General features: G+C 35.5%; 1 protein-coding gene and 1 long non-coding RNA gene across 2 annotated transcripts; both read left to right on the forward strand.

Moving 5' to 3' along the window:
* The first annotated feature begins 51,670 nt into the window (after positions 1 to 51,670).
* LOC145689151 (uncharacterized) lies at positions 51,671 to 109,013 on the forward strand. The gene is made up of 15 exons (XM_081763283.1): positions 51,671 to 51,842; positions 57,454 to 57,607; positions 64,156 to 64,268; positions 67,008 to 67,107; positions 74,788 to 75,076; positions 79,123 to 79,176; positions 80,128 to 80,212; positions 81,441 to 81,535; positions 82,380 to 82,710; positions 90,822 to 91,001; positions 95,387 to 95,509; positions 103,189 to 103,273; positions 105,125 to 105,407; positions 106,846 to 106,899; positions 108,898 to 109,013. Exons 1-15 carry the CDS (start codon positions 51,790 to 51,792, stop codon positions 109,011 to 109,013), a joined length of 2,115 nt encoding a protein of 704 aa, XP_081619409.1. The 5' UTR covers positions 51,671 to 51,789.
* A 6,026-nt stretch (positions 109,014 to 115,039) lies between these two features.
* LOC145688855 (uncharacterized) lies at positions 115,040 to 121,116 on the forward strand. The gene is made up of 2 exons (XR_014132004.1): positions 115,040 to 115,142; positions 120,156 to 121,116. It is a non-coding gene; the product is annotated as an uncharacterized LOC145688855 (long non-coding RNA).
* The last annotated feature ends 22,214 nt before the right edge of the window (positions 121,117 to 143,330 follow it).

Below are 143,330 nucleotides of genomic sequence, written 5' to 3' on the forward strand. Positions count from 1 at the left end.
CGTAATCCCACAAGCAGGGTAGGTCCGATAAACTAATAACACAAATAGCATTTAATGTATCATAAAATGTTTAAAATTATGGTTAGAATTCTATTTTCCTCATTGAGTTAAACAGAAGAAACTACCAAATCTATTTATTTTAAAGAACTTTGTTAGCTGTATTTCTAACACTGTTTACAGTTAAATTGATGTGTATGTATATATAGTACTTTCTTTTATTGTTGTTTATTTTAACAGAAAGAATGAATATTTATATAAACAAAAGTAGACGGAAAGTAGTCTATTATTATTATTATTATTATTATTATTATTATTATTATTATTATTATTATTATTATTATTATTATTATTCAAGAAATATTTACATGGAGGAAAACATACAATGTGTATTAATGAAATATTCTGATTTAGCTCCACTAAAAATATTTTGAGTTGCTCTTCATATTTTCTTGTGTCTGGGATTTCCAGTGGAGGGGATAAGCGGAATCTCCTCCTCACTTGCTGTTTTCATTTCCTGCATATTTGGAAACAGAAGGAGAGAAGAAGTAAGTACATTCTTATAGTCAACTGTCAAATTTCTTGAATAAGCGTTTGGCATTTGCATCTCCTACTTTAAAGTAAGTACAATACTGCATTTAATTTATGCATCACGTGATAATGCCTTTACTAGATATGTTACTGCTGAGAAGTAACTTTATTATAATCAATGCAAGATGTTTAATATTGTATTCTCTGCAGTGGCATATTTAAGGGGGTGCCTTCCAGGCTTAAACACTCACCGACATTTTATCGCAATTTTTTATTGTTTTATATACTGTACATAATTGCAGAATTTTCACATTTCCGGGAAAAAGTTAGCAAAGCCCCCCGGAACAAAATCGTTAATACCCCACTGAATCTATCAAATGTTTTATCCTGTACGGTAGCGTTTGGTAAATTTATACATACGTTAAATATATCAGACTTATATTCTACAAGTTATTATGGACCAGGCCCCATGTAGAAAAAAAAAACAGCTACTCCGAATAACTCCTGAGAGTATATACCAAAATTAAACTAATTATCACCAATAAAAACACATAATTGTACACAGAAACTTTTTACTTTGTGTTAAGGAAATAATTTTATAACATATTAACAATGAAAGATGCCTCGAACGCTAAAACTAAACTCCCAGAGGCGGGCCTTCGCACTTTCATAACAATGCGTGCTGTCCACAGCAATAATAGCTTCGCTTCCTGAGCAGCATAGCCCGTAAGCGTGTCTAGCGAGCTGGTGAGGCTCAGATGGAAGGGACTCCAAGTGTTTCCAACCTACTATTTTGTAACCGAAAAAACGAAATGTTGAAGTATTGACTTTAGTATATAAAAATCAAATATAAAAAAAAATATACGGTAGAAAACAGGGTAGGCCTGACCTCAGAGCCTCATAACACGCTTCGCTACTGGTGATATCATTGCAGTGTGCGCATGATGATTTCGTTGTGGACAAACAAGATAGCTACATTACAGAATATTATCGTAATTTATGTCGCAAATGTGATACATCATTTATATCTTTTTAAAGCTAGAAATTAAACAAATGATGAAGTATTATAATCCTTAACGATATGCTTCAAGTGATTTACAAATTGTTTCGCTGCTAATTCGAGTGTCCTCAAAACATATACCTTTGTCCGTTACCTTCCTTGGAGCCAAAATTAAGGAGAAATTCATGAAAAACCCATTGAAATCAGCAGGAAAAAATCAAGAATATTTCAAAACATTCTGCTGTTTTTGATATATGTTGTTCATTCAACCCGTCTTTTGCATAGGAGGTTGAAAGGAAATTATATTTCAGGAAACAAATAAAATCACATTTATTTCCAATGTCAGTATTACAATTTAGTTGAAAATAAAGCAAAACCTGAATAAATTTTGCTGCGCATAAGAAGAACTACTTTCTTTCTTTAAGCTGGGCTTTTAAAACGATGCTTTTGCCCTCCCTCCCCAAAAAAGATAAAGATTTTTGTAACAAATTTTCTATAAAGTCCTTCAGCAACTAACACTGTAATTAGTATTCAAAATAAACATACAAACACGATTAAAAGAATCTTTAAAATTATGAATCTTTACAAAACATATAAACATTTCTTTGTTATTTCTATCTTTGGTGTGTGAGGTTCCTTGAACTTTGAGATGACAAACGCTGTAAGTGTAGAAGTTATAGTAGTTCTCTCGTTTCCTCCCACTTTCTTTATTCTACCATTATCTTCCATCTCATTATCACCGTCTCATTTACCTTCAGTGCATAATCAGGGGACGTTAAACTAAACAAAAACGCTTCCTTATTTTTAAATTAGACTCCCCCCCGAAAAAAACTATTTTAAGCCAAATTTCATTGCAATTCTACCTTTTGCCAGGAATAGAAATTGGAATATTGAAAATGCAAGAACAATATTGAGGTTCACTATGTCAAAATAACCCTTACAAATTTTAAATTAATGGTATCCGACAACTGCAAAAAAGTAGAATTCTTATAACAAAATTCCTTATTTGAAGTTCAGTATCTTACGTTTATGTATATTTACGTCACTTCGCATTTAATACCTATCCCACTTGCGCCAATGAAAACAAATAAGAAAATTTTCACAATTACTTCTCTTTTTAATTTTTTTTTTTTATTTTGTGAAGTGGACTAATATTAAACTAAAATCCATAAATCCACAATTTGTTTAACTGTCTCATCAGAACTCACTGAGTACTGTTAAGTTAGTATTACAAAGGTCTGTGAAAGTTACGTGACACACACACACACACACACACACACACAGATATATATATATATATATATATATATATATATATATATATATATATATATATATATATATATATATATATATATATATACGAACAAAATGGTGCTTACCACGTTTCATAGCGTTAATTTCAAATAATAGGGGAAAGTCGGATAGTATTGGACAGCGTATAGTATCGGACAGTGTATAGTTCACTATTTTTGGAACAGGATGGCGACACTCTTTAGCCACGTGTTAGTAGTTCTTTGTGAGGGAAGCGTGTCGCCAACATTCTGAGATAGTACGTTGAAAGGTGTATATCTGGTGCGACGATTTGTAGTTTTTGTGCGCTTTGTGGTTGCACGTACTTAATTTTGTCGGCTAATTACAGAAACAAAGGTGTGTGAAATATGAATTTAAGTAGTTGTACATTTTTGTTGTAGTTTTGTATCCTAATTGGCATTATATCATTGCCTACATTGCAAGACAAATTATTTCAGGACTCTTTATTATCATGCACGTTGGTCGGGTGGTGTCGGACAGGGTGTTGGCAGGCAATATCGGACAGCAATATTCGAAGTTTCAATGCGAAATCTTATAGTTCTAGCCGGGAAAGATTTTTATTATTCTTTCATGAAGAGACACCACGATTTAAGTTTGAGGTGCGCGGAACCCACAAGTTTGCAGCGGGCTATAGGATTCAACAAGGAGCAAGTTGGTATACTTTTTTTTGACACTCTCTGAACTTATGAATAAATATTCTTTTAAACCATCGAGAATTTTTAATGCTGATGAAACTGGTGTGTCAGTAGTTCATGAAAATCAGTTAAAAGTTGTGTCTATAAATGGGAAAAAGCAGGTACGGAAATAACATCTGGAGAAAGAAGCAAAAACGTAACAATTCTTCTGTGCATAAACGCGTCAGGTGATCAATTTATCCTTCCATCCATTATTTGTGTCCCAAAGAGTAAGAATGGACAAAGAACTTACGAAAGATGCTCCCGAAGGAAGCCGTATTTGATGCTAAACCAAGCAGTTGGATCAGCAAGGAAGTCTCTGAAATTCGACGGTGAAACAAAGACTGATTGCATAATTTGTGGGGAAAACTTTGATGGGAACTGGATACAGTGTAATTCGTGCAAAAGTTCGGCACATGAAAACTGTGCAAGTCTTAAGAGAGATGCATTTTATTATAAATGTGATATTTGCAATACAACATAACAATCTGTAGTTTGTAAGGTATGTAAGAAGACATGTAATAAATCTAAGAAGGTAATAACAGATCTGTCCGATATAACCCGCCAGTTTTTTATATCTTGAAAAATTAGACTTTTACAATTTTTTCAGTTTCTCTAAATTTTGTAGTAAAAGTGAAATATGGTTTATATAGTGTTATAAAGATGTATGAGGATTGCACATATGAGGTTTTTATTTAATTTCTGATTATCATAAAGTTGTTACATCACATGTTCCTTAAGTGTCCGATACTACCCGACCTTCCCCTAAATGTATTATAAATTTTGACTAAATAAATTATATAGGTACTTTTCAAACAACCTGATATTGTATAAAGAGTAAAAAGAATGTAATCAAAGTCCAGGGCAATAGTTTGTCACGGAGGCAAGAGGTGGGATAGGATTTCTTGAAATACACATTGTAACAAGCTGCGAAGAGGGGGGTGAAAATGGTAAAAAGAGGATGCTAGGCCAAGTAAATTTTCCCTCCTTTAGTTTGAAGGGATAAAAGTTTTATTTTCCAGGATACAAAAAAGACAAGCTTATAAACCCCTGCTTTTAATCGAAACCGCGACTTCTCTACGTAACTTCAAAACTCTCACGTGGAAGTATCATCGCCCATAGATACGCCTAGGTGACAACTCTGCCATCTGTTAGTACTGCAGCGTACTACGTCCACTGTATTCAGCGTTTACACGACAAAATACTGTTTGCCAGCCCATTCTCTTTTTCTTTAAAACAATCCCATCGAAAGTTAAATTAGCACAGGCACGTAGCCAAGGGGGGAAGTCCTGGGGATCCGGAACCCCCTTCGAGACCAGAAATGAAAAAAATAAGGAAGGATAAAAAGATGAAATGAGAAACAGAAGGATCGCGTTAAAAATTTAAAAAAAATCACTAAGCTTTTGGTTACTTTTTCTTATGAGGAGATGTGTATTATTTGAAATACATGGTGGCGAGGTGAGTGAGATATTCTGGAAGAGTCAGGGAATTTGAAATTTCTAGAAAAGTTACTGAATTCTCAGAATTTCTAGAAGAGTTACGGAATTCTCAGAATTTCTGCTAGTAGTTTGAGGTTTTTCAAGGGAGATTTCAAGCTTCCGAAAGTATAGTACCGTTGTGTAACAACGTGGACATTTTTTAATCATAAATTTTCGTCATTGCATCCTTGCAGTATCACACATGTTATTTCAAAAACAATTTCCTACTGCTCCTATAACCTGTCATTGGAACAGATAGTAGTTGACGGAATAATAAAAACAAAAAATTATATTGAAAGAAAGTTCTGTTAACATTTGATTCAACAGACAAAGAAACGCAGATATTGGTAAAATATTTGTAAAAGACATTATTGAGTATGTACTTTTCATAATAGTGAATATGTACTTTTTATAATAGTTGGGATCATAATGAAAGCAAAATTGTTATATCGGAATGAACAGAGGAAGGATGTAAATATTGTAAAATATTTTTCAGCACGTTTTATTATTATTATTATTATTATTATTTTACTCGAGATTTCTCATAGTTTGTTATTAAAATCCTTACCAACATATCCTTACCTTCCTCATTTTATTGTCCTAACAAACCAATATATGTTGATAGTAAAGTAGTTTAGATTGATCGAGCTCCTGGGCATTCAGAATTTCATGTCACACCCTCCCTCCCCGTTACGAAATTCTGGCTGAACTAATCTATATATGTTCCAGTAAAATAATTTAGAATGATCGAGCCCCTGTTGTGATGACCACAGTTTTTCATGTCACGGACCCCCCCCCCTTCACGAAATTCTGGCTACGTGCCTGATAGCAGATATCTTTATTACACTCCGATGAAAGACTAAATAATAATAATGTTTTAAACTAATCAAGTGTTTCATATTGGCACTAAATAATAATAATGTTTTAAATTCATCTGGTGTTTCATATTCAAAAAACAAAAAGTGATTTATGTACACGTATAAAGATTGTCACTTTCGAGGAGCACAAGTATCGGCTGGGAGTCGTGGCGTGCTCCTGTAATCCAGCTACTTGGAAGCCGGAATCATCGGATGATCGTTGACTAGGCGTCCGCACTAAGCTCGGCATCAATATGGGTACTTTGGGGGAGCTCGAGGTGACCAGGTTGGCTAAGGAGGGGTGAACCGGGCCAGGCGGGAAACCGAGCAGCCAAAAGCCCCCGTGTCGAGCAGTAGTGGAATAGCGCCTGGGAGTGGCAGCTGGGTGATAGCCTGACCAACAAAGTCAGACGTGATTCCTTTTGATCATTTATGCACCTTTGAAATTACAAAGGTGATAATCATATTATAAAGGTGAATTTTATCATTTGTATTTCGTAACATAATATGCTCTACAGAAATATTCGATTTCATAATAATTTATTACCTTTCATAACAAATATGCTTTTTCCTTCTCTTCTTTTTAAAAAATAAGTTGCATTTATAGTATGAAACTACGATAGATATCCACACTTAAGGGATTCAACATTTAAATTGGGAACGGGTAGATATAAAACTTCCACCTTCAAGAGCGAGATAAGGATGGGTATTAACACATTGCCTACACGATGAAACTCAGCATAGGGATTCTGCCATACTTGGCAACTCACTTGCCACACACTGATAAACTTCCATGCACGATGCATTCTTCAGTTAACCTCTTTGTCACCACGTACGAATTTTCTGTTTTAGTACTGTCTAGTCTATCTTTCGCCGCTTCTTATTCGTGCTACCGTACTCTCTATAGCACGTCTTTCACGATATACTTCATTCTTACTCCGTGTAATGTAGGTTCCTGTCACCATGGCGTGTCGCGTCCTCATGTTGCAGATCGAGGAGAAGACCTCTCTCTCTCTCTCTCTTATCTATCTATCTATCTATCTATCTATCTATCTATCTATATATATATATATATATATATATATATATATATATATATATTAAAAAATATAAAGTTTCCAATGATTTCATTATCTCAGTCATCAATTGTTCCACTCGTGCTATATACAATCATGTGTAAATAAGTGGCCTAACACGGCGATAATTCGAATGTCAAGTTTCTCTGGTTTGTTAAAATAATCGACGCTTATTTGTGGTAATTCTCTATCTACTACCGGTACTACTACGACAAGCCTTTTCTCGTTTAATGCGTTATCTATGTGACATCCTCTGACATCTTTTAGATTGTATGCCATGAGTTGCCTTCCAAAATTACGTCTCCCATACATTTCAAGTATAAGTGAATGTCTTTAGAGAAGTCGGATTTATCATGTGTCAGTAACAACAAATGAACTTTCTATCTGAACTATCTGAACAGTAATGTCAACATTTAAGAAAGGGTCAGAAATACAGAAGTATTACTAACTTTTTTCCCCTCAAATTCACAATCGGCTATAAATAATAATGAATCATAATACCCATAAGTTCAAATTATGTAGTATTACAGTTACAGCAATTAGTTCGAAATATTGGAGAAATACTTCTGACAGTAAAAGTTTGATTTTAGATTTTAATTTACTGTTGTAAATGCCTTATGATTTATCCATATATTTAAATTATAATTGCTGGAGTTATACTGAAAATTACTGAAAATTTAATTGAAAATTCAGTTGAATTACTTAAAATTGCTGCAAAACTATACCTCACAGCGAAATTATTATTTCAGATTTGAAATTAAGGCTGTAAATTCCTTATTATCTATATTTACATTATCCAAATGTTCAAATTACAGTATAAATACTGGAATTACTGGAAATTGCTGGGAAATTTTCATGCAGAAAAAAAAAACTAAACTAATATTTTAATTTAGCTCTCAAATGTCTATAAGAAACCATTTTTTCTTCAGAAAAACGATTTTTTTGTTTGCAACAGTGCAAATTAAAGATGTCTGTAAGTTAAAATTATTAAACACGAAATATTATGCACTCTTCTACTCTCATCTGTTGAACAGCATTTTATTATGAGGATAATTCTTCCAGGGCCCAAACACTATTTGAATGAAAAAAGAAAGGAAGAAAGTGATATAAGAACACCAACAGAAATGCTGGAGATGAAAATTTCTTCAAAAATTTTAAATCATGACCATACTCTGCATTATGTACTAAATTGTCTTAGATATGTCGAAGAAAGTTGTGAAAATTCTCTTAGTGCTAGCTCTTTTGCATTCATGCAATACAAGGTACGAGGCAAAACAATTATAAGTACAGTAATTGAAATTGTGTAATTTAATTTGTCCTAGAATTAGGAAAATGAGTATTTAAAATTTTGAGTGTTTCTAAAGGTAGTAATTTTGTACACTCATGTCCAAAATTATTGTCGCATGTCTATAAATATGTTGTTGTAGGAATATAATTTGATAACTCGCCCGGTATTTCTTATAATGTTAGTGTGTGTATAATCGGCAAAGGCATTGATGTGGGAAATTTCATGTCAGAAGAGCAGTAAATAAAAACAATAAGACGAAAATAAAACTTTCTTGCCCATTTAGCAACATTTTGTTTTAATCATTCTAATTTTCGTATTTATAATTATTTTCCTATGAAATTTATCACAAATATACCTTTCCTGATTATACACATAGTATCAATATTAAAAATATCCTGCAAAATCATTATCAAATTATATTCTTACAAGAAGACAGTTATAGATATGCGACAAACATTTTGGACATGAGTGTACACTGTTAAAGAATTCCAAGAAGAAATTTCTGAGTTAGAGTAGAAAGTAGAAAATTATCTCTAATTTTTATCATTTTAAATTATGCAAAATGTATCGTAAATGTAGATGCGAAACGTTCAGAATAAGAAACTTTTTTACAACATTTTTTGTAGGGAATATGGAATTCATAAATCACAACAAATGTACACTGTAAAAATAATAAACATCGTTTAAATACTTTTGGAACAGTTTTTGAAGAGAAAATTGACAAAATAGTGTTTTAAAAAAATATGCTTCGCGTGTCCGAAAGGCGTAATTCCTAAAAGCAGTGTCTAAAGTAACATATTTAAAACACTTCTACTCGGCAAACACTTCGAAAACCTAGTTACGTCACACTCTGCATTCGACATACTTGGAAAAAACAGTATCTAAAAGGAGTGTTCAAAGAGAGTCAATAACGTGTAAAGTGTCCTAACTGTGTATAAAAAATCGTTTCCAAATATTTTGTAGTGTATAATTAATCAGTACGAATTACTATTATACGAAATAAAAGAAGTGAATGACTCATCACCGCTCAGACCATAGTTAGGTACCTGATATTTATACATAACAGAACATAATAGAACAGGAAATTGAACGCTTCATAAATGAATTATCACGTAAAACAACATCTGGTATAGATGGATTATCAGGAAGTATATTGAAACATACGAAATCAAATATATTAAAACTTTTGAAATATATCTTTAACCTAAGCTTAGAAACAGGTGTATTTCCTGATTATTTCAAGACATGTAATAAAACTTATATATAAAAAGGAGTCAAAGGCTGATCCTAATAACTATAGACCTATATCAATCCTCAGTAACTGTTAGAAAAATGTATAAAGAGAACATTAGTTAATTTTCTTGAATAAAATAAATTATTTTCATCAAATCAATATGGATTTCAATACGGTAAAAGTATATCAGATGCGATATACAATTTAAGAGATATTGTTTGTAAAAATTTTGATGAAGCTGAAAAAGTAGTTGCAATTTTCCTAGACCTAGCTAAAGCATTCGACACAATTTTACACAAAATGCTCTTAAACAAACTAAAAATATGTAAAAAAAAAAAAAAAAAAAAAAGGAGTATATTGCTATTTTGGTTTAGCAGTTATTTCAAAGACAGAAAACAGGCCGTCCAAATAGGTAATTTTCAAAGCAATTATTCATATGTAAAACAAGGAGTCTCACAAGGAACTGTATTAGGTCCAATATAATTTTTAATTTATATAAATGATTTCTGTAATTTAAAAATGGACAGGCATATCAATCATTTGCTGATGACACCTCACTTATATTTACTGGTAAAACATGGACAGATGTATTCACGAAAACCGAACAGAAGTGAAGAAAAACGTTTTAGCCAACTTTAACATGACAGCCGGAAAACATGGCACTAAAATTGCATTATTGTCAAAATACTGAAAAATGTAATCGTAGTCCACTTACTAGTGAAAGTAAAGTAAAATACTTAGGTATAAGCATCGATAAGCATCGAAAATGGTCTTCTCACATTACACATATCGCCACAATATTAAGAAAATTATTATATTTTTTCAATTACAATAGGGCATACATTGTAAGCATAAAAATATTATGTACTGAATATTATGCTCTTGTAAATAGTATACTTACATATGGTATATTAATCTAGGTTGCTGCTTACACTACTCAATTAAAACCTTTGATAGTTCAGCAAAATAATACTCTAAGAATATTTTTTTTTTTAAAAAAAAGGGGACTTGACAGTAGACTAGATAAACTCTATGACTAATTTTCAGTGTTACCACCTTAGTTATATTTGCAGAAGGTATTAATATACATATGTTAAAAAGAATAGAAACAAATGCGACGAAATATAACATATATACATAACCAGAAATGTGACACACAAAAATTTAGAAATTAAAGCTACTAGTAAATCTATAACTCAATATCAACCATATTACAGAGCTCCAAAAATCTACAATGAACTCCCACTCCGAATCAAAGAGAAAAGTAATTTCAGAGTATATAAAAGATTAATTTTACAGTGGTTAAAAGACTCAAAAAGTATTTAAAACTATTGTTAACTAAAAGTATGAATTATAAACCTTATATATTACGGTAAGAAAACAAATAAATAAATAAAATACGAGAATCAGGCTCACACACAAGCATTTTGCTTATGTGAGTTATTTTCTATCTTTTCTTTACTCTTTGCATAAGAAATACAAAAAATTTTCTCAATATAGAAATAAGTGCATTGAATTAATCTGCCCGACACCGGAAGGTAGACATGACTTTTAGAGATCTGAAGTCCTGTCATCTCTGAATGTCGGCTACACACGGGAAAGAAAGTATTTGACAGTTGACAAATTTTCTTTCGTCAATAACTCGGAAACAAATGAATTAATTTTGATCTTTTTCTTGCTATCCTTAAAATAGTTATAACTTGCTAAAATCGGTACTCTAATAGGTAAGTTTTGTTAATTTATTGGGAAAAGAAATTTTGTCAATTGAAGGATACTTTCTTTTGTAACTGTACGTTAAGATCTATTAATAAAGGAAATCTAGGAAGTACGATTTCCATTAGAGAAGTAATAGCACATAAAATACAAGTAGGAAATTTGATTTGTCATTTCTGTAGCACTTAACTTTTTCTTATTTTATTATTCCATTAATATTTTGTATATTGTTATTTTATAATTCAGTATGTTTAATTTTGTATGTATATGCTTTATTTAATACATTGGATACACAAAATATATTAAATTTTCTTCCTTTCTTTAAATAAATAAAATAAATGAATAAAAGATTAATTTTGTCATGAAAGTAAGGAATAAGGAATAATTTTTGAAAATACATATCTTAAGGGAGCTAAAGGGGATTTTTTTTTTGTGCCAAGATGTCTCACGAATCTTCTAAGTTAGAGAGATTAAACTCGGCATATAAACCTTTCATTAAAAATAAGGGAATATGTACTTCGGTGTTTTCCAAAACGCACCTACGGAGGGGAAAGGGGGACATTTCTAAAATATTCTTTCCTTCGTTTAATTAGAACGTGCCGAACGTGAGGATTTGCGCAAGTTTGCAGGTCTGGAATTCGGTACATAGACTTTTAATTTAACCAAAGGAAACGCGAATTTCAGCGTTTCTGAAAATTCTGCTCCTAAGTGGAGGAAAAAGGGCAATATTTACAATATTGAAATTTTCCTTTATTTATTCTCAAAGTGTCAAATATTGGTATTCATTTAATTTTGGAGACTGAAATTCAGAAGATATACTGTTAAATAATGTGTATACATACATACATACATATATATATATATATATATATATATATATATATATATATATATATATATATATATATATAGGGTGGTCCGGAAGGGACGTACCCCTAATTGGTGTTTTCTGACGGTTTTACGTTTTACCTAGAGATGCTTGTTGAGTATTGCCTCAACTGAAAGAAAATCTATCAAAGACACTATTGTGATACAGCAGGATGGAGCACCAGCGCACTTCACGATTCACGTGCGCAATTATCTGAATCAGACGTTTCCTAGTTGCTGGATTCTAAGAGGTTGTTCATCTTCACCAGCTTCCTTTGGCTGGCCTCCAGGAAGTCCTGATCTCACGACACCAGACAATGCTCTCTGGGGTTTCATAAAGCAAGAAGTAAGAAACACTCGATATCACACAACGCAGGAATCACGAACAGCTGTGGAACACGCCTTCGCCCTCATGACTCCGGAGTATCGCCGCAAAACATCTGCGAAAACTTGGCGCAGAATTCAGCTGTGTTACGATATGGATGGTGATCATACCGATGTTTATGACTCTTAAGACTCCCAGGTAACTGTATACAGGCATTCTACCATAACTAACACTATACTGTTGAAACTAAAGAGGGGTACGCCCACTTCCGGATCACCCTGATATATATATCACTGCTTGCACGGAGCGTTGTGGATCCTAAAATCCATTCCACCAAGCTTGCTTCGCGCATATGGTATATGTATAGAACATATGTTTTAGTATTTTCGAAAATTCTGCTCTTAAGGAAGAAAGGGGAAATCATTTCAATAATGTTCAAATTTCACATTCTTTATTGAGAAATTCCTTGTGAGAATTCGTTTAAGTTGCCAATGTAAACTTTAATAGAAAAACTCTTAAATAAAGATAAGAGCATACGTGTGTCAGTGATTTGAAACTCCCGCTTTTAACAAGATTGTAAGATGGAAAGTTTTTAAAAAATAATATTGACATTTCAATTCATTTATTCACAAAATACCAAGTGTGGGTATTCATTTAAGTTGGAAATCTGAAATTCGACATATAATGTAACATCCGCCATGGTAGTGTTTACAAACAACCAACATGTGCTTCTCTTACAAACATTAGCCATGTGCGTCTCACTATGGATAACTATAGCTGCAGACGACAGAGACAACAGTGACACCACTGGTCACATGACGACGAGGAAACAGCAGCGCCACCGCCTCACGTGGAGAACCTATATAACCGAGAGGATTCCAAATAAAGACATCAGTCTGCGACTGGTCATCTCTCCTCTAGCTTGCTCTGGAGCTCTAGGAGATAAATATCCTAAAGCTTCTAGTTTGTTTCGGAACTCTATGCTTTCCATCTGCCCTCTTAGCTTGTTCGGAGCTCTGTTGTGCGTCTTAACCTCAGGCACCTGGCTTGCTTCGGAGTTCTGTGACTCTTATCCCCTCACTGCTTGCACGGAGCGTTGTGGATCCTAAAATCCATTCCACCAAGCTTGCTTCGCGCATTTGTGGAGATCCCACCTTAGGCTACTCGGGCCTTGGTTCACCTCTCTATTAAGCTAATATTAGAGAATTCACATTATAGTAATAGTTTGTAATATACTGTTTCTAGTGGTTAAAAAAAACGATAGTGGGAAACGATTCCTGACTGTAGTTTGCTCTACCTATGCTCTACCAACACTTGCGCAAGCAACTTTACAATAAACATTCCGATAAAAAATAATAGAAGATATGTTTCTACATGTTTCTGATCTTTCGATCATGCCTCTTCTAGGAATAAAATGGGTCATTTCTGTGAAATTCAGATTTCGGTTTATATATTGAGAAACTGTCCAATGTGAGGATTCATTTAAGTTCAGCGTGTGAGAATTGGTATATAAGCTCTTAAATTTAAAAAAAAATAATAATAAAAGTATACGTTTTCAGCGTTTTTGAAAATTTAGCTTCTAAAAGGGAAAAGGGGGAATTTCTATAATAATAATAAGATTTTAAACTAGTTATTCAGAAAATGATTAATGTATGAATTCGCTTAATTTGGAGGTGTGAAAGTCGTTATATACCAGTATATTCTTAATTGAAAATAAGGAAACACGTATTTCGGCTTTTTTGAAAATTACAGTCCTGAAAAGGGGAGAAGATAGAATCTGTACTATTATATGAAAGAGTGAAAGCCATTAACTCATAGGCCTCCAGAAAATACTAATATATATTTAGAAACCTGAAATTAGGACAGAATTTTTTTTTAGGATTAGGATTAGTAATTAAATTTCAGGCGTGTGAGTCCGTCACGTATGAGGGATAAAGTCCCTCGGCGGTTGCATTACCCGAGGAAAGGGAGAGAAGAAAGGATTGAGGAAGATAGAAAGAGGTCTAGGACTATTATGTTAGGTACTATCCCGGCATTTGCCTGACATGAATGGGGAAAATCCAGGAAAACCTTACTTAGGATGACTGGCCTTTAAAAAGCCTTTATACTTTTCCGAATGAGTGTCGGGAATCGAACTCGAGACCGCTCGCACCAAAGAAAACTTTTTTTTTTGTTACAGGAGCAATAAATAGGAAGGGATTAAAACAAATATTTATGCCAATCGAGGTAAAGGAGATTCACATGTTTTACCCTGAACGGAGAATCACTTGAACCCTGACGTTAGGAAGATGAAACTCAGCATATAATTATGTCATTCAAAATAAGAGGACACGCATCTCAGTGGTTTTGAAAATTCCTGTTTTAAGGGAAAGATATATATATATACTAAGTATATTTCAAAATTAATTTTAATTTTTAAAAAAAATAAATAAATAAAAACATTTTCCTGTTATGCGATCTCAAACAACAGACAAATTTGATGCCGATATGGCGAAATATATTTAGAAATTGACCCTGGTACCCTATAGAACTGAAATTTGGTGGGGGTGTTCGTTTATTTGTAATGAGGATTTTATATACAGAGTTTTTTTCTTCCTAACTTTAGAGGTTGGAGAGATACTATATTTTTCGCATTAATGTTTAACCCGTATCCCTTAAGACATGTTCTTTGATCAAAGTGATGATTAAAACCTAGCATGTTAAAATTCATTTCAAAGCTTTGAGCCATTTTTTCCATGTTGCAATCACAAGCAACAGAGAACGTCGCTTTTAACGCAGATGAAAAGATAATATATATAGATAAAAGATAAAAAAAGATAAGAAAAGAAAAGAAAAGAAAAGATAAAAACTCTGTATATAAAATCCTCATTACAAATAAACGAACACCCCCACCAAATTTCAGTTCTATAGGGTACCAGGGTCAATTTCTAAATATATTTCGCCATATCGGCATCAAATTTGTCTGTTGTTTGAGATCGCATAACAGGAAAATGTTTTTATTTATTTATTTTTTTTTTAAAAATTAAAATTAATTTTGAAATATACTTAGTACTGGGGGTACACCCAGAATTTTTTTTTTTTGGGAGGGTCTAAACTTTGGGGTAGGGTCCGATACTACAAGGTACTACGTTTATGCAGTACTGAACGGGTATTATTCTATATCCGAAAAGACGATAATCTATTTGTTTAAACAGGGGCGAATCCAGGACCGACTTGGGGGGGGGGGCGTTGGGTTGTAATACTACTACTTAGAACTACTTTTAAGAGCTCCAAACTCTGGTATGGGTTTTATTTATATATAAAATAAAAAATGTTTCCTCTTCTGGGGGGGGCGATCTCCCCCCCTTAATCCACCACTGTGATCAAAACAAAAATGATAGAACTAGATTGTTTCGTAAGAGAAAGAGTACAGATGAAGCGTAAGACAAAATTTTCATGCTACACCAATCGTTTCTCTCTTAAATAAGTATAGTTTTATTGAAAAAGTATACAAATGATGTTGAGTTAAGAAGTTTGGTGGGAGGTTCCGACCCGATGCTCCGCTCCCCCTGCCTGGAGCCTACATCGAACTGAATTCCATCATTATATTGATTAACGAACGCATTCTAAGGGGACTGGATAGTTGAAAATTTATGCGAAAATTAGAGTATCTTATTGGAGCTTATAATTATACTTTTATTGAAATGCATATTCCCTCTAAGGTGGGAAAGGAAATTGAAATATTTTCCGTAAACATACTCTCCCCGTGCGAGGAAAGGGCATGTCAGCTAGAAGTAATATAATATACAACAGTATAATAGAGAACTAGTTATAAGTATAGGATGCATGCTATATCAGCCAGCGCTTATTATCTTTTATATCAATAAATAATAATTGCAATTTCATTTTATTCTTCTAGGAAACTTCAAGAAAAATGTTACGTGAAAGCACGGCTCGGTGTTTGACAGACGTTCAGGCCACAACTCTGCCATCTATTAGCAATTGCAGTGAACTACGTCCATTTCCTTCAGCGTCTAAATAACAAAATGCTGCTTGAACTTTCTTTTTCTTTCTCTTCTTTATAAATAAATTTTCCAGACATGTTAACCAAGTTAATTTATATGTGTTGCTGGTATTTTAGTTATATTCTGAGGAATGATAAAAAAATTAATGTTTTAAATAATTCTGGTGTATCATATTCAGGAAGTAAAAAGTGGTTGCTGTACACCAGTACACGTATACAGATAGTCACTTCCGAGAAGCACAACTATCGGCTGGGAGTCGTGGCGTACTCCTGTAATCCAGCTACTTGGAAGCCGGAATCATCGGATGATTTGAGGTTGGGAGTCCTGTTGTCCAGTGGGCCACGTTGACTAGGCGTCCGCACTAAGCTCGGCATCAATATGGGTACCTTGGGGGAGCTCGAGGTGACCAGGTTGGCTAAGGAGGGGTGAACCGGGCCAGGCGGGAAACCGAGCAGCCAAAAGCCCCCGTGTCGAGCAGTAGTGGGATAGCGCCTGGGAGTGGCAGCTGGGTGATAGCCTGACTAACAGAGTCAGACGTGATTCCTTTTGATCATTTATGATTATTAATTTCATTATAAAAGTCATTTTATAATTATTTAACAATTCTATTTGATTCAATTAACAAATTCAAGTTCTTCCTTCCCACATATCTTTCATAAAAAGACGAAAAAAATGAAGTTGTGTGCTTTCTATAGGGAAAATAGAGAACTGGACACATAAGGTAAAGCATCCCAGATATTCCACAGTAATATACAAGAACATACAAAATGTGTTCTCGATATTGTAACGACTATTCGTTACATCTACACTCGAAGGAACAGACATGTTCCATCTCAAAAGACGTTTGACAACATTGCACGTTCTCAAGGGTAAGAACTTTAGAAGATACTGAAAGATAAGTGACTTATTGGTTGTGGCTATAGGTACTTACCTTCGATCTAGGCTATATACAAAGCACTATGTGTACATTTTGTCTCTCTTCGTCTCTATCCTCGCTGTTTGCAAATATATTGTTTTTAATTATTATTTTCATGTTTTACATTGTATTTGTCATATTACGTTCTTCTTCAAGTAGTTATAAAGTATGTTAACACGAGAAAATATATGTAGTTAACGGATGATAGCAAAAAAAAAAAAATAGAGCTCCTTTGTGGCTAAGCGGTTAGCGTACGCGTCTTTGGCGTGGGAGACCTGGGTTCAATTCACGGCGGGAGCTCATGTGGTTCGGATTTCACGTTAATCAGTAGGTCCACGTCTCATATAGCCTCGCTGCTGAACGGGACGTTAAACTCTAAATCCATCCATAATAAATCTACTCCTTTCTTGTACGATTGAAGAGATGGATGCTTTCGTGTTTTGATACTTCTTGATGTAAACCTCGTTGAAAACTTTGATTTCCTTTCCTATAAATTTTCTCTTTCTTTGCACATAAGGTGAATAATGATATTAACCAAAGTTCGGTTATTGACCATAAGATAATTAAACGGAATGTATATTGTCTTCTTTTCACTATGTCCAGGTATATATCTATGAGAGAGAGAGAGAGAGAGAGAAAATGGACACTTAACAGTTTCCACTGTATTTGTCACGGAGTCGATGTTCCGCGGTCGTAAACAAAATACTACGGTTCTCGCTTTGGAAATGGAAGATTCATCTTTGACTCAAGACGACCATATTTGGATCTCACTAGACAAACTGTAGATCTATGTTGCATATAGCCATTGAAATATGTGAACTAAATAGAGAAACGCTATTCATCGGAATATGATGGTCTCAAAAATTGTAAACTTACAATTTAATTGAAAATATTAACATCTATGTGTTACAGATACATTTCATAATAGCAAGGAAGGAGCCAAGGGCGGATCCAGGGGGGCGATCGGGGCAATCGCCCCCCCAGAAGAGGAAACTTTCTTATTTTATATATTTAAATAAAACCCATCCCAGAGTTTGGAGTCCTTAAAAGTAGCAGTATGACAACCCACCGCCCCCCCCAGAAGTCGGTCCTGGATCCGCCCCTAGAAGGAACAAGAAAAATAAAACACAAACGCAACGTCTACAATGTAGAGAAGTATTTTCAGAACAGTTAAGCTAATGTAACATCTCGTGTGTAGACAATCGTCTATACGTGCTAGCTATGGTTAATTGTAAAAAAGTAATTATTCAACAAGAATATAAATCGATATTTTAGAACGTTGAGTTATATTGATAGATCCTCTCTTGGAGGGTACGGTGGCTCAGTGGTAGAGAGCTTACCTCTGGCGCGTGGGATCCCTGTTTCGATCCCCGGCCAAGTAAGTTTGTGGTAGACAACATCGTATCCATGGGGTTTCTCAGGGCACTCCTGTTTTCTCTCACATTATCATTCTACCAATTATTCCATCATAATTGACTCACCTTAATCATTTGTCTCCCTTTGCCTAAAGGGCATAATTGTGGGACATTAAACGGAAAGATTTCATATACATAAATATTGTTCTCAATTTCTTGATGTAGAAAATATATGGATTTTCCTTTACCCATATGAAAACATTACTATCCCGTGAACTACTAATAATAGGGCACATTAATCAGGGAAAAGGACGCACTTCCGCGCAGGAATGATGGGAAAGGCTTCCAAGAAAATCCTGTACGCTACCTGCGACAGTTTAAATAATCGTCGATTAGTTCATTGATGGCCATTGGCCAGAATGCATGCAGGTCTAAGTCCATTTTCATGTGGAGCTGCATTGTGCTCCTTGCAATTCCAAGCGCTCCAGAACGCTTTGTAGTTGACTTGGAGGGTGAATGCATTACTAATAGAGATGCAAAAAAGCCGGCTTTTTTGAATCGATGGTTTTTTGCACATAAAAAGCCGGCTTTTTTGGGAAAAAACGAGAATTTTGGAAATTTTGGCTTTTTTCATTTTCATGATTTTTCTGTTTAAATAGCTTTCTTATAGTATACTCTAAAGTTAAATAAGATTTCATCACCTGAATGCCATATTTCGCTCTGGAATTCAACATCATGATGGATGGAGCACATGGTTTACGAATTAAAGTAAACATAAAGTACGTAGTATTTGAGGGCAATTTTAGAAGCTGTTTAACTTTATTTTAACTTCTGAATCATCCACATTTTTTTCTTCTCTAGATCATTTCTTTTTAGTCATCCGTTGATTGATTGATTTTGAGTTTATCGTCCCGTTCAGCAGCGAGGCTATATGAGACGTGGACCTACTGATTAACGTGGAATCCGAACCACATGAGCTCCCGCCGGGAATCGAACCCGGATCTCCCGCGCCAAAGACTTTAGTCATCCGTGTCTCATATCTTGGAACTTAGAACAATAGCTTCTAGCACATAATTAAACTTATGTTTTTCAATATATCCATCAGAGCGTACTTCCACATTTCCGTTATACTGTAGCTGTGCAATGATTTAACAATAATCTTCCGGACACAACCTTGAATACCATTTGATAGAAATAATCAGTATCGGATTTAGAAAAATATTTGGGAGGTTTTTTTCTGAATAATGTTTGGTTTTTCTAAAAATTCCTAACTTTTATTTAAGAGGAGCTTAAGTTTATGAGTACAGGCATAACAAATATTTCGTTTCATTTCTATATTCAGCTATAATCTTTCAGATACAACCTTGAAGACCACTTTATACTGATAATCAGTGGCGGATTTAGAAAAGTATTTTGGGAGGTTTTTTTAATTAATTCTTAGTTTTTCTAAAAATTCCTTTTTTTTATTTGAGGACAGCTTGAAGTTTATGAGTAAAGGCAAAACTAATATTTAGTTTGTTTTAGAAATTCCGTAATTTCAGGGTAGAGGCTTCAATCCGAAAGACATCCCCACCCCTAACCCTCTTTACAAATCCATCACTGCTGGTAATTAGTAATAACAAAGATTTAAAAACGATTAGAAAGGAAGTCGGCCAGGACACACAGTACACGCACTATCTCTACATTCACAGATGGGATTAAGAAAACGTTTGTCAAAATGGTCGAATGCGGGGTTGAATCCCGGACTTCACGATAGAAGCGCAAAAGCTAACCACTCACTCAGGTTTGTTGTGCTTAACTTAAATGTATTCTCTCTCTCTCTTTCTCTATGACCACATAAGCTCTCCATTGACTTCTGTCCTTATCCAATTCAATCCAATTTCTACTCTGTATTCCTATTTCTGTTAAATCCATCCTCCCATCTCCTCCCATCTGGGCCTAGGTTTTCCTAATGGACGTTTCCCGATTGGATTTCCAGTTAAAACTTTGAAAGCGTTCCTACTTTCTTCCATTCTGTCTTCATGACCTACCCACCTGAGCCTCCTAGACTTGATTACTCTAACGATATTTGGTAAACCGTATAAATTATGTAGTTCCTCCTTATGAAGTTTCCGCCATTCCCCATTCCCGTTCCTCTTGGGTCCAAATATTCGTCTCAGAATTTTATTCTCAAATAATTTCAGTCTGCGTTCTTCCCTCAGCGTAAACGATCATGTTTCACAACCATAAAACATAACAGGCATGATTATCATTTTATATATTTTAAGCTTTAAATTCCTTGACAGAATTCGCGACAACAAAATGTTTTGAACTGAATAATAACAAGAATTTCCTGATTTCAGTCGACATTTAATTTCTTTGTGGGTATGATTTTGGTCTGGTAATACTGATTCAAGATATTTGAAAGTATCCACTGTGTCGAAAGTATTAATTGATATTTAAACGCACTCAAAATTTGCCATATTACGATCCTTGTGAACTTCCTTGTATTTAGATTTCTCTGCATTTACTCATATCCCTGCAAGCGTTTAATAAATCCTCTGCATTTCTTTCGATTGTTCTATTAGATTTACATCATCAGCATACACCATAACCTGGTGAACACTATTCAACTCTAGGCCCTGGTTCCTATCTTTGATTTTTCTTAAAGGGTACTCCGGAACAATAACGGCAATAACGCATATCCTTGTTTCAGGCCAATCTCGACGTGGAAGCTCGCATTTTTCTACTCGGACTTTACTCTGGGTTTCATTTAAACACTTAGTAAATCTAGCTTTTTCGGTATTCCAAATTCTGTACGAATGTTGTACAATGTTTCCCCCTAACCGAGTTGTAAGCCTTTCTAAAATCAATAAACAATCGATTTCGAGTATTTGTCGAATGGTAAATATCTGATCGATTTCGACTAAATATACACTGATAATCTGCAATAATTTCATCTGCGTATGGGGTCAATCTTATTAATAGAATGTTGAGAAATGCCTCAATAATTATTACAATCAATTTTGTCTCCTTTCTTGTGAATTGGAACAGTGATTAATTCTTCCACTCTTTTTCAATGTATTCCATAGTTTTTCTTTTTGGTAAAAAAAAAAAAAAGTTTCGGAACGATATGTTGAATTTTCTTGTTAAAAATTCAGAAACCTTCAGAACTGGGTAAACCGTGATGGTTGTTATATATTCTACAGCCTAGGAAACCATACTCTCAGATGAACCGTCTATTACGTATGTGATCCATAAACAGAAAATTCGGTACTTTCCCGATTCTGAACAAGCTTAAGTAACAGTCAGTGCCGATTTTGCAGATCCGAAGCACCTGATAGGTGGTAACAGATTATTACGTTTGTGATCAATAAGTGAAAAATGTGTTCGAAATATTCATACAATGTATATAAAAGTTAAAACTTAACTTAAAAATTTCAAGAATGTACAGAGCTACCCGAAACGAAGCTGTTGATGTGCATATTTCTCTCATGTTTTTTCTTTATTTTGCTTCAAAAAGAGGGTGTGTGGTATTTTGAAGTAAAAATACTACATACAATTTTGCTAGTTATTTGTGTATCATTTTTTAAGTACTTATTGTATATAAGAGGCTAAAATTGTATTACATATATTGGTTAATCCTTTGGAATTCATAATTTAAAAATGTTAATTTTAAAAAAATCTTTTTGAAATTCATGGTTTATTTTCGAGGTTTCATATTATTATCTGCATCAACCACTAATTAAATGAGATTTTTTGCTGTAGAGAAGCGAAACAAAGTCTGCATTATCAGTTTAAAGCAAAATTTTCAAAAAAGCCCAAAATTTCCCAAGCAAAAAAGCGAAGCAGAAAAAACCGAGTTTTTTCCCAAAAAAAGCCGTTTTTTTTTCGAGCCCTTGCATCTCTAATTACTAATGCACTACCTTTTGCACACGACTCCTTTCGGGTTGGTGGGCGACCGGAACAAGGGATATCTGATACACTTCCCACGCGAAAAGCTTTTTTTCTCCTATGTGATCAAAGTCTGACGACTTGGTGGTTCTATACCGTTCCATTTATGAAACCTGTCCATTACTTGCGGAATATTTTCGTTGTTGTGCTTCCGTTCAGGGATTCACACACGAGCCAATAATTGTTACTCCAAAGTGAAGTCACTGCTATTCACCATTCTTGTTCACCATCATCTTTATTTTATTTTATTTTATTTATTTTAGTTCAAGCACAACACAACAGGCTCTAGGCCTAATTATTGTGTTGTCTTTGACAACGAAATACGTACATATTAATACAAAACAGTGAGATATACAAATAACTAAAAGAAATACACATTACAAAATAGACAATTTAAAAATACACATTCATATTGTCTTTAGCATATGTACTCTTTATATGCCGTTTTCAAAACATGCCTGTTTAATTGTTCTTTTGTACACACTTTCCGACATGCTAAATATATCAATATTGAAGTCGTTTTCGACCTCATTGTGGAAAGTGCTTATCCTCCATATAGGAGATTTCCGAAGAATATTTGTTCTTGCCTTTCTTTGATAAAACATTGTTGTTCCTGTTCTTGTTCATTCTTATTCACGGAAAGGCGAGGCAATGAACTGGTCAACGCATATATTTTATTCTCCTTCCACCGTGAGCAGTCATTTGACAATAGCGTGGCAATTCACATGAGAAGCACTGTTGCCATATCAACGATCAAGAAGGAAGGTGCAAATCTTAAACATAACATTTAGTTCGCATCGCATCAAGATTATGGCTTCCACGTTCACCAGATGTCCAGTAGAGTCCCTAAAACTCGGCACTCGATAACCCGGCAGGTAGTCCGTGTAACTCAGCCCGGCCACACCTTGCAAGGCGAAAAAACACCGCGCGCTGGTTAATTTTCATTATAGATAGCTTTATGCCTTTGTAAAGTATTTTTCTGAGGCCTATCTTATCAGGTAAATTACTGTACAGTGTGTATTCATTAATTTTCATTTTCATGTACAGCTCACAGATGACGAGAAGAACCCTAGCAGAAGTAGTGTGACGTAGGTATGGGCTCGCCCACTTTTCGCACGGGGGTTTCAAATGACACCACAGAATAGCACACATATAACTTTACCCGGAGTGGCAGACGACATCTAGGTATAGACCACACCTCAAAAACCGAAAATGGACTTGATCGTGTCGTTGACCTTTCCCCGCTGCCCCTGTTTTAGGGTTCTTCTCGTCATCTGTGAGCTGTATAGGTATAGTAAAGGCTCTAAGCCTTCATAAAGTACATACTTTTCCTTTGTTTAAAGATAATTGGATAGTTTATTCTCTGTTGTATTCTCAAGCAACAAATAGATACAAGTACAGTACTGTATTTTCTGAGGAAACACTCGTACTTATTCTGTTTTAACCCCACTCTCGATAACCCGGCAATTTCACAAACTCGGCCACATTAGGCCGAGTTTCCGGGACTCTATTGTATTATTCGCGAACTTTCTTCCCTCAGGGTACCTTAAGGAATCTATATAAACAATACAGATATCTTGTAGAACCTGAAGAGGAACATACAGTATATTACCATGTATCAGTTACCTCAAATACGTTAATAACAGCTCTGTTACATTACCGAACAGAGCAGCTGTTTCCAGCATACATTGAAAAGAAATTGTTTGATTTTGCAAGTTACTAATCATTATTAAAAGACATACAATATGCTTTAAATCAGCCAAATATACTTAATTGTTTCGATATTTGGCGACTTTAGAATCACAATAAACAATAGGGGCCTTATGCACAGAGCCGTAGCTAGAGATTTCGGCGCCCCCTACACTCACCTTACCAATAATTATATATATATATATATATATATATATATATATATATATATATATATATATATATATATATATATATATATATATATATATATATATATATAAAGAAAAGCAGTTTTTGTTGTTATGCTACGCTGAATTTTTATTAATCTTCTTGGAAAGGCATTGCCATTGCAAAAACCAAAAACGATCATTATGTATCCTTTTTCAAATAAGAGCTGTTTTCAACAGTCTTATTTTGGGCTTTTTGTTAAACTTGACAATATTACCTTTGGTTGTCTACAAATTCACTGGGAGAACAGTTATGGAAAGTTACTACTATTTACAACGTCTCATACTATCGATAAGAAATGAAATTTCAATACATTAAAAACTATGTGCTTTTAAATTGTTCAAAATGGGTGACAGTAGACCCTAATAATTGTAAACTTTTTAATTTTATTCTGTATGTGACCACATCAATAGCATTTTAATTTCGATCTTTTAACGGTAAAATATATTTTGTGAAATGTAATGGAAATTCAGAAGGAGCCTTCTTTATGAATTTTTAAATATTGATCGATGGAGCTGAAGAATATGTTCAATGTTTGTACTTGAAATCCAAAATATACTTTGGCTACTAAATATGTCTGAAATTATAGTAATTACTTAATTTCTTAATGAATGAAAGTTCCGAATTTAAGGTACTTATTATTAATTAACATATTAAAGTACTCTAACGCGTACATATATAAAGAATGTGTGTACTTATGTTTTGTATGTATGTAGATAGATAAAAACATCACACAATTAGACACGTATGCTGCCGTCCTAAGCGAAAAGACCTTAGCTCCACATTTTTCGAAAATCGAGATATTGGTATGAGAATGTTCGTATTGTACTACGAACATTCCCATACCAATGTCTCGATGTTCGAAAAATGTGGATGAAATTGACGTGATTTGACCAATAGGTAGGGGGGTAATAACGTCATGAGTGTTTACCTTATGTTCAAAACTGTAACTGAAAGTAAGCAAAAAGACCTTAAGGGGCAATTCATAAGCAAAGATATTTAACTGTATTACCACACAAATTTTAGATCGTGAATATATATTTAATAAAGTTTTACTGAAATACAACAAATCTGAACATACAACCTAAGCCAAAACACGTTTTGCTTATTTTCTCGAAAGTATGTGATATGAAGTTAAGGCTTTTTCGCTTAGCACGCAGTATGCACAAAATAATATGCTGGCGATACAAAAAGTTGATGAAAAATAACCCAAATAAATTCCTCCAAATTGGAAGCATTTGATATGTCAATGGAATTTAAAAATAAATCATTGGTAGTGATAAGTGTCTGAAAAAGTCGAACTTCGTTGGGCTAATTTCTGACCCCTTAAGCCCCTATCCTACAACTGTTTGAAGTTCGAAAATATTATTGTTCCCCTCGTTTACCTTTATTTTTAACATTCCCGCACATACAGCAGCTTGAATGTGTCTCTTCACTCTTCTCACTTTCATACCTTCATTCTCACCGTCACACAATGGGGCCAGGCGTGACGTCATATTATGTGGTGCTCTCGTTTTGTCAACTTAAGATCTCTCAGGCAATTCTTAGCAAAAACTCGAAAAATGAAGTTAAAGATTGACTCGACATAATTTGTTATAATGAAACCATAATAGTGTACACATAAGATAGTATACAGGAAAAGAAGTTATAGCAGTTTACAATGAACTCATGGGACGTGTAAATTTGGTTCTCCGCCGAAGCCGGAGAGGCGCTGCTTAGTGACAGAAAATAGGAAATTGACTTTGAATGCAACTATTCCTACATTGCGTGTAGATATTCAGTGGCTGGTAAACATGGTGACACGGCCAACATGTATGTATCATTTTGTATATTTAAAATGTTGATGTGATGTGTAGTCAATAATCATATTTGAAATGATGCTAATATTTATCATATCCCTATGATAATCCCCTACTAAATATCATATTTGGAAAATGTTGTGGTACTGAAAGCATATAACTATGGTCAAGCGATAGAATGGCATTTTAGTAGAAAATATGGCATAATATGTCTGTAATTTTTTAATATGTCGTAGCGGAAACATTGTTCTTACTGTATGCAAAGAGAAAACCTGCACATATTTGCACTTTTGAGAAATTTAGCGCATGAAAATATTTTAGGAAAACCGCATTCTGGATGCAATGCTGCTTTTGAATTGAGCTGGGATAAATGTGAGAGCAAGTGTTAGGTTATTAGACGTGTGATCCCCATGCACGCAGTGACAAAGTTGAATATAGGTCGATTCTAGAATTTTGAACCCAGATCTCGTTGGGGGCTTCGCCCCCAGGACCCATCTTGTTTCTAACATCTAGTCATACTTCTCTGGCATTCACTAACAGAACTAAACTCTAGTCAAACGTATTTGATTAATGGTGGCGACATTTTGAAACACCAATGCTAAACCATCTATGGCCTATAAGGTAGAACCATATTAAAAATGGTGTTGATCAATTCACTATTGTGTTTTTTGTGATGCGTGCACAGAAGTGACATTGGAATCAACTGTAATGAACCTCCGCTTGCTCCAACTAAGAGTGTTCCGATCAAGCTCTGAAATGAGCTCACGTAATACACGATGCAATATATGAAACAACTTGAACAGGTTACTGATGCTTGTAAATCATAATTGGCCTTATTCAGAGTCGTTCTGACGCTTGATTAGTGTCATACTCAAGAGTTCGACTAACATGTTTCCTTCAGTAGTCAGGCTTTTAGTATGACGCTAATCATACGTCAAAACGACTCTGCATAAGGCGGCATATGTTTAATATATCTGATAATATATTCATATCGAGAACTTGTGATGAGATAATTTTTATGTATTGAAGCGTCCTTGCATCTTCATTGTCATAACAAATCCTCCACAACTTTGAAATAATTTTGAGAAGCAAGAACTTCTCTTCAATTTTATTACTCTTCAGTTGTAAATGAATAAGTACACTTTTCCTTTCATGCGCAAGAATGTAAGCCAATAGTGAATTGCCAAATCAAAGCATATTACCCATGCGTTTGTTTATGCCAATCATATAATCTGTTAAACAATTTAGGAGCGAATATAAGGAATATTTCCTTTTATGATGTAAAACTCTGTTTTTGATGAAATAATGTCAAAATAACATTATTGTAACCACTGCACATACCGAAATAATTGGTTTTCTTTCAATTTTCTGCTTCATATTGCGAATTATTATTTTTGCCAAGAATTCAGTGCTTTGGCCCCATTGTGCGTTGAGATTAATCCGATTGGGTAGAAAAACGTTTTGAACTAAGCAAACTCATCACTGTCAAAACACGAACACGACTTCGCTCGTTTCTAATTTTGAAAATGCTCCTGCGCACACTATAAGTCATTACTCGGCAGTGGATTGCGAGCGAAGCGAGCAAGAAAATTTTTAAGAAATCTACGTATTTCATTGATAACCGGCAACAATATTGATCGAATAGGGCGCCAATACTCTCTGGGGGCGACTCGTCTTTTACTCATGTCCAACACCACTTTTTCTTTCTCCTTGCTCGTTCGGCGCCCCCTTGCATCAGCGCCCGGGGCGGGCGCCCCGCTGGCCCCCCCTTAGCTACGGCTCTGCTTATGCAGAGTCGTTTTGACGTCTGATTAAAACTTTACTACGGCGTTGACTAACGCATGGTTATCAAAATTGTATTCAGAGTCTCTGATTAGGACGTAGTATTGGAGGAAGTTAATAACATGCGACTAATTAATCCAGAGCAGAGACTAATCTTTTACCCACGGTTTAGCGTGCGACACAACATTTCGTATTTCGTAATTCATGTGTTTTCATTTTTACAGACTACGTATGCGCTCATCTACTTTTCCGTAGTTGCCACATTTATTTTACTCACCTATGCATTGGGGTTCTGTAAGTTAATCATACCCAAATCATCATTTTAGTTGTGCTCAAAGTAGACTCTGAATACCAAGAAGTACACCTTCCTTAGTAAAGAGTTAGTATGCTTACCAACTAATCAATGACTAACCTTCGATTAACCAATTCTATCTAAATACCGCCCTAGAATTTTGAATAAAATAATGTTGTGTCAATAAAGATGTCTCACTTAAGAAGCAAGACGTGTTTTATTATTTAATATACGTATACAGAAATGTTCATTTCGATCTCTCCCTTAAAATAACAGTAGTGTGAGTTTGTATTACCTACACAAACATAAGATCAATCTATACGGAGAAGTGTTGAATCGATAATCTCATAAAATCAACAAACTGACCACGTCAAGAAATATTTAGGGATTCGAATAAGACTGGTGGAACATGATGTGTACATCAAAAGAATTTTCCGTGTTATTACTATGTCAGTCCAGGAAAATGTTTAGTATTGGTTTAGTACTTCTATTTCTATACACAAACAATTGTAGTATATTATTACGCGCAATTATGTCTGTTTTTTTTTTTTTTTTTCATTGCGTGAGGTCGTTCTGTAACTTGGAAACATATCATATTGAACATCTATCTTGGTATGTTTCTTATATCACGTACTGCAAAGGCTGCCGTGTATTCTATTATTATATGTAATGTATATAAGATCCTTCTTTTTGTTTGCAAATACAAAACTTACAAATCGAGTCTTGAGAGCACAAATGTCCAGTTTTCTAAATTTTTCAGGAGACTGTTTCTGTATGATAAATATGCCCTTGCAACAGATAGCAACAGAGGGCGGTATTCAGAGAGAATTCATTAATCTAGGGTTAGTCTCAGACTAGTTAGTACTCATACTAACAATTTACTAAGGGAGATGCACGTTATGCTATTCAGAGTCTACTTTGAGTACAACAAAATGATGATTTGGGTATGATTAACTTATATAACCCGTCCCCAATGCATCGGGTGAGAAAAATAAATGTGGCAACTACGAAAAAGTAGATGAGCGCATGCGTAGCCTGTAAAAATGAAAATATATTAAATACGAAATACGAAATGTGTCGCACGTTAAACCGTGGGTAAAAGATTTGCCTCTGCTCTAGATTAATTAGTCACATGTGATTAACTTCGTCAAATACTACGTCCTAATCAGAGACTCTGAATACAATTATGATAACCATCCGTTAGTCAATCCCGTAGTATGGCGTTAATCAGACATCAAAACGTCACTGCATAAAACCCAGAGAGTTTGAGCTTTGCGACAACTGTTCACTGTATATTACCAAGGAGCTACTTACAGTAGACATACTTACATTACTTCTCTATTGTGTTTGTTGCAAAAGAAGAGAATAAATGAAGCTTAAAATATTTCTGACTAATGAGGTATATAGTAAAAAAAAAAAAAAAAAAAAAAAAAAAGACTCCTATTGTCATTCGTGAGGTAGAGTTTCACCTAAAACCCATAACGATTAGTTTTCTCTTTTTGATAAAGTTCTAACACATTCATTAATCACCTACATTAATGACGCTTGGTGTCATGTGCTTTTTATGAATTCTTCTGTCATTTCGAAATAGAGAGTGTTAACATTATAGTTTCATATAAAGCTAATATAAGTATAGGGAACGTTCTCATATATTATATTGCACACACGAAGCTAATGCAAACATTCGAATAGAATAATGTCCATATACAAAACAATACGATGATGGATGACAACATTGTCAAGAAGCGTCTTCATTCTGTTTCTGTAGTTCACTTTCAAAGTACACGACAAATTAGAGTACAAGAATTATTCTCACTGTTCGGTATGTTCGTTTTAAATCTTTAAATCAGCGTTCCCCAACCGGTGTGCCGTGAATGGGCTGCTGGTGTGCCGCAAGGAATCGAAACAAAATTATTAGTTTCATAGCAATCAAATTGCCAAACGTAGGGGAAAATGCATATTTCTATTTCACATTACTATGAATCTACAATTTTAAGTTTCATACCGTGTTACTGTTCTGTACATTTCTAATGTTGAAAAAAGTATTTGTTATCATTGTTATGACCATTATTGCTTCTTTATTGTTGCAGACTATTTCGTAACTTGAAAATTTAAAATATCATTCAATCCTTTCCACGAATTACCTACATTAATGTTTAAAAGTAAAATAGATTTGTTTGTTCGTTCGTTATTTAGTGATCTTCCTTCTTAGTAAAAGATTGGATACAGTTTTTAAAAAGAAAGCGTATTTTTAAAAACCTGAGTCAAATATTTCATTGTAATTGTTTTCTATTTTTAAATTAGAATGAAAAATAAGTATAATGATTTACCACGGGGAAAACCAGTGATAGAGCTTTCTTCTCTCTGAGGAGATCAATAATCGCAGAAAAATACCACTGTGTTTTATATTTGCAAATAATAATATCTATAAGTGTGCCGCGAGAATCCAAGTAACCCGTAGTGTGCCGCAAGTTGAAAAAGGTTGGGAAACGCTGCTTTAAACTTTTACTCATCTACATAGCCTACTTCTGTTCTTAAAACTGAAACAGTATCTTTTATGCATTGAGGGCAGCAGTGGTGTATTCCATAATGAATTTAGCTACCAAGCGGATAGACCGCGTTCTATTCCTGGTGGAGGCGGTATCTATTATCTAGTTCTCGTATGCTTGTCCAAAAGTGATTTCGGCGACCAACTGAAAATGGTTACCTCGGAACAATGAGTATAGAGGAAGCCGAAGTGAGTTTTTGAATATATTATCTCCTCTAAATATAAATATGATAAAAATAGTTGAGGGGGAAGAGTGTAACTTCATCTGTATTTGGTCAGACCTCGGATCGCTCGGAACAATACATAGAAATTTTTCTTTATTAGTTTCACATAAGTATGTGTAATACATTTTTTAAATACAGGGTGTCCCAAAAGTAATGGTGAATAGTGAAGCCACAGATTTCTGGCGCCAAAACAAGCAAAAACATTTATATAACATATATTCCGGAAATGGACAGGGGCGGTGCTAGAAAGGTTCGAATATAAGGGGAAAGAACTTCACACCTGTCTACCGGAATAATGATAGAAGCTAGGGAGGAGTTCAGAAATACATGAAAATCATATCGGCTTGACCCGTTAATTGCATTTTACGTAACTAAACCAGAGATTGTCCCTACGTCATGTAGGAATTCAACGAATGTCTGTTCAGCAGGGGTAATAAAACGGCGCAGTAAAGACAGAAACCATACCATACAGAAAGAAGTTGTTATCCATGACACAATTGCACGCACATCTACAATGAGAGTCAAAAGAAAGATCACTTAGCATGGTTGTATAATCTCAGAGGGAAATGGAAAGTGGTATACCAGATATAAACTTACATAGAGAGGGTAGAAATTAGTGATGAGCGCAAGAGTCTTGGTCTTGCAGTTTTTGCAAGAGTCTTGCATGCAAGACCAAGACCAAGACCAAGACCAAGACCAGGAATCCCGATGCAAGACCAAGACCAAGACCATACCTGCAAGACCAAGACCAAGACCAAGACCATACCTGCAAGACCAAGACCAAGACCAAGACTCTTGCGCAAGAGTCTTGCACAAGTAAGGTACTACTTGATTTTTTATAGAATGTAAAAAGGAAGGGGGAAAATCATTACATCTTTCACGTGAACTTCTTGGCTCCAGTAAAAATACCGCCGGAGTGAATGTGTTCCTAGTAGTTTATGCAATCCATGTGAGTCGATCTGCTCCTGTAACATATAGCTACAGTATGTCATTTTTTGAATCGGTTGTTCACGAGACGACCAACAGCATAATTCTATGAATTGTTACAAGCAATAATAACTTCAGTGTCTGATTTACTTTGGTCATCATTTGATCATTCACAACGGCCCATGATTGGATTTTGGGAAATCATACGAAGAATAGTTGTGTCCATAAGAAGTGGATAAGCAAAAATAAACTAGAGCATGTTATGGACACGGTAGCTCAGTGGCAGAGCGTGCACCTCTGGTACATGGGGTCTTGGTTCGATTGCAGCTTGCGCTATGTGAGCTTCTTTGGTGAACAAACACCCTGAGCGTGGGTTTTCCCGTTTCCTCGTACTTTCTTCATTCCACCATTTCTCATGATCACTGTTTCCCTTAGCCTCAGTGTAATAATCGTGGGACGTTAAAGTAGATATTTCATTTCATTTCAAAACATTAGTGGTGTTTTTCTTCCAAAACTAAAGAAATGTAGTATTGAACATCGGCAATTCCGTATACAATAGGTGCCGACTACATGGGTATGGCCTTGGCTCTGAGGTTCAAGCATCCGTTGGAAATTTTTAATGTGTACTTATAAAATTAATATTGAAATAACATTTTCATGACATTGACAAAAACTTAGCGCATGTGACCGCAAGTTTGATTTCATAGGTGGATGCTTATACGTTGAATAATTGTTTATCAATATAACTTATAGCCCCCTTAGGTATACGGCATATCTAGGATTCAACAATATAACATTATACAACAATAAATAATCTATATTCACAACTGAGAGTAATTTCGTACTTATTTCAAATAACTTGAAGTTTGAAGCCGTTATTATGTATTTCTAATGTAGGTCAAAAGTATTTATATAAATTGAGTTTACACAAAAGACATAGACAGTTGAGTCGTTTCAGTTTTCACTCAAATTATTCTAAACTATTGGGGCCGCGGTGGCTCAGTGGTAGAGCGTTCAGCTCGGGTGTTTGGGGTCCCGCGTTTGATCCCAGCCCCCGCCAAGTGAACTTTGTGGTGGGCAAAAACCGTGTGCGTGGATTATTTTCGGGGTTCTCCCGTTTCCTCCCACTTTCTTCATTCCACCATTTTCATTCATTTTTCATTATCACCGTCTCCTTTAGCCTAACCGGCAGAAACGTGGGACGTAAAACTCACAAATTTAATTTCATTTCATATTCTAAAATATTAAGAGGTTTAATTATTATTTTTTAATTTTTTCTCTCTATTTTGGTCAATATTGCAAAACATATCATCATCGTCATAATAATAGCTATTCTGCCATTATTAGCAGGTCACTTGCTGCAGCTGAGAAGCTTCGATGACTGTGGTTCTCAGCTAGTCTCTTCGTCTTAACGTAGCAATATTCTGTCTTAATAACTTTCTTCAACTACAATCTCCTTCGCCCCCTCCCTCTAGCACGTCCCTCATAATACAGTTCCTCCTCAGCCAATGTCCTCCTCTTCATTACATCTAAAATTCTTCTTTTCTCCCCTACTGCTACTATTTCTAAAACCTTCGCATTCGTTTTCCGTTCAACCCAGCTGATTCTCTCCTTTTTTCTCCATGTCCACATTTCGAAAGTCTAACTGTTTCATCGTTTTTGCGTAATGTCCTTGTTTCTGCCCCATACAGTACATATTAGAATCAGTAAAACAAAATTTCAATATTTAATTGGGAGTTTGTTCAATACAAAGATGAGCTAATCGTGGTTGGAAAGAAAAAAATCTGACGCCTTTAGAGTGTAAAAATAATTTTGCAATTTATGGTATTTCAGTAATCTGTGCCGTCTTGGTTTTCTTTCATGCGTCTCACTGTCAGGGGTAGCCTTCCCAGTTTGGGAACCAGTGGAGTATTGGATCTGTTAAAACATATAAAAATATTACGAAATGTTGTGATTTATCTTATAAGTAGTGAAGCGTGATCACCCATTGAATAAAAAAGTAAAGGTCATCGCCTATGTTGTACAGTATCATCACACTTACACGAAAGTAAAATATATTACATTTAGAAACATACATTGTATTTCCCTCACTGTTGGCGCAATGTAGGATTTATTATCCCTTATATCCAGAGTAAAATTTACTTATGAAAATCATAGATTTCTTAAAAGCAAAACTTGCAAGACTCTTGCAAGCAAGACCAAGACTGGGTGTGCAAGACCAAGACCAAGACCAAGACTAAGTGTGCAAGACCAAGACCAAGACCAAGACCGAGGGTTCCAGTGCAAGACCAAGACCAAGACCGCATGTGCAAGACCAAGACCAAGACCAAGACCACCCGGGTCTTGGTCTTGTTCTTGCATTTGCTCATCTCTAGTAGAAATAAGAACAAGTGAAACTAATCGTGAAATGTTATGAAATAATAGGCAAAATGTATAACGACCTACTGTACTTGTAACGTAGTGTCTGACACAGAGTAGCAATACAAACTACTAGGTCATACATGCTAACAATAAACGCAGTTACAGAAGGTGTGCAAAGTGCTGTCCTCCCACATTTATGCAACGTGCCAATCATAGCTGCAGCGAGTTTCCTTTCCACCACTCCCGGTATGTTGCGGAACTGTTCACAAGCATCTTCAATGCGGTTTTGTAAGTGCGTCAATAGGAAAGTTGTAAACAACGATTTTGAGGTGTCCCCAAACACAAAAATGAAGAGGATTCAAATCCAGTGATTTGGGAGGTCAAGTTATAGGGCCACTGTGGCCTATCCAGCTCCTATCATTATCCCGATAGGCAGATGTGAAGTTCCTTTTCCTCCACATTCGAACCTGTCTAGCTCCGCCCCTGTCCTCTTCTGGACTATGTCATAAACTTTTTTTGCTTGTTTTGGTGCCAGGAATCTGTGGTTTCATTTTTCACCATTACTTTTGGGACACCCTGTATGTTAATAACGCTATTTCTTTTACAGATTAGTTAATACTCTCCATATTCTGCTTCTTGTTTCATGTGTCTAGGCCAATTAGAGCTTAAGGTACGAATATTTGAAAGTAACTATAAAAAATCGACCCGGTACAAACAGTTTTACCTTTTACTTTACAGAATAAGATTTAGATTTTAATTTAGCGCCCCATTCATCAGGGAGGCTATATGAGACGTGGAAAGCAAACCATATGAGCTTCCGTTGCAGATTGAACCGATTTCTTCCTATCTCCACTGTTTAAATATGCCTTCATTTCACGCAAAACACTCATTTAATCAATTTAATAAATACGCAAATGTTAATTGTTATAATCATCCTTCTGCTGCAGAAAACAGTAATATCAAGTAATGTAAGTAGGCCTACTGCATTCATGTAATAACTTTGTACTAGTGTTCAGGAAAAAAAATCCATCTGTGGAAAGCTCAATCCCACGAAAGCTTAAGGTGAGTCTGTTCAAAAATTTGTTTCATGGAGAATGTTTCGAACACCATTATATCACCGCTCCGTCACCTCAAAAAATGTAATCGTAGTGTATGGTTGACAAAATACTTTATTCAAAATGTCAGGGTTAACTGTATGACAAAGGCAAGTAGAAAATAAATGAAATGTAATATTTCAGTTTTACGTCACATGATTATGCGGCTAGGCTAAAGGAGATGGTGATTATGAGAAATGAATGCAATGGTGGAATGAATAAAGTAGGAGGAAATGGGAGAACCCAAAGAAAACACACACACACGGTGTTTGTCCACCACACAGTCCACTTAGTGCGTGCAGGGATCGAACCAAGGACGCCACACACCGCAGGTGAACGCTCTACCACTAAGCTACCGCGACTCTAAACGTAAGTAGAAACTATAATCATGCATCTCTATATCATTAATATAAAGAGAATACTTTTTCAGCGGTTTAACACCGCAATTCTTCTGATTGATTTTTTTTTTTTATACCTATTTTTAGTGTAATTCATTTGGTGCCCAAAGTAAATTAATTTACATTGATATTAATTGGCGATATTTGTAACATGAATTTAGGCTACCTATAACGTAAATCATACTAGTTAACAAGGGCACCGATTCTGGTGGGCCAGGGGCCCGGACCCCCAATGCTCATGTGGGTCCCCATATATTTTTATGAATATGTATTTTTATATGTATTTTTTATTGTTATATGTATTTTTATAAATATGTAATATTTGGCATAATTTGAATTCAATTTGTCTTAAAATTCTCATATATGCTTTCTCAGACCTTTGTGTGCACCAAACACACATCTGAATGCTCCTCCCCCCGTTTGAGAAATCATATCAAGATTATATGTATTACAGAATATTTCCTTTATTCCAATGTGAATACTAGCATACCGGAGTCTTTGCTTCTTGTTAAAAAAATGAATAAAACTTTATATACTACGAAATGTTTGCATTCTTGGTGTTGCTTAGGAAGACTTCTATCGATTGAATTATAAAGTACTTGTGAAACTCAATGTTAACTCATGACTAGAGTACAAATTCTCAGCGAATGTTCTTTCTAGGTAACCTTTTTCTTTTTTTGTTCATCGTACGTTTTTAAATGACCACGAATCCTCTTCTTCAACTACTTTCAATGTACGGGAAATCCAATAAGCTACTCTGTCTCTCTTTCCGTATCTTCTCTGCCTCAGATTGGCTGCGCCACATTACTGTCAATTAGCGGCCGGCCTTAGTGGAGGCTTTCTTCCAAAAGTTTTGAAAATGGACCCTCCTGAAATGCAGTTAGGTATTTTTGAATTAAAATGGTTTTCTCTTGTGTATGTTTTTCACAGTGAAAAATATTCTTGAATGAAAATACGTACTGAGGCGTAACCAGGGAGGTTCTAGATTTCTAAACCTCTATCTTAATTTTTGTCACGCCATTCTCAATGTTAACTTTTAGCTTTACAGATTTTAAAAAGAAAAAATGCAAATGAAGTTAGCTAAATATAAGAAAAGTTAAGCCCATATTTTTTTGTGAAATGACAATGTATACGAGGAGGTGTCGAAAAAGTTCATGCGGTCTGTAGAAGAAATCAACTTAGGAGAACTCTGACACAATGATGGGATTAGTTCTTCTTTACGTAGTCGTCGAAACCTAGTGACACATTTTTGCCAGCTGTTCCGTCAAGGTGAGATCATCAGTGAAAGATTGTCTTCCAGACCTAGAGACGTCCACTGTGGTCATACGTCCTGTTTGGAATTGCCCTTTCCACTTGGATATCGTCACATAGAATGGACTTTCATCCCCATAGACTTCTTTCATCTTTTCATGGATCTCCTTTGCTAATTTCCCTGAAGATGGAGACACTTAATGATGCTCCATGCCTCAAGCTTATTAATCATTGCATCTTTATTGATTTATCTGCAAAAAGTAGAAAGAAAGAGTTGTTCTAACGAGTCCAGAATTTCCATGGTTAACATGCTAGTTTAATTATAAAATGCATGTCCATGGTGGGGGGGGGGTTCGTTAATTGTCACCTTGTAGGTGTACGAAACTTTTTGATATCTCCTCGTACAATGCAGCAAATTGAAAAATTTCTTTTCTTTTTTCTTATATTTCTTTTCTTTAATATGTGGGTGCTGAGCACTCCCTCAAATATCTTCCACAGCCAGTAGCGTACGCAGGAATTTATTTCGGGGGGTCCAAACTCAATACGAGGGTATTTTATACTAAAATTCCTAAAATTGCCCCTAAAATATTTCTAAATTTACACGAAGGTCTAAATTTCGGGGGGGAAGGATCCGGACCCCCAGGACCCACCTCCTGCGTACGTCCCTGCCCACAATAGCTAAAAAATGGAACCTTCAACCAATGAAATATAATGAGAATGCATATTATCTCTCCCTCTCCTTAGAAGCGACGACAGTAGTTAGAACAGCATGTTATATACACCCATAATAATAATAATAATAATAATAATAATAATAATAATAATAATAATAATAATAATAATAATAATAATAATAATAATAATAATAATAATAATAATAATGATCAATCAATACTCGATACTTCTTCATCTCCCGTTTAAGGTCAAGGACTTACAACAGATCTCTGTTCATGTGGTAACTGAATATGAACCTATTCCTTACAAGTTATTGGGTCTATTTCTTATTAATTACCTGTCAATAGTAAATATTAAAAGATAAGAAGTAGGGAGTCGTTGTCGTGTTTCAACGGTATGTAAATATGTGATATCTGTCATCATTACATGACACTCTGCAATTACCTTCAGTATATGTTAAATGTCATGTAATAAATTATTGCTTATATGTTTAGTTTCCTAGATAACACTTAAACATTCTACTTAACCTTTACTAGAAAGAAATAAAAAAAAAAGCACAAATGAATGATAGATCGTATCTGATCATGTACAATGGAAAAGCCAAATCGCAGTATTTTGCTGCAGCGAATATTAGAACATATTCTTCAGGACCAGGTTGAAACTTCACAACGAAAGGTAAATAGCAAACCAGTTCCCTCATTTCTATTATAACTAGGCTTCGGATTTTTGCATATTTGCATGTTTTTTTCCTGATGTGATATTGATATGCTCTTTAAACAGAAATTCGTTTCAGGTATTTTGGGGTAAAATAACAGAGTTTTATAGTGCATATATTTGCATATTTCGGAGGTTAGTGCATGTTTATGTCGTTACTGCATATAAATGCATATCTAAAGGAAAAACCAAATTGATAATTTTTAACGTCCAACAACTTTCCTCATAAATGGAATTTCAAGTTTCTAATATAAATTAGACTCAAGAACTTAAAATGGTTGATTGTTGTCGGCTTAGAATATCTTCCAAGGTCATGTGAAAGAATAACAAAAGGGTGAGTGATTCATCCTCCCGGCAATGATGCGTGACAGTCACGTTTTTGAAAGAAGATATAAATAACGGTGTCAAATCACCCACAACAAAATTTCCAAGTCATCCATCTCAGAAGTTAAAGTTGTTACTGTTGTGTGTGTGTGTGTGGATTTGAAATTGTGTGGTCTTGTGGCAGTATAAGAATGCGAAAAGAAAAATCTGGGTCCATTTAGTTGTAGTGCGACATCTTCAAATTCGAATTTTAACTAGCTCAGAATTTTGTCCAATTTTTTTGTCCTTTTTTGTCCACCCAAGAAAATAATTTGTACCATTCAAATAAACGAGGGAGGACCATTTAAAAATTTCGGCCACTTCAATCACCTGTAGTGCGACATCTTAAAATTCGAATTTTAACTAGCTCAGAATTTTGTCGAATTTTTGTCCACCCAAGAAAGAAATTTGCACCATTCAAATAAACGAGGGAGGGCCATTTCAAAATTTGTCCTCATCGATCACTGTAGTGCGGCGTCTTAAAACTTGAATTTTAACTAGCTCAGAATTTTGTTCAATTTTTTTGTCCTTTTTTGTCCACCCAAGAAAATAATTTATACTATTCAAATAAACGAGGGAGGTCCATTTAAAAATTTCGGCCACTTCAATCACCTGTAGTGCGACATCTTAAAATTCGAATTTTAATTAGCTCAGAATTGTGTCGAATTTTTAAACATTTTAGTACCACCAAGAATAAATTCTGTACCATTGGAATAAACTATGGACGGTCATTTAAAATTTGGTCACTGAAATTATCTGTAGTGAGACATTTTCAAATCTGTAGTTAGAATTCGAATTTAAAGATGTCACATTACTGGTGATTGAAGTGGCCAAAGTTTTGAAATGGCCCTCTTTTGTTAATTTGAATGGTACAATTTTTTATGGTACAAAAATGTAAGGAAATTGGGTAAAATTCTGAGCTAATTAAAATTCAAATTTGAAAATGTCGCACTACAAGTGATCGAAGTGGCCGAAAATTTAAATGGTCCTCCCTCGTTTATTTGAATGGTACATTTTTTTCTTGGGTGAATATAAATGGACAAAATTCTGAGCCAGTTAAAATTCGAATTTGAAAATGTCGGACTACATGTGATCGAAGTAATAAAAGTATACAAGTATAACAATATACACTTCTCCCTCATACCTATTCTGTCTATCAATACAAAACTTGGTACACACATTTCTTATCCCCTATAGTATTTTTCGAGATACATTTAGATTGTCTACTTTCACCCGAGGCCACTCCAGATGGGTCCAAAGTTGATGGGAAGGATTTTTGGAGGGAATTTTCCCAACATTTTCTCACCCGTTCAAATGCATTATGGGTCCCAATACATAGCACCTCTGGAAAGCTTGTTTCATGCTGAAGAGAATGAACTGTAAACCATGATTTTCCAGTGAACAGTGTTGATGCAATAGCTATTTCACTGCGATTTTCTTTATACCAACGGAGTTAATGGACCACAGGGACTTATTCCGTTGTCCATGGTACCTAATTTTTTGTGCATGAACATATCTTTACAGAAAAGACTAGGTTTGATTCGGATGTCCAGGTGGCACGTTCATGTCCGTTCCTTGTTAGCTAGTTAAAATTCAATTTTGAAGATGTCTCACTACAGGTGATCGAAGTGGTCAAAACTTTTAAATGGCCTTCTTTTGTTAATTTAAATGGTACAATTGTTTTCTTCGTTGGACAAAATTCCTGAGCTAGTTAAATTCAAATTTGATGATGTCGCACTACAAGTGATCGAAGTGGTCGAAATTTGTAAAAGGCCCTCTTTAATAATTTGAATGGTATAATTTTTTTTCTGGGGTGGACAAAAATAAGACAAAGGTGTCGCACTACAACTAAATGGGCTCGAAAAATCTTCTAGAAGTTATCTTCTGAAGCAATAGATTGAGGCTGAGAAACGTTAACAATTCAACATGAAAATATATTTTGCAAAGTGTATGCTAAACAAGTAATACTTTCAAAGTAAGTAAGCTTGTTTTCAGAAAAGGACATTTCTATTTTGTTCGACAGCAAAAGCTCAAACTTCAGCAACTTTTTTTTTTCTTTCTTCTTATATTTTCATAGCAGTTTCAAGTCTGGTAAAAAGTATATGCAACTATGAAACAGCCTAGATGTAGCTTTCTTTTTGCATACTTAACAGAGTTCATCCCAAAGAAACCGTTGAAAAATGTATTTCGGGAAGAAATGAACAACCTTTTCAAAAATGAGCTCTAAATATGAGAGTATTTGTGTGGCTTTCATACATACCTCTGTCTCCAAACGTAAATTCCCTACTGTCTTCAGCTATGTTTTCGATAACTTTCCCTTCTTCCCCTTTATTCCTTGCTCAAATCACTTTATTCCATTTAAAGTATCAGTATTATAGTCTATATTGTAAATTATTGCCGTTTGAGAGGACAATGTTACGGCAGCAGAAAATTGGATATAAAAAGTAATTTCAAGTGGATTTATTTTCTTTTAAACAAGAACATAAGGGTTTTTAATATAGACTTTTATTACAGTAAAAATTGCCTTCAACAGACCCTTTATTAAACGAAAATTTATTTTAAACGGAAATATTTCACGATCCCATGAATTTAAAGGTAAAACAAAATGTGTTAAATTCTCTTGATTAGGCGGAACCTGTGTTGCGAACTACGGATATTAAAATACACTTTTTAACAGAAATTTTCAAGTTCCGTAATACAGTGTTTAAAATTTTTTTAGACATTCTGTGAGAGGTTAGGTATATGAACTGCGTTGTCTGTAAATGTGTTATTTTACTTGTTACCCTACACATTTACTCTTTAGTCCACCACGATGTAAGGCCCTAGATAGTGTGCGAATTTTTGAACGAAGTGCAATTTACATAATTATCTGCAAATACCAATAACGCGTTCTCTAGCTGCTCTAGAGACAGGAACAAGGAGCATAGTATACACAATAGATCAAAAGGGAGCCAAAAGTAGAGGGAGGAGCGCTGAAAAGGGCATACAGGGTGTCTACTAAAATTCCAAAATGAAATTTCGTGACTTTTTTGTGACCTTTCCTTTATCAAACCATAAAATTTCGGAACATTCTCAAGAGCGAAGTTGGATGCGAATTGGGCCGAATTTTCATGCGTGCGATTTGGTAACGATTTTGTAGCGTCTAAAGCCGACCATAGACATCTTTGGTTGTGAATTTTGATGTTTTGGAGAACAAAATTTTCCAGTCTGCACGTATATTTGTACAGATTAAAAAAATCGTGACCCAAAAGCTAAATTTCTTGACTTTCGTGACCGTTTTCTCATTTCGGGACTTTCGTGACTTTCGTGATCGATAGACACCCTCAATCTACTTCTTGTCTTGGCCTTTGAAACCATATGTAGGCTTTTTTTTTTTTGTTTGTTTACTGTAAGTTTTATGTGTATTAATTCGTAGCATAAATAAATAATATAATTGAATACGTTAGGCCTATATACAACATTTTATTTTATCTCACTATGTCCATTATATGTATGTACCTTATTTATTTTTCTAAGCATAGAGCTATCTTGGTTAACTTTGAAACCTTTAACGGAAATATTGGCGAGTCCTGTTCAATTTCGCTAGGCAGGTTTTATTATTTACTTCTCTTAGTATATTTATTCTTTGTTCACAGATACTTGGCGCATTATTTGTAAAACAATGACGGAGCCTGGATATGATCAAGGGAGGGGCTAAACCATAGTTTGCAGCTTTATCCAGTGTTAAGCAGGATTGAAATACATTTTATCCAGTTTATACCTAAGCGTCAAGGGGGACCCGCCTATATATATATATATATATATAGAAGTAGATGTATTTTAATTTCACATACTGACTGTGAACTGTTTGAACCCAAAGAAACCAAATTTGTTTAAGAAGCCTTGGACGCTTGCGGAGCTGAAAACATTAAAAGCGACCTTCCGTTTATCAATACTCATTTCAGTTCATAACGAGATTAGAAGAGCGATGATTAGGACTTTGCAGTGCATTTGAGCTGTTTGATTCAATAACGAAGCAGACGCCCCCAAGACCAATCGGACAAGCATTTCTTCGAAACGCACATTCAATAAACGCGAAAAATTCTGGCATAAAATTCTTGTCTAATGTGAATAAAGTGTTCCTGGGAACAACGACGCACGGATTTCAGATTTATCGGGAAGTAACATTGTTTCTTTGAAATACTGTCCTTTAACGACCCGTGACACGGAAGGAACATTTTCCATGTACAGTAATGTTTTAACAAATAAATGAAAGTTTTAGCAAGAAAACACCGAAAACTACATAGTTGTATATTGTAGCATGAATGCATCATTGTTATACACAAATATATGCAGTTTAAGTAATACAGCCTTTTTCTCTAAAGATAAAAAAATCCTCATTTAACTTTAGCTTTTGATTGGTGCATATTTACAATTTTTAGTGCATATTTGCATATTTTAGTGCATATTTTCGTGATTTTTAGCGCATATTTGCATGCATATTTTGCCGTTTTTTAGTGCATATCGATCCGAAGTCTAATTATAACATAAAGATTTGAACAAATTATAAGTATATGCACATCTTAGATAATAGAGACAGCATAAATTTCCAAATTCAGGAGTTCGGTTCTTGGGCTTACAGTTTTAACACCCCTCTCCTCCATTAAGAAATGAAATGAAATTTGTAAGTTTTACGTCCCACGATTATGCCGGTTAGGCTAAAGGAGACGGTGATGCTGAGAAATGAATGAAATGAAGAAAGTGGAAGGAAATGGGAGAACCCCGAGAAAACCCACGAGCACGGTGTTCGTCCACCACAAAGTTCACACGGCGAGAGCTGGGATCGAACCAGGGACCCCACGCACCGGAGGTGAACGCTCTACCACTGAGCCACCGTGCTATTCCTCCATTAAGATACGCATTTTAATAAAAGTGATGTGACAAGAACCGAATTCGAAGTTGGTGTTAATATGTTTAAAAAAAATAATTTCAAACTGTTCAGTCATTTTAGTCATGATAGACAACGTCTTTTTCATGTGTATAATATAGATATCAATTAATAGTGTCGATGCTGTCTTGTATGCGTAACTTATTTATTGATATCAATTTTTTTTATATATATGGTGAACAATAAATAACATTTTTCAACAGTCAGGCTGTGAATTTTGTCTGTAAGATTTATCTTACGTTGAATATAATGTGTCAGCTTCATTTCATTGTTCTGTTCTCTATTTGAACACTTCTTACCTATTTCTTTGTCCAAGCTACGATGATAACGATAAGTCAATAATTACCAATAGTTATCATCATCCTACAGAGAAAGTAAGATATATTTACTATAAGTAACTTTGATTTTTCTTTCAGAAAATGTCTGATAATAAGAATAAATTAAATATGCTTGAATAAATTTTAATCAATGAGTTGTATCAGGAAATATTTTCAACAAACATCCCTTCATGGATTTTCCAATATTATAAGGAAAGGAGATTCATGTTGGATGAGGTATGTTATAATCACTGAAATTTAATTCTAAAAAAAAAAAAATGGCAATAAATTAAATATCTTAGTCAAGTGAAAAGTAAGTTTCTTTTTTCAGCATTTCTTATAGTAGTAAAATTTTTAATTGTAATTTAAAATATCTTAATCTTAGTGATTAAACAGAAGTTTACCTAACAGCGAATAATAAGGAAGTTACTGTGAGTGGGAAAGTTTTGCTGCCACTGCAAATTCATTCTTTGGGTCATATACACTGACAGTAAAAGGTAAAGGAAAAAGTAGCATTCCAATTCACCAGGAGTAACTGGGTCACAGGCCCGCAACTAGAGGGGGTCTGCCCCCTAAACTTTCCGTGCCCCCCCAGACCTCAATACAAATTTCTATTATTAATTCAAAAAACACAATTTAGATATTTGTAAGATAATTTTTGGTGACTTGGCCCCCTCTAACATATTCATGGTCCCCCAAACCTCTGTGGCTGGTTGCGGGCCTGCTGGGTCATCAATATAGCCGCCCGTAAAATTTCCGTAGGATAATTAAAGGCGTATAACTTCCCACAGAATAGAATTACGTAGTAAAACTGTAGTTTTATTTCAAACTAAATTAAATTTATTGTAAATTATACAATATTAGTTATAGTATTTGTATTTAGTGCCACGTTTGAGATACGTTGAAGCAAACTTGATTTTTTTTTGCCATTGTTTTAAATTTTAAATTTGAAAAGTACCGTAAATATGAAGAATTTTTATAATATTGTTACGACAACAAATGTACATCTTATTATATTTATTAAACGGTACCAATATATTTTCTGTATCATTTAATATAAGGGGATCACGAGATTTTATGTAAGATACGGTGTGATGGATTCATTTCAGAAATTTATAGTTATGTTATATTTTTATTATTAAGTGACAGTTATCATAAGTGTTAACACTTCTCCACTACGGTAGATTTAATCTTAGATAATACAATTTAGTCTTTAGATCATCCTTGTTAACAATATAGGGTTAAGTCCTACTCGGGAGGATAATATTGCCGAAAAGTATGTTCCTAATCTCTTTTTATGGCTAAATTGCAGCGTTAAAGGGACGATTTTTTTTTTTTTTTTTAAGGATAGTTTTAGACGGAAGCATTTATCGTAGCAAAAATCGTATCATCGATATCCTACCGTGTAAAGTATCGAATGCTATAGCATTTCTCATGCCATGGCATATTCTACGGCATTTCTTGTCGATAGAACCTGCTCTATTTCGTAGCATTTACCCCAGCATTTGTGGTCCGATTGCAGCGCCGTGGTGTGTTAAAAGGAAGCGAAAGATTTTGTGCCAAATATCCATGCTCTTTGTTTTGTGTGGGAAATTAAATTGTAGTAAAGAAAAATGAGTGCTGATTGAAAAATATGAGGAGCACCCTTGTTTGTACAAAGTTAAAAGTCCTTTGTATTATAATAGCAGATGCGACAAAGGGCTTTAGAAGAAATAGCGACTGAAATCTCTGTTTTTTGTTTCGGAGTCATAATTGCGTTCTTCTCCAGTGATTTGTTTGCTACGTCACTACAAGATGCTTATCAAAATGCTACCATGTAAAATCACCATATACTTTTGATGCCATAGAATATTATACGAGATTTTTGGCACCACATCTGCTACGAGAAATGCTACGATAAATGCTTCCGTCTAAAACTAGCCTTAGAAAGATCATTGTATCGTACTCCTTAAAAAAAAATCGTCCTTGTTCTCTTTCGGAGTTCCCACAGCGGAATGAAGCCCGACAATAATGTATTAAGGCTAAGGGAGATGGTGATTATGAGATGGATGATAGTAGTGGAATGAGGACACAGGAAAACCCCGAGAAAACCCACTCATACGATATTTTTCTACCACAAAACCCACTTGATGGGAACTGGGGTCGTATCAGATACTCCATGAGCCACAGGAGAGCGCTGCACCATTACCCCATCACGATCTTCTTTAAAAAAATATGAATAACATTTTTTTTCTCAATATATCTGGAGATCTTAGCAAGTAACAATTAGCTGTTACATATGAATATGATTGGAGATAAGGCAAATCATTTAATTTTACATGAACACGTGCAAAGTGCAAATTGCATTATAATTTACTAATTTCTTCGTTCAACTGCAACCACACTTCTTGTATCCATACTTCACTATCTGCTGACAAGTGTTATAGATATACCACATTGACTTGACACCTAGTCTTCCGTTCGAAGTGCTGCTATCGGCTGAAGAAATTCCACTCCCTTTCGCTAAGGCTCTCTCGCTTAGCAACAGCTGAACCCTTACTGGCTCAACGCGTGGGTGTGTCGAAGGTGTAAACTTTAGTTCGCATTTTTGCCACGGCTCAAGACATTTTGACAGCACTATAGCAGAAATTAGAATTTTGATCCATATTCGGAGAAGCCTATTTTCTTCTTTTCTTCAACTGCATTTTCAAGGGTCTGGAAGTGTAATTTCGGCCATGTTTGCAGAAGTTCAAGCATTTGCTTGGTAAATAGAACGCCTGAATTCAAGCGCGCCGATTTCTCTGTAAATTTTTTTTGGGGGGGGGGGATATTCAGATGCAGAAAGCATATATGAGGATTATAAGACAAATTTCATTCAAATTATGCTAAATATTGTATATTCATAAATACTATGCGGGGGCCCAAATGAGTTTGTGGGGGGACGGTCCTCCAGGATCGGCGTCTTTGCCTGGAGTGGTGCATTTTGGGTATTTTTTTGACGTTAATATTTCGAAAATGATAAACGACAACATATGTGCGATTTTTTATATATGCTCACACATACAAGCGGAAAGTAGTCGTCAATAATTGTGAAATTCACAGTCTATTCAAGAAACCTTTCATTTGCTGTTGGGGTAGTGCGGAAAAACGCCGTAACTTAGATTTTTTCTGGGGGGCAAGCATTAATACACATATTTGAGCCCCCTAGAAAAAAATGTTTTTCTAATTCTTGGGCCCCTCTTTCCATCTTTTTCTTTCTCTTTATGGGTCCCCCGGAGCCTTTGGGCCCTCCCGCATGGCAAAGTTTGCGGGGCCGTTAGTTACGCCCCTTGGCCCGTTCCATACATGACAAATTAGTTAAGGGGATAATATTGGCAAATCTCAAAGCCATACGAATATTCTAAATATTATTTCTAGGGCTCCTAATAAGACATTTTTTCCTGTAATGAGTCAACGATTCATTATTGTTTTATTTACCTTTTGTATGCTCTTTTGTTTATTTAATGTAGTGAACCTGTTTGGTGCTTCATTTATAATTTCATGTTCGTATCGTATATGGAGTAAGAAAATTTTGTCTTAAAGTGGGCCCCCCCTCGAACAGCTGGGAGCTTCCCTGAGAGGTAATTGCCCCCCTGCCCTCCCACAAGTTACAGCTCGGTGCGTGAAGTGTTTCTGCGGTGAGTTAATCATACGCTATGGTTAAAAAAACAAGAGCCAAGGAACACAATTTGTGGTCGGACATTTAAGAAACGAAAGATAAAATAAAACACGAATGAATGAAAGAAGAAGTAGAATATCAACGAGAAACAATCCTTAATTGAAAATATACTGTATTTGTTTCTCGTTGGTATTCTACCTTAATTGAAAATATACTGTATTCATAAAGTACTTAATTGAAAATATACTGTATTCATAGTACTTAATTGAAAATATACTGTATTCATAGTACTTAATTGAAAATATACTGTATTCATAAAGTACTTAATTGAAAATATAGTACTTAATTGCAAATATACTGTATTCATAGTACTTAATTGAAAATATACTGTATTCATAAAGTACTTAATTGAAAATATACTGTATTCATAGTACTTAATTGAAAATATACTGTATTCATAAAGTAGGTTATAACTATAAAAGATATTACTTAATTGAATATACTTATAGTACTTAATTGAACTATAGAACTTAATTGAAAATATACTGTATTCATAAAGTAGGTCATAACTATAAAAGATGTTACTATTCCACAGAAGTTTAATTTTTCAAATTACATATCATATTTTCAGGCCCGTATTTCGGTAAGTGCTATTCTGTGCTCGAGCACAGGGCGGCAGAATTTAGGGGGCTGCAAAATTTTGGACTTTTTTTTAAAGATTCACCACAATAAAGTAATACTTAAAACTATCAACTCACAGAATCCCGCGCAAGCGTGAGAAACTATGTTAATGTGTTTAATCCCATCTAATTGCAATAGTTACTAATTAGCTAGCTTATCTGATTATTTTTAAAAAGTCATCCTCTCCCACCCCAACCCAAGGGACGAGGATGAACTTCAACATCATGAAAACTGATACCATTAAACTCAGCGACCTCGATACTATGAATTCAACACTAATATCTGTTGTTTTCGATTACTTTTAAAATTTCGCTCCCTCCCTGAGGAGTGGAGTATGACCTTGAAGTTGGATTAAAACTGTTACTATTCATCTCAGCCACCCCAAAAACTATGAATTCAAATCTAATATTGCTCGTTTTCGATTATTTTTAAAATGCTCCCATGTTATTCTTATAGGGACTTTGCACCCACCCCTATAGCTCAGGTGTGACCTAGGGATCTGCAAGAAGTAATTTTGATAATTTCTCTGAGAGTTTTAAAACATATTAAAATTTCATGTTTCTATCTATTACGGTTCTCGAGTTGAAAAGCACCACAAACAGACAGACAGCTTAGAATTAATAAAATGCATTTTCTCCAGACAATAAATAAAAACTTGTGCCAATATTGAAAGAGTGGATGAGTGGCTAAGCTCGTTGCCTTGTAATCAAGGAGTCTTGGGTTTGATTACCGGTGGGGACACAAGTGGTTTGGATTCCAAGTTAAGCTGTAGATCCCGTCCTTAGTACTTCATAATCATCCCATGGAACGCAATGACAAACTATAGTGCTGCCAAAATGTCTTGAGCCGTGGCAAAAATGCAAACTAAAACTCACACCCTCACACACCCACGCGTTTAGCCAATGAGGATTCAGCTGTTGTTAAGCGAAAGAGCGGATGACGAAAGGGAGTGGAATTCCTTTAGCCGATAGCAGCGCTTGGGATGGAAGACTAGGTGTCAAGTCAGTGGTATATCTTTACCAGGGTTCCCTTGCCCAGGGACCTTCGAGTCAAACACTTACCTTCGGGCACAACATCACATCATAATCGTCATTGAGAGAATTAGACCATTTAAAATTATGTCGTAAATTTTGTAACTTGTCATACATAAACTGCTACTCAACAAGAGATCGTATATTTGCAAAATCACGGCTTGTTTCCTTGTTTGAAACATAAATTTGTGCGTGGGGGGATTATTTAAAACACAGGGGCGCACAATATATTAATTCGGGCCTGCATATTTGTAATATGGGAAATTCAGAAGCAAAATAGGGCTTTTTAACCCTCGAGATAGAATTTTTTAAAATAATGTTTTAATTTGGCATCACTATCAGCCTTGTTTAGTATATGGATAGCTTCGTGCTGAAGGCAACGGCACCGACTTACTAACATTTAGGTGGGGTGGGTGCATATGCGGAATGTGTTATATGTTTCAGGAAAGTCTCGATGTTTTTTGATTGATTTCCTTTTAGTTCACTTTTTTTTTAACGAACAGTGTCATAAAGGGCTGTGTTCGATCCTATTCACAATATAGTTGAATTTTTCATTTTGGGGGCTGCCTTTGACTAGGCCAGAGACAGGCAGAGACTAGGCCAGAGATAGGCGCACCCACAAGATTATCTGCATGAGTGCTTGAGCCCTGGAGCACCCACATAATCGGCGCGCATGGCTGAAAGTGAACTTGGAACTTCTACCAATCAAGAAACCGCTCTCCTACTAAGCAATGTTGAAAAGGAACGTAAAGCTCCAATCAGTTAGAGAAATTGCTGTTTTCATGAGGTCAATAGACATTATAGTTCCTAATACGGGTAGATCCACTTAACAAGGTAAATTAAAGACTTTCAAGTCACACAACTATCTAATACTTAAGTAAACTCTATTGGAGAAAGTTATGATAATAATTAAACTGAATAATAAAGAAATATATAGCGTGTCTCTAAAGTAAGTTCCATTTTTAACTATATGTTTTAAAAGCTATTGTACATATCATGTCATTGTTTTATTTTATACAAAGGTCTTTACGGTTTTGTGGTGGACTAAAAACATTATATAGATTCAATGTGGGCTCTGTGTATGACGCGACGAACATCTATGCGGAAATTTAGGTCGTGCCAGACTTTGGTTAGCATATCTGGTGTGACCAATGCTGTTTTTTCTTGAATTATAATTCGTAGTTCATCTAGGTTCTGTGGAAATGGAAGCACGTAAATACAGTCCTTCATGTAACCCCATAAGAAAATTCCAGGGGGTTAAATTTGTGGATCTGACAGGCCATTTCAGAAAAGCGTTGTCCAAAGGGCCTGTTCTTTCCATCCATCGTTATGGCAGGACTTGATTGAGATATGAACGAACCTGACAGTGATAATGAGGTGGTGCTCCATTCTGATAGAACCCTCCACACGGTCTGGTGATGCATTCCTAGCTCACGGGACGCTTTACGCATACACGTGGTCGTACTCCTTTGAAAGTTCTCCCTTACACGTTTGGCATGTTCTTCAGGTACATCAGAGTGTCCAGATCTTTTTAGGGGTACATAAACAACCAACTGTGACAAGTTGTTCATGTCATTTCTTGACAAGAATTCCAGGAGACGCTTTCTTACCATATTTAGCTAGAAACGAACAGTGGCGTCTTTCAAATTTCAACACGCAAATGACCTCTCAACATCAACAAACACCATGAGTATAGCTTTGATGACCAACATCTCTGGTAGCTAAACTGCAAACTACACAAATCTGAAATGACATGAAAAAAAACCGTAAGGACCAGTTTATCATATGCAACTTATATCATGAAATACAATGCAATAGTTTTCTCGTAGTAATGTTTTTAAAGTGGGACTTACTTTAGAGACACGATATACAGTATTGATAGCCAGAAAGAAATCACAGAAATGAATCAATAAAATGTTTTCAATAATAATTTTAACTTTTTGAAAAAAATCCTACAACCCCATCTTATTTCATTCAATGAACTAGCAAATGTAATGTCTGAAATTGAATTGATTCTTCCTACTTCATGCCATAATTATGGAACTTCATTTTTCTTTATATTATTATTATTATTATTATTATTATTATTATTATTATTATTATTATTATTATTATTATTATTATTATTATTATTACAGATTTATTTGGCCAACTATAATCATTGTGTGCCTATTTTGTACCATTACATTCATCTGGGAGAGCTGGACGAAATACCAGGAAAATCCAACAGTAGTTACAATCCAAAGAAACTATATAGATTGGAAATTACCTCTTCCGGCATTTATAATGTGTCCAGAAAACTTAGTTCACGATCGAACGATGAAACGATACATCAGAGAGTAAGTAAAGATACCCTATTTACATTTTATAGATACCCTATTTATAATGCAAAAAACATATCAGTCTAGGAGTAACGCAAATATTGAGACCTCAAAACATTTAAGGTTTACAGTTTGTATAAACATCTAATAAAATACAGCCTGTTCAGAAAATTACGCAACCTTATGAGGAATTTCATTAAATATTTTTATTTCGATTTCGGTTGTGAATGACTAAGCAGACACGGACTGTACATCGCGAAATGCTCCAAACAAATTCTCCATCAAGCAGCTGTACGACAAGTTTCACGAGACAGACACTGTAGTGGACGCACCGAAGCAATCAACTCAAGTTTTAATAGAAGAACAGTTGATCGATGTAAAATCTCAATCTATAGTGTGAGTAATTGAAGAAAGTAGTGTGGCAATTTTAAAGATATTCCGGAGTCTTCATTGGCAGTGCACACACGCCTTGCACAAATGTTTGAAATTGCATTCCTATGAAGTTAGAGCGATCAGCAACTGCGGCCTGAAGACATGGATCCTCGAGAAAACTACTCTCGTCGGTTTACGGAATCTGTAACGCCAGAAGAGAATGAACTCGATGGTTCGCACTGAAGTAATGAGGCACGGATTTTATCTGGATAGATATAGTGATATACAAAATTCTCGGGTATGGACTAGTGACAACCCACATGTGCCAAATGAGTTACCTCTGCATTTCAAAATATTTGTGTTTGGTGTACCATATCAAGCAGTTGGGTGTTCATTACATCCTTTGAACGTGCACCGATACCATTTATGTATAGTTAAAGGCAACAAGGACAATAGTCTGGTACCTTATGATAACAAATCTTGTGGCCAGACTTGTTTGAACTTGTTTTATTTATGCTGTTAAAGATATAATAAGTGAGGAAGCCATAAGTGGTTGAAGTGTATTTCTAATTTCTGCAAAATGATTTATAAATATTAAGGAAATACAAAGTTTAAAAGTAACACAAATAGTTTAATTTATTAAAATAACTATCTTGATAAGTTTTGATGATTGTTAACGTACTTTTAACCGAACTGGGACCGCAATATTTAATTAGATTTGTATGTGTTACAAACGGACAATGAACTCTGAACGGTATGTAAAAATCGTTAGAGAAATTATTATGACGTTATTAGCTGAGAAGTTGAAACGTACCTGATTTTTAGCAGGATAATGCCTCACCCCCTAGAGTTGCGAACAGAATTCGTTATTTTAAACAGTGTTTTCGAGGACGACTGATCTCAAAACGGGTTATGGCCACCGCGATCTCTATGTTTATCATCTGCAGACTTTTTCTTGTGGGCTTATCTTAAGGACTTTATCTACCGGTACATTATTCATTCGTACAGTATTCCGAAATTGAAAGATAATACTCGTTGCTTTGTTGGTAGAACCTTGCAGATAATATTGAAAAAGGTTTTCAACAGCATGGTTCATCGTGCCCACTTATGTGAAGAACAAAACGGCAGTCACTTCCAGTATAGGTAGAATGCGTACAAAATAATAAGAGAAAATATCTTCCCACAAAGTTCCTTAACTTTTTGAACACCCTGTATTAAGAAATTCTTAATTCTTATCATAAACGCCTCAGTCTGTTAGTCATATTAATTGCCACTAGTTCACAGTCAGATCAAAAGTTGTCACGAGTTGTGCTGCCTCCTACCTGATGCCAAAATATGTTGCTAGTGTGCAGATAACCTGGAAATGAAGTGAACAATTGATTTGTTTTTGCAATCACAATTTGTTTTGTGTTTATGAAGCAGTGTTTTTATCTTAAATGTTCTTTTAATGTCCTGCCTTTACTTCAATTTACAGTAAAGCAGCAATACATAGCAAAACCTGTCCTCAGCTGAATATCTGGTTCAGTGAATAATGTTTACAGCTCCGTGAATTTTTATACCTTAGTCCACATACTGAAATCAATATTATCTTAATGATAGAATTACCTTGGAGCAAATACTGACAGTAAATAGAGTGAGTTGAGTTTTACGTCCCACGGTTATGCCGAGTAAATAGATTGTTCCAGGGCTCTTAGTGTAAGTCGAAATTTACATTACCAAGAATTCAACCAATTACAAATTTCAATTACATAATATTGTAATGTTTTAGTGCTTAGTTTTAATGCAAGATTTTTTTTTATAAACAGTATTTTACAAAAAGTACTACAACGATGTAACTTCTCTAATATAAGGTAGAAAGAGGTGAGTCGAGGCCCAAGTAGCCTAGGGTAGGATCTCCGCAGACCTCCGAGCAAGCTAGGTAAATTGGATTAAGAATCCCCTAATGCTCCAAAGCAAGCAAAGGTAAAAATAAAAACCACAAAGCTCCAAGCAAGATAAATAACTAAAGTTAAAAATCCCGACAAAGCTCCGAGCAAGCTAAACAAAAAAGCCTAAAGTTCCAAAGCAAACTAATATATCTTAGAGCTCCAAGCAAGCTAAGAAAAAGGGATTTACCAGCCAAAACTAACAGCTGTGTACAAAATCATCTCGGTTATATTGAAACTCCAAGTAAGGTAATGCAGCTGCTGTTTTCTCGTCGTTACTTGACTAATGGTGTCGTTGCTTTCTCCGTCGTCTGTAACTGTAATACTCCATAGTAAAGTATACATGGTTGTTGTTACTATAAATAAAAACATATGTAAAATGTTTGTAAATACAAGCACATGTTAGATGTTTGTAAACATAAGCAACTAAGACATTACAATATGTTCTATAAAGAGAGTACAGCAACATATATTCTTACAACACCGATGGTAAAAGAATAACTAATTAATAACAGTTCGACAATAGTTATTTACCTAATTATCAATAATTGAATTTCTTACTTCAGATGTAGATATCGCTCGTAAATTATGCTTCTATCGAATATTTCTTACGTAACTTATGACTATCTATATTAGGGGGAAAAAAGTAAATTTTTACCATTAATATGTTTAACTATTTTTGCATCATTTGTCTTGTAAACTATGCTAGGCATAAGTATTGGAAAAGTTTAGAATGACAATGTCAGTCTGTCTTTCCGTCCTCCTGTCTGTCTACAGGTATCAGAACAGAAACAAGAGTTTTCTAAAATCGATTTCGCGTCTCAAGAAAAGATTTCGTCTTCACCTGCATCTCTCTACTAAAACCGGAAATGGTGGTAATTTACTACTTCCGGTTTCATTATTGGCCTTCATAGAGCAAAAACCAAAAAACATGTTTCTCGGAATCGATTCAGTATATCAACAAAAAGTTATAAACCCCCTCTGTTAATCCTTTATTCAAACCGGAAATGGTAGAAATGAACCACTTTTGGTTTCAACACTGACAGTCATAGAACAAAAGGGTAGCAAATAGTGACAAGCTTTTTTCTAATCTTTTCAGAGTCTCGAGAAAAAAAAAATACCATCTTTACTCATATCTCTCAGTCTGTTATCACCAGAAATGATAGAAATTCATTAATATTTTCGCTTTTAGTATTGATTTTTATACCGGTAAAGTGATAGCGAGCAACGGTTGCTTGGAATCGATTCTGTGTTCTATCTTCTCTGTTCACCTTTTATTTCAAACAGAAGTTGTAAAAATTAACCATTTATGGTTTTAACGTTGGTTGACATAGAACAAAAACAAAAACAGATAGCGAAAAAGATGTTTTTCCGGAGAATCGACCCAGCGTCTCAAGGGAGCACATACCATTTTCACCCACATTTCTATACTCAAATCGGAAGTAGTAGAAATTTGCTCCTACTTCCGGTTTCAAAATTAGTCCGTATAAAACAAAAATGGTAACAAATAGCAAGAAATGGCTTTTTTTTTTTTTTAGATAGATTGAAGCTCGCAAGAATAATTTGAATCTCTACCTTTCCACCTGTGTAAACCGGAAGTGATGGAGATTATCATTTCTAGTTCTAATAGTGATAACAATTGAATAAAAACTCCCCATAAGCATTCCGCCAGCGGGCCGCCGTAGGCTCATCGACGTGCGAAGGGCGGGCCGCTGGCGGACGCCGCCGCCGGGCCACCTGCTCGAGTACACTAATTACGCCTTCTATTAAGTATTATGTCCGTTAAAAAGTCCTGGGACTAATTGGAGATTCATTCCCCCTCCTGAAGTTAAAGTCTGGAAATATTTCTTCCTCGCTTCTTGATCTTCAGTTTCGTCACTTCGTTCCCAATGTTTTATTCTATTTTTTTTAAATCATCAACACGTTGTGTTCCTCTTCTTCCTATTTTTTGCTTTCCTTCTATCTTACCCTCTGTGACGGTATGAAAAAGACAATTTCTTCACAAGATGTGTCCAATTCAGTTGGTCTTCCTACGAAGGATACCGGATAAGAGCGTTCTCTTCTCTCCTACACGTTTTAAAATATCTTCTTTTATTGTTATTCTTTCTATTTTATCTTTTCCTCCAATAGTACATTACAAAGCGCTCTAAGGATTTCTTCCCTAATTTTTCGTAGCGACCAAGTATTTGATCTATACAAGCCCATGCTCCTTCTTTACTTCCTTTTCATTAATCATACACTGTAAACAATGAATAACTGATGATTCCCTGCGAACGAATGATGTGACATACTACATCTTTATCTGACTCTTCTCCCAATCTTCACACTATTCTTTCTCCTTGGTTCGTTCGCAACTTAACTCTTTGTTCTGTTTACAGGTTGCTAATGAGCTATCGGTCTCTAGAGTTGGCCCCAATTTCTTTAAGCATTTCCAGAAGTTTGATCTAATTGGCTCAGTCAAAAGCTTCTTGCCAATCGATGAAGCTCAAACACATCAGAACTCGTTCTGATATAATCCTCATAAACCCAATCGAATCTATAGTGTCTCTACCTTTCCGGAATTCAAATCGATCTTCTTCCAATATCCCTTCTGTCTCACTTTTCAAACGCTTATTCAATATGCGTGCAATAATGTTTCCAGTGTACAAAATAAGGCTAATGGTTCTATGATCACTGTACTTCTTTGCTTGCTTTTTCTTAGGTAATGCTATACTGTAACACGTAGAAAGTGCTTCGAGCATTTTCCATTCAGGCACATCTTGTTAATAAGTGAAGTTAGTATTTTCATTGCATTGTCTTCTAATCCCTTGAACAAGTCCGCTGGTATTTCAATGCCTCCAGTCGCCTTCCTCCCTCTCTTTGTGAATCATATCGAGCAACTTTCTTGTATTCTTGGCGTTTCTGTTGTGTGGAGGATTATTACAACCGAAAGAAGTAACATTTGTGGTTTCAACAGATGGATAATGGGAGGGACGCAACATATTATTGAACATTGAATCAATCAATATTTCTTTTTTTTTTAAATTTACAGTTTTTTCTTCTTTTTTTAGATCCATATTAAATTATATCTTTGGATCCTGAATCCATACCAAAACATTATTTTTCGCCAACTTGTACTCTCTTTGCTTTGAAACTTGTCAACAGACGAACGGACATAATCGTTCTTTGTGAATAACATTTCGATGTCTAAACTGTGTTTCATTCCAAAATTATATTTTCTATATGAGTTTTCAAAACTATAATAATAATTTTAATGTAAATATAAAACTCATACACTAGTATTTTGGTTCAAGAAGTTGTTTGTTGTTGATTCCATTCGTAATTTTTTGCAGCTTGTTTGGAAAGATACCAACGAAAGAAAGGAAATTTTATTCCGAATTCTTCCAAGCACTTGCAAATCTTAGAATTTCCACCTTACAAGAGTTCAAGAAATATGAGAATGATCCACGTATGCCTAACATCACATTAAGTGAGATGCAATTAAGGGTGAGTTTATAATTATGTTGATACATGAGAAAATGCTAAGCAAGACAGGGTTACGTTTTCACATCAGTCATGATTTAAATATACAATATGTGACATGCTCTAGGAGCTTTTTTAAAAAATATTTTTAATTGTCAGAAATGAAACTCGAATTAATATATAATATAAAGTACGATGTATATTCAAGTCATACCTGGGCTTTTGAGTTTTACAATGAAGGTACAAATTTTAAAGAGTATAAATTGCATGAGTGCTTTTATACCCTTCCCTGTTATTTTTACACACTTACTTGTCCAATGTCCAATCGTTTTAACTAATGACTGGATAGTTTCATCACCATTCCAGAATAACCTGTTATACTTCAAAAGTGCTGAAATAGTGACCACAGATTTTTTTCTCAGGATTCAAACAATGTAAATCACTCAAAACTGCCTCAACTTTTCTTGCCGGGACAAGGAAGAAAGATCTTTCTTGGTACCCAACTAACTAACTAACTCTATGATCTATGGAACCCGGCGGTTCAATGCCGCATTCACAAAAACTCTCCACTGACTTCTATCCTTAGCCAATTGGATCCAGTTTCTACTTTGTATTCCTATCTCTGTGAGATCCATCTTAATATTGTCCTCCCATCTGCGCCTAGGTCTTCCTAATGGTTGTTTTCCGATTGGTCTTCCAGTCAAGACTTTGAAAGCGTTTCTACTATGACCCGTCCACCTAAGCCTCTTAGACTTGACGACCCTAACAATGTTGGATAAACCGTATAAATTATGTAGTTCCTCATTATGAAGTTTCCGCCATTCCCCATTCCCGTTCCTCTTGGGTCCGAATATTCGTCTAAGGCTCTTGTTCTCAAATACTTTCAGTCTATGTTCTTCCCTCAGAGTAAGCGACCATGTTTCGCAACCAACAGGCATGATTATGGTTTTGTATATTTTAAGCTTCAAATTCCTCGACAGAATTCGCGACGACAAGAGATTTTGAACCGAATAATAACACGAATTCCCTACTTTTAGTCGACATTTAATTTCTTCGTGTATATGATTTTCGTATGTTAATATTGATCCTAGATATTTGAAAGTATCCACTTTATCAAAAGTATTATTTAATATTTTAACGCATCAAGCATGCACTAACTTGTCGAAAATACAAAGTTTTTAAAGAATTGCATTCTCCGTTTCTACAGAAAGATTCTCTTGTGGAATTGAGCGACAGGTTATGCGTCGATTATTATCTAAATCAGTGATCGTCAAATTATCAATCGGAGCTACCTTATATATATATATCTGCGTATGTTAATAGCCCATTATATACCACGCGCACGAAATTGCACCGATGCAAACGGAAAGTATATTGGAATGAAGTTTCACAAACTTATACATTATCTTTCTTATGCATGCTTCTTTTGTGTGTTTAACAACAGACTGTTAAACGTATCATCTTGTTGTAGTAATATCGAACTTTTCTTCTGGTTTAGTAAAAATTGACTTAGTTGTTTCTAAGAACAATAACTCACTAAGACATTTTCCCATGAGAAGAGGACCAAAATAACTGAAGGAACGTATCATCACTATTTTTCTGCATGTATATATTTATGCAACAATCACTCACGTGGCAGAGAAGGGACATTCTTTACAGCACTAATATTTGAGTAGGCGAATAGCAAAACCCATTAAATCCACATTTTAAAATTTGTGGCAAATTGAGAAAAACTTTAAAAGTGTCGTAATTGTAAAATAACATTAGAAACTTTTTTTTTAAAAAAAAGAAAGAATAATGTGAATGTTGGTCTGTCGAAAACTGCATAATCACACTAGTCTCTGAATTGAGTTATTGATGAAAATAGTTTGCATTTAACAGATTTTGCGTATGTAAATGCAAATAACAGCTTTCGCATCTGGATGAGTGGCCATTTTTGTTGAGGCTTAAGTTACAAAACCTGTTAAAAGCAAGGGGATCAGAGTTAGAAATCAGTAGTATGCCTGCTAAAATAGAAAGAAAAAAAGTATTATCGATTATACATTGTACAGATTGACATAAATGAATATTGATATATAAATGCTACATTAATTTTGTTCTGAACTGACAACACCAGATCCAAATGAGCAAAAAATTGACTTATTATAAGTTCCTCTCCATCATCTTTTACTAAATGGAAATCCATATCGTCGTCGTCCTCTGGTGAAGCACAACTCCCTCAGTTTCGTATTTACGCAGAAAATTCTTTGTAAAACGTAAGGTTTGGGTTGCTTCCCCATCATGCAGTTTCTCTTCTTTGACATAATGTCCCCTCGGAACCGTGCCGATTGGGACATTTCTTGTCTTTCCTCGCTTGGCAGTTGGTTTCAGGGTGCCTGTCTGGAAATTGAAAAATGGTTCTTTTTGGACTAGAACTATTGTACGGCTATTCAATATTGTCAAATACACGATCTGGATGAATAAATAAGTGTTCCACTACTGGAAAATACAATATAACAGTTTTTACATGTGGAGATGCTTCATTCGGAAGCCATGAGCAAGACTGTAGTGTTCTTATTTTGATCACCATAGCCGTTGGAGAACAAAGGAACTGGGTAATACTGTAATATAACAAAAATTAAACAGAATCTATCAAAAATATTCTAAAAATCGTCCCAATTATGGTAAAACAGACAAAAGTGTGACTTTTTACGTCAAACTTTAATAACAAAACTAGCTCCGTTAAGATCGGTCCTCACAATTTATATTTTACCGAAATACTGAATATTGCCTTTTCAGAAAAGCTCCTACTTTGAGGACAGACTGTCTTATACAGCGTTACAATGGTCACATCCTTCGTAACTACAAACGGTGTTAATTATACATATTCATCTACATTTCTAAATTGAATGACTATATTTTGGAAGAGTTTGTAAACTTTTATGGACTCAGTTCGGGCAGTCGGTAGAGGGGGGGGGGGTCAGTTACATGAAATGCTGTGGTTATCACACCAGGGGCTCAATCATTCTTAACTATTTTACTGACAACATATATTGGTTCGTTTTTAGCCAGGATTTCGTGATTGAGGGGGGGCATGACATGAAATACTGTGGTTATCACACCAGGAGCTCGATCAATCTATTTTACTGGCAACATATATTGGTTAGTTAGGACAATAAAATGAGGATATGTTAGTAAGTACTTTAATAACAAACTATTAAGAAATCTCGAGTAAGAGAATAAAAAAAATGTATTGGAAAAGATTTTACAATATTTATGTTCCTTCCTTGGTTCATTCAAATATAACAATTTTTTCTTTCATTATGACCTTAACTATTATAAAAAGTACATATCCAATATCATAAAAAGTACATATTCAATAATGTCCTGTAAAATATTTTACAATATCTGCTTCCTTCCTCTGTTGAATCAAACGTTAACAGAACTTTCTTTACACATAACTATTTTTGTTTTCATTATTCCGTCAACTACTGTCTGTTCCAAATGACAAGTTAAAGGAGCAGTAGAAAACTGTTTCTGAAATAACATGTTTGATACTGCAGAGAAGCCATGACGAAAAATGTCCACACTGTTAGAGAACGGCACTATACTTTCTGAAGCTTGAAATCTCCCTGACTAGTAGCAGAAATTCTGAGAATTCCGTAACTTTTCTAGAAATTTCGAATTCCCTGACTTTTCCAGAATATCCTGCTCATTCGCCACCATGTATTGCAAGTAACATAAATCTTCTCCTAAGAAAGAGTAACCAAAAGCTTGCTGTACCTTTTTCTAGTTTCTTTTTGTTTCAACTTTCATTAATTTTTTTTTTAATTTCTGGTTTCGAAGGGGGCGTCCGGACTCCATACCTTGGCTACGTGCCTGAGTTAGGGTAGATATCAATTTACCAATTATCCCAATATATGAATTTGAAATATAGCAAAACAAAATGTGCAAATCTTTAGCTTGAGCAAAACAATGGCGGAAAGAGAATCAGAAGTGGTAAATACGTGACAAAATCTTTGAACATGTACCAGAACGCATGTTATAATTTCGAACGTTAATTGACAAGAGTCTTTTTAAGAAAGAGGTTCTATTCAAGGTGAAGAGGCTGTTTAGAGAAGAATCTCACCCAACAATGTTCTGCTCAAAGTAAAGTTACCTGAAAAATAACAGAAACGACTTAACGACTTCGAACCATAGGATAGTCCACTTACCTTGCCTTTCTGGTTACATTTCTTTTCCAGTTTTCTAGGTGTCGTGTACGTTTTCTAGATATTTTTGGTGTTGTCTGAACAACAAAATGGTGATCATCGCTGGGTACAATATAGTTTTCTTGGGAGTTTGCGTTCATTTGTCTAGCAATTATTACAGAAAAACCCATTAGCACAGAAACACGCCACGAACAGTTAGGTTAAGACGTTTAGTGTCTCAATTCTCAGTCCAAAATAAAATGAAACAAAATAACTAAAGCACAGACTGCCAAATGAAATTTCAAATGATTTACCAACAGTTGCAATGAATATTCAGACTACTAAACTAATCCTATACAGTACGAAATTTCAAATTGTTTGACATATGGAATTAACCGGGTTTGATTCTGCTTTTCTCATGACGTTATTTGATGGTCTGGGATTTAACAGTTTATGAAACTAAATATGGAAGATGGATTCAACTGGTTTCGCATCTGTAGCCTTGATAGATTTAACAAGTTTTGGAAATTGGTGTATATTTCAATGTCAATTTTCAACTAGTTAAAATGACATTTTCTACTGAATACTATTTGAAACTAAAAGGTTTCCAACTAAAATATCCACAGCAACATCTATCTCATTAAAAAAAAAAAGGAGGTTTTGCTATTGGTCTACTCACTTATGAGTTATTGTTAACAGAAACACATGGCAAACATTGCTTTTAAATCAATTCTCCATGACATCCACTTATGTCATCGATATTCATCGATTACGAGATTACGACAGCTATTTGGGTACTTGGTGAGTACTTCCAATTATATACCTGTAGCCAAACTGCTTCTATAAAAATTGTTATATATATATATATATATATATATATATATATATATATATATATATATATATATATATATATATTCCCTTTACCCCTTTTCAAAAATTTCACAAAATTGATTTATATATATATATATACATGGGTTGCCATCAATGAGCAAAGTCAATATTTGCGAAGGGAACAATTGGGATCTGTTAGACTCCACTGGAGTTAAGTGTAACTTTTTTCATCAGATTATTTAAGAGTTAACAAAGTTGTAAGAAAACGGGACATACAACTTTGCAATGTATGCTTAAGTATACGGAAAAGTTAAGGCTGTTCCCTACATTATAAGAGTTATTTACAATATCTGAACATGAATCTTTTAACCTTTAAAAAGAGCCACAGGATCTTGAAAAGGAAATATATCGAAAATGAACAAAATGTGGTTTTGATTCGGTTGCGCACTGAGAGTGTCATATGTTTGCTTGGAGTGTATAAAGATCAAAAAATGTTGTAATATATTGTTTATATTTTAATATTGCTTTTAATGATAATTAGTGTTTTTTTAAAATACTAGTACTAGTACTACTACTACTACTACTACTACTACTACTACTACTACTACTACTACTAATAATAATAATAATAATAATAATAATAATAATAATAATAATAATAATAATAATAATAATAATAATAAAGTTTGATACATTATTCTTATGTATTTTGATGAGTTATCTACCAAAGAAAATAAATATAATTTATCAAAGTATTAATTATAGTAAATAGTGCGAAAGGCAGTTCACGAAGACTGTTTTAAAAGAAAACATTTATATTACAGTAAACTTAAAGATAGAATACTTTGAGAAGCCCAAGAATTGATCCCTAGGTACTAGAGATTGGCACCGTTACGAGGGTCACCCTTACCTTCACTTATCCTCATTTTAGTAGATGAGTGTAACGGAGTCGATTGAGGGTGATTGTTAGTGAAGGTGAGAGCATCAGTAATATTTGAATGTAAGGGCGAGTGAGTGTGAGTGTCAGAGTCGATTGAGGGTGAGGGCATCATCGATAGTTGAGTGTGAGGGTGAGAGCATTAACAATATTTGAGTGTGTGTATGAGCGAGTGAGTGTGAGAGCAGGTGAGTGTGAGTGTGAGGCAATTGATTGAGGGTGAGTGTGAATGAGGGTTAAGAAAATGCCCATCTCAGCTAGGTACACGCTGTAGGAATTAAGGATGTATTAGCATGTAATTTTAATTTTTTTCAGAGATAACTTTCATTGAAAAATTTTCGTTGGTTGGATTGGCATTTAAAGTTCCTTTCCTTATCGAGACTAGTAAGACATATATGTAGAGCTTACGGTGGAATCCCAAACGTTGAAACTGCAATGCTTTCCTCGCAGGAAAAACCAAGCGAGGACCCCATGGACCAAAGAAGTGCGCTAGCACTAGATCAGCAGGCAAGACAGGTTCAAAATATTAAACATTAATTCTGTAAAACTTCATTGACTCTAATAAAACGAAATGTATCTAATCTATTTTCTAGAGATTAAATCTTATAAGTTTTTTTTTCTTTTCTAAATAGGTAATGGATCAAAGCACCACCTTATCTGAACAGGCTACTAAAGCAACGATTGAAAAATCTATACTAGGCACGGAATATGGATTGTGCATTGCATTCAACACAGCGTTTACAAGGTCAGAATGAAAGCTTATTTTTATTATAGATTTTGTTTATTTATTATATCTATCTGAGTTAAATTGTGTAATCAATTCTTCACTTCTTCCCATTTTCTGATCGATATAAATGTAGTATGATTGATGACAACTCAATAATATATATATTGAGTTATATAAAAGTGTGAAAATCCACAATTAAAGTTGCAATAATAGTTATATGAAATGAAAAAGGTAAGACAGAAGAATGTGATGGTACAGGGAAAAAGAGGGTTAACTTTACAATGCCCGCTCAAGTTGGTATCCTTACGTAGACACGAGAAATTACACTCTATTAACTTTAACAAAATGGGTCCGAACTTCCCTACTCCTAAGCTAACCCGATCCTACTCTATCCTACTTATCCCTACCTTACCCTACTCTATTATACCCTTTTAAAGCAGTTCTACTTATCAATGAGCAGCTGGAGCGTGAATTGTAAATTTTACCCGGAAAAGCTAAACAGCTAAAGCTTCCCCAAAATGCATCACTCATTCTTTAAATTCTACTGACAATATCACTCAAAACCAATATCTGTTTCTCACCTTCTTCAATCTGAGGATTGTATCGATAAATACAAATCCAATAAGACTACATGTTCCTCAAAATAGCAGCCAGTCTGGAACAGCCTCTTTCCCAAACAGTACAAAACATGAAACCAAATTGACTACCAACTAGAACTACCAAATTGACCTGAAGGCAAGTTTGGAGACCAGCGACATTTCTGTAACTGCGAACACTAATTTGAAATTAAATACTTCGGCTTGTTAATTACCACCTCTAACACTGTCATTACTACACTAACCATATGCAAACGATACCAAACTAAATGAAATAACATAAAATATTAAAGATTACAGTCACTTGCCTTAGTATTATTATTTTTGGAGCTCGCTGCACAAGGAACAGTTCCATTTTCCAGAAGTGTTTTCTGGAAACTTTCACAGGTCAACTTCATCTGAACATAAATTTAGCCTTATCAAGTTATGTTCACATGCTGTTCATGTCATATAACAACAAAGATTTCATTACACTAAACACTCGTTCGACACATGAATTACTGGTTGGTAAAGCGAGAATATATTACATAATTTTAAATAGCTTTGTTGCGTTTGTTATGTGAAAGAACGCACTTCACAGCACTTGCGACAATTATTATCCTTCCTGTCAATGTTGATAATTAGGCCTATACATCTCACAATAGAAAACATTGTACAGTTCATTTCCGTCCAAATTAATTTCAACCGACTAATTTTGCTTCTGTCTGATGATTAAATGAAAATAGGATCTTTTTGTTACACTGACGCCGGACATATGACGAGTGCTGTTTCAACATGCCAGCAGTTGTATACAAGAATTCACATCAGCGTACACAGAGTCGTATTTTTCGTCATATTACCAGTTCATGGATCGAAGAATGACGCAAGGGAACCATATTGATGATGTAATGAGAGGAAGAATCATTGGACTGAAAGGGGCCAGACTTAGTTGGAAGTGTCGCGTGAACTTGCTGTCCCACAGAGTGTCATCTTAAGTATCTGGCGAGGATTCCAACAGAATGAAAACTTCTCTCGAAGATTTAGCGGAGGTCGTCCAAGGAGTACGGTACCATTGCCCAAGAGGACCGTTTATGTCGCTACAATGCTGAACAGCCACGTGCAATAGACACAACACCACCTTAGATTTCAAAAAGCTGCTGTAGGGGCCGGCCACCGTTTTAAAGTTACAGTGTACAAACGGTTAGCTGGGGGACGACCAGCAAGGTGTGTTTCATTGACCCCACTGCAAAAACAAGCCCGTTTGAATTGGTGCAGAGAACATCATAGGAAAAGGCACATAGGAGGATTCAGGAGCAATAGTATTGTCCTGTTCATAGATGAATCCCGGTTTATTCTCACCAGTGATTCTCGATGTATTCATATAGAGAAAGCCTGGCACGTGGCGCCAACATTACTGAACTGGACCACCGAACCATTACAGAGAAGGAAGAATTATGGTTTGAGGTGGTATCATCCTAGAGTCTCGCACTCCTTGCGTGTCATTCACGGAATACATCACAGGTATACGGTATCGGGATGACATTCTGCACCAATGTGCTTGTCTGTTTATGAGTGTAGTAGTCCCTGGTTTCATTCTATGGTTATATCGAGCTTGCGTAGTGGATAAGTAATTTAACACTCAGGAGATTAGACAGTTCCGTTGTCCCTGTAGAATACCAGATTTAAACTTGAATCCATTAGAATATGTGTAGGACATGCTTGATAAGCGAATTACACACCGTCACATAGCTTCAATATCCATATTTGAGCTCAAGGAGGCATTGACCTAAAAATGGCAAGGCACACCCAGTCATTTATTGTTAATCTCGTCTTCAGCATGCCATCATGTTGTGTTTCCCATTATGTGCCTTTTCCTATACGTTTTTCGGTCTGTTGCCATAAGGAATTCCACCAACTTATGGGTTGGTTCTCCGTTTCCTCCTGTGATACATTCTGCAAATCACATTATTCTTAACTTTTGCAGATGAGTGTATTTAATCCCATAGATTTAGATCGTTGGACCGTAGACCCGTAGAGTGTCTTTCGAAACTGGGTACTCAGAACGGCGCCCGGAGATTTATTGCCAATTCTACTTAATAGGATATCTACAAATAGGTTTTAACTTTTGATTTCACAAAATAGATATTTTACTTATTTCTTTATTTGTTCTTCCCACTTACAGAAGCAAACGCAATGGGACTAATGATGTGAAGATTAAGTCTGTGGATAGTCGAGAAGAATTTGTCAGATTTAATATGTTCTTTCCAATGGAGAAATCAAAGGTGAGTATATCAACTTATCAGAATTTGTTACAATAGCTTTTAATTTTCTTCGTTAACACATTCTGCTCATTCTGGTGAAAATATGGTACTTTTCCACAAAGCAGCGGTAGAACTAGTCTCTCACAACCTCTGTATCTTAAGCTCTTGAATGTGAGCAACAGGAAGCTTGAATTCTTTTAATCAAAAACAAATTAAGAAACTACGAGAAATATTTCAAAGATAAAATAAAATGGCGTGAAGTAACGGTTAAAACGGTTTAACGTTAAGTAACGGTCAAAACGGTTAAAAACGGTGAAGTAACGATTAAAAGATAAAAGTTGTAGCTGATCAGATCAAACACTTACTACGAGTAAAAGAGAAATTTTCGAAACCCGAATTATTAATAAAGAGAACTAATTGATTCAAGGTATACAACATAGTCTTGTTCTAAGGATTGTAAGGTTTTCCATGACCCAGCTGTATCTAAGTCTTCTAATATAATTAAAAATTTGTAAAATTAGAAATTAATAAAATTTGGGTATCAGTAGCCGTTTAAACTTTAAAATAATTCATATTTTAGTTAAATTGCTTATATCCGTGAAGAGAATTGAATGTTAAATGCAGAAAAATATTCCAAAGTAATCATACAAACGTTTATTGTCTGTAGAACAAGTTCTGTATTAAGGACACAGGGCCATATATGTATAAAAAAAATAAATGTTAAATTAAATGAACATATTCAATACCGTTAGTAGAAATTCTTTGTGAAAAATGGCAGGTACATAGCGACATAGATTGACTTCCTGCCAGAAAGCTACATCAGCCCTTGAGATTTATTTGCTCATTGTTTTCAAAATATTCGTCAACCATTCGCCTTCTTTTCTTATCGAGACAAATTACTATTAATTGAATGTCATAGTACTAGAATCACAATGATTTGCTTCACTTTGTATTTCACATTGTTATATCAATTTTAAGGCATAAGGAGGTAAAGAAAAAAAATCGATGTTTCAATTCTATGGTGTACGGAAGTAAGTAAAAATAAGTAATATTTTTTTAAAAAATTACTACTACTTCCTTATTACTTTCACTCTAGGGTTCCCTTGAGGTCTTGAACAGTTGTAAAAGGTTTATTTTATTTGCAATTTATCTCGTGAAATTCATGTCTTCCGTAGCAGCTAAAGAAAAAGTGCTTCCTCTCTACTTCTATATGTTATTGTATTATTGTTCATTAATAAATTATTTTCTTGTTTAACACCATGATTATGCCATTTAGGTTGAAGGAGATGGATGATTAATGAAAGCGAATGACTGTGAAATTAATTTTTTTGTGCTTTCCCACCGGGGATCAAACCCGGAACTACATTCACCAAAAGCACACACGTAAGCCATTAGTCCAGAGGGGAGGGAGATTATATCATGGTGATGACTTATGTAACAATGTACACAGTTTTATTTATTTGTTTGTTTTGTTGTTAACATTGGTGAGCTTGTAATTTTCGTGAGTTATGTCAGGTTAGGATTTCGTCATTACCTATGGAATAAATTGGTGTAAATTTATAGGAGTTGCCTGGATTATTAAACAATATGTCTTTAACACTTCTACGAATAAAAATATCATTCTAAGATAATAAACACCAAGTATGCATTGTGATTAGTCGTTATTGTGAATTAAAAGACGGGTGTATGCTTTCTCAAATGAAGTAGGAACTAAGTAGAATAAATTTTAATTGATATTATATACTGCTATGCTCATAGCTAATTCCATTTATGGATATGAAAATTAGTCCCTTGTGTTTACTTTTTTTCTTTCTCGGTAACAGTTACAGATTGAACTTATTAAGAAATTTTGAGAAAATAATGTCATTCATACAAAGTACTAGGAAAAATTTGAAGATGAATATTTACAAGAAGAATTTGTATGGGTTGGTTTGACATTGAGGTTCCGCCTCCGGCACTCATGAGCTATATTTCTGTAAGGCTAGCAACTTTATATCTTCCTCGATCCTCGAAACGTTAATATTTTCCATAAGTAGAAGCTTTGCTTTGTATATACTTAAACACAAACAAACTATTTGCTGAGCAAAACAATATATTCACATTAAAATACTACATACGTGTTACAGTTTGGCCAACTAACATTTTGACTTTATCAGACACCGAGATTGTTTTGCTCAGCAAATAGTTTGTTTGTCTCGAAACGTTGCTCTTGACGAAAATGTTTGATTTCAACCCTAAATAAGTCTATATTATTTGGAAACTAGGTTAGGAATCACAACTCTAAGCAACAAAACATAATATTAATGCTAAATTTGATTTGGGTTAGGAATTAGATTTCTGAGCTTTCAGCATCTATGAAAATGTTAGCCCGTCACGTATGAGGATGACGCCCCTTGACGATCATACTATCCGAGGAAATGGAAATAAGGAAGCGGCCTGGGATCTGTATGATAGATACCATTCCGGTATTTGACTGGTGTGAATGAGGAAAACCCAGGAAAACCTCACTCAGGATAGTTTTAACACTTTTTTGACCGAGTGTCTCCACCGGGAATCGAACCCGGGATAATGCTAAATTTGAATACATGTATGAAGAGTGACCTCTATCAAAATTACTTTCAAGGTTGTCGTATTATCTTTGAGCCTCCTTAATTATACTTATAAACATATTTTTTTCTTTTCCTTTTTGTATGTAGTGGTGTCTTTTTCACATTTAAATATGCCAATTTGAATCTTACTTTTTTCACCAGTAATTCTCTTTGTTTGGATGAGAATTTTTTGTTAGATATTGCTTGGAAATTTTCAAATTGATATTGTACTTTATTGATTTTTAGAAAAGTTTCGTTGAAAATAGTATTCTTTCTACTCAAATAAGTTTCTAAGGGAATAGAGATGTAAATAGTGAACTACTAATTAACACAATTTGTCCAAGGACCCTATATTCTTTTAACAAAACGTAGTGTAAGTTTTTGTAATAGTTTGTTTTGACATGGACATTAAGTCGTAAAATCAACAACATTTATATAACGTAAGATTAATGGCCTTCATAAGGTAACCACGCATGTGTATTTTCCACAAACAGTAACTGCATTCCATTTTTGGCACCGAGAAATTTGTTTCTTCGCTGTGATTCTTGACCTTATAATTCTTCTTTTTTCTGTATATGAAAATTAGATTCTTTTCCTTATATAATAATGTGTTTATTGTATACTATCTTCAATTACCCGTTTCGCAGGGTTAAAACAAGAAAAATTAGTACTATGTTCCGTCAGTCAGTCAATTTTTACTATTACTGAAGCGCTATCTAATATAGGTCATCTTTAATCATTTTTATATATATTTCCCCCTTCCCCAAACTGCGGGACTAAATTTCGATTTAAACGGCATCTGAAGTGTCACACTGTTCATCTCAGCGACCCTGAAAACCATGGCTTCGACACTAATATCAGTAATTTTCAATCATTTATATGGTCATGTGGTTCAAGAGTTATAAAGTCACAAACACTTTAAACATAAACACTTTTATTTTTAGATTTTCACAATAAGCAATAGAAATTCGCATTTCACGAATGGAGATTTTATCCAATTTCAGTAATAGTATTTTACCTTCTTCATTTGTTATAATTGAACAATCCGCAGAATCGGTGCAAGAAACTTCTGTGTAAAACTGTGAATTTCGCTGTTTAGCAATCGTTTTACTTGCATAGTTTTATGTTCTTCGTTTCATAACTTTTTCTATTTTCTATTGCACACTATCTTTCTGTCACAGTTTCCTCCATGAAGAAGAAAGGCCCATAAACTTTGGTTACAGATATCGCACAGAAGACGTTCATCTTTGGTGAATCTCTTTCATGTTGAATACATGCCGCAGGATTTTCACTTGCCCAAATTCTAACATTATGGCGATTAACTTTACCAGAAAGATGAAAAGTTGATTCATCGGAAAAAATTAATCGTTGAGCAAAATTGTCTTCTTCCATATCATCTAACATGCTAATGCAAAATTCGTACCTTTTGTTGTGGTCGTCAGGATGCAATGCTTGCAATAACTGCAGTTTGTATGGCTTCATGTGCAGACGATGTTTTAGAACTCGCTATACTGTTGGTTGAGGAATTCTCGTTCGATGTGCGTGAACGTCCCGTGCTTTTCCCTTTGCAGATGCAACCATCTTCTACGAATTTTCGATGCCACTCGTAAATTTGCTTATGATGCGGTGGTTGTTTATTAAATTGACAGCGAAATGCTCGCTGAACTGCAACAATGGACTTAAGTTTTGCCAATTGTAGCACACAAAAAGACTTCTCCTGTGGTGACGCCGCCATTTCACTACAGACAGACAACAACAAACAACAGCGCCAATGCGGCCATGATTGGAACTTCTATCCGGGCTGTTTAAATTGTAAACTTTTCTTAATCAAGTAACGTTCGAATCATGTTTCTATCTTTTGTAGTTTGGAAGAAATAAATGTTTGAAATCTGTTCTTTCTTTTTGAATAACCCTGTATTTCATGCTCTTCCCTGTTCATAAATAGAGTTAGTGCAAGGCGAATTTTTCTGCTACCTGTTGAAGTTTGGACAACTTGTTCACTGTTACGTTTTTAGTTGCTACGAAATAATGCCATCGGCTAACCACTGTGTGAACTTCTTTTGAAACACGTGAAAGGTTTCAAGAAAACGCTAAACATTAAAAAGTAGAAGTATGTTGTATTTTCCTTCCATGGTCAATAGCAATACCATTATCAATAGGAGTTTTTATCTGTGAAAACTGTTGGATAAACCATTACAGTAAGAGTTGGAAAATAAGTGCAAATTAACGCGAGATGAGCACAGTAAGAACAGTTACGAAATCCAAGGAATACCTACAAAAGCCAATGAGTCCAAATATTATTTTTAATCAAATATTTAAACTCGTACATTTAATACTATAACAAACTCAAGATTTAGCCCTATACACCCGAGAAGTATTAGATGAAAACAATGCCATTGTTTCGCAATTAAATTAGATACTATTTTTGCTTTTGTTTTCTCTATATTTAGTTTACTTAGTGCTTAACGAGTTTATAGAAACTTCTAAAACTGGTTATCTATGTACTATTAAATTCCGTAGAATTGTGTCTGAGATTTTTTGTTAAAAAGAGATAAAAGAAATACCTCCTTTCAAATTTTAAAAGCACTTTTCCCAAAAACATGAATTTGAAAACTAACATTTAGCTTAAATTAACAAAAAATTGGTTACCTACCATGTCATGCCACTGCTCTTCAGCTTGACTAGACTTCAACTTTCAATTCTGAAAATAGCCTGGGTCGCCACCACGCTGATATAAACGTGGACAAGTTCGAATCTGACTATAGATTACACGATCAGAAGAATCAGATAAGTGCAGAGGTAATAAAAGCAAGCACAGCTTGATTACGGTCACATCGCACGGGACATCAGACACCGTGACTTATTAATTTATATGGAAACTCTAATATTAACTCCATGATTATTATTATTCTGTTTTGTGTACAAGTACAAGAGCTTAAACCAAATAGAAACATATTTATAGAATTATTTTCCAAATCGTCCAAATTTGTGTTTTACATACGGAATATCGAAAGTTTACTGTATTTATTATTAGCAGTACAACAATAATCCTCTCTCTACATTCAGCTAGTTAACAAAATTATACAGATTACTAACGATCTTCTATTATGAATAAAAACAGCATATCGACTTGGTACCCAACAGTTCATCATTATTATTACTTAGCTTCCCAATTCATTTCATATTAATAATTACTTCATTAAATTAACATTTCATTGTATAGCGTACATAACCATTTTCATTCAAATTCATAGTATTCATATTCATTAAAAGTAACCTTATGTATTTCATATTATTATTTTAGTAATCAATATTAGACGTTTGGTACCTTCTTTACAAAGTTGAATATGCTGATATTCCAAAATATAATATTGAAAGAAGAATGTTATTGCGAGAATTATGTTGTGATATACTTAGCTATTACACAAGATAGTCATTGAATATATGTTGCTACTGCTAAAATACTGAAATATAGAATTTTGTTTATATTCAAAATTTACTAGAACAAGAATTTTGATATTACGTATGAATCAGATTATATATACATTTTAAGCTATTATTCGGTGGCTGACAACAGAAAGAAGGGCTTAAGCCCCTAGAATGAACTTTCTAGCTTGACTTATTAAATAGTGTCATTTCCACGTCAAAATTCAGTCTTAATCCGTAAAATAGTTGTTATTATTAATAATTACGTGGTACTTCTCAGATTTACTTATTTTTTAAAAATATTTTCAGATATTTAGAAATTTTGTTAAATATTTTCCTTTTTAAAAATTAACTTCAAGTATTACAATTAGTTGTTCACAATATATATTAAATACTTTCTTTTTTTCGAATTTGTTCTTCTTCTTCTAATAGCGTAATTACTTTTCTTTCTAAATTGGAAGCTTAAATAATTAACAAAACAATTAGGTACAGATCAATAATAACCTAACCAGTTAACATAATAAAGTTAGAACTTTAGGAATTAATAAACATTAAACATAACGAATAATTAAACATATTAACCTATTAAATATCATAAAGATGTAACTAAACATAATTACAGTTTACAAATTCACGAGACACTGTTAGACCCAATGCTGGGGCATAACAACCAATAAATCCTCCCGTGGGAAAATTAAACACTCTCCATACGTTTCGGAACAACACGCTAGTTCCGTCCTCGGTGGTAGGGTAACAAAGATAAAAACGAATGAGAGAACAAAGGTGAAGGAAAAGAACCATACCACCAATAGATATAACATAAAGGATGGATGCCAAAATACCAGGAGCAGAGCACAGTGCGAAAGAATAAACTGAGTTGAAGGAAGCACGATGTCTATGTTACGTCACTATTGCCAGATCCAAAATATACATCAAAGGTAGGTAACCAGATTCTATCTATGTTGCCAAAATCCAAATTTAAAGCTGGTTTATATTTATGAATGAAAAGTGATTCTTAAATCTCCCGTTGTTTCTTTGTTTTTACTGAACCTATCACATTAACCTGTTTTATATTGTGTGCATATTAACAGGTTAATGCGATTTTAAAAAACGGGAAATTAAAGAGTCATTCTTTATTCATAAATATGAACCGATCTTAAATCTGAATTTTGGCAACATTGATAAAATGTGGTTACTTACTTTTTTTTTTAAAGATCTGGGAATAGTGACGTAACATAGACATCACGCGTCCTTCAACTCAGCTCATTCTTTTGCACTGTGCTCTGGTCGTGATTTTTAAGCACCTATCTCTTACGTTACATTTATTTGGTGGTATCTATTCCTTTTTCCATACCATTTTTCTCTCATCCATTTTTATCCTTATCTTACTACTGAAGACGGAACTAACTTGTTGTTCCGATACGTTTAGAGAGTACTTAGTTTTCTCCCGGGTGGATTTATTGGTAAGTAACTTTTTTTTTTATTTCAATCATTCTCTCATACCCCAACATAATTTTACTATTTGGCTTAGCTTAAGATTTCTAGAAAAAGAGAAAAATGAGCCAAGCCTATGAAAGGAGTTACTTCATCTTCCTATCCAGCTACGGTTTATGTTAAATTTTTAGAAAACATCTTTTACATTTACCGCATAAAAGAAAGCTAAATAAATTTATTGTATACATTCTAGATTTTTCTGATTTCACCTTATGAATTTCCAAACGAAATGAGTAACTATCTTCCTTACTTCTACAATGAAGAAGATAATAATATATTCGCCTTTGGATTTGAATTGTTTCAAACGGTGAGCACAGCTTCTGTTAGAGATCTTGGAGTAAATCAGCGAGGCTGCCTATTTAGAGACGAAGTCACCTTAGATGTGAGCAGCATATATTCGTATATAGCCTGCAAAATCCAATGTAAATACGAAGACATCTTAACATTATGTGCTTGTTACTTGCCAGGATATTATGATTCAGGTAAAATTGCTATAAAGATTTCTTCACAATTAGACAATATACGAGGAGCAGTCAAAACGTTTCCGGAATTTTCTTGTAGCTCTTTATTACCACATTATAAGTACGCATTTAGTTTATCAACTTCAAAGGAAGTGCCTTCGGAACATTCACACATTTGTTTCAGTGATCCTGGGATTGCTGGAAACACCGGTGAAACTCCACTTTTGGTATCCTTCCTAAGTTCACCCGTCGCGTTCGTTTTGATCTCTTCTTTATTTATTAATTTATTTATTTATGACTTCTTTTACGTGGCGAAGTTAAGGCTCTGCAGCCTTCTCCGAGCACTTAACCACGTGCATACATTTTTTTTTAAAAAAAAAGCACCAATACATAGAAAATATTAACAATTACAAAAGAAAAGTATTGAACCACATAGAAAAGAAAATACTACTTAAGTAAAAAGAAATAGTTCGGGTTGACGGGTATCTTTGAGGCTCATTTTTAGCTTTGGGAAGAGCCAAACATTTCTTGGTGCTAAACTACTTTTAAGGCTATCAGAGTTTCTGAAGCCGATTTTCACTCATTTGCACATGAACTTGATGTCTGAGCGTTGGTCGATCTGTAAAATTGCGCCAACAGATCACCACACACACTCCTCCGTTTAGCTACACTATTCGTACACATCCTGTTATGACGGGTTAACACTTGTCAAATTCATAATTAGGCAATCTAAGGACTGTATTGCACAAGATTCATTATGATTGCATCACAAATGTCAAAACTACAACAACATTCCGGGAACTTTTCGACTGTCCCTCGTATGTACAATGTAAAATAATTAAAACGTATATTGATGTTTTTCTAGTGTCTCTATTTTTATTTTATTATTTGTCACTAGACATAAAATTATGAAAATATTATATATGAATAGACCTAAGTGATCGATGGATATTTAAAGTTTATTTACACAGAAATATATTTGGTCAAGCTTTGGGTTTCTGTTCACTACATTATCGTCATTTATATTTCCAATGTCTTACAGTATTTCTGAGCGTAAAATGAAAAGCTCATATTTCTACATGAGAGAATTTTCGTCTGTGTTTTCACATAAATTAAACAAAATAATGTACAAGAGTCATTTCAAAAGTCTTGCACACAGCGCATGCGCGAACGTTTGAGTGGTGTGATCAAGTTCAATTTTATGTCAGTTGTGAGTCAGGGTTTGGGCTTGACACTTGTGTCTGTGTTTGCTGATTCGCGTGGTTGTGTTGTGAGAAATTCAGTATTAAAATGGAAAGTGAAACCGAATTAGGTCGGATTACACATAGTGATCAACATTCCTATATCAAAATCGAAACTCCACGTGGAAAGAATCCAACTGAAATTTACAATGATTTGCAAGAGATCTGTGGAAATAGTATAGTGGATCGTAGCACTAAATCACGGTGGTCAGCTCGTTTACGTGAGAGTCGTGCAAGCATTGCGGACAACCCAAGAAGTGGAAGACCATCAATTGCAACAGATTATACATCCGAGATTATTGTGAATGATAGTTTGAGAGAAGATCGACGAAAAACATGTGAGGAAAGTGCATATAAGGCCAGAATGTAAGTCACTTCAGTTTACAGAATCATTACTGAAAAGTTAAAGATGAAAAAAAATCGCTGCGGGATGGGTTCCGCATGATCTGAGTGAAGAGCAGAAAGCATGTATGGATAGGAAATACTTCCCCACCCAGCACAAAGTTCTGATTTGAGCCCATCAAGCTTTGATTTGTTTCTCAAATGAAGGAACCACTCCGTGGAAAACGTTTCGATACAATTGACAAAGCTTCCAGTGAGGTGACCGAGTGATCAGACAGCTCAACAATGAAGGTGCCCTATCCGGGAATACAGAATTTACCCAAACGTTGGGAAACTGTCATAAGCAAGAATGGAGATTATATGGAAGGCCTTTAAAGGTATTTGTACAATAAATTATTTACTTCCATAATATCTTTCAGTGTGCAGAACTTTCGAAATGACCCTCGTATCTTAAAACTTTTAAGAGATAATCTCTACTGTACTATCTATTGATATAGAATCTAAGGAAAAGTTTGAGAAAATACTTACACGGAATGTACTTGAACCTGAACCCACAAAGTGGGGGTGATGAATATATTTCCTGAAAGCTTGGGTCAAGGTAAATCAAAACCGGTTACCAACATTGGGGAGGTCTCAAGCATTCCGCTTGAGGACAGCACGTTACTCATTTTTATTAACACTTTTAAGCGTGTCTTAAATTCCGTTGCAATCCGAAAAATCTGAAACGGTGGAATAAATATGAAAACAGAAAAACATGTCTGTCACCATTTCAAAAGTCCAACGAATCAAAGTAAAATAAATTGTCCCAGGGTCCCCCGCAGGGTCCCAGATGGAGTCCAACTCAAAATTTTTAAATGGAAAGGGGGGTCAACTTGCATATCATATGAAAGTTGGTGTTAAATAAAAGAAGATAAATCAAGTCGCGACTCTCTACGATAAGCCTGTGCAAAATAGCGGTGGGTCAAAATATCAACACAATCTTCATTGCAAAGTCTATGGCCATTCGTATGTATCTGAAACGGTGGAATAGGTGTAGAAACAAAAGCAGGAATATGTCATTATTTCAAAAGTATAATTATTCAAAGTAAAAAAATGTCCCAGGGTCCCTCGCAGGGTCCCAGACGGGGTTAAATTCAAAATGTTGAAATAGGAAGGGGTTCAAATTGAGTATCGTATGAAAACTTGTGTTAAGTGAAAGAAGAGGAAACAAGTCTCGACTCCTGATTAAAAAAAAAAAAAGTCTATTGCCACTCCTATTAATCTGAAACGGTGAGACAGGTGTAAAAACAAAACAAAACGAAACAAAAACTAGAATGTATCAAAGGAAATGACTCGTGCATTTTGCAATGCTTATCGACAGTCGAGACTTGTACAATGTCCAATTCTGTATCATTTAACACGAGATTTCACATGATGTGCTTATTTACCTCCCTTGGCACTTGAAACTTTTGAGTTGGACTCCGTCTGGGATCCTGCAGTTGAAACTGGGATATTTCTTTTTTACTTTGATACATTCTAGTTTTTGTTTCGTTTTGTTTTGTTTTTACACCTGTCTCACCGTTTCAGATTAATAGGAGTGGCAATAGACTTTTTTTTTTTTTTTTAATCAGGAGTCGAGACTTGTTTCCTCTTCTTTCACTTAACACAAGTTTTCATACGATACTCAATTTGAACCCCTTCCTATTTCAACATTTTGAATTTAACCCCGTCTGGGACCCTGCGAGGGACCCTGGGACATTTTTTTACTTTGAATAATTATACTTTTGAAATAATGACATATTCCTGCTTTTGTTTCTACACCTATTCCACCGTTTCAGATACATACGAATGGCCATAGACTTTGCAATGAAGATTGTGTTGATATTTTGACCCACCGCTATTTTGCACAGGCTTATCGTAGAGAGTCGCGACTTGATTTATCTTCTTTTATTTAACACTAACTTTCATACGATGTGCAAGTTGATCGCTCTTTCCATTTAAAAATTTTGAGTTGGACCCCGTCTAGGACCTTGCGGGGGACCCTGGGACAATTTAATTTACTTTGATACGTTAGACTTTTGAAATGATGAAAGACATGTTTTTCTGTTTTCATATTTATTGCACCGTTTCAGATTTTTCGGGATTGCAACGGACTTTAAGACACGCTTAAAGGTGTTAATAAAAGTGAGTAACGTGCTGCCCTCAAGCGGAATGCTTGAGACCTCTCCAATTTTGGTAACCGGTTTTGATCTTACCTTGACCCAAGCTTTCAGGAAATATATAAATCACTTCCACTTTGTAGGTTCAGGTTCAAGTACATCCCCTGTTAGACAAAAATATATTCATTCTAAAATTATATAAGTCGATGTACTTCAAGAACTTTAAAAAAATTGAATTCATTAGTTAAAATGTAATGTTATATATGGCAAGATCGCGAAGTGAACTATGTTCAATTATTTAATTTCTATTATCTATCAAAATCACTTTGTGTAATTTTTATTTTAGGAGACTACAAAGAGTGTACAATAAGTGGAATAATGTGCTACGCAAAACAATTGGGTATGTATACGTCTCCAATGCATACACAACATATTTAGTTTTCTGCCATTCTTTGCAACACGCAAAATATTGCAATCCAAGACAAGAAAATTTTCAATTTGAAATTACATAGCCTATGTTTATTTCTATTCCTCAATCAATTTCTTGAATACGCTGAAGGCATTTATTCTGAAGTTAGTTGTCCTGTTTTTTTTTTTTTTTTTTTTTTTTCTTAAAGCGTAATATCAGCCACGAAAACTTAAAAATTACAAATTGTTAGAACCGCTTTAAATGAGTATAATAGAGTAGAGTAAGGTAGGGATAAGTAGGGTAGGGTAGGGTAGGGTAGGGTTAGCTTAGGGTTAGGAAGTTTTGACACATTTTTTAAAAATTAATGGAATGTAATTTCTCGTCTATGAGAAAAGGTCCCAAATGGAGCGTCTCGGTACACATGCACCCATGTTTAGAATACAAATGCTCGTTACTTTTCCGCAATCCAACCATGTTGTAATGTTGCGCGAAGTAATTCCTTCCGCTTGCCAAATAATTCTATGTTTATAACCGCTTATAAAAAATAAACACCACTTGTACTCTCTTTATATACTATCAAGCACACAAACGAGCAAATTATCTATATTTCTTCCCGATTAATGTTCGAAATTTTGTTAGAAATGGAAGACTAACTTAGGAAGTTAACCAAAATTTTTAAATTTGAAATTACTTACGTTTATTTTTCTTCCGCAATAAATTTCTTGAATACATTGAATAATGACATGGTTATATTATTTGTACTTTATTCGAGAAAATACCGTAATATTAATTCTTAGAAGTAAGTACTGAAATCAAACTTTCAAATCTTCATATTATATCATTTCTAAACTTTAATTGTGATAATATATTAACATTAAATATCATTCTTTTGTATTTTAAACTATGAAAGAAATCATAAAACTGCATATGTATTATTTCCAGCGTCATCTGTAAGTTCAAAGTCTTGCAACTGCCATCCAACGTGTGACTACGTCAACGTACGTTCATCTGAATTTTTTGTGGATAAGTAAGTAATTTGTGTCACACCGCGTATTCTTCTCTTATAATATATGCATTAAAGTACAAGAAGTTAATTCCTAGTTTGAAATTTTCATCTGAATATAGTTATATTTGTATTTAGTATTACGAAATTTTGAACTATTGTCTAATGAATCGCTAAGAATACATGGAAACTATTCTTATACACATATAACTTACTACAGCATTATATTTTATCAAGTTAAACTAAATAATATTTCAACGTTTTCGGAGATCAATTAAATTAGAAACAATTGTCTTATCAAAAGTAACTAAATGCGAATTATTTTAAATTCCAATACCTGCTAGAAACAGCCCCATGTCCCGGACCTGACCTTTACATATATGTTGAGGAAAAACTAATAGCTAAATAAAATTGAGAAAAGGAAATATCTTGCTAATGGTTTAACTTTCTTACTTGTCGAATGCTATATTGGCGATTATCGTTGCGAGTTTGTATTTTTAGCAAAATGAATTCTTCAGTAAGGAAATCAGGTTATTTCACATGAAGTAATCTGAATAGCGTGTAGGTTTCTTAGTAAAATGGTTCAAGTCATAATTTAATTGCTTAACATATGTTATAAGCTCGTGTAAAAGAATCTAGCACATGCAACAAAATTATGTTAAATATTAAGAAACTCTCTTGTGTTTAAGAGCTCAATAACATCTAACTTTTGCATTGTAGGAGCATAAATTTTCAATTAAGCGGCTCACAGAACAGTATCATCTTATTGTTAACGGCACAATTGCAAGTTGAGTGGCTCGAATTAGGTCCCTTCATATTCGTGAAAATATTGTATTGTTTCAGATAGTCTAACAAATTTTAAACGATCAAATTAGAATAAATTATTCTATAAAGATTAATGATTGTTTAAAAATTCCAAATATATATTCACCAAATGATTTTATATACAATTTTATTTATTTAGTTTAAGATTTTCATAGGCCAATAAAGATTTTCGTAACTTAATTTATGGTATGAAACGAAAAAGAAAAGTGTTTAGTTAGTCAATTCATTCATACACTTACTAACGAAAGGAACTTCATCAGAGATAGCTTTTTTGACTTTTCACAAACATTACATTATAAAATAAGGAACAAAGAATGTATTTGTTGTTTTAAACAGCCATAGAAGCAAAGAGATTTCTTAAATAAACTTAAGTTAGAATCTAGTATACTCTTATCTAAAAAAAAAAAACTGATCCGTTAATTTGCAGATCAAGGTCTCAAAAGTACATAACATACATGATGTTTAAGTTTCCAAGACTTAGATATATTCGAGATATAGTGTTTGGGAAACTGGAACTTCTAGGTAAGGAAATTTTATCCTCTTTAATTAATAATTGCCAAATTCTTTACTATAAATGTATATTTTTGTAAACACTTAAGAAGAAAGCCATTCATGTGATAAGTCTCACTTAAATATCATCAAAATAAATAAATAAATAATACAAGTAATATACTAAATTATTAATGTTCACGAATTTTCAGTTTGGGTTTATTTCATTGTTGATGGAAGTAATATTCTGGGGTTATTTGTAATATCAGCTCAAAATTTTATCCCGATTAGGAAATCGAAAAGATGTATGGATTTAGAAATGTAAAACTTTTTGGAATAGAAACAGCAGAAGTAACAAGCCCTATGTTCTAATACAGTAGACTTCTGAGTATCTGGCTCACGACTATCTGATCTAGTTTTCTTTTATCACAATTAAATGATGAAGGCAAGGTATTGCATTGGCAACATTGCCAAGGCATTGGAAACGGGCGTCTGCTACAATCCTCCTACGTGTCGTGTCCAAAATACAAGTTGTGACAGGAAAAGAGCAGCGTTCATTGTTTCGTCAGTGTGTAACGTACCTCAATACAGTACGCTTGCCGCTGTTCCTGATTATAACTGTACAGTATTCATAAATTGTTCTTGGGGTACGCTTAATGAGTTCACAGAACTCCGGCCTATCCGGCTTTTTGTTGTCCGGTCTGCCTATCCGCCACATTAGGCCAAATACTCGGGAGTCTACTATACAACTTAAATTAGATTTACCACTTTTATTCATTAATAGAATGCCAGTTGGTTCTTCCTTTCTTTGTATAATTTCCGTTTGCAATTTAGCTATTGAAACATCATACTTGACTCTGCTTTCTTTTCATTTCAGTTTCTTTCGGAGGCATTTGTGCCCTGTTCTTCGGAGGAAGCTTGTTATCAATTGTAGAAATAGTGTATTTCTGTATTTGCGCTTTCCTTGGATCTCTCAGGTTACTGTTGCGAGGAAAAGTACGTTTGATAATATCCAACATTCTGCAAAACGAAAGAAGGAAAGCGGATGTCGTTCGAAATAAAAGTGAAGTCGTTAATCAAGAACGAATAAGTTATCGAGGACAGCAGATATTATTGGTGAATTGTGGGTTTCAAGAATATTTCTCAGAGAGAAATTTTAGGGAAAATATTAAGAACAATCTGGATGAACCGTACTACAGCGAGAGCAGGTACTGACTCAGCATTTGTTCAATAAAATTAACCATTTGTGAAAAATTGTAAGATAATACTAAATATAAGTTATCCACCACACTTCGAAACAATACTAGCAACGTTTGGGAGATGATTCCTGAAACCAAGATAAGACAAAAAAGTATAGACCAACCTGGGTGCACAAATGCTTCCTTTCAGAGTTATAGGCTGCCGAAAACATGAAAGAATGAACTTTAAAGGCCCATAGCTCCACAACTGTGGGACTTACCGTAGTAGGGTCAAGACTTCACTTAGGAACTAGTATGTACCCTATCCAAAAATACATATTTCAGAATCCTAAGATACTCACGCAACAATTTTTATAGACTGAGTTTGGCTACGGGCATATAATTTGAAGTACTCACCAACTATCTCTATAAACATTGTTGCGAAAGTACAGCAGGATTGTGAAACTTAGATATTTGGATAGAGCACATACTAGTTCCTAAGTGAAGTCTTGACCTGAATACGGTATATCCCATAGTATTGGAGCTATGGGCCTTTCAAGTTCATTTTTCCATGTTTTCGGCAGCCTATAACTCCGAAAGGAAGTATTTGTGCACCCGGGTTGGTCTATACTTTTTGTCTTATCTTAGTGTCGGGAATCACCTCCCAAACGTTCTCGGTGCTGTTTGAAACACTCTGTATATATAGGGTGTCTCAAAAGTCCCCTGACATAGGGTAACTCTGTTATTATCAGAGTTACAACAAAACGTAAGAGGGGAACCCGTCTCCAAATATAATGTTTTCAATCTAAAGAGAAGATTTTTTTTTTTTTTTTTTTTTTTTTTTTTTACTGTTACTGTTTGACTGAGGGGCTGGCATCGACAGTTAGTGTAAAAAACAGTAGCTTCATTCACTTATATTGTGGGTTCAGATAAATAGCAATGTTGCATTTTCATTTTACATTTGGTGCATGAAGAGTGTACAGTCCAAAGGCTCGTCTGATTTGAAAAATTCCTCCACTTTAGATTGAAAACATCATATTTGGAGACAGTTTCCCCTCTTACATTTTGTTGTAACTGATAATAACAGAATTACCTTATATCATGGGGCTTTTGAGACACCCTCTTTATGGCAACACCAGTGGTAGCTCTTGGGAGAAGTCATATCAGTAAAAATGTTAATGTTATCGTTAGAAGCTACTGAAAGAAAGCTGGCATATCGTATTTATTCTGTTATACAGCTTTCCGAAATTTGTAGCGACAAAATTTTAGACTCATGCTATCGTAGTAAAAGTGAAATGGAATCTTTCAGTTTAACGTCCCACGATTATACCCTTTAGGCTAAGGGAGACGATGATTAAGGTAGGTGAATGATAGTGGAAGAATTGGTGGAATAAGCAAGTGGGAGGAAACAGTGGTACCCTGAGAAAATCCATGGGCACAATGTTGTCCACCACAAACTTACTTAGCCGGAGATTGAACCAGAGATCCCCACACACCAGAGGTAAGGGATCTACAACTGAGCCACCGTGCCCCTTCTGCTTTCATAATATCTCATGTAGCTCCTACGAGGCTATATCTGACTCATTTACATTATCTTAACATAGTTTAAAGTCTATAACAAGTTCTACTGTAGATACGCATGTATACCATCCAATAGTTATTAGTTTAATTGCTAATAAAATTTAACAATCACTGTTCTGTATTTCCCAATTTGACAAAGATAACAAATACTTTGAATTTTTAACATTCTACCTTCATTTCAGAACACAAGCACTGGTTTTACTGTGTGGTAAATTGGAATTATTATTATTAATAATACTAATACAAATACTACAGTCCATTTGATATACTTGTCCTTTCTAACAGTTGCTTTCTTCTGTTTTTCGCTTTTTGCACGTAATCATAACAATCAGGCAAGAAGAACTGTTTTTATGGCAACAGCACGTTCAGCCAATTATAGTTGTTCATTTCTCTCGTTCTACAATGGTAAACATTCCACCCTTTCCGCACGTTGCCAATTTGAATATAAACAAATGTACATTGTTTTAGTCGAATGTCAGCTTGAGTAGTGGACCTGCTGGTTATTGAGAGCATTCTTTTTTGGTTCTCTTTTGTCTCATTTATTTTTATAAAACTGAGGTTTACTTGCAGTGAATAATTTCGAGTTTTGATACCCGACGAAAAAAAGCTGGCAATATAGCATTGAGGACCACGTGCGCGCAGCGAGCTGTCAGAAAGGTCAAGTAGTATTAATTGCAGTGTGATAATAATAATAATAATAATAATAATAATAATAATAATAATAATAATAATAATAATAATAATAATAATAATAAAATGAAATCTTTGAGTTTTACGTCCCAGGGTTATGCCGGTTAGGCTAAAGGAGACGGTGATGATGAGTAATGAATGAAAATGGTGGAATGAAGAAAGTGGGAGGAAATGGGAGAACCCTGAGAAAACCCACGCACACGGTGTTTGTCCACCACAATGTTCACTTGGCGGGGGCTGGGATCGAACCCAGGACCCCAAGCACCAGAGGTGAACGCTCTACCACTGAGCCACCGTGGCCCCAATAATAATAATAATAATAATAATAATAATAATAATAATAATAATAATAATAATAATAATAATAATAATAATAATAATAATAATAATAATAATAACAACAACTTCATAGGATTCATTTTCTTTAAACTTATTTTCCATTTTTCTTTATCGGCGATAATAACTGTTCCCTATACTGTTGGAACATTTGAGAAATCACACTGCTCCTCTTTCTACTCAGACATTATTTTATTGTTCAGTTTTAAATAATGACTGAGCAGTTTCACACGTAATATTGCTAGAATTATTAATTAAGCAAAGTTAATCTGATACTTAAGAAAAATATAATTTCACCTTGTATTTTGTTAGCAGTTTGGTTACGCTTCATAAACAAAAGACTACAAGAATAGGAAGTAACGTTTTTCGAAATTACGTAGTTCGACAAATAATAAAAGACTGTCTCTCTCACTCCTCAATGGACGGGGTGAAATATATTGCCGAATCTTCTGTCTGGATTGGCAGGTAAGATCTAATGCATAGTTACATAAGAAGAATATAGTTTTAGTTTCAACTATCATAAAAGGAAATGAGATGTCTTAATTTTAAATTTTTATATATATACTAATTCTTATATACAGGGAGTTACAAAAAAATTGTCACAATGTTTTGGGAATAGATTCCTTACATCACAATAAAAAAAAGTTCATATGGACAGTGGCGAAGCGTAATCCCATAAGTAGGGTAGGCCCGATAAACTAATAACACAAATAACATTTAATGTATGATAAAATGTTTAAAATTATGGTTAAAATTCTATTTTTCTTATTGAGTTAAACAAAAAGAAACTACCAAATCTATTTATTTTAAAGAACTTTGAAAGAACTTTGTTAGCTGTATTCCTAACGCTGTTTAGAGTTAAATTTATGTGCATTTATACATAGTAGTTTTTTTGTTGTTGTTTAATTTAACAAGAAAGAATGAATATTTATATGAGCAAAAAGTAGACTGAAAGTAGTATATTATTATTATTATTATTATTATTATTATTATTATTATTATTCAACAAATATTTACATGGAGCAAAACACGCAATGTGTATTAATGCAATATTCCCATTTAGTTCCACTATAAATATTTTCTTCTGTCTGGGATTTGCAGCGAGTATGAGGAGAATTTCATCCTTACTTGCTGTTTTCTGTTTTCATTTCCTGCATATTTGAAAATGGAGGGAGAGAAAAAGAAAGTGCATTCCTACAGTTAACTGTCAAATTTCTAGGATAAGCGTTTGTTACTTGCATCTCCCACTTTAAAGTAAGTACAATACTACATTTAATCAATGCGTCACGTGATAATGACTTCACTAGAAATGTTAATACTCAGAAGGAACTTCATTTGAATCAACGCAAGATATTTAATATTGTATCCTATGCAGTGGCATATTTAAGGACGTGGCTTCCGTACTTAAGCACTCACCGAAATTTTATCGCAACTTTTTATTGTTTTATATATAGTGCAGAATTTTTCACATTTCCAAGAATAAAATCAGCAAAAGCCCCTCCCAAAACACGCAAAGTCTCCCGAAACAAAATCGTAAACTGATATAATGATCCTATGAAACCTAAAACTCAACTAAAATTACACAGAAATATTATTATTTTATGCTGTATGGTAGCGTTTGGTAAATTTATACATATGTTTAATGTATCAGACTTATATTCTACAAGCTATTATGGTCCAGACACCATGTAGGTAAAAAGCAGCTACTCTGAATAACTCCAGAGAGTTTATATCTAAATTAAACAAATTATCACTAATAGAAACACATAATTGTACACAGAAACTTCTTACTGTATTGAGGAAATCATCTAGTAACATATTAGCATCGAAAGATGCCTTCAACACTAAAACTAAACTCCCAGAGGCGAGCCTTCGCACCTTCCCAACAATGCGTGCAATCTACAGTGATAATAGCGTACAATCTACAGTGAACAGCATAGTTCGTAAGCCTGTCTAGCGAGCTAGTGAGGGCCAGACGAAGGGTCTCCAAGTGTTTAAAACCTACTATTTTGTTACTGAAAAAACGAAACGAAATGTTGAAGTATTTACTTTTATCTTATAAGAAAGAAAGATAAAGGAAATATACGGTAGAAAACAGGGTAGGCCCGGCCTCAGAGCCTCATAGTGCGTTTCGCCACTGCATGTGGTGGACCTGTGGCCAGAAGTAGATAGTTTCGTAGTTATAGGATGCCGAAAATGTGGGAAAAAAGAACTATAAAGGTCTATAGTTCCACTACTATAGGACCGAGCGTAGTCGGATCAAGACATCACTGAGGAACTGCTGCTTGGGAGTAGTTGAACACTCTATACCTACCTTTCTAAAAATTGGTGTGCAAGTACTGGAGGCATTCTTAAACATGGATATTTGAATAGTTCACATACTATTTCCTCAGTGATCTCTTGACCCGATTACGATAGGTCTCATAGTAATGAAGCTATAAACTTTTAAAGAACACTTTTACGTTTTTGGCACCCTACAACTCCGAAACTTTCCAGTTTTGAGCACAGGTTTATATGAACTTAATTTCTTATTTTGATGTGAGGAACCTGTGCCCAAAACATTGTAACACATTTTTGTAACAATCTGCATGTTAATATATTGAAGATTTGATGTAATTTTTAAAAATTCCTTTTCTCGTTCTTCTGTTTTATGAAATCAATACGTTCCATTCTTCGTAACCTTCATGCAAAACGAACGCAATTTTTATTTAATTTTAGATAAACAAGGTTACGGAACATGTTCTTTCCGAGTACCGATGGTAATTATATATATTATGTATTAGTTATCAGTGAGTATTCTAACCATAATCACTCACAATGTAAAAGTGTGATATATGTTCTTTCGTTGTAATGCTTCATCAGATAGGGACTGGAAGACGTAAATAGAAAAGGAAAGGAAAATTAAAGAATGATTGAATACCATCCAGGTGGTTGCTCTTTTGGAATGACATTCCGTCCCAGGTTTTTCTCTTTTCTTTCTTAACCACTTCTTTTCTTTCCTATCTGATAAAATTCTAGTAAAAATGTTCATAATGTACTTATTTTTTAGTGTAACACCATGTCTTTACTATGTTCTGATAAATAATTGATTTTATATTATCGAAATACATTAAATTGAATAGATAGATTCTTCTTCTTTCCCATCGCAACCATAGCTTGATAGGCAACATAGAAATTTTAAAACTTTTCTCTCCCTTGGGAAAGCTGTTTTATACTTTGATAAGGTCTCTTCTTCGTAACTGCATCTAGATATTCTATCCTTGGTCCTCCTCTTCCTAGTTTTCCTTCTGCCTTTCCCTCTATCAACACAGAGCTCCAAATGGAGGGCCGAATAAGATGGCCAAGCGTGCTGTTTCTTCTTTTTCTTCCTATTATCTTCATGATCTGTCGTCCTTCATTAGCTTCCTTTAGTACGTCTTCATTCCTTTTCCTATCGGTCCATGATATGCACAGCATTCTGCGCCAACACCACATTTCAAATGTTTACAGCTTGGATATTCCAGCTTTTCTGAATATCCAGGTCTCTGATCCGTAAAGCGCCACGCTCCATAATACGGTCTTAATAAATTGTTTACGAACGTCCAACGACACATTTCTTGATGTTAGCAGTCCTCTTTTCCTATTGAATGCTTGTATCGCCTGCGTTATTCTGGAACTTATGTCTTTTTCACTTCTTCTTTCCACCACAAACTTACTTGACTGGGGGGTCGAATTAGATGCCCAACACACCAGAGGTAAGCGCTCTACCACTGAGCTACCGCGCCTCTCAAATATTATTACAGTAACCCACTCCAGAAACTCTTTGTTTTGGTGAAGAATTAATTATTTCTATTCTTACGTGTAGTTACTATATTGTAATGTAGTTATGTAAGTATCACCTGCAAAAGAACATTAATTTCAATTTGTAAAATAAAAATAAATATATGTTATAATCAGGTATTGTACAAAATCACTATATTTGAATATCTTGTTAAAATATACGAGGGTAAGACAAAAATTATTCGCAATTTTGACTCTTCTTACATTGTTCATATGGACCTCTGTCCTCGTTTATTTTATTGTTAAGCTGTAGTGGTTATGCTATGAAAGTTTCATCCCAATTCCTCCGTTTGTCTTTTTGTTGTAGAAAGATCATGGCCGCTCCATTAGAAGTTTGCACCAAAGAGGAACAACGAGTAGTGATCCGGTTTTTGTGGTCGGAAGGAGTATCAGAAACCATGACTAATTTCTAGATGATGTGCCACTCGTCAATAGTCACTCGTTTGTCTAACAGAACCATGTCACGTGCACGCTTAATGGCCGCTTGTCGTCATTTGTTGCCGTAGATGTTCGTTCGGCTCCTTCCTTGTGTGTAACACTTGTACGACCATTTTCGAATTTTTCAATCCAATCTCCGTTGCGGCAAGACACTTGTTCCCGTATTGTGCCGAAAGTCTTTGATGAATTGCGGCCCTGATACACCTCCGACCACAAATATTGAATCACTGCTCGTTGTTCCTCTTTGGTGCAAACTTCTAATGGAGCGGCCATGATCTATCTGCAAAAAACGGAAGACAAATGAAGGAATTAGGATCAAACTTTCATAGCAGGATTACAACAGCATAACAATAAAATAAAAGAGGGTAGAGGTCATTATAAACTATGTAAGAAGAGTTATGTCAAAATTGCGGATAATTTTTGACTTACCCTCGCAGCTTAATCTACCGTGACACAATAAATTACCAATAGAAACTTTTTTGCTACTGAATTTTGGTTGATTAGAGTTTAGCGTCCCTTTCAGGATCTATGCTATATGAGACATGGACTTACAGCTTAACGTGGGATCCGATCCACATGAACCCTCATTGAGAACCGAACCCGGATCTTTTGCGCCAAAGATACATACGCTAACCGTACATCCATAAGGGACCTCTATTAGTTAATTTGGCCAATGTTATAAATAAAGAAGTAAAACGTTTTATCTTTAACCTTTTGGGTTAAACGCATTGGGAAAAAAAAAATTGAAGCAAAAGTCATGTTGAATCATCAAATCTGATACATTTGCTTCTATTACTACGTTTTTGTTCTGATTCCCGTAATATCCGTGATATAAACAAAACAAAGTAAGTGCTTCCGGGGAGAAGCAAATGCTTCAGAAATAAATATGAAACATCTTTCTTAGTAGGCTCTTGTCCGTTAAACAATGCAAATATTAAATTTACGTTGCGTAGAACGTTGTAAAGAACATTAAGAGCCGAAGAAGATGTTTTATTGTCTTATTTGAAGCATTGTTTCTCCAGTTTAGTTTACACTTATTTACTTTTTAATTATTATGTGGATTCTGATTGTATTACAAAGAACTAATTGACAAATATTCACCCAATTATTTCAGTGTTTTTACTTCATTTTCACGCTTTGAACCACTTTCTTCGTTTTATTCATCCCATCCTTTATTGTATCTCGATTACTTGTCTATTTCTTTCACATTTCTTCTATTATGATTTTCAAGATTTAATTAAAATCACATGATTATATTTTAACTTTTTTTTTAACAGAATTTTTTGGTTGTCAATGTGGATCATGTTTCTCATTCTTGGCTGTATAGCTACCCAAGTCCTCTGGTATACTTACCGCAACAACGCAGTTACGTATGAGATAGAAACGAATGATATCAACTATAACACTAGTCTGCCGACGCTAACGATGTGTAACTTCAAACCAGAAATCATAAGTTTGTAAGTTTCCGTTCATAATCTTAAATTTAGTGATATTTTTTTCCTTTTGCTAACAGCAATATTCCGTTAATAATCTTTGTACAATCTTCTGGTAAGCTAAAGATACCACTAAGTAAATTAGTCAATGTTCTTTAGATTGTCTTTATTCTTGTCCAGATTCACGTCGTAATGAGTAATTTGAAGACATTAATATACCAACTTTACAAGAACCAAACAGCTGTTATAGGAAGAGATCAGAAGAAAGTAAGAATAAATAAAGGAGTGAGGCAAGGACGTGGACTTTCACCTCTCCTGTTCAACGTCTATATAGAAGAGGCTATGAAAGAATTCTTGATAAAAACGAGAAAGGCGTAAAAGTAACTTGTCAGGTTTTCAGCACAATAAGGTTTGCTGATAGCATAGCACTGATAGCGGAGAACGAAAAGGACTTGCAGGAAGCACTTGCAAACTTGAACAACTAACTGGGAAAAAACATGCAAAATGAAGATAAATAAGAAGAAAACCAAAGAGATAAATTGCACAAGAGCAGGACATGAAGGAAAAAACATATGGATAGAGGGAGAGAAAATCGAAGACATTAAGACGTTCCCTTATTTAGGAAGTCTAATATTCTCGGACAGAAGAAGTGAAAAAGACGTAAGTTCAAGAATAGCGCAGACTAAACAAACATTCAATAGGAAAAGAGGACTGCTAACATCAAGGAAATATGTCGCTGGACGTTCGAAAACGATTTATTGAGACTCTGGTATGGAGCGTGGCGCTTTACGGATCAGAGACGTGGACACTGAGAAAAGCTGAAATATCCAAGCTGGAAGCATTTGAGATGTGGTGTTGGCGCAGAATGCTGCGCATATCATGGACCGAAAGGAAAAGGAATGAAGACATACTAAAGAAAGCTGATGAAGAACGACAGATCATGAAGATAATAAGAAAAAGAAGAAACACCATGCTTGGGCATCTTATCGGCACTCCGATTGGATCACCGTATTGATAAAAGGAAAGGCAGACGAGCAACCAGGAAGAGGAAGACCAAGGATAGAATATCTAGATGCAATCACGAAGAAGAGACCTTATCAAAATATAAAACAGCTCTCCCAAGGGAGAGAAAAGTTTTAAGATTTCCGTGTTGTCCACCAACCTATGGTTGAGGCAAGAAAGAAGAAGACTATTTGACACAAGTTATCGAATCAAAAACAAACTATTATACTTACAATAGTCTCCTAAGTACTCAATAATAACAGAGATAATAATTTAATACTATTCTTTGATTTCCGGAAGATATGAATAGACGGGGACTTATGAGTAACCTCAGAAGAAAATCACTTATAACTTAGGTTACACAGTGACAACGAAAAGAATTTGGTCACAATACTAAGAATTTCAATTTAAAAAACTATAAATAAAAAATAAGTAAATAAATGAATATTGTAATGTCCTTTTGATAGATTCAATGACAATCCGGGATTTATCCCTTCACCAATTTTATTATTAAATATTACAAAACTTGTTTGTAAGTACAAAGATAATAATTCAGTGTCTATTCTTATCACGAATAAGGTGAAGGAAGGAAATATTTTTGCACAGGAATTCCTTAGCTCATGCCAGCCTCCAGGGTGCCTGTAGCGACTATAGGATATGGTATTATTGGCAACCTCCTTAGCTCATGGCAGCCTCCAGGGTGGCTGTAGCGACTATAGGATATGGTATTATTGGCAACTTCCTTTGCTTATGCCAGCCTCCAGGGTGCCTGTAGCGACTATAGGATATGGTATTATTGGCAACCTCCTTAGCTTATGCCAGCCTCCAGGGTGGCTGTAGCGACTATAGGATATGGTATTATTGTTAACCTCCTTAGCTCATACCAGGCTCCAGGGTGCCTGTAGCGACTATAGGATATGGTATTATTGGCAACCTCCTTAGCTCATGCCAGCCTCCAGGGTGCCTGTAGCGACTATAGGATATGGTATTATTGGCAATGTCCTTAGCTCATGCCAGCCTCCAGGGTGCCTGTAGCGATTATAGGATATGGTATTATTGGCAACCTCCTTAGCTCATGCCAGCCTCCAGGGTGGCTGTAGCGACTATAGGATATGGTATTATTGGCAACCTCCTTAGCTTATGCCAGCCTCCAGGGTGGCTGTAGCGACTATAGGATATGGTATTATTGGCAATCTCCTTAGCTCATGGCAGCCTCCAGGGTGCCTGTAGCGACTATAGGATATGGTATTATTGGCAACCTCCTTAGCTTATGCCAGCCTCCAGGGTGCCTGTAGCGACTATAGGATATGGTATTATTGGCAATCTCCTTAGCTCATGGCAGCCTCCAGGGTGCCTGTAGCGACTATAGGATATGGTATTATTGGCAACCTCCTTAGCTTATGCCAGCCTTCAGGGTGCCTGTAGCGACTATAGGATATGGTATTATTGGCAATCTCCTTAGCTCATGCCAGCCTCCAGGGTGCCTGTAGCGATTATAGGATATGGTATTATTGGCAACCTCCTTAGCTCATGCCAGCCTCCAGGGTGGCTGTAGCGACTATAGGATATGGTATTATTGGCAACCTCCTTAGCTTATGCCAGCCTCCAGGGTGGCTGTAGCGACTATAGGATATGGTATTATTGGCAATCTCCTTAGCTCATACCAGCCTCCAGGGTGCCTGTAGCGACTATAGGATATGGTATTATTGGCAATCTCCTTAGCTCATGCCAGCCTCCAGGGTGCCTGTAGCGACTATAGGATATGGTATTATTGGCAACCTCCTTAGCTTATGCCAGCCTCCAGGGTGCCTGTAGCGACTATAGGATATGGTATTATTGGCAATCTCCTTAGTTCATGGCAGCCTCCAGGGTGCCTGTAGCGACTATAGGATATGGTATTATTGGCAACCTCCTTAGCTTATGCCAGCCTCCAAGGTGCCTGTAGCGACTATAGGATATGGTATTATTGGCAACCTCCTTAGCTTATGCCAGCCTCCAGGGTGCCTGTAGCGACTATAGGATATGGTATTATTGGCAATCTCCTTAGCTCATGGCAGCCTCCAGGGTACCTGTAGCGACTATAGGATATGGTATTATTGGCAACCTCCTTAGCTTATGCCAGCCTCCAGGGTGCCTGTAGGGGCTATATGATATGGTATTATTGTTAACCTCCTTAGCTCATACCAGGCTCCAGGGTGCCTGTAGTGACTATAGGATATGGTATTATTGGCAACCTCCTTAGCTCATGGCAGCCTACAGAGATTTAGGTAAAGTAATACTCCTTCGTCCAGGGCGATCTCAGGAGAAGATGTTGTGGGGTATGCGATCAGTGGACAACTGATAATTTGGATGTCTCCTGATCTTATTTTATAGGTGACATCTGGGTAGTTCGTTTCTCTTCGGCTTTCATCTTCGTGCTTTCCTGTTTATTTCATGTGTTGTCTGCTTGCATTGATGGCTAGAAACAATAACACGTGTTTTGTAAGTATAACATGTGCTCGATAAAATAATGCAGACTGGAAGGTGGGGATCCTTACAATATAGTCCACAGGAAACGAATAACTTATGGATTTCACTAAAGCTTAAAGAAATAATGGGAACGAACAAATCTATCAATTAACTTCCGAGATACAGATTAAAATAAAAACAAAGTTGATATTTTCCTTTGTCTTTTTTTCCCACCTCTTGACTGAATAGATATAAGTTTTGTAGTATACAGAAATGATCCTAAGGTAAAGCACATTATTGAAGCTTATTGTAATCAAGGTCATATTCATGTGACATGGAGGACATGATAAGTGAAAATCATTGAATATATACATATTCATTTGAGTGAGTCATATGGTGAAAATTTATTAGGGTGCACCATAGACCTTTATGAGATGTAGGGTATGATAGTGGTGGGGATAAACACTACTCAAAATTCACGCTTTCTTGTATTAATCAATGAAAATCATATTATATAGCTCCTAAGGTTTACAAATAAGTACGAACAAATAAAAGAGAAACAATGAAATATATAAGAAATTAATTTTACAGCACATAGGTAGCTTTACACACACACACACACACACACACATATATATATATATATATATATATATATATATATATATATATATATATATATATATATATATATATATATATATAATGGAAGCAATATCTTTAAGTATAAATAACGTCTTATGAAAAACTACTTTTATAAACATTTAATGCAAAATTCAGTGTCACACACGAACGTTTGCTTACTGGATTATTTTCCTTTTTCTTCATAAATATAAACAACTAAGATAAATATATTGAAACTAAAATTCAATCTACTCTCGAAAGATAAAACATGATCTTATGGTTTTTCTTCCGTTATGCTGACTTACAATTAATCCGGCGATCTGTTTTTTTTGTAGGCCCTGTGAACAAGTCTATGCGAAATGCTCTATAGACGGAGTTCCATTTAACTGCTGTTCGTATATTGATGTTATACCATCAGATAATCCATCATGCTTTTCATTTAATTCGAAGCAAACGAGGTAAGTGAACCGTTTATACTAGCGTTGAACTTAAATATACGAGGTGTATTCAAAAAAGTATGGAACCTTATTGTTTTTCCCCTCGCAAACCAATGAAGCGCGGGAGATTTTCTTCAGTGTAGATGTAGAGGCGACATTCATGCACAATCGTAAATTTTTTTCCCGTTCACAGAAGGCGTCAGTTCCTGGAAGTCGGCTAACGAGATAGGATGTGTAGTGAGCAGTCGTCGGATTCCAGTTTTTTGTAAAATGTCAGAAAAACTTGAGCAGCAATCTTGCATCAAATATTGCCAAAACTTGGCGATACCCAAGTGGAAACCATTCAATCTGATCGGTACATTCAATTTTGAACGAGAATCTGGGCATGAGTAGAGTGTCCACGAGATTTGATTCAGGCTTTCATCGCTAAATACAACATTTCTGTGTGTCGTCAGGCTTTCTACTCACCCGACATGGCTCCGTGTGACTTTTGGTTATTTCCCAAGCTGAAAATGCCACTAATAGGGAGCCGATTTGAGTTAAAAGAAGACTTCATGCGGAAAAAGACGGCATGGTTACTCACCATTCCAAAAGCAGCGTTCCAGAAGTGTTTTCAACAATGGCGGGAGCGCTGGGAGAAATGTGTGCATTACCAAGGAGACTACTTTGCAGGGGATTAGTGTTTCGAATCTCCAAATCAATAAATGTATTTTTGCCAACCAAAAGTTCGATACATTTTGAACAAACCTCGTAAATGTGAATAAATAATAAAATTCGTCACTTCATCAGAAAATGATCAATTACTCAACTGTAACAAAAGTTATTAAATAATTAACGCTTTGACCAGATTTTACTTATTGGCAAATACACAGATAAAGTAACAAAGTTAAGACAAGATGTGTTGCTTTCGTAGAAATTATGTCTAGATAGAACAACTTTACATTACTTTAGTTGAAATTTGAGAACACTATGGAAGAAGAGCTTTAATTAACAATATTAAGTGTCTACAGTGACGTAACTAAGGTGGGGGGCAAACGGGACTTGTGCTCCTGGCACGGGATTGGGGGTGCATAACTGGACAAATATTTATTTTCACTATAAGGCAAGGAAAGGAGTTCTAGCAAACTAAAGATCATAAAAAATTACCTCAGAAACTTAACAGGGCATCAACGACTCACCAACCTTAGGATCATATCCATAGAGCACAAGTTAGCTTCAAAGATATCTTTCGAGGGCATTGTGAAAATCTTTGCAGCTAAGAGAGCCCACGAAGTTAAATTTTAGTTTCAGCTTTTTGTGTTTTCATTTAACTTACATCGATTTAAGAGGTTTACAAAAAGGCTGAGTATAATACTCGAGACAACAGCTTGACTGTTTGTCATAATTAAATATCCTATTCTAAAGCAACAGACTGCTGATTCATTCTACACATATGCACATCCAAAAGATATAATTCCAAAAACATTGTGATTTTCAACAATTATGACAAGACTATAAGAATATGTCAAGCATGCTACTCTCAGATTATTTGATAATCAATTAGTTTGGTGTTTTATCTTGTATTAAAAATTAAATAATGTACTGCAATTTTGAAATCGAGCATTATCACTTATAGAAAGAATGAAAGGAGAATCACTGAGTGATGCCAGTGGCGTAACTGAGGGGCACACCAGGAAGAAAATATCAAAAACTATAAGCAACAAAAAGTGAGCTGAATACGGAATATCCATTTCCCTGAATAATATTATTTACTTTAGAAAAGGAAAAATATGCTCTGGATGAAAATTTATCCATTCTAGTAATATCAGTTTAAAAAATCATCTTAGCACTCGAGGATTAAGGAAAAATAATTTTGCTGCCGACTATACAATGTGCTGAAAATGTCTTTTTTTGGCGCAAAAATTTAAGCAAAAGGAATACGTATCCCTAGTACTACATTCAGTTCAGAACCTTTATAACTTGTTGCCATTTCAAATTGGTATTACACAATGAAATAAAGTTGAAAACAACAATTCGTGAACTAGCATATCTCTTATTAATAGATAACTATACTTAGGCTTCTAGCATTCCGGGTGTATGCACAGCTTTTTTGTTATTTCTGACCTTACCAATGAGCGTTTCTGCAGCGGAGAGATCTTTTTTCAAAATTAAAACTGATAAACAACTATTTACGCAGTCCCATGTCTCAAGAACGGTTGACCAGTCTCCGTATTTTAAGTGTTTAATGTGAGAGAACGAGAGCAATAGACGTAAGTAATATAATAGAAATATTTGCTGAAAAAATAATAAAAGATCACACCGCTTTCGTTTGCTTTTTTATTGATGAGCTATTATTTTAATTGTAATTTAATTATATTCCATGGTTACTATGTCAATTATGATTTATGACCATTGTCTTCTACAGGGACATAATATAGTGGAAGTTAATGGGCATGGGAAGGAGGGTCCAAAAATAATCCTGCGAGGGGGGGGGCGACATTTTTGCGTTACGCTACTATGTGATGCCAATATCAGGTGTAGTCGGGGGTCGTTTTGGTTTGGTTGGTCGGGGGAGGAGCTTTACTGTGAGTTCTTGCGCCGGGCGACAACTAGCCTAGTTGTGTCGCTGAGTCTGTAATAGCTTGTATTGGAAGGAATGTTTTACATTAATTTTAAAAGATAGAAGAAACACATGATCAAGTGAAGTAAAAAGTAAGTGAAATTTCTAAAGATGTGAGCAATAGTTTTCTGCATTTCTTTTGTAGCTGAATGAATAAATGTAGATTTTCATATAATTTTTAATGTAATTTGAAAGATGCAATTACAAATGTTTGAAGGGATATGAAATATGAAAGGAATAAACAAAAAAAAAAAAAAAACATTCTTAAGAACATTCCCTGTAAAAGTTTTGTCTTTTTAAAAAAAATATATATTAAGATTGATCTTGCAGAAATAGGAATACAAAGTAGAAACTGAATCCAGTTGGCTAAGGACAGAAGTCAATAGAGAGCTTTTGTGAACGTGGCATTGAACCTCCAGGTCCGATACGCCATACAGTTAGTTAGTTAGTTTTATTTTCGTTATATTTTCAAACTCCCTTTGATGAATTATGGCTGCCCTCCCTCTCTACTCAGCTGCACATCAAACACTCACTTTCCAAATTGCCGTCACAGCTTGTCAGAACTAAAAAAGCAAAAGTATGTGTTTAGAATGTTGGTTCAAGTGTACAAAGGTCAATCTGTTGCTACATATAAGAAATTCAATTTTGTATATCTATATTTTGTACTTCTTATCTACAGGGTGTTGCGAAAATTTGTCCCAATATTGTGAGAATAGATTCCTTACATCAAAACAAGAAAAAAATGTTCATATGGACCTATGGTCGGAAGTGCATAGTTTCGTAGTTATAGGGTGCCGGAAACGTGAAAAGATGAACTTTAAAGGTCCATAGTTTCACTACTATAGGACAGGTCGTACTCGGGTCAAGACATCACCGAGGAACTAGTATGTGAACTACCCAAATATCCATCTTTCAGAACCTCCGGTACTTGCACAATCATTTTTAGAGAGGCTGTTCGGGAATACTTGATCACTCTCTACCTACCTCTCTACCTACCTCTGGTGTGTAAGTACTGAAACATTCTTAAACATGGATATTTAGATAGTTCACTTACCAGTTACTCAGTGATGTCTTGACCCGACTACGATAGGTCCCATAGTAATGAAGTTATGAGTTTTCAAAGTTCACTTATTTCACGTTTTTGGCACCCTATAACTCCGAGACTACACTTTTGAGCACAGTTCATATGATTTTTTTTTCTAATTTTGATGTTAGGAATTTGTTTTCAAAATATTGTAACACCCTATATAAAAGAATAAATTCACTGACTCACTCGTCATCAGATTACCGAAATCACTAACCGTAGAATTTGGAACTTTAAGATAAGATTTGGTACCTGAGAAGTACGATTCATAAGATAAGGAACAGCGGAAGCTAAAAACATTTTCTCACTTTTCATCAGGAATTTGAAGTTGTAGCACATAAGAACTGAAATTCTGTACTAATATTTTCCTTATAAGCTTGTCTGTATAAAAGACGGAGTTCTGTGTAACTCGACTCGCAACTCTCTGCTCTAAACAGTTAACACATGCTCCAGAAGGTTTCATGTCCACGTAGGACTTCATCTACTTTCTTGCACTAATATGACTCAACCTATCCCGTGTTAAAAGGAGAAAGATTAACTCTTTCGCAGCCACCTTGATTTCAGTACCCAAACCCAATGTGCCATATTACACTTTTGCAACAAACTAGCTACATCTAGAGAAAACCAAGCATACTACAGAAAATAACCAGGCCAACACTGTGTGCCACCAGAGTATAACTCTATACGTGCTAGAGGTTTGCACGGGCCGGAATTTTTAGCCCAGACCCGGTCTGTGAATTTATAATGAAGCCCGACCCGAGTCCGAAATATGTTTTAGCATTTAGGCCCGAGCCCGGCCTGAGCTCGTATGAGAATCAAATGAGCCCGAAATAAGCCCGAATTACATAGGGGAAGTGCGCACAATACCGGACGTTACCCAGTACCGGACAGTAGTTGTAGAGTCCGTATCCGATAGATGACAGACGTGTATTGGTTATTATCACCATTGTGTAAGTTCAAGGTGTAGGTGAGCAAGTTGTGACTTGTATCAGGCCAGTGTGGAGAAAGATATTGGCGTTTGTAGCTAAATTGCTGTGTACGTTGGAGCTGTATGTTAAGTTTTGTCTACTGTGTCGACTGTACGGGTAAGCACGTGGTCATTTCATTACATATATGACTTCTCTTATTGTGTGATGTACCCAAGAATGCTAATAAATTTTGAATTACGGAACGTATTACTACGTGATCCAACATTATATGTTAACATGTTAATTTCCCAGTACCGGACAGCGTGTATGTTCCCAGTATCGGACAAGGACACAATGTCGTTGTTACGGAAATTTTATAATAGTAGCGTTTCTCGTTGTTTTTTCCAGGCAAGATGGCAAGCAAGAAAGGGGAGAAATGGGTGGAAGAGGATATGAGGAAGGCAACGCAAGCAGTCATGGAAGGGCAAATGAGTCTGAGTTTAGCAGCACGTAACTTTCTGGTATCTAAGAGCACTTTAGAAGATAGAGTGAAAGACTTCAAAACTGGAAACAATAGAAATGACTCCTCAAATGGGCCGTTTTGATACAACATTTTCAGAAGAAATGGAGACGCAGCTTGTTAATCATCTAAAGGACTTGGACAACCAATTGCTGTCAATTAACAAAAAGAAGTTTTTCACTTCACAGGGTGTGAAACACAGTTCTGTTAGCACGATTTCTCGCTCAGCTCAAGAAAGGTCTTCATTCGACCCTAGTATGCCGTCAACTTCAAGACAAGTTCAGACAGTAGCTCAAGAGATCTACTTAGTCACAAGCGAAACAAACAGCAGGTTACCAATGAGAAGAAACAGAAGTGAAACCAGCCAAATTCTAACATCTACGCCATACAGGAAAACATTAGAAGAAAAAACGTATCAGGAAGCAAACGAAAGTGAAGAGCATGCAGTTTCAAGTAGACGAAGATAACGAAAAGGTAGCTAATGAAAGCGAACAGACAGGTGTAAAGAAAAGTAAGAAGTCAATAAGAAAAAAACTGAATTTTGACACCGGTGGCACAGATAAGTGCAGCAGTGAATTAAAGGCCATCATCACTGAATGCATCATTTGTTCTGAAACAGTGGACGAAGAGTGAGTGCAGTGTATTTTGTGTCACAAATGGGCTGATGTTGCATGCACGAATCAAGAGAATCTTGACTATTATTTATGTGATCGGTGCAAATTTGTTTAGTGCTTGTTTATGTTCAGGTGAGATAGGACTAATTCACATTTTCACACTCCTTGTTCAGTACTGGGATATTGGCTTGACATTTCTTTGCTTGTATTATTATTGTTTCTGCAATGAGATGTGTTTTATTTACTTAAATATTTAGAGAAGTGCCTTCAGACGTTATTTACGTTCATATATCATTCTATTCATTGCATATAAAAGGAAATAATGTATTTTATGTTGTGTCCGGTACTGGGTAACGTTTTTGCGTGTGTGTGAATTTGAACCTGATTTTCATTTTCATTTTAAAAATATATGCTCTCCATTGTTGTAGTTTATTTTATGTCAGCTTTTATAATAAATATCCAACTTTAATATGGTTGCATTACTTTCATGATGTACCTCTTACTTATCTCGTGAATTCGAAAAAACCTTAGGTGTCCGGTACTGTGCGCACTTCCCCTAAACTTAATCATTAACGCAAAATTGTATTCTTATTTACAGCAATTAGATGGTTAATTTTGCAGTTGTGCTTTACAAGTTCTCCAGAAAGAATGGTCCAATAAATACCTTTGTACGGTATATTTACAAAGTTAGGCTCGAGAAGTATGGTTGAATATTTAAACACTTACTGCCCGAGCTCAAAGCTTTTTAGGCCGGAGGGCTCGGACCGAGCCCATGCATACCTCTAATAACTGCGTGCCATTTTACAGAGAATGTCTACGATGAGAACTACCTCTTGACGTCAAATGGCGTCAATGGCACACAACAATAGGTAGGAATGACGCCATATGGCGTCAAGTGCCAGCGAACGAGTTAAATTGTTCCAGATAACTAGATTAACTACTGCGCAAATATGTTGTACGAAATGTATTATATGAGTTCATTTTGATATACGGAATGTGTATTTCCTGTTGCGTGCACCAATGCTTGAAATTCTGTTTCGAAGAAGTGGTCGAATATTTATTTTAATCTGTCTCTCTCTCTTTCTTTAAACTGGATAGAGAGAATAGAATTTGGTATTTAAGAGCTGTTTCTTTATTTCTGCAAATACAAATATGACATTCAAGTGTAGGAATTCAATATGAGTTGGTAACACAAGAAGAGGAACGAAGCTTCGAGTAGTATCCACAAAATATTAACCACAGCGAGGACAGACGAGTGACTTTGTTTGTATTCTCAACGAATTTTAAAAAGTTCGTTACTGAATTCTCTGTCTCCGTGTATATGTGTTTGTCTGTCTGTTATTTGCGAATTTTTCAATTTTGAGCTCTCCATTCGATACAGCATCATAAACAATCCGAAAGAAGTGATGGAATTTTCCGCGTCACTTTTATCATTTCCGAGATATTGGCCAAAAAAAGTTCCAATTTCGGGAGATTTAAGGACTCATATCTCAGGAATCGTAAGTCATAGAGAAATGATATTGGTGTTGATCAATACCTAAGAGGATGGTGAACATTTTGGTATCAAATAGTAACGGGTGGCCACTGGCCACCTGGCGACCGTTCCCAAGATATTGGCCAAAAAAAAGTTAGGATTTCGGGAGGTTTAAGGAGACATATTTCGAGAACCATAAGTCATAGGAATTTTTCAATTTTGAGTCCTCCATTTTGAGCATGTATCTTCGTAAAAGAAAATATCATAGGGCGTTTTAACAGTACTCTTAAACAAAACATGTGAAAAAAATTTAGTACTCAAGGAAATTATGGATGGATAGATATATTACAAGAATTGTTATATGAGTATAATAATAAAGTACATAGAACAATTGGTATAAGGACTGTAGAAGTTAAATAAGAAAAATTAATTCTTTTAATGTTTGTTCTGTCAATGCTCTTGGAGCATTCTCGATTGGTTTTATTTTTTCATCTTCTTCAGGGTACCAATGATGGAAAAGCATCTCACAATGAATAATCAAGTGTTACTAGAGTTTCTTGTATTAACAAATGGAGAAAGTATTATGGTAAGTAATCTTATGATTTACAATAGTTTATTACGTACATTCTAAATTCATTATGATATAAAGACCTAAATATAAGGTTTTCAAAAACAAGTCCTAACCCAAAACCCCGTAGCTAAGTGATAAAGTTTAGAAACGTTTCTCAAGGGTGATAGCCACATTTTCGCAATATTCTTTGTCTTTCGTCATCTTTACCTAAACGCCAAATTGTCATTGTCGGATTGATACTCGAAATTTTGGTTAGTTTGTCCACTTCTACAAAATAATAATATTTGCCGTTTTATAAAAATAAATTTAGAAAGAATAAGGCTGAAGAATAGTACACGAAAACTTGTTTAACATAATTTTATCTTAACAACAAAATTATTCATGGGGATAAAATAGTAAAATGTCTAAGGAAAGCTGAAATTCTTAAACCTGATTACGTTGATTGTAGTTTTTGTGTTGAAATGAAAAACAAAAAGAGCTATAATGAAAAGATTAAGAAAGCTTCATCTGCATCATACCAGAATAATGAGGGAATAAATAAAATCCATATTAAAACCAAAATGTAAATGATCTTTAGTTCTGTATTTACACCTGATAATGGAACGGCACAATACAATGTAAGAAACACAGATGTACAGGTATTTCATTCACTTTGTTTTCAGGTGTTAAACTCACCTGTGTTCAGCAGTCTGTTATTGTCTCACCATCATCATATATTCATGTTGTAGATTTGAAACGAAAAATCATTTATTTCCACTGTTATTACAGTATAAAACTGTATTGTTTTTCCATATGAATGTCAAGTTGAAAATAAGAATAACGTAGTTTTAATTATTGGTTGGTTCACTTCGAATCTACCATCAATGTTATATGAAACGTGAACCTACAGCTTAACGTGGAATCCGAACTACATGAGCTAGCACTAGGAATTGCAACCGGGTTTCCCCACCTCAAAGCCCCGCACGATAATCATTATATTCACAAGGTAGCTCTATAAGATGTTTATTGCAGTAAGTTCATATATAAACATTTAAATATCTAATGTTTATTTCGAATCTGGGAAACTCATGCCTTTTCTTAACTGCGTAACTTATATAAATTTAATATTTCTGTTTTAACGTAAAGAGCAATAAAGTAATCGACTGGGCCAGTACTCGAACCCGGGACCTCCGGCATACCGTGCTGAGGCGTTAACCACTACGCCACCAAGTCTGTATCCCAGAACAGCCACCCATTCTCCCACTGTTGAGATTGGTGTTCTTATCTCGGACCACGTGGGTTGTACCACAGACCACTCACTGTGATTGGACAATTCTGTGTCCAAAAAGTGATCCTGTCCAGTCAGTCACTTTTTCGTTCTTTGTGTTGGAATTCGCATCTATAGAGGATTTGGTGTGTAAAATAAAAAATCGGTTGTTTTCTCCTTCCATTAGTATTTCTATTATTAGTAGTGCGTTATAAAAGGTAGTGATTACAATTATTACCCGAGGTAATCTACATACATTCTTTCCTTTAATCTTGAATAGTGGCTTACTTTTAGAAGAGTATGAATCAAATTTCTAACACATACTTACACGCGTAAAACGCGTAAGACCTTGAAAAATGTAGTATTTTTCATGTTATCTCCTATATCTTCTCGTTTTTCAAGTTTTGAATGATCCTAGGCGGAAACTCTAAATACATATCTTGTAAGTATTACAAATACAGCTACTATACAGAGATTATTCTTTGTGTTCGTTAAAGAGAATTTTGTATAAGTTTTAGTGACACCAGGTGACTTTAATTACTTCGTGAGCAACATATTGATGGTAAAGACTGGATGATATTCCAATGTATGAAGATCTTACTCTGTAATTTTTTTTTTAGAGTTCAACTCACTCAGAAATAGAAGTTCCTCTTTACCTCGAGGATCTTGCTGGTGGTCCTCAACTTACGGAAACGTATGGCCTGGCAAATATAATTGATGAGGTTTCTGACGAAAACGTCAGAAATATGCCGGTTGACTCCAGAAAATGTAAATTTCCAGAAGAAACAGAAGGGTTATGGGCTTTCAAATATTACAGTTATACTGCATGTGTAGCTCAGTGCAAACTGGAAAAGAAGATGGAACTATGTAACTGCACTGATAAGTTGATTGGATACTCAACAGGTAAATTATTTGATTTAATCCTAATATTCGATAAGTAAATACATATATTCTATTAATCAAATAGCTTCTACAATTCAATACATAAACTCTTTATTCACCTGCTTAATACTGTGATTAGAAAGGAAGTTATAAAAGGTATGTCCAAAATGTATCGAACATTTGGTTGGCAAAAATACATTTATTGATTTGGAAATTCAAAACACTAATTTCTTTCGAAGTAGTCTCCTTCGTAATGCACGTACTTCTCCCAGCGCTCCAGCCATTATTGGAAACACTTCTGGAACGCAGTTTTTGCAATGTTGAGCAACCATGCCATCTCATTACGCATGATGCCATCTCTTGACTCAAATCGGGTTCCTTTTTAGTGGCAATTTCAGCTTGGGAAATAACCAGAAAGTCACACGGAGCCATGTTGGGTGAGTAGGATGCCTGACAACACACAGTAATGTGTTTGGCGATGCAAGCCTGAATCAAATTTTGCGGACACTCTCTTCATGCTGAAATTCTTGTTCAAAATTGAATGTAGCGATCGGATTGAATGGTTTCCGCTTGGGTATAGCCAAGCTTTTGGGAAAATTTGATGCAATACCGCGGTTCAATTTTTTGTCATTAAAAAAAAAATGAAATCCGACGACCGCTCACTACACGTCTTCACTCGTTGGCAAATAAATAAATAAATAAATAAATAAATAAATAAAATCACTACTGTGCATAAGTGTCCCCTCTACATCAACACTGAAGGAAGCCTGCCGCGCTTCATTGGTTTAAGCGGAAAAAATAAGGTTCGACACTTTTAGAACACACCTCGTAACTTTCATGATTAAAGTTGAGTATGATTAAACAATCAAATTCTATGATTGGAAATAGAATTTCAAGATTTAATCAGGGGTAAAAGTAGATCTGAAAAGGTAGGGGGATGCATGACGTCACGCCGTTCCTCGTGCCTATCTTTGCCCATTGTATTTTTTTGTGAAAGTGAGGGACGCAACAGATATTTTCTGGAATTGGGTATACGGCGTCCTCCCGCGTTCCCCTGCACTTCTACCCGTGGATTTAATAGGTAATTTGGATGAATGAATAGGTTGATTTTATGACTGAAAATATTGATTGTATGATTACACGAATAATATCTATGATTGACCAAGGAAACTCTATGATTCGAAATTTAACTCTCATGATTAAATGAACAGGTACATTGAAATTGTTGGCGTTTCGAAATGTGTTTGTTGGAGTTGATTTAGCATGTTATTTCCCAGTGGTGCTTTTCTAATTTTTTAACAACCGGTTCTGTGTTGTAGAACGTAAGAACTCTTGTATATACCTTGTATGGTTTGTTTCCTAAATTAAGAACGAAAGAGAAACTTTGAAATAGAATAACCTTCTTAGATGATTTGAGCAAGTGGTAAAACCTAACTGATAAAATAATTTTGTATTTCAGGAAATCAAAAGAAGTGCAGTAAAGAAGAGGAGATATGTATAAGAAAGATTGAAGGTAATTTAAGTGATAAAAAAGAAAATAAACAGCCAGGTAAATTATAAACAAAATTTTCTCTGTATGTGTTCGGTAAGTAAAGCGTCTTATGATTCATGTCTATTATAGAACATGTTGCTTTCACTTAGCATGAAGAATTAGTTTCTGAACATTAGCGACGTTATCCAAATTGCAACGACTTGAAGCTTACAGATCAATTGAGGTAGATAGCTATAGTCAAATGGGGAGAAGAACAAAATTATTTATCCATTATCAATTGTTGTAAGTAGATGTTAATATAATATTTCGTTTTACTTCTAAAGAAGTTTAGAAGTTCTCAAGTGACTTCAATATCTCAAATATTGAGTCTGGAAATAGTTCAAAATACTAATTTTGTACTAGCCTTGAATTCCGTGTTCCTAATTTCCTATGGATTGACATCACTGATTGACTGTTCAGGATCATGCGATTGACTATCTGGTTTGTTTCCACCACTGAGAAAGCTCCAACTCATTCCATCCATCTAAAACAGTAAATTTTATTGTATAAAGATTTCATTCTGTTAATTCCTGATAGTGCATAAGAAGTTCTATTGATTTAATATAGAAGAGACAGTGATCTAACGGTATAATAATAATAATAATAAATAAAATAATAATAATACATGATTATAGTGCCAGGATCCTTAAAGTGTCCTTAAGTTTAAATTAACGACTTGAATCAACTTCCGTTAATTAATTAATTAGCAAAGAGTAATATAATATAGTTGACAACAGTTCTTACCATCAGCATGATGCTATGTTGAGAACGTAATACATTCTGTTTATGGAGTTTGATACACAAAAATGAACATTATATTAAGACAAATACACAACCATTGAAACTCATTTACTTTTTATAATTCATCGTAACATATGTATTTATTGGCATTTGAACTCACAGGCGGCGCCACACTAGGTGCAGCTGCACCCACATTAACTTCGATTTTCAGATTTTTTACAATAATCCTTAATAATCCTTTTTATTTTGTATATTTCTTGTTTCCTATGTTTGGATATGTTTGTGTGACTTCTGAAGTTCTCATAAATTACTTGCAATCATACCGTGTTTTTCTAGTTTTTTTTTCTTTTTGAGTAAAACTTGGGGATTATTTTTGAGATTTTAAGGCTCAATAGTGCAGAGCGTTCCGGCAACAATGTTAGGATGTGTTGTCCCACCCCATTACCAAAATCCTGGCGCCGCCTATGTTTGAACTAACTACTTTTGGGGTAAAAAAAAATAAAGAAAATTTGAAAATCTGGCGCAGTTAAGAGCAATTTAAGGCATTTTCCTTTACACTACATCATTTTACTAAATTTGACCTTATTTTTTGATTTGTGTTAAATTTTAAAAATAACTATCCCGTGTCTACTGGAATATGGTTCAATCTTACTCTGAAATATTAAAAAGTAGTGGTTGTTCGTAATTGACAAAGTGAATATACTTGACTTTTATTTCTATATGATTAATTGTCAAATGCTGCTATATAGGTAAGGTATTGTAAAGTACCCTGGAAGCACCTAAATCCCAAAAAGGAGTTGTGCTGGTTAAGGACAGGGTATAAACTCGGGAGTTGTAATTAAAATTAAATAGTAAAAAAACATCATTTGGAGTTAAACTAAGCTAAACTACCTGTAAGTACTGCATCTATTTGCAATGTTAAGTAACCATAATGGTTAAGTTTTTGTGCCATTACAATATAGTAAATTTCTATAGTTAAAACAATTTCAAATCCTAATAGCTTGTGGTATAATGTCAAAAATATCCAAAAGTAATTAATTATTTCATTTCTTATCCTAAAATGATTAGTTAAATTCATCCTTAAGTTGTCTAAAAACACGGTGTTACAAATTTCAGATGAGCTACGCTTTGCCCCCAAGTATAAAAAGTTTCTAAAATACTAAATCATTCCAATTAGAAATTTGTAGCACACGTTAGTATATATTCCTTTCTATATGCAATATTAATGATATATTTCAGATAAGTTGAATGCAGTGAACATCCACGATGAAGAAATAGATGGCATTATCTGTAACTGTCCAAGAAGCTGTACAGAGAAAAGAGGCATGGTTGTGTTCACTCATATTGTTGAGTAAGATCAATCTTCATACAAGTATTCTTTCAAATCCTTGATGTGTTGAGCTCCTTCTTTTAATTGAGTAACGTATTAAAACTAAATATGGTCCTGAAGAACTATACACTTTTGTTGTTGTTTTTGAGTTTAACGTCCCCTTCAGCAGCGAGGCTATATGACACGTGCACTATACATTTTTATACATATGATAATTTAAATATGTGATGGTCTTCTGTACATAGAAACAAACATTCGCTAGCATTTAATTTACCCCAGATATGCCAAATTCTTTACAAAATGTTTGCACGCTTTATTGTCCTTTACAGCTGCTCACTTATACGTATTTCATACCTACGAACGTACCGTAACTCTAGAGTGAAATTTATCTATAAACTAACATCGATTACGCGCTTCGCTGAGTTACAATTAAAAAAAAATTAAATGTACAACTCCGTATCTCATGTGTTTTGCACCCATTAAATAAGCTATTTTTGTTTTTAGTGGAATAGATATTATCGCACATTTTCGATCGTTTTTATATATCTCGCCGTTCCCAAAGTTGCGGGGATATATTTGGAAGTAAACGGGATCGCAAGTGTCACTGTTCATCTCAGCGACCCCGAAAACTGTAGATTCGACACTAATATCGGTAATTTTAGATCGTTTTTTAAAAGTATCTCCCCCTCTCCTACGCTGCACCGTTAAAGTGATATGATAAAAACCATCTCAGGCCCGAACCTCATCTATGTTGAAAATTTGATCGGGATCGGTTGGATAGTTTGAGAGTTATTAAGTTTTATTTATTTTTATATTTGCCCCTTCACTAAGCTCTACCGTCAGAAAGAAAAATGATTTAAAAAAAAAAAACTTTCCAGGCCCGAACCTCATTTAGGCTATGTTAAAAATTTGATTGAGATTGGTGGGGTTGTTCAAGTGTTAATAAGTTTTATTAATTTTTATATCTCCTCACCTCCCTCCCCATAAGTTCTACCGTCAAAGTAAATAGATAAAAACACTCCCAGGCCACTTCAAAATACGTTAAAAATTTGATCGAGGTCGATCGAGTGGTTCGAGATTAAGAGTCACAAACGTAGTCACATTCAATTTTATAATATAGATTAAAAGAAAAATAACAATTTCAAATCAAGATGGATAAAATGTAGTTACACTATCAGTTTTATATATACCTTAATTTTTCCAGAAGTGTTATTTAGGATGTCCATTAAAGTAAATATTAAAAGACATTACTTATAGATTCAAACGACCTATTATTATTATTAGTTGTAGTAGTAGTAGTAGTAGTAGTATTAAAACTATTTGTTCAGTCCTGACTACGTAAGAAACAAAACAGAAACTTTATATAACTTAGTAGTACTACATATGACTTACTAAATCGTAGAACAACCTTAGTATAGCTATCAGTATATATATATATATATTTTGGTAATTATACTGTATTTTCAGATAGTAAAAATTTAATGTAATAGTAAAATTATTTTTTTTTAAAAAAATAATGTGTAATGTATGCTAATGTATTGATAGATTATCAACATAAACTTTCTTTTTTGTGTGTGTGTGTATATTACTCTTACCTTGTATCGCCTGTTAAGTGATTTATTTAAATAATTTCAGTGTGCTCTATCACTTTCATTACTTACTACCTTTCCCATGTGACTATTATTATGGTTATCATAATTAATGAAACTAGTTCTCGACAAAATTTAGTATTTGTAAAGATAATATAATGAAAAAGAGACTGCTGATTACTTTTCACGCTTCAGTCGAACTTCTCCTTAGAAAAACTATGATGAGCTTAAATATTAACACTGAGTTTGAGAACTTCCTGAGAGTGACAAAAATAACGAAAATCCAGAAAACAGTTGAACACTACCAAACTTCAATAAACGTTGTCTTAGGATTAAATATTACCTTTGTCAATCTGTGATATATATATATATATATATATATATATATATATATATATATATATATATATATATATATATATATATATATATATACAGGGTGTTAATGAACTATATCGACAAACTTTATGACGTGATTCCTTACATCAAAATAAGATAAAAAGTTCATATGTATCTGTGGGGAAAAGTGAATAGTTTCATAGCTAAGGCTCTCCAAAATCGAGAAAAAGCCAAATTTCAAGAGGCCCTATTTCGAATTCCAGAAACTGTGGATGATGGTCCTCATCAGCGTAAAGGAAGTCATGCATACGCAATCCAAAAATGCATATTTTATTAATGTTCAATGGGTGTACAGAGTATTCCATACAGGGTGAAATTCCCAGACATGCCATCAACCGAATTTTGAGATATGCTTTGACTTTATGATTGGTCCAAAGTAGGCAAACGATAGCTTTGACAGTAGTGAACATGGGATCCTTTGGCGCGATGTTAAGGATCGTCACCAGCACGGTCTCTCGTACTCGGGAGAACACATACTGCAATGTTTCCTTTCACGCTTATAACTGAAGAAAACGTGAAATATACCATGACGAAATAAATCGCAACACACGTTATTCCGTACACAGAAAACATGAAGCTGCCAGTTCCTAACACTTCCGACTTCCCTCCGAAGTACTGGAAATCCATTGTTGTCAATGCTTACCTCCTGCCTACTTTGGACACTCCTTGAAATCAGAGTATATCTGAAAACTCTATTGAGAGCATATGCGAGAATTACACCCTGTAGAGGTGTCCTGTTCAGCTATTGAAAATTGACGAAATGTGCACTTTTGGATTGTGTATGCTTAGCTTCCTTTACGCTGATAAGGGCCACCATTCACAGTTTCTGAAATTCGAAATAGGACCTGTTGAAATCTGGCTTTTTCTCGATTTTGGACAGCCCTAGCTCTGAAACTATATATATATATATATATATATATATATATATATATATATATATATATATATATATATATATATATATATATATATATATATATATATATATATATATATATATATATATATATATATATAGAGAGAGAGAGAGAGAGAGAGAGAGAGAGAAAGAAAGAGAGGGTGTTTCTAAACAACACCGACAACCTTTGGAAGATAATTCCTGACACCAAGATAAGACAAAAACTATAGACCAACCGGCATGCACAAATACTTCCTTTTGGAGTTATCGGCTGCCGAAAACAAACAAACAAGCAAAAAAAAATAAAAAAAAAGACTTTAAAGAACCATAGCTCCAAAACTATGGGACTTTGACTACGGCATTTAATTTGAAGTACTTACCAACTATTTCTATGAAAATTGTTGCGGAAGTACAGCAGCATTGTGAAACTTGGATATTTGGACAGAGCACATAGTTGTTCCTGAGTGAGGTCTTGACCTGACTACGGTAGGTCTCATAGTTTTGGACCTTTAAAGTTAATTTTTTCATGTTTTCGGTAGCCTATAACTCTGAAAGGAAGCATTTGTGCACCCAGATTGGTCTATACTCTTCGTCTTATCTTGGTATCAGGAATTATCTCCCAAGGTGTCGGTGTTGTTTTGAAACATCCTGTATATAGATCGTGGATACAAATATTCAGATAAATTTGACGATTACGAATAACATAGAGCTGCACAAGACTCTGTTGTGTTGATAAATAAACAAAAATCGACCACTGTATCAGATTAGTTTTAGCATGGATGAACTATGGATATATTATATATTACTAATTTTTTGTAAGTTGATCTCAATACCGATAGCAGTAATAAGCTAAATTTTTGCTACGCTTTTTTTAATATTTTTAAAGTTGAAAATAAAGTTATTTCACCTGTGATCTTGAATAAGCCTAGGTCCTTCAGTTTGGTCGAAGATCAATTCAAAGACTTCCCTTTCGATGTTGGATGAACACGCATGAAGTACTTGAATGTTATCAGTCTGTTTGTCGAGTCTGCTCCTGCTGTACATGTTTGGACAAGCTTTATGTGCGAAGAGTATTCGCCCTTAGAGTCCCTCACGTGTTCTATGACACTGGTGGAGATATTCTTTTCAGTTATGCCAATATAGAAATATTAACACGCACATGCATTTTACATTTCAGATAAAGGCAAATTATCCTTCTTCTTCCTTTTTTGTAGTCAGACAAAAAAAATTCATTTTCCAAAGATTAATGTTGTAGCTGTCCTAAGATAGTTCCCTACGAAAGGAGACCCTAACAGTAAGCCCAAGGGAAGAGGACACTAAAATTGCTTAAATAAGTCGTTTATCAGGTGATACAAGGTAACAGTAGAAAATATTTAATATGTAAAAATCAGAATGACTCACATAAAAATAGTCCGGCCGGGTAAAATCAGAGATGAGCAAATAAATGTGTATACGGTAGTTCTCTGGGTAATTGTGACTAGCGGCGGTGTGCCGTCCGATGCACAACTGTTTAGCACTTTGTGGGATGCCCTATTTCTGTCTGGCTCTGCGATGTGACACCAGCATGCCGCCAAACGTGCACTTGTTTTCCTGGCATTCCTTAGCTGTTAAGTTCTGGTAAATAAGTCGCGTCGAGAATATTGTAAAATATGAAATGAAATCTTTGTTTTACGTCCCATGGTTATGCCGGTTAAGCTAAAGGAGACGGTGATGATGAGAGATGAGTGAAATGGTAGAATCAAGAAAGTGAGAGGAAATGGGAGAACCCTGAGAAAACCCACGAGCACGGTGTTTGTCCACCACAAAGTTCACACAGCGCGAGCTGGGATCGAACCAGGGACCCCAAGCACCGGAGGTGAACTCTCTACCACTGAGCTACCGCGTCCCCACGAGAATATTGTATTTTCCGTACAGCAGCTAATTTTGGTGTGGAAGAATAAGTGCGAACAAGGTCAATTAAGAACATACAAGAAGTCTTCATTAGGAGATACCTAAGAACAAAACCAACTACAAAATGCTGTGTTCATAACGTTGTACAAAAGTGGCGTTAAACTGGATTTGTGGCGAATGTGAGTAGGCGAAAACCAAATGTTGTCCATCTATGTTATTCAACAGAAGATAATACGTTTCCTGGAAAAGCCTACCCGAAAACTATCTCAGCAGATCAGTGTGCCACGAACAATGTGTCAACATGTGCTGAGGTTTCTATAAATGGTTACTGACAATGACTGCGGACGGATGTTTGAACCTTCTGCTGCACTTCATGTCAGACAAGCCGTGGTACCATTCATCGGGTTTGTGAATGTGCATTATGTGGGACGCTGGTTTGTTGAGAATCCACATATCCTGCACGAAATACCACTCTATTAAAAAAAAAAAAAAAAAGTTTGAAGTGCAATTTCAGGGACACGTGTGGTGGGTCCTGTGTTCTTTGAATCAACGGTGAACACGTATTGAAGTTTATCGTGGCTTCTTGCAGCAGTTTTAGACGAACTGGCGCTACAAGAAATATCGTACTTCTATACACCTACTTCCAATAAGATGGAAATCAGATACCACATTTTGAACGAATCTCTGGCGTTAGTACATGACTATTTACAGAAGAGTACAATCTAAGTAAAGGATTGTGTCCTATTCGATCCCAAAATTTGTCCTTTTGTGATTTTTATCTCTGAGGATGCTTAAAGCAGAAGGTATATTATATTAACTCTCATACTCTGTCTGAACTACAGCAAACATATCCGGAAAGTCACCCATGGAGAGCTACAGGCGTCATCAGCCAGTATGCTGTGACGTCCGTAGAAGCGTTTCGAGGTTAACGATGGCCACTTTCAGCATTTCTTGTAACACGCAGGTATGTAAGTGTTTACATTTTTTCATTCTTTCGGCTAGTATCCACTATTACCACGTCGGACCATTTTTATGTGGCTGGCCAACATGTATAGTATCCGCTATTACCACGCCGGACCATTTTTATGTGGCTGGCCAACCTGTATAACACCCGCTATTACCACGCCGGACCATTTTTATGTGGCTGGCCAACCTGTATAGTATCCGCTATTACCACGCCGGACCATTTTTATGTGGCTGGCCAACCTGTATAGTATCCATAAGTAACCTATCTTTATATGAAAGTAATAACTTAATTAATTTCCTTTCAGAGCAAAACCAAATACTCGTATTACGTATTCAAAATGGTCATACGAAATGAAATTAAGCTCAGAGAAAGTCAGACTTCGAGTAATTAGAGACTCATTGGATGTTGCTGGTAAATATATATATATAATTTTTTTTTCATTGGGTCAATCCATGTAAAGTGATCGAGAAAAAAAGAAAAATCGCCGCTCTAATTTGTTCATGAATGTTTATCCTATATCAGGGTACTTCGAAACCACAATTAATTATTTTTTACAACATCCCATGGCGACGCAACGGCTGCCGCCATTTTGAGTTTTTTCGATTTTAGGCGTTTACATTGTTTGGAATATCTCAGCATGCATTTGTCCTAACAAATTGAAAATTGCTGGACGTCTTCAACTCGTGCAGAACTAAAACTTTGATCTCTTAACATTTTTGCCTAAAACCATTTGAAGGGGGTGAAATCAGGGCCTACTGTAGCAACATTTTTGGACATTGAAAACATGTTTGGGAAGAGGAAACAACTGATGTGAATTTATGTGTGCATGTAGTCCGGAGTCATATACAAAAATTTACAGCTGTTCCCAAAGGTCTGAAAAAAAAATCGTAAAGTTGAGGAATTATGCCAATTTAGCATATTTCACTGTCCAATATCTCCAATGGGTCTGGATTTTAAAAACATCTGATATTTTCGGACTAGTTAGTCCTTTAGTATATCATAACACACAACAAAGCGCGTTTTGTGTTTTTCAGCAGAAGGGAGCCAAAGTATTAAGTAATGTCATACTCTAGGAGGTGTTTTGTTCGTAAAATCTAATGGAAATTTGTTGTTGTGAAGTAAAATAAAGTAGGATGAATGGTTAGTCCAGTCAAGGCTCTCAAGCTTGTTTCTTTCTAGTTGTAACACTGTCTTATCAGACCCACAGCAGCACTGGTGAAGAATGCCGCTATGAGCAGAAGGCGAGAAAAGTCAAAATGCACCCTTGACAAAAAAAGTCCGTAAGTATTCCTTGCTCTTGCTGCTTGCTATATCAATGATATTCAATCATATTTATTCTTGTTTTAACTCTCAACTCATGCAGGAGACTGTTGTCCTTTCTTTTGATCTATATTCTCAACTCAGTGAACACTTACTCGCTGTAAACACTGACAAATTTCCAGATTTCATGAAAACACTTCCTAGAGTATGACGTCATTACTTAGTACTTTGACCCCCTTCTGCTCAAAACCACAAAACGCGCTTTGTTGTCTGTTATGTATACTAAAGGACAAACTATTCCCAGAATTTCAGATTTTTCTATCCAGGCCCATTGGAGCTATTGGACAGTGAAATATGCTAAATTGGCATAATTCTCCAAATTCACGATTTTTTTTTTCAGGCCTTTGGGAACAGCTACAGGTCTGTAAATTTTTGTGTATTAACTTATGTCCCCGGACTACATGCACACACAAATTCAGACCTCTACGTCAGTTGTTTCCTCTCCCCAAACATGTTTCCAATGTCCAAAAATGTTGCTACTGCAGGCCCTGATTTCACACTCTTCAAGTGATTTCAGGCAAAAATGTTAAGAGATCAAAGTTTTAGCTCTGCAGGAGTTGGAGACGTCCAGCAATTTTCAATTTGTTAGGACAAGTGGATGCTGAGATATTCAAAACAACGTAAACGCCTAAAATCGAAAAAAAAAAAAAAAAAAAACGCAAAATGGCGCCAGTCCCTGTGTCGCCATGGAATTTTGTAAAAAGTAATTAATTGTGGTTTTGTATTATCCTGATATAGGACAAACATTCATGAAAAAATTAGATTGTTTGGAAATGGTCGAGCGACACATGCTAGATCACTTAGAATGGATTGACTCTATTATTAATAACAACTAACTCACCCTTTGGTCTATAGCATCCGCAAGTCAATGTTGTGTTTACGAAAGCTCTCTAAAGATTTCCGTTCTTAGCCAATTGGATCCACTTTCTACTTTGTGAGTGTCATTTGGCTCTAGGCCGTGGTAGCTGTCATCAGTATTCTTTATAGCATATTCTAGCAGGGGCGGATCCAGGACGGGCTTCTGGGGGGGGGAGCGGTGGGTTGTAATACGGGTACTTACAGCTACTTTTAAGAGTTCCAAACTCTGTTTTATTTATATATAAAATAAGAAAGTTTCCTCTTCTGGGGAAGGGCGATTGCCCCGATCGTTCCCCCTGGATCCGCCACTGTATTCTAGACAAAGTTGAATAATAATAGTGACAACGAATCTCGACATGAATGCTCGTGGACAAGAATCTCCTACTCTAATTTTAATTTTAGTTTCATTCAAATACATCCTACCAATCTAACCAGCTTCCTTTGATCACTAAATTCGGCAAGAATGCTGTACACTTCTGGTCACAAAAAGTAGGACTGCCTTTCAGAGAGTTAAGTTCAAAAAGTTGTTTGCATTCCTCGCATTTCCTTACGAGGGAAAAATATTTTCTCTCCATTCTGTTACAGAGCAATGTGCGTATTTTGTAATAGAAATAGACCGTCTGGGCATTATCTCCAATTAAATACTCAGAAGGCATGTAGAAAACAATCACAAACCATTTGAGAATGCTCGAAGACCATTACCAGAACTAACTTAAAAAGAATTATTATTTTTTCAATACCAATAGCAGTTGCCGTAACTAATGCCGCAGTAATTATTGCGGCATTAGTTATTGATTCAATAATTACTGAATCGATATCTAATGACGCAATAATTCAATAACTCATGACGCGTAATTATTGCATCAATAACTGGTATTAAACAGACTGTCAAATTAGCCAAAATAGGATGACTTCGCTAAGGAGGCGGGCAGAGTGAAGGCAAGGATTTACCAGGAGTCAAGTTCGGAGTCCTGGATCGTAAGATATTGCGGACTCCGTCTAGATAGTACGACCTTGAGGGATCCAAGAGCAGGAAGAATGTCCAATTGAGTCAGTCGTGCCTAGGCGATTGCGTACTTCCACCATGTGCACAACATCCAAGAGTGATCCCTTGGGCACAAAGTGCCGATTGAGCCCAAAACAGCAGTTTATAAAGGGCTGGGAAAGGTTTGCCCTAGAAACAAATCTAGTTGACTGGTAGAAAACCTAACGGGCGGAAAAGTTGCACAAGAATCTTCAGGTTAAAGGTTCGATGCGTGGTAACCAAAAACGAAATAGTTGTCACCGTCTGGAAAAGAAAGTTGATTGGTCTGCGCACGGCACAAGGGCCGAAGTCAAGTTGAGACAAGTTCATCTTAGTGAAACCAAAGACGTTGGGAATATCTGGAGAACGGTCGCCAGTTGGCCAGTGGCCACCTGTTACTATTTGGTACCAAAATGTTCACCATCCTCTTAGCTATTGATCAACACCAATATCATCTCTCTGTGACTTGCGGTTCCTTTAGATATGGCTCCTTAAATCTCCCGAAATAGGAACGTTTTTGGGGACAATATCTCGGGAACGGTAAGACACGAGAAAAATTCCATCGCTTTCTTAGATAGTTTTTGGTGCTCTATCGAATGGAGGGTTCAAAATTGGAAAATTCGCAAATAACACACACACACAAAAGACATAGAGAATTGAGTAACGAACTTTTTAAAAATTGGTATATATAATATTGGAATATATATACAAAACTGGTATATTACATGATACGAGCTTAAACCTGTGAAAAATCAAATATGCCAACAGAATAGTAACAGAAACAAATGAAAAAGGCTACTAGTCATCTGCTCTTGGTCTAGTGGATAACGTATCGAAACCAGGCTAGGTAAATTTTTTGTGCAAATAAGGAATATGTAACTGACAAAGAGCATTCATGTCTGAATTATATATATATATAATGCAATATACTACATTAGAACATATATAAATTAAACAAAATCACAACTTATTTTCCTCTTTTCCTCTAACGTGTATCCCGGCGTAGGAGATCTAAATTCGATTCCCGGCGGGAGCTTATATGGTTTGGATTCCACGTTAAGCATTATGTCCAAGTCTTGCATAACCCTGGTGTTGAAAGGGACGCTAAACCCCAATACAGCACAGTCTAATGTTTACTCTTAAACAGAAAGCAATATGGAAAGATGTTCATCCTAGAATAACGAGGACGAAGTCTTGACTTATTTGAATTTTAAATGGACGGGGTCTTATGACTTAAATACTCATAAGATGCATCGAACGGCACTAGGAGTTACGTGTAAGGCGGTTGGTTGGTGACGAACACAACCGATGAGAACTATGATGAAAAGCTTGTAGAGTATTTCTATTTCAACTGTGCCCTTGCTGGCACTGCTGTCGATATGTGATTTCCCGTACCTCCCTCGAAAGAGGAGGAACAAGTTGCTGCGGCCGAGATCTTTCAATTGTTGGATGTGGAAGTATTGCCACAATGAATTGTTTCACGGACTTCGGTGTGCTCTGTCTTATTAGCTATTCTAAGTAGCTTACAATCTTCACTCGTCAAGACCAAATGACTGAATGACAAATTGACAACACAGCTGAGGTCATTCACTTCTTTTCCCTAAGCAAGAGAGGATTTCCTCCGTCAGAGGGTGGCGGGGGTGGGCCCGAAGTATAGTTCGCATAGTTTCCGAGGGCATAGGTGGAATAGACAGGCTCTAGCACTTTGCGTATATGTGGAATCGGGTTTTGTGTCATGTCACTTTGATTATAATGCGTATCCTAAGGGGAGTTCAAAATGTATGCCAAAATTATCTCATGAACTCTCATGTTAGGAGATTCAAAACTTCAAATATGAAGTACTTAAATAAATGGACGTGCCCAGCGTTTCTGAAAATTCCGCTTCTAAGGGGAAAAGAGAGAAGTGGTCGATTTTTATATTTTTCTCAATATGCATAAAAACGTTATCTCTCTGCATTGTCACGGAAAAACGTTTGAACTGTTTCAGATGAATTTTGGAAAACACATGACTATGTTTACTTGTTGAAACCGGCACAAGAATTCTTAAGTCGGCCTGATTTACGGGTCTGAGAATGGCTATTTTCCAGACTTCTAACCCAAAGTAAAACAAGTAAACAGTTTTACGTCATTCAGACATATCTTTATTCTTAGAATAACTTTCAAACGAAGATAACTAGTCTAGCACCAATTTTTCTTATAACATATTTTCTCTTTTTTTACAGTGTCCCTTGGTGGTGTTATTTCGTTATTTCTTGGAGCCAGTGTTGTTAGTTTGGGTGAAATATTTTACTTCTTACTTATTAGACCAATATTCTTGTGTTGTAGGAGCAACACACGGCGCAAAGCTTCAAACCTCGACAACTACGTGTAGTGTACTTTTTGTGACATCGTGTTGAAAATTTATTAAGTACATGTAGCAATCCTGACTTGAAGTAGCACTCTCCACTGATGTAACAATATTGATAACTTGTACAATTGTTCTCTGCTGATGTTACAAATCTTCACAAATTGTTGCAGTTTTCTCTATTGATGGCAAAATAATATATTGTAGCGATTAGTGTAGTCTATATCTTGAAGAGAAGGAAGATAGAGAGGAAGAATTATAATTTTTAATATAAAATACAAGGGCTGATGAATAAGAATGATCATAAATGAATAAAATATAATTACATGTACTAATCCTCCAAATGTTGATCTTTCTTTTTTCAAAATAGTCCTCATTACATGCAATGCACTTGTCCCAACGTTTTTGCCAGTCATCAAAGACATGCTGGAAACCATTTTTGGACAGATCCTCCGCAGCTTTCACCACTGCCCCTGAAGATGCAAAACGCTCTCCTAGGTGGTGTTTCTTCAGTTGGAAAAAGAAATCACAAGAGAATAAATAAGGGATATAGGGAGGATGGAGTATACACGGAACGTTGATCTTCGCAAGATAGACAACAGAATTTCTGTACTGTTCTTCGCGTGCCATGTTGTCATATGCAAAACTGAGACTACGTGTTCTTGAAAGGCTGCCAAGGTCACATGATGTGCTCGATCTATTCGTCACTTCTCCCACTACACAGACGTGTATTTCGTTTTCTGTGCCTTGCTGTTGTATTCACCTCATAAACACTAATGGTCAGTCTTTATTGACCAGCCTATGTAATATTCAGAAATGTATCTTCACTTAAAAAGATGTAAAGGATGTTGGTTATAAAGTATTGTAGGTGAAAGTCACATACTTTGCTTCTGTAAAGATTATAATAATGTGTTATACCAGTGTGTTGTTGCTACAGACTTTATAAAATGTACTATATTGCATTCACATTGTAATTTTAACTGTAATAAGTGAAGTGATGATGGTTAGTATTTGCTTGTATTGGAGGGTATGGGAGGTAAGAGTGTGAGATTTAAAAATATAGAAAAGAGTGTAGCCAGATGATTCGGATAGTTATCTTTCAGTAGTACGATACGCTTGTACAATCAAAAACAATATTACAGATTGGAGGTATAAGAAATGATAGGTCCAACCTATACTTAATATTGTTTCTGATTGTACAACTTCTATGCTGATCGAGTAAACAGTTGCTGGGATGACGGGAATAGCTTTAAAGTAGTTTACATATACCCGCTTCCTACGCATAGCCAGTTTGTGTACTGATGTGGAACCTATTAAGTATTTGGACTATGTACCAAGTGTGCCGGTTAATAATTCTTAATTTTTTATGTCAGTTTATTGCTATAAAACAGACACCGTTGATATGGAGCCAAAAGTTTGAAAGTTTCCAGTTTAACGTCCCACGATTATGCTCGTTAAGGTAAGGGAGAATTTGGAGTCGAATTCGAGTTAGCTTGATGTGTTTCTGTGGTAAATATTTCTAGTTTCAAATTAAATAAAAAAGCATATCGCCGCTGCGCCTCGAAGAATAAATTACGAACAGTGGCGGATCCGGAAAATAACATTTGAGAGGGGCTTTCCTCAGATTTTTTTTTTAAAAAGAAACCTATCGTGAAAATTTTAGGGGGGATCAAAAATTTAGGGGAGCCGGCTCCCCTGGATACGGGCCTGGGAATGACTAACAGATTTTTTTGAAAAAGAAATCATGTAATTTGGGCGGACTTGAGCTTGAAAGCCCCAAACCCTGTAAATATTCCACTGATTACATTTAGGATGATATTCTTGAACATAAAGAGCAATCAAGGCAAATCAGTTCACTGCGATTTTTTTTGTTCTTGTTTCTGAGTTTGCATTTATGTGGGGCATATGTTAAACTATCAGAATGTGGTTCCTGTGCCGGAACCAGAAAATACATTTTTTTCTTTATGTATCGATAATTCATACTAAGTACTGATGCCGGTACCACTGCAATTTTGTGTAGGAAGTGAAATGTACAAATCCTGAAGGGAAACACTGTTCGTATGTTGAACATACTTTTTGGTATGTTGTGCGAAGCATCCCCACCTATGGAGTTACTTTACACCAAAGTTTATATTTCAATAATTATGGTCATACTGAAGGTTTACTAATGCACTTACACAAATGTTTTCCTTATATATATCTAGCTATTATGGGCCTTATGCAGTCATTCTGACACGTTATTAGTGCCATACTAAAAAGTTAGACTACTTAGACCTTATGCAGAGTAGTTTTGACATATGATTAGCGTCATACTAAAGACCTGACTACTGCAGGCAACATGTTAGTCTAACGCTTTAGTATTGCACTAATCACGCGAGAGAACGACTCTGCATAAGGCCACATATATTTCCTGTAGTAGTCAGACCTTTAGTATGATGCTAATCATACGTCAAAACAACTCTGCATAAGGCCCTATATGTTTAAAATAGTGTTCGAAATCATTACGTTTGAAGTTACATACGATTTTCTTTAAAATTCCTTGGGCCTTATGCAGAGTCATTTTGAAGTATGATTATCGTCATACTAAAGGCTTGACTACAGCAACGTTAGTCGAACTCTTAAGTATGTCAGTAATCACGCGTCAGAATGATTCTAAGGCCCCTTAAATCTGGTGCAAAGTAACCCCGTCTTACGGTACGAAAAATGCCAGTAGTCAGAAATGATGTTTTAACTTACAACAGTATTATTATCCTTTGCTTCTTGCTGAGTAAAGATGGAGTGGGAAAGAAAGAATGTACTGCAGTTTTGGTCCTAAAGAAATGCGGACAACCCCTAACAACAATCTTTAAGTTACCGAAGAAACTGAACATTATACAGAAATTCGTTTATCGCGCCATACAGCGGTATAATAAAACTTGGTCCATTGTCGATAAGCCTCGCACTGATAAGACATCGCTCCGCTAAGACTCCAGGTATCAAGGCAGTGAAGGTAAGAACCGCTCTAAATCTGATCCGTAAGTAGAAACTCATGGGCCTGCAAATGACCACGTCATGATCATCAATGAAGACCTAGGACTGCATGCCTAGCACAGGACATGCCAGCGATTAAATCAGCGTCTGCTGAGAATGCGACGTGACAGATCCAAGGTGCTCCTGCAGCGGTACGTGGATAAGCATCCACAAATTTTGCTCACAGTTTCACAGTTGAAGAACACAACAGCCAGAATGATAGGGTGTATGCTACAGCCAGTAAACAAGTTCCTCGAGTCCAGAGAGGCCATCATCCTGCATCAGTGATGGTTTGGTTGGTTATCTTGTACCTTGGTCCCACTGACGTCCATTTTTGCCCCCCCCCCCAAAAAAAATGAAAACGGGAGTCAACGTATACCAGGACGGCAAAAATAAACCTTGGGTGTTCCAACAGGACTCAAGCATCAGCTCACAAGTCGAAGAGGACGCAAAAGTTGTTTCGTTGCAACAAAATTGCGTTCATCACCACCGAAGGATGACCCACGTCTAGTTCAGACTTAAATCCTCTTGATAAGATCTGGTCTTATTTGGAGAAGATGTGTGCTCAATCTCACAGGACTGTGGACCGCTTAAAGTGTGCTATAGTGAAAGCAGAAGCTGAAATAGACATGAATGTAGTGCGTGCTGCCACGGCGATTGACCACGTCGTTTACGATCCTGTGTCCAAGCACAGAAACTACATTTTAAATAACTGTACACATTGATTTTTTACTTACCGTGTATTATTGTACATTTCTTTCTCTCCACACTTCGTTTTATTTTTATGGTCTCCTAAACTTGTGGCAGAACTTTTGAGTCGACTGTGTGGAATCATATCTTCCTATGTCACAACATTCGAAAAGAATTACTTAACATTATATGTACTAGTTGAAGAACAGACACTGCATTCAACTTATACAAGGTATCTGTGTGAATACACAACTTTTGTTGATGATTTCTCTACGTCCAGCACAATAACTAGTACAAAAATTAGTTAATCCGCTGAAAACCTTGTAGACTGTATTCAAAGTAATTTTTAAGTAGTTATTAGCGTCATATTTAGAGTTTGAATAACACGAGTCACCTATTAGTCCTTACGTTAGTATGATGCTAATCACAAGGACTCCTTTGAATACGGCCGTGTGTGTCCGTTTCGAATTTCTCGTATGTCTGGCAATAATGAACCGATACTACTAACCGGATACTGATATATACTAAATAATGAAGTACTCCCCCCCTCCCCCCCAAAAAAACGTTTCTAACAAGTTATTCCCAACTGAATGTTCTGTGACATCACAACCTGCTGCTTCTCTTTTCGGTAAACCACAGGGAGATGGAACGGAGCACGCAAGAAATCTGGCATTCAGAGAGCAGTGGCGACAGGAAAACAAGAACATCGATAGTAGTCGTTATTGGAACATTACTCGTGAATCCACGACTACCCACAGACTGTCACTTTCTTGTTCTATTCTCTCCCCTGGGCATTGTTTCTCTGCTCTTTCCCAATTATAAACTCGCTCCTATGTCACAAATCAGCCGGCTGGAAATCATTGGATTATAACGAGATCGCTTTTGCATCGCTGCTATGATATACTGTATTTGCAGGTTGCAGAAAGTACTAGCAAACACACATATGGCCAAGTATTAGCATACTCGTGTGCGCAAGGAGTCTGAACGTTAGTAGTTCGAATGTAGTACTTTGGAACAATCGGTAAACAAAGCAGCTGTGATGCTACGAGTGGTTGAAGTGGCCAGTGTTGTGTGCGGTTCCCATAAAGCATATTTTACAAATTTGAACTGCGTTTTTGAATGAAAATCCAAACGACCTGAGGCAAAAGTCCATATCAGTCTATTAAAGGTATGTGTTAACGAGCTACAGTATCGGACAATTTTATGTTGGGTCGAGGGGTGAGGTGTTAGGTTAAGGCCAAGGAAGACAGCAGATAGGACCCGTAGCGATCTCCTTAAGTTACGAAGTAGCTATAGTTAGTTCGAAAGTTACCTTAAAATTATTCGTCGAGGTATCTGTACGAGGTCGGCTTAGTCATAAGTGTAGCATTTCCTGAACGAAAAACCGCGGAAATTGAGGCACCGTGTGTTCCTATTCATCTCACAGGAGTGGCATCGATACGCGTAGCTGGTCTCCATTTGTAATAATTCCTGCAATGTACTTTTACAATGACGAGACCTGGAAACGGGAACGTAAGCCTACATTAATCGAAGCTGCACTATCAAAGTTCACTGCGACAAAATACCAATAGGCTGATATTGCTGTACCACAACAAAGCGTCATCCTAGTTTCTACTCAGCAAATTACAAACCTATTCCGTCGAACATTTCCTGTGTCCAGCTATGCGTCACAACTCTCTATACTTCCTGATACACACACTACCTTATATGTTGAATGATTATGCTCGTTGTCACGTAATACGCACTGGTTGAAAGAATCTACGAAGCACTCGGTTTTCCGATATTCCGTTCCGTGTTCGCATCCTAGGGTGATCCAACGCCGAGACCACCTTTCCAACAGTTACCACAAGACAACTCAAATTATATCGACAGTTTGTGTTGTGTTTGTCAGGATAAGTCTGATTACATGCTTGTACTAAGTATGTTGCCAGCACTGAATTCACATTCCATGTATATCCAATGAACGTGGTAAGTAGTAATGAAAAATGGTAAAAGATCCTTAATTAGTTTATTATATTTACAGAAACTACTAGAAGCTTAAAAGACAAACGAAAAAATAATAATTTACTATATATATATAATATTTATTATTACGAATAATGTTCAAGTACATTCAATGGAGTTGATAGGCATGTCCTTTAACTAACTTATTTTTCAATTGTAAATGTATATTTGTCAGGCTTCTGCTTCATGATGAGTACACATTCAGATACAACATTGATGCTACCCTTATCTCTCTTTAGCAAAGTAAAGTCAAATAAGGCAGCGAGTGAGAACAGGTTCCAAATTCACATTACTTACCAATCAACTTTGCACATGATGTCTTCAAATAGAGTCTAACTTGGATATATATTCGACTGTTAAATACATATCTCCCAGAAATTTAAAACAGATTCCTCGTATATAAAATTTTCTATGATTATCGAAGATCTGCTACTCCAACTTCTGTATCAATAAAGAAGTATTCTTTACAGATTAAAATACCTTTGCCTGCTTCTGTTGCATATTGATCCAACATGGTTAAACCAAATAATTTTTATTGACCGAAGTATTAACGTTTTTCACTGTCAAAATTTGATCCACTTACCCATACCCATTATTTTCGTACCTAATTTGTTCTTTTTTTTTTTAAATACAAGAACAATATATGAGATTTACAGAACTCATCCCATTTTGACCGAACTTTACATGAAGGTAAAACGACTTCATTAGTATGCATGTGGGTTTATTTCCCGTGCAGATATTTTATTCTAGAGTTGTGGATAAACGAAATTGGGGTCTGCACTTAATATAGCAGTTGTGGTGGCTGACGCTCTTACGCGCTTCATTCCAATATAAAGTATTAATAGTAATAATAAAATGATAGTATTCTGAATTCACTCGGTCAAATGGAAAGACGCGACGTCACGTAGCGTAGTGCTAACATTCTCGCATTTGGTTCGAGCGGCCTTGGGTTCGATTTCTCTGTGGACATCCGATCAAAAAGGTGTCTAACAGCTTTTTCAGGCCTGTCATCCTGAATTATATTTTTCCTGAGTTTTTCTCATTAATACTAGGAAATGCCGAGATAGTGAATAACAACGATCAGGCCGCTTCCTTTCCCATTCCTTTCCTGCTTCTCCGGAAAGTGTGCTTACCGAGGAACGTCTTTTATCATAGGTGACGGGCTTAAGGTCGTAGATATCGGTAATGGCAAGAAATATTTATAAATAAATCAAATGGAAATGCACACGTACATTAAATAAGTATGACTTTGCAGTAGCCAGAATGGCCTTTCCCATTGAAATCCGTATTATGAAAAATCTTAATACTATGAATAGGTAAGAACCATCACCATTATTTAAAAAAAAAAAAAATGTCTCTGTTACATATTGCCATTATCTATGTAGAAAATTGCAGTCCTTCATAATAATAATAATAATAATAATAATAATAATAATAATAACGGCCAAGACGCCATTCTTATGGCTTAGATTATACACATTACGAACATTTCAATTTATATTGTAAGCATAAGGCTTATACCAGGCAACCAAGAAAGTTCGTGCTGTTTTTACACCTGCCGCTATTTTTCGTGGGGGTAGTAAACATTTCTGCCGCCAGGGGTACCTGTATGTGACAGTTTCTGAAAGCTGAGTCATTGGCACGTCGGCTAACGTACATAACAGGTCGCATTCGACAGTTCGAGATCAAGTATTCGCAGTGAACCACGTCTGTGTCGAACGCAGTAATCAGGGCTTGTTTACTGTATGAGTTCAAGTTAGGCACAAAAGGTGCGGAAGCAACAAGAAAAATATGTACAGCATTTGGAGAAGGTACAGTTCAAAAGTGGTTTCAGAGCTTTACGACCGGCGATGAGACACTTGAAGACAAACCTCAATCGGACAGACCAAAATTTCTCGATTTGGACCAACTCAAGGCAGCAATTGAAGAGGATTCAAGTTAAACGTGTAAAGAACTCGCTCAACGATTTGGAACGAGTCAACGTGTCAAGAACTCAATCGTGTGCACTTGCATGAGCTTGGAAAATCGTGGAAACTGAATAAGTGGGTTCCTCACCTGCTGACTACTGCGAACCGTCTCCAACGACTGAACATTTGCTCTTCCTTCCTGACTAGGAACAACTATCCAATTTTGGACCGCATTTTGACGTGATGAAAAGTGGGTAATGTACGATAACAAAAACCGATCGTACCATTGACTATCGTCAAATGACTCCATGCCTTTAAGTGCAAAACCTGCTCTTCATCAGCGGAAGGCGATGCTGTGTGTATGGTGGACTACTGCTGGGATTGTGCATCATGAGTTCTTGGAAAGTGGTAAAACCATAACCAAAGAGGTGTGCTCAGCAGAATTGCAAAGAGTAGCCGAACAGCTTGCAAAAAACACTAGTAAATAGGAAGGGCGTTCTTTTCCTCCACGACAACGCTAGACCTCATACAGCAAATATGACCCTGGAGGCGATTTCTTCTCTTGGCTGGGAACTTCTGCCACATCCAGCGTATTCACCAGACACTGCTCAATCAAACTTTTTTTTTTGTGTGTGTGTGTCTATGGACAACCATATGCGCAATCGACAACTCGAAGCTCGAGAAGAGGTTTTTTGAGTCCCAGCACAAAGATTTCCTCAAAAATGGCATCTACAGGCTTGTAAAACGATGGGAGAAGGTTGTAGAAGCGATTGGTAGATATTTTGCGGAATAAACATAAAGTAAACGCATCTTTTTGGAACTTTTCTTTTTTTAGTACTGAAACCGCACGAACTTTCTTGGTTACCTGGTATTCTGAAGATACTACTACTCAAATTTTACTTCTGAAACTTTTAACGATTTTTAAATACAAAGAACTAAATAAAGTAGACATTAAGTTCTTAAAAGTAAATGAACAATGGTTATTTAAAGAACACTTACAGAATGGTTGCTAAATCTTAGTTATTTTTCCTACGTAGGCTGATATACGGTATCATTAGTTTCTTCATCTGAGTCTATAACTAAGGATCAGAATTAGTTTTCTGCATATCCCCCTTAACCCCCCCTCCCCAAATGTTTAACATTGTCATACTAAATGCAAACTGTTTCTTATTTTTGAAGTCGGTAATAATGAGATCACACAATCCCTTCAAATTATGTCTATTAGTCCATTGATAAGAACTGGATTAGTGATATGCGTTGAAAAGATTTACATGCACTTAATGCTATTTTAGCCCGTGATTATGTAAATACCTTAACTGTGCCAATTTTGTATTTAACGTACCGTAATAAATGTTTACACACACCATTGACTTATCAATTCCACTGTGGCTTGTGTATGTTCTTTGATCCTACCTTTAATGCTACATTTGTCATCCTCACTTAATACCTACTTCCATTTTATTTTAGTGTTTGTACCCTAACAACAATTTTTCAATACTGATGAGAGGATTGAAGACTGGCTGTTCCCAAATCCCTTTCACCCTTTGTAAAATTATCGGATATTGCAGAATGTTTAAGTAGTTCTTTTGATTTAAGATCATTGAAATATGCTTCGTACAGCTTTAAGCAATTAACCTAAGAGCTTTGTGTTCGTTCTTCTTTCCCAATCTTTAGAAAGCTTAGATGGTCTTCTTATATATTATGGGAGAAATACGTTTGATAATGACAGCTTCATGTTCATGGCAGGGCCATATAGGCAAACCGGAAATTTCTGGGGTATTTTGAGTTTGTAATATGAATAGGGTGAACGATTATTACAACAAGCTATGTAAAAGCATTAACGCAAGAGGTATCATATATGTTAGCAAGCTTCATTGTGTACTGGACCGTGTGTTCAAGTTAGGAGGATACTTTTTTTTATTGAGGAAAAAGATCTTTACCTAAATAAACAACAAGAAAGGATAATACCACTAAATTAGATCAACAGCTTTGCATTTCGCCTATGCTTTTTTTTTTTTACCGCCCCCTTATCTACGGTGGAAATGTGAGGGAAGACGGGACCCCGAAATCTTTCTCTCCTAGGGTGTCAAAATACCTGCAACTGGCCATGATAGCAGGGTGGTCTTACACTACCGCTTCGTCCATCTGAATATTTTTGGCTTATGCAATGACAGTTCACGTTACTTCACAACATGGCTTCATGGAGTTACTAACTCCATTTATAACTTCAAGAAAATGCCGATATGGAAGAAATGTGTGTCGTAAGACTCTTACAAACTTCTTCCACGTACGTGTTCTTTTCCAGCATCTGAATGCGTCAACCCATTGTGTGAACCTTAAGTAGCTTAAATCTTAGTGGCAATTTTACTATCTTACTAAGTTTAGAAACTTAAGTGCTCCATTGATGTTATTATCTATTGTAATTTTTAATAGATATTTATTAATTTTCCAATTAGGTTAGCAAACTAAGAATTTTGCTTGTGAAGTAAAATTGAAAGTATCACGTATATTTTAACCTCAAAATGGAAATTTTCTATTTCGAAAGTTACTAACGGTATTTGCTAATGTAGGAGACAAGGGAGCTTTATATAGATCGACCATCCTTTTATTTGAAAATTCTGGTTTCGAAATTAATTTTTACCAATGCAGACCTATAAAATTTTGGATAAATGTCCATACCAAAAAACTTGTTTTGTTTGAGCCAAACTTGAGTGCAGCAAATAGTTTGCTATAAAGAAATTGATGAATATATGCAAAATATTTCGGCGTAAGTGATCTCTTGTTATTAGTATTAACTGGAAAACAAATACGCGTTTCTGCGTTATAACTATTATTTACAGCCAGTATGGAAATTGCCCTATTTAGAAAAAATAACTATACTTAATCATATCATACGTATCGTCATATGACACAATTTCTGAAACAAGATAGACCCATAATGCTTCGACTGCAAATTTGTACGGTGAACAATTTTCACAGCGAATAATTACTGACGTCAGTTGGAAGCACGCATTTCCAGAAACTTCTTTATTAGTTTTCTTACATTTGTACACACATTGTAAAGTTTTCTCCACCTATCTCTGACTGCTCGACATTTTACTTTTTCCTTTTTAAAAATCTTTCTCCACCTATCTGTGACTGCTCGACATTTTACTATTTCCTTTTTAAAAATCTTTCTCCACCTATCTCTGATTGCTCGACATTTTACTTTTGTCTTTTTAAAAATCTTTCTCCATCTATCTCTGACTGCTCGACATTTTACTTTTTCCTTTTTAAAAACCTTTCTCCACCTTATCTCTGATTGCTCGACATTTTACTTTTGTCTTTTTAAAAATCTTTCTCCACCTATCTCTGACTGCTCGACATTTTACTTTTTCCTTTTTAAAAATCTTTCTCCACCTATCTCTGACTGCTCGACATTTTACTTTTTCCTTTTTAAAAAATCTTTCTCCACCTATCTCTGATTGCTCGATATTTTACTTTTGTCTTTTTAAAAATCTTTCTCCACCTATCTCTGACTGCTCAACATTTTACTTTTGTCTTTTTAAAAATCTTTCTCCACCTATCTCTGACTGCTCGACATTTTACTTTTTCCTTTTTAAAAATCTCTATTTATGAAGAAAATGAAATGAAATCTTTTGAGTTTTACGTCCTACGGTTATGACGGTTAGGCTAAAGGAGACGGTGATGATAAGTGACATGGTGGAATCAATAAAGTGGGAGGAAACGGGAGAACCCCGAAGAAACCCACGCACACGGTTTGTCCACAACAAAGTTCACTTGGCGCGAGCTTGGATCGAACCTGGGATCCCAGGCACCAGAGGTGAACGCTCTACCACTGAGCCACCGCGGCCGTCTATCTATGAAGAATTGCAATCAGATTTTTTTTAAATAAAAAGAAAACGATTACAGTTGGTAGTCACGAATGTCGTAGCCTCTTTACATACATACATACATACATGACGAAAAAGAAGAGTTAAATCTATTTATATATACGAATAATAACACCTTCTGACCAGAGCTTAATACACTTCTTTATTAATGTTTTCCATCGTCTAAGTTTTGCATTTTAGAGACTTAAATTTGATTAGTCATCAGGCACTAACTCTCATAAAGCCAAAGTGGATAGCGGGCGAAACAGTTAGACGTTAATAATTTTTACAATAAAAGTTTTTTTTTTTTTTTTTTTTTTTTTTTTTTTTTTTTTTTTTTTTTTTTGCTCAGCGAATAGTTTAAATCAAACTACTTACTAGAACTATGAGGAACACTCAAATGAAATCTGGTCAGTGCGTCTAACTTTGGCTTACATGTAAGGTGGCACCAAGTAACTGCGGGTATGGTGGCGCCATCGACTGGTAGACAGACTGACGCGTGCGCACCGTTTGACGTTGCATAGAGCCAGTGTGGTTTCACGCCGAAAAGAAGGTGGTCACACAAGTTATCGTCCACTACCCAACATGCAGGCGAATAAGCAGGAACAACAAGGAGTGATTCGATTCTTGGCGGCAAAGGGAGTTTGAGGGCGTGAAATGTATCGACGGATGAAGGCTGTGTACAGTGAGTACGGTCTGAGTCGTTCAAGTGTTGTTGAATGGCGCAAAAGATTCCTTGAGAGGCGCGAGTCACTGGAAGACGATGCTCGTCTTGGACAACCGCAGAATCACCGTGGACGAGATCCATCGGTTACTGGGTATTAGCGTGGGCACCACCCACACCATAATGCATCAACACTTGAACTTTCGAAAAATTTGTGCGCAGTAGGTTCCCCGCCAACTGACCGCCGAACAGCGCAATACACGAATGGCGCTGTCTTTGAGTCATCTACAACGTTATCATGAGGAGGAATACGACTTTCTGTCGCGTATTGTCACAGGGGACGAAACATGATGTCACCATTTTGAACCGGAAAGCAAGCGTCAGACCAAGCAGTGGAAACATGCGACTTCAGCACCTCCAAAGAAATCCAAGGCCGTGCACACCAGTTCTGGTAAGGTCATGATGTAGGGCCCACTGCTTGTCGAGTTCCTGGAACGGAGTATCACCATCAATGCCTAGCGTTATCAAGCCACTTTACAGAACATTAGACGAGCCATCAAGTCGAAACGCCTAGGCTTGTTGTCTAATGGCGTTATCCTCCTGTGTAAACATAAAATAAACACTCCTGTGTTTTGGTTGTACCTTTTTTTTTTTAAATGTCATCATCTTTTAGAACTTTTAAAAACTTGTGGCTTCTTTTCTTGTTTTATTTCTGTAATAATTAAACAAGGAACAACGAGTATTGCAGCATCGTTTCAGTGCAGTCTCGATTTAGTAAAACCTATAGAATAGAAAAAAAGGGAGGTTGGTTACAATACACTGACTAATTGCAGGTATTACCAAAATATATTGAGAAATTGTTCAAGTGCTTTTATACACACAAACATTTATACATTGACAGGATGGGATGATTTGGACTTTAGCATGCAGTTCAGCACTAACGAGCACAAGAAACACGAAACTACAGCTTAACATGGGATGTAAACCACATGAGCTCCCACCGGGAATCAAATGTGGGTCTCCTGGGTCGAAAAAGCGTACGCTAACCATACAAATCCTTACTTCGTGACCGAAGTGCAGCCTCACTGAAAAAAAAAATAATGCTCTAGGACTTGTTTTAGGCAGACTTTTTAATACACGAATACGCTGAGTTGATTTTGAGTTTAACGTCCCGTTCAGCAGCGAGGCCATATGAGACGTGGAATCCGAACCACATGAGCTCCCGCCGGGAATCGAACCCGGGTAATGCAAGAGTACGAGTGAATTTTGAATCCTTATATATGATGTAATTAATTTTGGTACTGTTTGTGATGTAATTAATTTTGGTACTGTTTGTATACATATTTACATTTGAAATTTGCCCTTTTAACCAAACATTTGCACATAAAATTCCTAGCCCTTGTCTTAATAATAAATAGGAAAGTACATTCATATTCAATATCGTCACTACCCATTTTCAAATAATGAAACTGAAAGAATACAGTAACTTGCAAAATTAAATCGCCACAAACATAATGCTCAAATCTATATATCGTTACGGGCCTTGTCCAATTTTGAAATCAATAAATTCAAACAACGTTGTAATTAAATAATCACGTTTTAAATCTAGAAATTACCTGCACGCTAGTGACACCTATTAGCAATGTTTACTATTAGGAATTAGCGTGACGCACTGACATGTTGACATGTTCTTTTATACAGGGTGTCCGAGAAGAAAAGGGCAATATTTTGGAAAATGAAAGTATAAAACCTTAAAAAAGGCCGCCTTTCCGAGATGTCGATATATCGAAATAAAGACAAAGGTAGGGAAATGGGGTTTTCAATGATAATAATAATAGTGAAATATCCCTGTATTCGGGAACGTTTTTCCGAATTTCAAAAAGCCACATGTGTACCTGCGCATTTGGGTATCGAACCCTTGCTAAAAGTTATGTTACAATACTACCATTACTATCGGAGATGATGAACGAAAAATGTAAATTACAAAAAATAACCACTGAATGCAAAGACATCTACTGCATTTTCTTTTGAACGTCCAAAATGACCCAAAGTGAATAGGCCTACATAATACAGAAAAAGAATGCATCACAAGAGACTAACTACAATATACATTAGGCAGTTTTCTCAACAGACCCGGAAAGCGGTGACGTATCATCGAAATAAGAACATTAGTTGAAACGTACATTTTCAAAAAATGTTTCTATCAACAGCAACATACCAACCACTGCGTGTGGGAACTTGCCTCGTAGCAGATCAGCACGACACCCGCGTATGGTATCGAAGGATTTTGGCTACTAGTTCTTTTCGATCGCCCAATCCGACACAAAAGTCCACAGCTGTTAAATTTGGTGACCGAGGTAGCCAGTTAATGTATCCACCACGGCCGATTCATTGATTGGGAAAGGTTGTGTTTAGATGTATAATAGGACGGGTATAATGACACGATTGAAATATCATCGCTATGCGTGTAGCTAGGGGAACATCTAGCTGCTGTGGAAAGTCATGCTGTAGGAAATGCATGTAATTTTAGGCCGTCATTCATGCTGGCAACACAACGTGGCCAATAATCACATCATAACTAATCCGCACCACATGTTCACCGCGAAACGTTGCTAGAAATTAGTCTGTACAGTTGCATGTGGATTGACATGCATCCAATGATGTGCGTTCCAGGTATTATGAACACCCTGTCGTGTGAAGGTGGCTTCATCCGTAAATAGAATGTACGGGAATAAATATCTAATTGCCTACATCCAGCAACCAAATTCTACACGCACCGCACCGTCTCCATCATGAAGGTGTTGCACCTGTTGCAGATGAAAAGGATGTAAGCCATCTTCGAGTAGTACCCGATACACATAGGACCGTGGTACACCTGCACCTGCAGCAATCCTGCGTATGCTCGATGTGGGGCTTCTTTGGATTATCTGTAAGATATTGTTGTCCTCATCAAAGACTGCCGTCGGGGACTGTCAGAGGACAACTGTGCACTTGGAAGCATGCCACTATTGCGTAACCTCCTATACACATGCGGAAATACACGCCGATCAGGAGTTCTGCGATCAGGGTACCGTCGTCTGTATTATTCTACTGCCCGCGTTGAACTACCGTCGCAAAAACCGTAGATAAATAGCATGTCCGAATACTGAGTATGCGTGTAAAAATGCAGCATATCCTTATACCTCACATAAATGGATCATAATCGAATATATCCACAAAAAGTGAGATGCACTGGTATGATCAGAAAAGTAAACCAGATCTAGTTAATAATATTGCACACAAAGATGCAATTTGATGCGTATCTTTTTACATTTCACCGGATAAGAATTCAGTGAACATAGAACGCCGATACAAGACAGTTGCAGTATTCTCATCTATTTTGTATCCGGAGTATTTATTTTCACTTCGGCACAAGCACAATAGAGACCGATTATCCGAGTCTCAACGATTGCTCATGATGTACAGCAATTAATATATTTTATTATACTGTACCTCACGCCTTTACTACTATACATACAGTACTGTTTTTTTACATTGCAGAAAATCTGTTATTATCCGAAGTTAATCAGGTCTACATTAGCTCGCATAATCGTGGCTCGAGTGTATAACTTACTATTCTAATATTACTATCTTGTTCTACTGTATAATTTACTATTCTAATATTACTATTTTGTTGTATTCTCGTGGTTTCGTACTTACTGTCTGGAATTAGTCAATTTCCCTTTTAATGGTCTAATTTATAGTAACCCACATGCACCTAGGTAATTTACTGAATCATTAGATCTTTTATTGCTACCGATATATTTTACATTCTATATATTATATTAAACTTCGTGCAATATTATGGTTTATGTACCACTTTTTTATTTTACTTATTTATACATATTCCTGGGCATTACCGGCATCTATGGCCATAACCCTGTCACATATAAGCGACGACATGCCTCCGCCCGCACACAATATCCGGGAAATGGGGAAGGAAGCAGCCTGGGCCTGTACGTTAGGTATCATCTAGGCATTTGTCTGGTGTGAATTAAGAAACCTGAAAAACCTAACTCAGAATGGCTGACCGAGTGCTCCCATCGGGAATCGAACCCGAGACAGCTCGCACCAAAGGCGGCCTATATAGGCTTTTGAACAATATATATAATTACTAATGATTATATGTGATAATACTATATGCAGGACACAATTAACATGTTACATCTAAATAATGCAATTAATTATGGTATCGTTATACAGGGTGTTTCAAGAATAGTGTATAGTACAGGGATTCCTTATATAAACTGAGTCAACAAGCCTCTACGTTTGGAGATACGGAAGTATCCACATTATTCCATACCATTCTTTTTACACAAATAAGAACCGACAACGCTATTTTCTGTTAAATCGTACACGCCTCCTGCATCTATAACCTTTTACCATCTGTCTACCAGTTTTTGAATACCACACCAGAAAAAAAATGTTCTGGATTTTGAGAAAAAACGAATGAACTCGGATATTCTTCGCCGTACGTTCTCCACGTTTTGCAGTGTTTTCCAATCACGATGGTTTGGAGACAACGAAACAGATATAGACATAAGTAAGTGTAAGATCTGGTGAAAAAGACCGTTTGAGTGATTTCCCCCAGCTGACTTCCTCTTAATTGCTCACACGCGATCCTTGCAGAGTATAGGCGGGTCACTGTCACTCTTTACGATAGCGTAGTGCAGAAATGGTTTGCTTGGCAATGTAGCCCGTAACTGTTCCAAATGCTGACATTAGGCATCTGCCGTAAGTGTCCAGTTGGATCGCTCCAATTTAAATGGACGATACCGTGCATATTTCACCAAAACAAAAAACACTGTTTGTGGGTGTTCTTTCTTTGCTACCGTCCCCATTGCACCTCTTTTAGGCACCCACTGACATTTGCATTTAATGTCATTGCGGTAAAAGCTCCATTTTTGTCTTCCATTACAATTCTGTTCACATTTCATGTAACAGGTCAATAGGAACTGCAAATGTCTACACGTTGCGCTTCTGCTATGGTATCAAAACTAAACCCCTGCAAATGATGAACAGTTCCAAAGTGTACATCCATCGTTTGATGTCAGTTCTCCTTAACAGCTGCTCGCACAATGCTGCTGCCAAGCTCAACTGATCGCCTTTGTAGTGGCTTAAAACTGAAACTGTCATTTCCAGACTGGAATTTTCTATACCGTATCTAGCATTTGGGGACATCAAGGATAGTGATGGGTAAATTCCCGGGAAGATATTTTTTAGGAATATTCCCAGGAAGATTCCCAAAAATGGAAATTTTCCGGGAATTTATGTACAATCACAAAGAAAATTGCATTCTATTATTATATTGTGATTTCAAAGTTAAATTTGTTTTTATCACAGTATATTATTACTGTTGTCTTCACAGGATTCTTTAAAATGTATATTCTGAACGGTATGATGTTATTTTATTAATATTTTATTATATTTAGAGAGTACGCATAAAGGTATACTTGCATACAATATATTCTATGCAAGTAAATATTAAGAAAAAATGATATAGTAAGTCCACATACTTTTGCAGTGCTAAAAAGTTTAAATTTATATGTAAGTGGATTTTTGCGCGTACATATTTATGTTCACAATATTTGTAAGATATTGACTTATCTTTACAATTTTGCACGTAACATTACAACACACGACCTTTCTTCCTACCTATTTCTCGAAATTTCATGTGTTAATTCACATGTAAGAGAAGTCCGAGTACTTCTTCAGAAATCAAAGTCAGAGACAGGAGACAGATCGAGGTCTATTACTAACGGTGGTTTGGGGAGTTTTAATAGTAGAGTGCATCATCTCTATTTCTACATAAATTCTACATTACTTTACAAACTGGTTCCTTGTCGTCATTTGTAAATTAGTAGGGCCTACTTTGCTAATTTTTAATGCAAATGGAAATGGAACTTTAAAAATTATATTGTTAGCTATATAAAGTACAGTCAACGAATTTTAATGTTTTTAACCTCTAAATTATTTAAAACCTTCAACTCAGTCATAATACATAAAAATATAGTAATTAGTCATACGGTTCTTATAATTTTGAAGATAAAGTAAAGAAATGGAAATAAATTCCTTCCCGGGAATTTATATGCCAGGGGAAAAACCGGGCAATATTCCTACTGCCCCATCACAAATCAAGGACCCAGTGACCATATACAGCATTGTTACTCGATGTCGCCGCGGTTGCTGAATGTCCTTTAAACTTATAAACCATACTATACACACTCTTCTGATACTATCATATTCAAAACATCCGTCTCTGCCATACTGCTTGCTGCAGACCACTTTCCCTTAATACACGAATACAAAATAATTTGTCTTATACCTTGCGTTTTCAATATAGCTCGTTTTATGCCCACCATATAGCATAGTTTCCAATGCCGTGAAAATTAATAATATATCGTATCCTGATCATTCAGTCATCCTACTTCAGCTACGAGTACTAAATGAAACATAATCTTTAATTTCATGCCCCGCGATTATGCCCTTTAAACTAAGGGAAACGATATATGTATTGATGGAATGAGTACGTGGGAGAAAACAGGAGTACCCGAGAAAACCCACGGACACAATGTTGTCCATCGCAAACTTACTTGGACGAGATGGAATCAGGGACTCCACGCACCTCAAGCGCTCTACCATTAAGAAACCGTGCTCCCCTTCAGAAAACAGCACGAATAAAAATCTGATTTTTTTTTTTTTTTTTTAAGCTTCGGAGCAACTACGATAATTCAGAGAAACTGCTCGCAACGTTCCCCCCCCCCCACCTATTCAGGTGTGCACACACCGTTTAAAAGAACTAAACGTTACGTTGTCTTAGCTCTATTCTCAAAAAAATAACCCCCTACTCCCTTTCTCCATTCAGAATTATGGTGCCCCTTAGAATCGATGGCGCATTAGATTCAAGTACAACTTCAATCCGCAGCTAACTTCATTTAAATTTATCTTTTCTTACGTTACAATGTATGTTGAAATTCTCGATTTCCGTGCCTTTATTGTTGGCCTATTATCGAATATAGTTTTGAATTTTATTGATTAGAGTTTAGCGTCATTTCAGCAGCGAGGCTATATGAGACGTAGAATCCGAATCACACGAGCTCCCACTGGGAATTGAACTCTGTCCTCTCGCCCCAAAGACGCGTACGCTAACAAAACAGACACGAGGGAACTCATTGATAGGATGTTTAAATTAGATAGTCAAGAAATGGAGGGCAAACAGAAAAGGACATCTTATTATAATAGTTTCAAGCGTCAAGACGGTAGAACGCAACTGTTTTAAAAGTTTACTTCGTGTAGGTACTACTTTTTCTCTTTTACAGAAAGTGTATCACGTAACAATAGGTCACATATAAACTCTCTGTTCTGGAAGATTATGTACAAAGCCATTCTTGTATACGAGGATTGATCAGAAAGTAAGGTTACAAAGCCTGCAGTGGAACGTGTACATATTATTTCATACAACCAATACAGCTAACAGATAGTACACACATTAAGATTTTTTTCGATATAATCTCCATATCGGTTGAAGAACTTGTATCGTGGGATAAGTTTGAAGATTTCCTCCTGGTAAAAACTCTGTCCTTGCGAGTTAAGCATGTTGTCATGAAATGTTTCACCCCCTGTCTGACGCGAAGCGACATTTCCAATTCTGAAATCAGATGCATGCTGTAACGTGATCCTCGTGTTGTCCTAAATCAACTCCTCCACACGAGTTGTGTTCCAACCTGTTGATGCTGTGCTGAGTCGGCCACTGCGTTCCTCATTGGTGATGTTTTCTCTACCAGCCGCAAACGTTTGACACCATTCTGCGACATGCTGACGAGACATTACGGCCTTTCCGTAAACTTCTACCAGATGCCGATGAATTTCAGCCGCGGCTACATGTTTCGCCCACAGAAATCGAATAACTGACAAGGGAACATCTTATATTGATAGTAGCATTGCCCAATCAAACAATGCGCAATCGATAGAGGAATGAAGCTTTACGGGCCGACACCCAGAAACACAGGAGATACAGAGAAAAGAAGGATCTAGAATCATGTGAAGATAGCAATGCAAAAGATACACTGACACAGAAAGAACTTCAAAATGATTAAAGTAATCAAAATGACATTTACACAGCAGTACAGTAAGCAAACATTGTACCCACAGACATGCTTAATAACATCATATGTAATGCAGTGTTGCCAATTGAGCACAAAATGAAGTTTTGTTAAATGGCACTCAACACAAATTATAACATCTAGGAAATCTAATTATGAGTAGAAACTTACTTGTGAAGTCTTGATGTACAGTGTTGCTAACGTTTGCGGACCACTTGGTTATCCAAGAGCATGGATCATTTCAGCTTATGTGCTGTGTTTTGGTACTATTCTTAAATTTTCCTTTGACAAAAATGCTTCGACACTGTGCTTCGTCCGTTATTTTTGTACTTCAGTGATTATATTCTTGTTTGTGGTCTCATATTTTGGTTTTAACTAATTCGAATCGTGTACTGTATGTACTCTTCTACATCAAAGATTCATATAGGCCTATCTTCAAACGTTAGCAACACTGTACATCAAGACTTGACAGGTGTGGTTCTACTCATAATTAGATTTGCTAGATGTTATAATTTGTGTTCAGTGCCATTCAACAAGACTTCATTTTGTGTTCAGTTGGCAACACTGCATTACATATGATGTTATTGAGCATGTCTGTGGGTACAATGTTTGCTTACTATACTGTTGTGTAAATGTCATTTTGATTACTTTAATCATTTTGAAGTTCTTTCTGTGTCAGTGTATCTTTTGCATTGCTATCTTCACATGATTCTAGATCTTTCCTACCCCTGTATCTCCTGTTTTTTGGATGTCGGTCAGTAAAACTTTGGATTTCTCACTCTTCTTCATTCCTCTATCGATTGCACATTGTTTGATTGGATAATGCTACTATCAATATAAGATGTTCCCTTGTGAATGGACTTCTTCGCGAGACCAATTTTCCAAACGAGTCGCCAATTGTGTTTACCCACAATTAGCGCCGTAGGTAGCGGGCTGAAATACTACACAGTTGCCAACTCCATGTATTAAAATTACCGCACACACTTCATTCCTCTATAACAGACGAAACTCCAGATATATTGGCCTTGTAATCTTAGTTTCTGATCCTCGCTCGTAAAGCACATAAAAATAAATTTGCACTGATGCGCTATTTTCATGATCTTAAGTTCTAGATTTTAGATGTTTATTAGATTCGCGGAAATACGGCCATTTATACTTTCTTGTTTACATGTTCTTAAGTAAACATGTTTACATGCTCTTACTCATGAAGACGCTGACAGTTTGCTCAGCTAAAATGTCTGCGTGCTAAAGAACTGTAGATAGTTGATACTAGTAGATAAACCACTTAATGTGCTTTAAAGTCATGGTTATGCGATATTTTGTTATACAGATACTGTGATATTTCGATATTATAGAGGTACTAGGTGCCACCCTAATATCGAACCGATGACAAATCATGCCGTTATGCATAATATACGACACGGTAGCGACAAGATTTTCTCCGGTTTCTAATCATAGCCTGTTTGTAGGAATCTGTTAAGACTAGTCGGTGCATAACAAACACACAAACAAAAAGTATGACGTCCTCACTTCACTGTAGGGTTGCCAGATTCTTAATTCTTCCCGGAAGTTTTACGTTTTCTGCACGTTTTACTTATGTGAAACTAAATATGAATATACATAACGTTAAAAATCTTTGTCTTTTTTCTCTGAAAAATCTGACAAAGCTACACGGTCTTTTTCCTGGTAGTGTTTGTCAGTGAGGTGGTGATAAATGAGAAAACAGAGGGAAGCATAATGTTGAGAATGGCAAAAAGAGCAAGGTGTTCGGTTAGCATATAAAAAAAATGCTATATAACTTTTCTCTTTTTGTTACAAACTAGTCTAGCAGACTCCTAGACTGGCCGATAATTAAAAGAAGAAAAAGAAGGCTGGAAAATCTTACTGCTTCCTCGTAGCGTGTCACGCACACCTCTTCAATATATCGATTAACTTTTCAAATCGACTTTTGACATCCAGATCCGGACATCTCATAGCCCTAATCACACCGATCTCAGCAACGAAAAGTCAAGTACAGGGTATCTATTTATAGAAGCTACAGCGTACATATTCATAAAGTAGGGCACATTTTTACGTACAGGGTGCTTGTAAATGATTTATCGGGATCGAATGGACTATGTTAAAAAATGCCTAACACGCAAAATAACGAATGATACATGAAAATATACAGAAACTGTCGAAATTTCAGACATGTTACAAATATTCGATGTGACTTCCTTTCGTCACACGACACGCATTTCTGCCGTAATCTTCTTTGTCTCACAAGCACTCTAGTATATCCCTACTAATAGCCATGAACGCAGCTATAATGCAATCTTGAAGCTCACCCAAGTTGTTGTTACTCGAGACACATACACTGTGTCTTTTACATGCCTCCAAAGGAAATAATCCATAAACTGTCAGATCGGGAGATCTAGGAAGCCATGGAAAAAGCACTAAGTCATCTTCAGCCCTCCTCCTAACTTGCTCCACTAACGCTTGGACGTCCTGTTCTTTTGACTTTACACAGGTAACCGGTGTCTTTAAACTGTAGATACCAGCGTTGCCAACCTGGTAAGAAGATATTATTGTACGCAGTACTTAAAATTATAGTTTTTGATGTAAAATTATCGTACTTCCGGTCTTCTTCTTCTTCTTCTATTATTATTATTATTAAGAGGAAATTAACGTTTATAACTAAAACTATATTTAAAAATCTAAATAGAAACAAATTGAAGTTCAATTCTCTACCAATTTATCGAAAAAAAAACTGATTTTCATTCAACA

This window comes from Thermobia domestica, chromosome 7 (genome assembly GCF_964235325.1).
Source record: "Thermobia domestica chromosome 7, izTheDome1.hap1.1, whole genome shotgun sequence".
Lineage (NCBI taxonomy): Eukaryota > Metazoa > Arthropoda > Insecta > Zygentoma > Lepismatidae > Thermobia > Thermobia domestica.

Bases quoted from the DNA above. Each gene is read 5' to 3' on its own strand.
- LOC145689151 (XM_081763283.1), top strand. From the start codon at position 51,790: ATGTGTCCAGAAAACTTAGTTCACGATCGAACGATGAAACGATACATC. The intron at 57,608-64,155 runs GTGAGTTTATAA...TTTTCTAAATAG, and splicing joins TAAGTGAGATGCAATTAAGG to GTAATGGATCAAAGCACCAC. The intron at 64,269-67,007 runs GTCAGAATGAAA...TCCCACTTACAG, and splicing joins TTCAACACAGCGTTTACAAG to AAGCAAACGCAATGGGACTA.